At 39.1% G+C, this 121,896-nt stretch overlaps 1 protein-coding gene, 2 non-coding genes and 1 pseudogene across 4 annotated transcripts; 2 read left to right on the top strand and 2 right to left on the bottom strand.

The window, feature by feature from the left end:
• Positions 1 to 2,320: 2,320 nt before the first annotated feature.
• LOC132225321 (U6 spliceosomal RNA) lies at positions 2,321 to 2,427 on the bottom strand. The gene has a single exon (XR_009450846.1). It is a non-coding gene; the product is annotated as a U6 spliceosomal RNA (small nuclear RNA).
• A 4,069-nt stretch (positions 2,428 to 6,496) lies between these two features.
• Positions 6,497 to 6,632, top strand: LOC132225396 (small nucleolar RNA SNORA42/SNORA80 family). The gene has a single exon (XR_009450909.1). It is a non-coding gene; the product is annotated as a small nucleolar RNA SNORA42/SNORA80 family (small nucleolar RNA).
• A 28,908-nt stretch (positions 6,633 to 35,540) lies between these two features.
• On the top strand, positions 35,541 to 35,634 carry LOC132225368 (U6 spliceosomal RNA; annotated as a pseudogene).
• An 8,904-nt stretch (positions 35,635 to 44,538) lies between these two features.
• DNAAF6 (dynein axonemal assembly factor 6) lies at positions 44,539 to 113,450 on the bottom strand. Of its 2 annotated transcripts, none has more exons than XM_059679944.1 (7): positions 113,309 to 113,450; positions 97,353 to 97,517; positions 92,824 to 92,896; positions 89,681 to 89,786; positions 86,913 to 87,009; positions 58,015 to 58,100; positions 44,539 to 44,764 (listed from the first exon to the last, which is right to left on the bottom strand). In XM_059679944.1, exons 2-7 carry the CDS (start codon positions 97,512 to 97,514, stop codon positions 44,635 to 44,637), a joined length of 654 nt encoding a protein of 217 aa, XP_059535927.1. In that variant the 5' UTR covers positions 97,515 to 97,517; positions 113,309 to 113,450; the 3' UTR covers positions 44,539 to 44,634. The 2 variants fall into 2 exon arrangements, with proteins under 2 accessions (XP_059535927.1, XP_059535928.1); XM_059679945.1 differs by lacking the exon at positions 113,309 to 113,450 and adding an exon at positions 112,965 to 113,040.
• Between the last annotated feature and the right edge of the window lie 8,446 nt (positions 113,451 to 121,896).

Here is a 121,896-nt window from a genome sequence, read left to right on the forward strand (position 1 = left end):
CTTTCCTGTAGTTCTGGATGCTGTTCGTTTTGTCTTTATGTTGTTGTTTTTTTGAAGTTGTTGTGGGAGGCAGCGATTTCCCGGTGTTTATCTATGTCGCCATCTTAGTTTCTCCAGACTTCTTATATGCACATGAAATTATACACACACACACACACACACACACACACACATTGAAAACATGTCATTTTTACAGTTATAAATAGTATCATGCTGTATATGTCATTCTGCAACATTTTTCCCTTCTAGGTCAGTGTTTCTCAAATGTTAGTGTGCATCAGAAACACCTGGGGGCCTGGCTGGTGTCGCTCAGTGGTTGAGCATCGATGTAAGAACCAGGAGGTCATGATTCGATTCCCAGTCAGTGCACATGCACGAGTTGCAGGCTTAGTCCCCAGTAGGGGCTGTGCAGGAGGCAGCTGATCAATTATTCTCTCTCATCATTGATGTTTCTATCTCCCTTCGTCTCTAAAATCAATAATAAAAATATAGTTTTTTAAAAAGTAACACTGGGGGAGGGGCTTGTTAAAATACAGATTTCTGACTTCCACCTCCAGAGTTTCTGGGGTGAATCCCAAATATTTGCATTTCTATAAAGCCCTCAGTTAAGCTGAAACTGCTGGTCCAGGGACCACACTTTAAAGAACACTTAATGCCTTAAGCAGTATGTCTAGAGATGTTTCCATGAATACACTTCATTCTTTGCTTTATGAAAAATATGTTTTTATTAAATTTTAGAGAGAGAGGAAGAGGAAGGGATAGAGATATAGAAACATCAATGTGAGAGTATCATCGATTGGCTGACTCCTGCACACAACCCGGGCATGTGTCCTGACCAGAATCAAATTGGTGACCTGTTGGTTCCTGGGTTGACACTCAACCACTGAGCCACACCAGCTGGGCTACACTTCATTCTTGCAACTGCTGCATAGCATTCCACAATAACATGTTGTACATACTTGCTCCCCTTTCCACCACCCACTCTCTGTCCATCTGCCTTGAAAAAAAAAAGTGGCTATATAAGGGCAAAATAAATGGACTCTCTCTATGCTCAGATGCTAATAATTTGCTGGTTTCATGTTACCAGGTATAGACATCACTCATCTTGCCCTTTTGTAAGATGGAATGGTACTGGGAAAGGACACCCATTTTACACTTTGTGTTTAGCACTTTCATTTGAAAATCATAATACATTCTTATTCCTTTGGTCCTTATCTCTTCTGCCTGGGGCCTGATAGTTTGCTATCAGACAAACATTTACTACAGTCATATGCAGATAACTGACTATCTCCAGTGGACTTGCAATATGTTTCTCAGTCCCATTTCTTTACTAAGGCATGAATTACAACTCTCTGCTCATTGACTGATTAACTGAAATCACTTATTCATATTATTACCTACTATTAGAATTACACTATACGAGAAGTTGAGAGCTAAAAAATTTTAAGCTGAGCTTTCTGTTCTCAAGGGGTATAGATGTTAGGCGGAAAGATTAGACATTTACATATGAAACATTCAAGCAATACATGATGTATGATTAGGTGCTAATATGTATAGTATAAATCTGTGTTGTTCAATACTAGCCACTTGTGGCTATCAAGCAACTGAAATATGACAAGTCAGAATTGAGGTATGCTATACATGTAAAATACATATGAAATTTCAAAACCTTAGGACAAAGAAAAGTATGTAAAATATCTCATTAAGAATGTTTATATTGACTATATGTTAAATTATAATATTTTTAGTATATTTGATTAAATAAAATAGTTATAAATTTATTTTATCTTTTTTAAATGTGACCACTAGAAAAATTAAAATTATATATATATAAGGCTCACATTGTCTTTCTATTGAACAGAGTTGCTATAGATAATTAAGTGTTGTGAGAATTAAAAGAAAAAAGACTAATAAGCTGGAGTTGTCACAGAGGAATGAAACTCTGTTACAAATGATGAAAACTCAACACAGAGATCTTAATTAAATATATACACCACACACACAAATTTTGGGTGATACTTTATTGGCTCAATTAAGAAGTCTACAAAATATATTTGGGACTGCCTTAGGCCATCTCATCCACCATATGAAGACAACATAGTCAAGATAGGCAAAATTCTGATGATGCTATTTTAGCCCCAGACTCACAATGCCCTAGGTAAGTAACATAATCAGGAAAGAGCATCTTTTCTTCTAGCTTCTACCAGAGCCCTGCAATTTCTAGGCAAAACCAGTCAGGAGGAGTTTAAATTGAAATAGCAAGAGATCTTATCTCTAAGGAATATTAAAAGTTTCCCCTCTAGTTTGCCTCTTTTTTAAAAAAAATATGGAACACTTCACAAATTTGCATGTCATCCTTGCTCAGGAGCCATACTAATCTTCTCTGTATTGTTCCAATTTTAGTATATGTGCTGCCAAAGTGAGCACTAGTTTCCCTCTTTTAAAAATAAAAGATTGATATCACTACATACCCATCAGAATGACTAACTAAAAAGTATTGACACCACCAAATTCTGGTGAGGATGTAAAGAAACTTATTTATTTCCAACTACTCTGGAAAATGTTTTGGCATTTTCTTTAAAAAAAAAATTAAACATGCCACTACTAAATTGCTAAGCAATTGTACTTATGGGCACTTGCCCCATATAAATGAAAATTTATGTTCACACACAAACCTGCGCACGAATGTCCATCAGCTTTTTTTTTTTTTTTACAATGGCCAAGAATTGGAAACTCAAATGTCCTTCAACATATGAATGGTTAAATAAACTGTGCTATGTACATAGCATGGAATACTACTCAGCAATAAAAAGAAACAAACTATTGGTACATGCAGTAATTTGAATGAGAATCTAGGGAAATTATGCTGAGTGAAAAAAAGCCAATCACAAAAATTTGCACACTGCATGATTTCATTCATATAATATTATTGAAACAACAAACTTATAAGAGTGGAGGAGAGGTTAATAGTTGCCAGAGGTCAGGGATGAGGATATGGTGGGAAGTGGAGGTGAACTTGGTTATAACCTGCAACATGAGGGATCTCTGTGGTGTTGGAACTGACCAGTATTTTGATTATAGTAGTGGACACATGAACCTACTCAAGTGATAAAATTGTAATGCGCGCGCGCACACACACACACACACACACACACACATATACAATGAGTACCAGCAAAATTAGGAAAATCTAAGATTGCAGGTTATATCAATGTCAACATCCTGGTTGTGATATACTAAAATTTATTTGGAATGCATATTCAATGAAACTGAGAAAAGTATACAAGGACTCTCTCTGTATTATTTCTTGCAACTGCATGTTGAATCTACAATTCTGAATAAAAATTTCAATGAAAAAGAAGTCAGAGAGCCTGACCTGTGTGGCTCAGTGGTTGAGCATCAACCTATGAACCAGGAGGTCATGATTCAATTCCTGCTCAGGGCACATGTCCAGGTTGTGGGCTCGATCCTCAGTGGGGGTGGGGGCGTACAGAAAGCAGCCGATCAATACTTTTCTCTCATCATTGATGTTTCTATCTCTCGCTCCCTCTCCCTTACTCTCTGAAATCAATAAAATTATATTTTAAAAAAGAAGTCAGAGAAAAGGTTTAAAAAATTGAGACCTAAAAAGATCCTCAACCCCAGAGTGCTCCAATGTGAGTAAAGCTTTTAATCTATTTGCTTCTACCAGATGTCACAACCTTTAGCACTGAACTTTTTCTCCATTAATGTCTCCATTTAAATGCCTATACTTTTTCACTTGCCCCCAAGTTGCTACTGTGTGTTGTGAGCATCACACACAGTGTTTCTTGGTAATCTTCTCCTGTCTCATCTCATACATGTCTTCTCACATATAATATTCTTACTGGTGAACCATTTGTGTTTTTATAAATCTGGTGACTTTTATTTTTTTAAATATGCTTTTTATTGATTTTGGAGAGGGAAAAGGGGAGAAGGATAGGGAGATATAAACATCCATGAAAGAAAAAATCATTGATCAGCTGCCTCCTGCACGCCCCTTACTGGGGATCAAGCCCACAATCCGGGCATGTGCCTGACTGGGAATCTAACCCGGGACCTCTTGGCTCATAGGTTGATGCTCAACCACTGAGCAACACCAGCCAGACAAATCTGATGACTTTTGAAAGCAACAACAATGTCAAAGACACTGGCCCAAGGCATTGCACTGCCAGTCTATCTTGATCTGATCTGGCAGCCTCATTTCGTCTTGAGGCCAGTCTCTTAAGCCATTTCATTTTCCTTCATCTTATCTGTAGGAAGATAGTCTAGAAAAGTCCTATATTTTAGTCATTTTAGAGTGTGCTGGTTAAGAACAAGAGCTTTGGAATTAGGCAGACCTAAGTTTGAACCGAGGGTTTGCTACTTACTAGCTGTAACCTGAGGCTACTGAGTCTATATCCTCCTCTGTAAAATGAGGATAATATCTACCTCATTAGGCTCTTGTAAGGATGAAATGAGATAATGTATGTCAAATACCTAGCATACAGTAGATTATTATTTGTCATTCTTCCATTATTCTTGCTCTTTCTACCCGTAGACCTTGCAGCATTCCAGCTTTTCACCAGCAGGCTTTTTGGGGGGTACCCAAGACCAGGATACATTTTTCTAGTATTTTGCATCCCAATATTTTACATGCTTTCGCTACCTCGTGCCTTTATAAAGCTAAAACAGATAACTGGGCAACATAGTGGAAGAATGTGGCTACTGATCAGGGATAGCAGAAGGTTCATTCTCTCCTTTGTTTGAGTCATAATCCTAGACAGTCCTTCAGTCTTTTCTTGCCTACTCAGACCTTGAGTGGGTTTAGCAATGTCCCATCTAGGCCACCATATGTCTGGGGTAAACATCAATGAACTGGTAGGCTTATCCTTTTCCCCAGTCCAACCATATCCCTCAGGCCCTAGAGCTCAATTGATCTCTCCTGCATTAATCAGAAATATAGTTGCTTTACTCAGATAATTCTGAACAAGGTGGTGGTATAATTTTTCCCAATCCTAAGGGAGAATCTTTCAAAGCCAGTTGGAGAAAGCAAACAATACTAACAACATTATCACAAGTCAGTCTTTCCACATGAAAGGTAACATACACTAGGGCAGTGGTTCTCAAAGTGTGCTCTCTGGACCAGCAGCATTAGCATCACCTGGGAATTTATTAGAGGTGCAAAATCTTGGGTCACATTGCAGAACTTCTGAATCAGGATCTCTGGGGGTGAGGCCTAGCAATCTTTCTATTAACCTCTCCATGTGACTCAGATAAACACTAAAGTCTGAGAGCCACTGGTGTAGTGGTTAGAAGCACAGACTCTGAAGTCATATTGCTTGGCTTTAGGTCCATTACTAGTTGTGTGACTTTGGGGAAGTTATTTATACTCCCACACCTCAGTTTTCTTATCTGTAAAATGGGAATAATAGTTCTCTTCTTGAAACTCCCACATTTTTCCCTCTTGTCTTTAGCAACACTACATTTTCCTGTTTTAACTTATTCCTCACTGGCCCCTCAGCCTCTTTTCCTGATTCCTTGTCCTTTGCTTGATCTCTAAATGTTGGAGGCCCCAGGGCTCAATCCAGGAACCTCTTCCTCTTTTTTATTCTATTCTCTCTCTAGATAATGTCATACAATCCCAAGGCTTTAAATATTATCTATGTGCTGTTGTCTCCCAAATTAATTTATATTGACATCACCCAGAACTTGAGACAGGTACATATGACTATTGACACCTCAATTTGGAATTTTATTTTATTAGGCATCTGGACCATCACATATTCAAAACTGAACTTTTGATACCTGATCAATCCCTTATTCTTTTTTTTTTATTTGCCACAAGTGTTTATTGATTTTAAAAAGTCTGCATCATTTCCCCTGTCATATATAATTTTAATGTAGTCAAATCTGCTATCTTATTTGCAATTACTTTTGCAGTTTCTAAGTATAGCAAGTCTTGTATTCTCCATATTAGAAAATAAATATTTGAGTGCATGTAAAATAAAAAAGCATGGTTCAGTATGTACTGAACAGTATATTAACATTGGTGTAAACTTTTTTTGATCTAAAGTTTTACATATGTCTTCTTTTTACCCAATTGACTGCCCCCCCCGCCATCCATTCCCACCCCAGGCAAGCCCCCACCACCCAGTGTGTGTCCATTGGTTATGCTAATATGCAATTCCCTTATTCTTTTTTAAAAAATATATATTTTATTGATTTTTCACAGAAAGGAAGGGAAAGGGATAGAGAGTTAGAAACATCGATGAGAGGGAAACACCAATCAGCTGCCTCCTGCATGCCTCCTACTGGGGATGTGCCTGCAACCAAAGTACATGCCCTTGACTGGACTCGAACCTGGGACCTTTAAGCCTGCAGGCTGACGCTCTATCCACTGAGTCAAACCAATTAGGGCAATTCCCTTATTCTTGAGTCTTCCACAGTTTAGTAAAGGATCCCAGCATTTACCCAAGTCAAAAATCCTGGATATAATGTACGGGTTTGGGTTTATGGCAGGTCCATCCCCCTTGGTCTCTCATAGTGACCCATGCCAGAGCAAACTGTGGACTTGAACTATTGCCTGGCCTCTCTGTCCATTGACTGCAGGCATTGAAGTGGATTGCACAGTGGGGGGAAAAAGAGAAGAAACCTGGAAATTCCTGAGTCTTCTCTTTCCTTTTACACCAAACCATCCAGACCATCACCAAAACCTATGTCTCTAACTCCAAAAATTCATACAGAATTGTCCTTTTCTCTGCTCCCCACTACCTTACTTTCAGCCACCACTATCTCTTATGTTGTCTATTTGCAGTAGTCCCCTACTCGTTTTTCTGCTTCCATTCTCACTCCATTTGGTCTATTTTCCAAAAGTGTCAGAGAGATCTTTAAAAATGTGAACCTAATCACCTCACTTTTCTGCTTTAGACCTTCCAATATCTTCTCTGAACAATTATTCAGAACAAGAATGAAATCTAAGGCCCTGACCCAGGACCATAAGGCCTCCATGATCTAAACCCTGCCTGCTTCTACAACCTACTCTCATATGACTCTCCCCATTGTTCCTGACACTCCTGTCACAGCATCTTTCTCTGTATTTTTCCAACATGTCAATCTCCTTCCTGTCATCAGGTTCCCACGCTCACTGTTCCCTCTGCTTGGAACATTTCTCCCCCAGGTCTGCAAATGGCTGGCTTTTTATGATTTGGATCTTGGCTCAAATGTCATCTCCTCAGAGAGTCATTCCCTTACTAACCAGTCAAAAGTAGACCCTCCATCTCAATCACATCACCCTGTTTTTATTTTGTTCATAGCACTTATCAAAGCATCTGTCATTATTTGTTTGTGTGTTTGTTTCTCTGGCACTGAAATATAAGCTCTATGAGAGCAAGGACCTGTCTATACTGTTCACTGTTGTATTCCAGTCTCTAGCACTGTGCTGGCACATAAAAGGCCCTCCGCATATATTTTCTGAATTAATGAATATTCTTAAATAGTTGTAGTTCTTAGAAAATGGGTATTTCTCATCTATATGCTGAAACATTCCAGACATATGTTCCTACATGCATACCTATATTCACACTTAATCTTAGATTCTTTTTTTCCTCTGAGCAACTTATAGCTATAGATATATAGATATAGATATATACATATAGAGCTATATATTAGAAATGTGTTTGATAAATGTTCATAGAATGAATAAAGAAATGAACTTCTACAACTTTTTCTCTGTTTCACCTAGCAACAGTGATGATCCTGATATTTGCTTATCAATTATATTTCCCTGAAAGCACTGCCCTCCAAATGAAAAAGAGGATTACCTACATGTAATAATGGAAGGAAGTAACAGTTAAATCAATTAGGAAAGCTAGTTCCAGAGTAAGCCTGCTTCAGGCTGGGGGGTAGTCCTTAATTTGGATCTCAAACTTTAGCATGTATCCTATATAATAAAAGACCAATATGCAAATTATCCCCATGGGCAGGAGTTCAATCAACTGGGAGTTAGATGAACTGGGAGTTAGATGTGCACTGACCACCAGGGGGCGACGCGGAACATGGCGGGCATTGACTATGCAGCGCTGGCAGTGGGCAGCAGTGGAGGCACTGCCAGTCCCAATAGGCCCTGACAAGAGTGGGACCTCAGTGGGATAGTGGAGCAGGTGAACAGGCAATGCCAGGCCAAAGCGGGTGCAAGTGGGAGCCCTGATGGCCCCAGCAGTTGTCCCACAGATCAGCCCTGATTGCCGGCCAGGCCTAGGAACCCTATCCGTGCAAGACTTTTGTGCACTGGGCCTCTACTTTATTTATAAGACAGCAGTGATTCTGATTCAGTAGGTCTCGAGTAGGCTTGACCCCCAGCCTTGTCTGTTCAAGACTTTCCCAGTTTTAATACTGAAAGTCCGATGTCTGGGGAAAGCCCTCAGTCTGGGGAAAACCCAGATGAGTGGTCACCCTAGTTCAGAGTGAATTATATTAAAACAACACCCCAGGTGTTTCTGTTGTAGGTGGTCCCCAGGCCACATTCTGAGACACAGAAACATGAGTAAAAGTCTTAGTCTTAGCTGAATTTATCTCACTAACTCTGATCTCCACTCTGATAACAAATAACAGGGTTGGCTCAGCTGCTGCCATTCTTTTTCCAATCTTAACTAAAAGGAACACTTTGCAAGGCTTCAATTGATTCAGTAAGATTGAAAATTCAGCACTGAGTGATTAAACCTCTTACAAATGGAAGAACATTTAAATGCCTAAATTGCCTGAGTACTTTAAAAACAGGGAGCAATGGCCGAATTGTATCACCCAGAAAGTTCTAAAATAATCAACTAAAAGGAACCACTCAGAATATGAGAGGTATAGTGTAATTTCATTCCACTGTGCTGACCTCTTCACTTCAATGGCTATGGGCAAAGTTGTTAAGAGAGCTATGAAATGTTAACCTTTCTATCACCACTGCACATGCTGTCACCAGAATAAATTTGAATTCAGTCAATGAAATGGTGTTAAAGGACACCAATCTCTCTTTCCTAAATCATCTCTAATTCTTGCAAAGATTTTCTGCTCAGTTGTCACTGATGCTTGAAATACATCACAGTTTCTTCACCTTACATTTCATAGTTGAAGTGTGTACAAATAACCTGGGCTGAAGAGAGCCAACTACCTACATGAAGGCATATTTTCAATATAGACACTATTAACTATTTGTGGTATATTTGGACAGTGATGTGGAGAAATTGGAACCCTCATACATTGCTTATGGGAATGTAAAATGGTGTAGCTGTTGTAGAAAATAGTTTAGCAGTTTCTCAAACATTTCAACATAGAATTATCATATAACTCCGCAATTCTACTCCTAGGTATATGCCCCAAAGAACTGAAAACAGAAACTCAAATACTTGCCTGCAAATGTTCATAGCAACACTATTTGCAATATCCAAAAGATAGAAATAACTCAAATGTACATCAATGGATGAATAAATTGTGGTTTATACATACAATAGAATATTATTCAACCATAAAAAAGAATGAAATCCTTTCATCCAGAATGGAGATTAGATACATGCTACAACATGAACAAACTTGAAGACATCATGCTTAGTGAAATAATTCAGACACAAAAGGACAGATATGGTATGATTTCACTTATATGCAATATCTAGAATAAGCAAATTCATAGAAACAGTAAGTAACCATTTTAAGTGTACAATTCAATGGCTTTTTAGAACATTCACAATATTGTGCAACCATCACCAATATCTAATTACAGAACATTTTCATCACACACACACACGTGCACACACACACACACACACACACACACACACACCGTATAGCCATGAAGCAGTCACTGCTCATTCCACTTTTCCTCAGCTCCTGGCAACCACTACTCTGCTTTCTGTGTCTACGGATTTGCCTGTTCTGGAAATTTCATAGGTTGATGCTCAACTGGTGTGGTTCAGTGGTTGAGCGTCGACCTATGGGCCAGGGGGTCACGGTTCGATTCCAGGTCAGGGTATATGCCCTGTTTCTGGCTCAATCCCCAGTGGCGGGGGGCGGGGGGGGCATGCAGGAGGCAGCCAATTGATCTCTCTCTCTCTCTGGATCTCTTAGTTTGTCCTATTTTTATCTTATTAAGACTCATTTATGTGTAATATTTTCATCAAATTTGGAAGTTTTCAGTCATATTTCTTCAAATATTCTTTCTGCCTTTTTTATCATTCTTTTTTTATCTGGGGCTCACAGTATATTTATTTTGGTATACTTCATGATATCCCATAGGTCCTTAAGGTTATGATATTTTTTCTTGCTGTTCCTCAGACTTGATAATTTCAACTGATTTATTATCATGTTCGTTGACTCTTCTGTTCTGAGCACATCTAGTGAAATTTTCATTTCAGTTAATGTATTTTAAACTCCAGTATTTCTATTTAGTTTATTTTTATACTTTCTATCTCTTCCATATTGTCTGTTTAATGAGACATTGTTCTCATAATATACTTTACTTTTTTAGACATAGTTTCCTTTAGGACTTTGAACATATTTTAAATAGCTGAATAAAAGTCTATGTATAGTCAGAGAAAGAAAATACCATATAATTTCACTTATATATGGAATTTAAAAAACAAAATAAATACACAAAATATAAACAGACTCATAGATACAAAGAAGAGACTGACAGTTGTCAGAGGGGAGGGGTTTTGGGTATCTGGGTGAAGGGATTAAGCAATACAAATTGGTAGTTACAGAATAGTCACAGAGATGTAGATTATAGCATAGGGAACATAGTCAATAGTATCATGATAACCATGTATGGAGTCAGGTGGGTACTTGAAGCATCAAGGTGACCACTCTGTAAAGTACTTTATTTTCTAACCCCTTTGCTGTACATCTGAAACTAACACAGAATAATATTGAATGCAAACTGTAATTAAATGACAAAAAAGGTAACTCAAAACAAAAAAAAAGACATGAAACTTGCATGCCTCTTATAAGACTGCTATTAAAAATGTTATTCTACATTAAAATAATATTTTTAAAAGTTCAACAAAAGTCTATATGTAGTAATTCCATTGTTTGTGTTTCATGGACATTTGTATAACTTTTCTTTCTGTGTTATGGCCATAATATTTTTTTCTTTTGTTATGTCTCAAAATTTTTCATCAAACACCAGGTATTTTAAATAATATAATTTGACAACCCTGGAAACTGTTTTTTTCCTTTCACTAGTGTTTGCTGTTTGTGCTGGGTTTTGTTGCTCTTTGCTTATTCAGTGAATTTTTTAACTAATTCAGTAAGCTCTGTATTTGTCATATGTGGCCAGTGAAGTCTCTGATCAGTTAGCTTAGAGGGCAATTAATAATTAGGTTGATATTTCTTTGAATGCCTAGAACTAAAAATCTCCCAGTCCTTGCCAATGAGCTATGTAAGCATGTTGTGTACACCTTGGACTCTCAGGCAGTTTACAACTCTGTGTTAAACTACACTTTCTGCTTGCACAGAATCACAAAGTCAGTCACAAGTGAAAGTTTATGGCTTTCGCAGGTCATTTCTGAGTGTGTGCATGGCTCTACACATGTGCCTGGTCTTCTAGATTACAAGGAATATGCAGTAGCTCTTCAAAGTCCCTTTGAACAACTGATTTTTCAGATTTTCCTTTTATTTTTTTAAGTAATCTATTGTTTGTTTCAACTGTTATGCATTACCTCAGGCATTCTTGCCATTAAAACACTTGCTAAAGTATTCACGAAGTTAATTTTACAATACTTTGAAATAACACATCATTTTTCTTACATTATTTCCTAGAAAATCAATGAAAGTTAAATTCAAGTTTAGTTCATTTTTTTTTTAGTTCAGTTCAAGTCAAACTATTTCAAAACAATACAATTTTCTAAGCACTTTATATGTAACTGAGAATCAGGTTACCAAGCTTTGCCAGGGTCTTGCTGCTAACTCACTCTAGGCTTAAAAAAAGAAGAAAATTTAGAACAAGCAGTAGGTGGGAGAATGCTAGCACAGTTAATGAAAATGGCAATGGTGCCTTGACATATCAAGACTCAAAGGTATTAAATAACTTCAAATGTGTGAAATAGTAAAGCCATAATAGTTGTGATGAAAATAGTCTGTACCACAATTCAGCCATAGGCCTATCTAATTCTAGAGCTTAATGCTATTTAATTACTAGGTTATATATCATCTCTCCTCTCAAGTCAATTATCTGATAAGAATCTGGATTTACTGGATCAAAACTAAACTCCTCTCCTGACTTTCAACTCCTTTTTAATTTTTTCTTCACCTACCTAGCTAGATTTATTCTCTGTTAATCCCTAAAGCAATCATCCAATTTAGTCAGATCAGTTTCCATGCTGGTATTCATTCAAATTTGTCATATTAATTTCTCATTCTGGGCCTTCACTTACCTGGAGTGCCCCAAAATCAGATCAAGACATATCTCCTGTAGGAAGCTTTCTTTGATTTCCTATTCCTCTATAGCAGAGGTGGGGAACCTTTTTTCTGCCAAGGGCTATTTGGGTATTTATAACATCACTCACAGGCCATACAAAATTACCAATTTAAAACTTAGCCTGCTATATTTGGTCAAACATTTAATTAACTCAATCCTAATGCCTTGGCAGGGCCAGACCAAATGACTTTGCGGGCTATATCAGGCCCAGTGATGGGACATTCCCCACCCCTGCTCTATAGGTTTAAAAAAAGCCTATAGAATTTAGCATCTATAGCACATAAATTTTTTATCTGGTTTATTTTTAAATTATGTTTAATTGTTATAATTTACATACTATAAAATTTACCTTTTTACAGTGTACAATTCAGCAGTTTTAGTATATACACAAAAAAATACAATCATATTTTGATTGCCTGCTCTTCCTTCACTTTTTTTCCTATGCAGGCCCTCAACAGATTAGATAATTCCTGCTCACATTTGAGAGGGCAATCCTGAGCCCAGAGACTCAAATGGTAATTTTATCCCAAAATGCCCTCACAGACACACTCAGAAATAATGCTTAGCCAAATATCTGGATACTCTGTGATCCAGTCAGTTTGACACATAAAATTAACCATCACAAGCTCAAACCTCATTTTATTCCCTCCAATGGTTGTGACCCACTGGTTTTCAAAGTTACTGTAGAGTTTGGGAGAGGGGAGAGGTGAAAATAGGGTAAGTTAAAATCCCACAAACCTTTTTATTCAGATTCAGCCATTTTTCTTGAATAAACACTCTCTGGTTTGTTGCAAGCTTTAGGCTAATTTCCAGAGTTCTCAGAAAGTTAATTCATAAGAGTTTTTGCTATTTTTCTCATTGTTTTTATGGAGAAGAGGTTTTTCAGTGGTGGTCTTTACTCCGCCATTTTCTCTAACATCCTGCATACACAATTTAACACTTACATATCGTCTTATCTGTTTTCTTTTTGTTTTGTATGCTACTCATGTTTTTTTCAAACTAAACTGTAGGTTCTTTTGCTGCATACATCTGTAAACCACCTATACAGTGTCTAGCATAGAAGTTCATTTTTCAACCTTATTGAAATTGAGTTCATTGGTTCTTTTCATATTTATGTTAAACAGGCTGTATTTGGGAAATCAAACCAGTTATCATTAACAGATTCCCTCCTTGGTGCAGCAAATTTGAAACACACCATAGGTGAGGATACCAAAAATAAAGTTCCAAGCTGGAAAGGAAGACTGAGCAGTAATGCTATAATCATAATCCTATAGCTTTCTCCTCTACTGACTTTTACAAGCAAACATTTTATTTTGAGATAATTTTAGACTCACAAGAAGTGGCAAAAATTGTTCAGAGAATTCTTATGGTTCAACTAGCTTTCCCTAATATTAATATCTTGCATAACCATAATCCAATTATCACAACTGAAAAATTACCATAGGTACAATACTATTAAATATATCACAGATTTTACTCATATTCCTCAACTGACTTTTAAAGTCTGTGGTGCAGTAAAGATTGTTAAAAAAAAAAAAAAGATGCAGGGAACGAGCTGAAGTTGTGTAGGGCGATGGCATCTGAGCAAGTGGGAGCAAGTTGAGGCCAAAATTCAGTATAGGTGCTGTTTTAGTTCCCTTCTAATTAGCCTCCAAGGTGTGATTTTTGTAATTAGTCTGTTTGTGGAGAGTACCTTATTCTTATTTGCATTAAGAATCTATGCTAACCTTGGCCTTGCCTTTCAGTATTGTGCTAGGGTGAGGGACTGCGGCATGGAAGGGTTACAGAATGTTACAGAATGTGCTGGGAGGAGGGACTGACGTATGGAGGATTGTGTCAGGGTTAGAAACCATAGAAGAAAAATTGCTAGATTGTCTTAGAAAAACAATGTGTTATGATACGCTCCAGCCAGGTGTGACTCTGTTTACCCCCCTTTGTGCTTATGAACTTTCCATGAACTTCTAAGGTAACACTGTTGTGCTATAAAAGATCATACTGCACCCTTGGTCTTTGCCACATGCTCTGAATCTCCCGGAGGGGGAGATAGGCGCTGTGGTCAGCTGGCCAGCTTAATAAAAGGCTCTTAAATTTCAATTCTTAGTCTGTAGTCTATCTCGTTGAGCCAACCCATAACATTTGGAGGCCCCAGCGAGATACCCGGCAGGGAGGAGAGGGACCCCTTGTTTAGGGCTGGAGGCTCTCCCCTGGCAGGGAGGAGAGGGACCCCCTATTCAAGGCAGGAGGCTCTCCCCCGGCGGGGAGGAGAGGGACCCCTTGTTTAGGGCAGGAGGCTCTCCCCCGGCAGGGGTGAGAGGGACCCCCTATTCAAGGCAGGAGGCTCTCCCCGACTTGTTGCTGGGCACTCAGCGAGATACCCCACACCTGTGGAGAATGACTACCAAGGAGGCCTCCAGTCCACCCAAAACTTTCAATTCGGAAACTGAGCCACCTGGACTCTCGAGAGAGGTAAGGACCAGTCGTTAAACAGGAATTGGGACGTCCCACGGAAGGACCTATATGGAGGGCTGGACGCAGCGGTACTCCTGGTCCTGACCCGCGGCCACGATGGTGGCCGGGGTCCCTGGTTCGTGCGGCTGTAGGCTGCACTGGGTTTGTCTGTCTGGTATTTGTTTGTCTTGGTGTTTATTGTCAAAAAGTTGTCTGCTTCTGTGTACACCCTGCTGCAGTGTTTTTTGAAAATTTTCAGGACTTCAAGGAGCGAGCTGCAGGTTCCGGGCAACCTTGGGTTGCATTTGGCTGATTTATTTTGTCTTTGTTCTTTGTTGTCTTTTTCTTTGTCAAATGGGATAGGGTCAGTCATCTTCGTCGACCCCCTATCAGTCAGGCCCACTCCGGGTGAGTGGAAGGGGAGCTTGATCACCTCCCGGGAAGCTATAGAGCTACCTCAGGAATTGGGAAATTGTTAGAAATTGGGTGGATTGTTTAAACTCTGAGTAAATGTCTGGTGAAAGTGTGTGAGTATGGAGGGAGGGGGCCTGCCCTCTCCTCTCCTTTGTGTGGCTCCACGACTTCGGTTACGGAGCCCGAGTGGGCCCCAACCTGCGGTTCCGCGATTCGTCATATGGCATAACGGTGGCTCACCCCCATGTGGAGGTGGCCAGGCCCGGGGTTTATACGGGTGCACCTTAGCTAAGACGAATCTAAGCTCCCAAGGGACGCAGCCAGGCGGGCATCTGTGTGAGGATCTGTAAAAACAGGTCACCCCCTCCCTTGTCTGTCTCTCACCACTGATCATCATGGGGTCAGGAAAAAGTTTGTTTGCTTGGGACTATCCAAATTACTACAGAGAAGGAGGACTAGATACAGCTCCAGCCTGGGCTAGTCTATTAAGAAAGTGTAAATCATTACTGGTCTGTGTAAAGTAAAAGCTACTTTGATTTATTCTGCTTTCTGTTGATATGCTTGGCTGAACGTTTGGGCTGGCCCGTTTAATAGTCTTCAAAGCCTCTTGCAGCTGCGAGAATTATTTTTTCTCAGAGTCTTTTGCTCACTATTAAAGGGGAATCAGCCTACTTAGTTAATAAATATTTCTGTCTATCAGTTGCTCTTACCTGGGTTGTAATTTACTGTATTAAACTGAAGTTCTGGGGTAGATTTAAAAGTTATAATGTTAATGCTTTTGATTTACAGCGATTCTGTAAATAGGAGTGGCCCACTTTCCAGGAGGGGTGGCCGGATGCAGGGTCTTTTGATCTGACCGCTGCCTACCGGGTCCATTATGTCATATACAGCCGCCCAGGGCATCCTGATCAAATTCCTTATATTCAGGTTTGGATTGAAATATTGTCCAAGAAACCCCGGTAGATGAGGGCTCGCCTCCCGAGGGGAAAATTGGGACAGAGACAGACAATTCTTTTGGCCGGGCCCCAGAAGGGAAAGGCTCCCCCGGTCCTTCAGGGAGAGCAGGAAGAACCCATTAGCCGCCTGCCCCCTATGGTCCCCAGGCGCCGGATCTGGGTGAGCCCTGGCCTCAGGCCCAGGCCATGCCACCAGCTCTTGACAGAGAGAGAGGGGAGAACCTGCAGGACCTTGTGACATCTGCCAGTCCTGCAGTTCCTATGTTGCCACTACGGCAGGCCGGCCCTCTAGATCTGGGGCTAGACAGGCAGCCCTCTGGGGATGCAAGGCAGATGGAGGCGCTATTCCCCAGCTCCAGACCAGATTGGGGAATGAATGATCAAAGAAGGGGGGCTGGATGCCTGAGCTGCCTGCAGTGGCCCTAAAAAAAAAAAAAAAAAAAAAAAAAAGAGAAGCAGCAGCAGCGAGAAAGTACTTGGGCCTTTGGCTTGCAGGTTACAGCAGTTAAGCCAGAAGCCAGTGACTAGTACTAGCCTTCCTACAGCCCCAGAAAGAGTAGCAAGCCTGAGATCTATGAAAGCTGCAGATAGAGCTAGTAAAAGCTCTCTGCTTGCAAATGTACTGAAAGGGTTTAGTACCTGTTGCTGCTGGAAGAGGAGGGGCTGATACCCCTTCCAGTACACTCCCTTCAAAGAGGCCTGGTCGCTGCTCTGCCATAAAGGGGACTGGTGGGAAGACAAGGAAAGCAGGGCCCTGTAACTAATAAACAGAGTTAAGAAAAGGGCACTCTCCCTGGACCTGGGAGCCATCAGGACTTTGAAATTCTCCAAGAGAGGAGAAGTCTGACTCAGAGACTAGCCAAAATCTCGTTGGGTTAGGAGGATCGGAGGCAGCTTATTAAACTTATAGACTGCAGTTTGCTAGGCAGAGGTCCAAGCCCAGTTGTATAAGGGTTAAGCTACCTATGTACAGCAAAACAACTTTCTCCTGTGCCAGAATACATTTTAAGGAAATTGGACAAACTGTATTTGTGGCTAGAAAGAAGAACTGGCCTATGTGTAAACTGTCCTGGAAGAAGGTTATGTGGGGTGAACCCAAAAAGTAAAGGGTGTCTAACTGCTGAAAGGGCAGTTGCCCAGGTGAACAAAGAAGAATACCCATTAAATTTTGGTCTCTATTGAGAGACAGTTGACAGTTAGCAACCTGTATACTGTCTTACAGGTCTGTGCGACCATGCCCATGTCAGGGGTGGCACAAAACCTCAACTGTAGGAAACTGGGAAAGGCCTGTCTAGAACAGAGGGGTTAATAAAGTGGTGAATACTAGCCCTCTGTTACAGGAATTACAGACCCTGTGAGGTCCTGTGACATGTAAGACCCTGTAAGGAAATAAAGCTCCTTTAGTACAGATTAAGGGCTGTGTTTCCCTCCAGGCAACCCAACTGGAACCCCAATAGTGACAGGGGAAAGGAGGCTCTCGATCGGTATCGCCAGACTCTATTAGGGGGCATCCGAGCTTCTGCTTGGAGACCCACAAACCTCTGTAAGGTGACAGAGACAGTCCAGGGGCCTAACCCTGATGCCCCGGAAAGTCGGAGGGCTGTCAATGTTGCATTTGTTTCCCAGTCGGCCCCAAATATTAGGAAAAAATGACAGAAGTTAAAAGGCTTTGAGGGGAAATCAGTCTCTAAGTTGGTTGAGGTGGCCCAGAAGGTTTTTGACAATCGGGAGGACCCGATGGCAGATTTAAACACCCGGATGGCCAAGGTCCTCCTGGCCCTGAGTGAGGAAGGAGGCCCAAGGGGCTGGAGAGACAACAAGGGCAAAGAAAAGCCTCACGGAAGAAAAGGAGTCCAACCCAGGCTTAAGAAAAAAATCAATGTACATTTTGCAGAAAGGAAGGACATTGGAAAAGGGAGTGCCCTGAACATGCGGGGGAACCGACTCCCTCCCATGCTGATGGAGGAGGTGGATTGGGGTTGTCGGGGCTCAGCTAGCCCCCAGGAGCCCAGAATGACCCTGACAATGGGGGGTCAAAAGGTGGACTTCCTTGTGGAACTCATAGCACTCACTCAGGCCCTCTGATGGGGAAAGGGAAAAAGAGTAAACATTTTAGCTTCCTGAAAACAGCTGCCTTGAACCCGGCCACACTCCTCCCTGATGAGAAGGCAGAGGCCCCTTTGCATGACTGCGAGGAGACACTGACTACCCTCACTTCCCTCCGTGAGGACCTTGTGGACCAGCCCCTGCAGAATCCAGATGAGACCCTCTACACGGACGGGAGCAGCTTCGTAGAGGAAGGTACCTGGTATGCGGGGGCGGCAGTAGTGACATGAGGAGGAGCCAGAGGAGATCTAAGAAGCCCTGGTGAGCGCCCCGGCACTCGTCCTGCCAGACCTACGCAGGGACTGCAAGGATATATCTCCTCACACTGCCCTTACAGGAGGCCAAGGAAGTGGCTAAAAGACCAGTAGGGCCCCTAGAAGTTCTCGTAGCCCTGCCAGCATGAAGGCTCCCAGAGAAGCCTACTCATCTGCCGGAGGAGCAGAGGCTATCTGAGAAACTAAGGGCCCGGGAAGGAGAGGCTAGATGGCTAATTCTGCCAGACGGGAGGCCTATAGTGCCAGAAGCCCTGGGGTGGACCATTGCTTCCCAGGCCCACTAGAGCACCCACCTGGGGGGAACGAAGCTATCAGAACTACTGGGAAGAGAATTTTACATCCCAGGGCTCCAGAAAATATCCCAAGACTTGGCTAGAAGGTGCCAAGTGTGTGCCCGGGTAAACCAAGGGCCCCCTGTTGTGGCCGTGCCGGGGCAGCGATTCTGAGAACAGAACCCTGGAGAACACTGGGAAGTGGACTTCACCGAGATACCAGGAGGACAAGGAGGATATAAGTACCTGCTGGTTTTCATTGATACCTTCTCTGGCTGGCCTGAGGCACACCCAACCAAGGCAGAGACAGCACAGGTAGTAGTTAGAAAACTCCTCACTAAAATTGTCCCCCGGTTTAGCCTACCACTATATATGGGGTCCGACGATGGTCCGGCGTTTATCGCCAAAGTTACAATCCATAGTTAAGGCCCTGAGAGTTACTTGGAAATTGCATTGTGTTTATAGACCACAGAGTTCTGGACAGGTAGAGAGGATGAATCGGACCTTAAAAAAACATTAACTAAGTTAAAATTAAAAACTGGCGAAAACTGGGTAAGTCTCCTTCCTTTTGCCCTCCTCAGAGCTAGGTGTATTCCGTATATAAAAGAACTCACCCCTTTTGAAATTATATTTGGCAGGCCGCCACCTCTTCTTCCCCACCTAAGGGAGGAAGAAATTGCCCGGCTGTCTACCCGAAATTTGCTTAAGTCCTTACAGGCTTTACAGAGCAGCGCCATGTCAACACAATGGGTGATGAAAGCCATACGGGAGGAGGACGTGCTGAGATCCAATCCAACACAGCCTGCTTTCCCCCTGGGTGATCTCGTCTGGGTGCAGTGCCACGACCCTAGCAGCCTGGAACCTAGATGGGATGGACCTTACCAGGTGGTGCTGAGCACTCCAACCGACATCAAAGTCGCAGGAAAGAGGCACTGGAAATTGTAACCCCGTCCTCCTCATGCCTCTCACCTGGTGAACTGACCAATGGGAAGGAGAAAGACATAGGAACTAAGACTCTATGTCAGCGGCCGAGCCAATTCTTCACCATCAAATGCCGAACTCTTCCCCGGTGGCTCGACCCCTACATTGCCAAATGCCTCCTCAATTTCATATTGTAGAGGAGGGCACTGAATCAAAGATTTGATTCGGGCATAAGACCAGTAGGGAATGTGCTAGGGTGAGGGACTGCGGCATGGAAGGGTTACAGAATGTTACAGAATGTGCTGGGAGGAGGGACTGACGTATGGAGGATTGTGTCAGGGTTAGAAACCATAGAAGAAAAATTGCTAGATTGTCTTAGAAAAACAATGTGTTATGATACGCTCCAGCCAGGTGTAACTCTGTTTACCCCCCTTTGTGCTTATGAACTTTCCATGAACTTCTAAGGTAACACTGTTGTGCTATAAAAGATCATACTGCACCCTTGGTCTTTGCCACATGCTCTGAATCTCCCGGAGGGGGAGATAGGCACTGTGGTCAGCTGGCCAGCTTAATAAAAGGCTCTTAAATTTCAATTCTTAGTCTGTGGTCTATCTCGTTGAGCCAACCCATAACAAGTATATTCTGAGTTGTCCACAAAGTTAAGTTTGCAAACAAAAAAAATTACTTTCACCATTGCTACCTATCTGCTCCCCCTATCTGCACTCCTGAATGTGGGAATGTTCAGACAGTATATTAAAATAAAAACACTGCTGAGGTTGAAAGGTGATACAGTCTTCTGCATAGTTTAAGAAACAAACAAAAATGAAATAGATTGGCAGAGTGAGGAAAACAGGTTGCTGTCTAGTTTCTTTGTAGTAGAATGTTCATAATGAGGCTTCTTAAATTTGTACTGGTATAAATTCAGTGTAAGACATATTCACATATATGCAAAATGTATATTAAAGTCAAATAGAAACATTTAAAAATTATCTTGTCAGAAGACTTGACTGAAAGTACATTACTCTCAAATTCTGTTACTTTATATTATAAATAATCAACTGTTCTTCTAACAGCATAATTTATGGATGATTTCATGTTAAAATTAAATGGAAGAAGCCACAGTGTGACAGTGGCTCTTTTTTTTAAAAATATATTTTATTGATTTTTTTACAGAGAGAAAGGGAGAGATAGAGAGTTAGAAACATCAATGAGAGAGAAACATCGATCAGCTGCCTCCTGCACACCCCCCACCAGGGATGTGCCCTCAACCCAGGCACACGCCCCTGACCGGGAACCGAACCCGGGACCTCCCAGTCCGCAGGCCAACGCTCTATCCACTGAGCCAAACCGGCTTCGGCTACAGTGGCTCTTTTAGATATATTTATAATGCTCACGTCTAGTATTAGGAGGCTGAAAATTAATTGTTCTAAAATAAATTCCAGATGGATGGATATAATTAACAGTAGAAAATAAAACCTGAAAACTACCAGAGAGAGGAGACAAAATGACGGCGGGATAGATGGACATCTTTCGAGCCTTATCCCAGAGCAGATGGAATGAGCAACTAAATCGAATAACATCCACCTGGAATTGGCGAAGTAGACACAGTTGGTGAGACAATTGGCAGCCGGGAAAGGCAGAAGATGCCTGGAAAATGGTAAAATCAGGGATCTGGGCTGGAGAGAACTGTGAGACCTCCGAGCCCAGAGGGTCAGAGGGAAACTGCACAGCACTGAGGCTGTGTCCCTTGGGACAGACACAGCATCTGACTGTGGAAAGGAGGTCCACAGGACTGCTGGCAGCAGGGGAGTCTAGATCTGGGTCCATAGCCATGAAAGACTGAGCCCAGAGGGGGCAGCCTAAATGGCTGCCCAGGCCGTACCATGCTGGGGAGAGAGGGGCTCACAGTGGTGCAGCTCTTTCCCCTCTTTTTCGTCTTTGCTTTTCCTCGATGAATCTAGTTCATAGGACCTTTCAAATACAGACACTCACCCATGTCTGAGGTGCAGGTGGAGGTGCAGACTTGTGGAGTCTGGGAAGACGCTGGGGAGAGGAGAGAGTCCAGGAGAGGTGGCCGCGAGATTGGCGCTGAGTCATACCTAACAAACGTGGGGGACCCGGGTAGCCATTTTCTCCTGAAGAGATAGCCTCTCCCTGCAGTCTCCAGGCAACCAATACAGCCACACCCAGACTACACCCTGAGTGGCACAAAGGACACAAAGAAACATCTGAACCATCCCTGAGAGCCCTCAGGGACTGGCCTAAAGAGAGGTCTTCAGTCCCAGTAACAGGAAACTGAGAAGCTGCAGACGGTACAGAAGAGTGGGATCCTAATCGGCAGAGAGGAACGACACTTCACTTTTTCATTTTTACTTTATTTTATTATTATTATTATCTCTTTTTTATTTATTTTCCTTTCTTGTTTGTTTCTTTATTTTCTATTTCTTTTTGCATTATTTTTTCTTTTTTTTTTATTGGATAGTAAACTCAATTTTATTAGTTTTATTTTTTTTAATTTTTTTATTTTTTTATTAAATCTTTATTGTTCATATTATTACATTTGTTCCTCTTTTTTTCCCCCATAACTCCCCTCCTCCCAGTTCCCGCCCCACCCTCCGCCCTCACTCCCCACCCACTGTCCTCATCCATAAGTGCACGATTTTTGTCCAGTCTCTTCCCGCATCTCCCACACCCCTTTCCCCCCCAAGAATAGTCAGTCCATTCCCTTTCTATGTCCCTGATTCTATTATAATCACCAGTTCATTCTGTTCATCAGATTATTTATTCACTTGATTTTTAGATTCACCTGTTGATAGATGTGTATTTGTTGTTCATAATTTGTATCTTTACCTTCTTCTTCTTCCTCTTCTTAAAGGATACCTTTCAGCATTTCATATAATACTGGTTTGGTGGTGATGAACTCCTTTAGCTTTTCCTTATCTGTGAAGCTCTTTATCTGACCTTCAATTCTGAATGATAGCTTTGCTGGATAAAGTAATCTTGGTTGTAGGTTCTTGGTATTCATCACTTTGAATATTTCTTGCCACTCCCTCCTGGCCTGCAAAGTTTCTGTTGAGAAATCAGCTGACAGTCGTATGGGTATTCCCTTGTAGGTAACTGAGTTTCTTTCTCTTGCTGCTTTTAAGATTCTCTCTTTGTCTTTTGCTCTTGGCATTTTAATTATGATGTGTCTTGGTGTGGTCTTCTTTGGATTCCTTTTGTTTGGGGTTCTCCGCGCTTCTTGGACCTGTAAGTCCATTTCTTTCACCAGGTGGGGGAAGTTTTCTGTCATTATTTCTTCAAATAGGTTTTCAATATCTTGCTCTCTCTCTTCTTCTGGCACCCCTATAATTCTGATGTTGGTACGCTTGAAGCTGTCCCAGAGGCTCCTTACACTATCCTCGCATTTTTGGATTCTTTTTTCATTCCGCCCCTCCGGTTGGGTGTTTTTTGCTTCCTCGCATTTCAAATCATTGACTTGATTCTTGCGCTCCTCTGGTCTGCTGTCGGGAGTCTGTATAATATTCGTTGTTTCAGTCCATGTATGCTTAATTTCTAGTTGGTTCCCCAACATAACATCGGGGGTCTCATTAGTTTTCTTGTAGATCTCATTAAGTTTATCAGCGGCTTCTAAACAGTTCTTGAGAGACCTTAAAAGTGTGGTTCTGAACTCTATATCTTCCATTGACAAATTTGTCCTGTTTCTTTGCCTCCGCATTTTGTTATGCTTCCTTGGTGCACCCCCTAGTGGTCTTTGTTCGCAGTCTTATAGTTAAACCTTGATTGTTGAAGCAAAAAACCAGGGAGGGTTTGACCTCCAGGCCAAGTGGCTGTGAGGATCAGCTGTGTCTGCAGAGAGAGAACTTCTGTCCTCTAGGGAGGTGCTAATCTAGCCTTTGCCTGAGGCTATCCGGCAAATGCCTCTGTGCAGGGCTTGGGCGGGGCGGGTAGCACAGGATCAACAGGGTGGGCCGGAGAGAGCAGTTATGGCGGCTCTCAGTCCTGTCCCCAGGGGCTCTGCCTCTCTGAGTCCCAGCACCCGCTGCAAAGCTCGGAGAGAAAGCTGCACTGGCTCTGACCGAAGCCAGACAGTCCCGCTTCTCCAGTTTGAGTCTGAATTCCTAAAGACTCGCCCAGATCTGGAGCTCAGAGCCTGAGACTCCCTCCGGATTGAAAACGCCAACCGGGCCCTCCGCCGCCAGCCCGCTCCGCGCACTCCGCACCTCAGAATTTGACTTCAGCACTGTGCCTCCTCTGAGTGTCCGTATGCGTTTCTCTTTCCTCCTGGTTGTAGGACTTCCACTCAGCCAGCGTTCCTGTGGTTCTGGGTGATGTCTGTTCCGTGTTTTAGTTTCACTTTTGAAGTAGTTGTTCAAGGCAGCAAACTCCGGCGTTAGCCTATGCCGCCATCTTGGTTCTCTCACTTTTTGCATTATTTTTTCATCATTCTAACTTTATTTTATCCTATTTTTAAAATTAATATATTTTTTCTACTCTTTCTTTCTTCTTATCCACTCATCCTCTTTCTACTTCCTCTATACTGAACTGAGATCCTCCCCCATATTCATCCAATTCCTTAGCCTTAATTTCTGTATATAAGATTCTGCTCCCACCCTCTTTGCTGGGTATTTGGTGGTTGTATGTTTTGGTTTATCTGTTTGTTCTCTAGTGTTTTCTGCATATATATATATATATATATATATATATATATATATATATATTATTTTATTTTTCTTCTTTTTCCTTCTTTTTCGTTCCTTTCATACCATTTTTTCTCTCTTCGATATCATATGTGCTCTCTTTTCTCTCCCCTAATTCTCTTTTCTCTGGTGGCCACTTATATTGAGGTTATCAGTGTTGTGAGAACATTCCTCTTCTTTTGTTACCTTTGTGTCATGTCAAGGTGAATTTTATCCTGTTTGGCCAAAGTGGTAGAGAATGAGCCACAAAATCAGACATCCATAGAGGAGACTCCATCCACGAACGGGCCAATAACTCTCCAGACCCAACTACAGAGGCAGGAAGAAGGTGGTAGTGAGAGAGAGAGCATGAGTAAGGGAGCAAAGTGTGAGAAGTGTGTGGACATGTGGGGTATGAAGGTGTGTGAGTGAGGCACAGTTAGATCCCACAGGACCTTCGGGGGCAGGCCGACTGGGCTCACCTAACCAGGCAGCTTCTGTTACCATTGTAAACAGCCCCAGAGCGGCCAGCTCTTCTGCAGAGGTTGCGCCTTTTTGAAGGGGCGAGCTGCTATGACTGGGAGCCCAGCCTCACCTCCACCTAGGATGCCCTCAGATAACACCTGGGACACTACAGCCACCCCTGCCAGGGACCTGCTGCCTCAGCTATGGTCCCATGGTCACCGAAACTCCAGCCACCCCAGGTATGGGCTCCTGTGAGTTCCAAAGCACACTCCCCTCTGACTGGCTAAACGCTTTAGCCCAGGGTAGTGCAACCATGCGAGAAGCAGCCATGTGAGCAACCTGCCCCGTCTGAGGAGCAGCAGCCCTGAGACCAGCCTGCCCACATCCGAGGAACAGCAACCCCATGAACAGGCTTCCTTCATCTGAGGAGCAGCAGCCCTGCAAGCAGCATGCCCCCATCTGAGGAGCAGCAGCCACGTGAGCAGCCTGCCGCCATATGAGGCCCAGCTGCCCTGCATGCAACCTGCCCCTGTCCAAAAAGCAGCAGCAATGTGAGCAGCCTGCCCCCATCTGAGGAGTGGAAGCCAAATGAGCAACCCGCCCCTGTCTGAAAAGCAGCAGCCACACGAGCAGTGCACCCCCATATGAGCAGCAACAGGCGCATGGGGCCTGTCCCCATCCGAGGAGCAGCAGCCACGCAAGCAGCCCAATCCCATCTGAGGAGCAACAGCCACGCAACCCGCCTGCCCCTGTATGAGGAGGAGCAGCCCCGTGAGCAGCCTGCCCTCATCCGATGAACAGAAGCCGCGCACAGCCCATCCCTGTCAGAGGAGCAGCAGCCTCATGAGCAGCCCATCCCCCTCTGAGGAGCAGCAGCTGCACGAGCAGCCTGCCTCTGCCAGCCAGAGGAGCCACCACTGCCGCGAGCAGTGCCTACCAGAGGAGCTGCCGCCAACTGAGGAAGACCCGCTGCCACCACCACCCGAAGAGCAGCTGCTGCCCGAGGAGCCACTGCTGACAGAGGAGCAGCCCCCGCAAAGCTCAACACCTAGATCCTTCTATGAGAGAAAAAATGGGGAGACAAAGAAACCCCCAAAGGAAAGGAGGAATCATCGCAAAAGTCGCGAAGTGAAATGGAGGCATATAATGTCAGAAAAAGAATTCAGAATAAGGGTCATACACTTCATAAACCAGATGGATGAAAATATCAACAACTTATGTAAGAATCAAGAAGAAATAGAGAGTGATACAGCTGCAATAAAAAACACCATGGAAAGTTTCAACAGTAGACTAGGAGAAGCGGAGGACCGAATTAACAAATTAGAAAACAGGGAAGCAAAACACACCCAAACTGAACTGCAATTGGAGAAAAAAAAAATTAAAAGACAGGAGGAGAGCCTAAGGGAGAGTTGGGACAACATGAAACAAAGCAACATATGAATAATAGGGGTGCCAGAATGACAGGAAGAGGAATAAGGGTTAGAAAACCTATTTGAAAAAAATAATGTCAGAAAACTTCCCTGAGGTGGGGAAGAAAAAAGTCACACAAGAAGATTCCAAACAAGAAGAATCCAAAAAGACCCACATCAAGGTACATAATTACAATGGCAAACGTTCAGGACAAAGAATCTTACAGGCTGCAAGAGAGAGACAGAAAGTTAGGTACAAGGGATCTCCCATTAGATTATCAAATGATTTCTCAACAGAAACACATCAGGCCAGAAAGGAATGGAAGGAAATTTACAAAGAGATGCAAAGCAAGAGACTGAATCCAAGACTACTCTACCCAGCCAGGCTATCATTCAACATTGAAGGAAAAACAAGGAACTTCACAGGCAAAAAACGGCTAAGGGAGTTTATCACTACCAAGCCAGAAATGCAAGAAATGCTAAAGGGACTGGTGTAAAAAGAATAAGTAAAAAGGGAAGAAGGGACACAGGCACAAAAAATAAAAATGGCTACAAACAAGTACCTATCAATAATAACTTTAAACGTAAATGGACTAAATGTTCTAATCAAAAGACATCGAGTGGCGGAATGGATATAAAAACAGGACTCATGTATATGCTGTTTAAAAGGGACTCACATGGCCCTAACTGGTTTGGCTCAGTGGATAGAGCGTTGGCCTGCGGACTCAAGGGTCCCAGGTTCAATTCCGGTCAAGGGCATGTACCTTAGTTATGGGCACATCCCCAGGAGGGGGTGTGCAGGAGGCAGCTGATCGATGTTTCTCTCTCATCCATGTTTCTAACACTCTATCCCTCTCCCTTCCTCTCTGTAAGAAAAAAAAATCAATAAAATATATTTAAAAAATAAATAAAAGGGACTCACATGGACTGAAAGTGAAGGGGTGGAAAAATGCCTTTCAGGAAAATGGAAATGAAAAAAAAGCTGGGGTAGCAATACTTATATCTGACAAAAATAGGCCTTAAAGTAAAGGCTATAACAAGAGATAAGGAAAGCTACTTCATAATAATACAGGGATCAATACAACAAGAGGATGTATCCCTGGTAAACATATATGCACCCAATGCAGGAGCACTCAAATACATTAAAAAAAAAAAAAACACAACTCCTGGAAGATTTCAAGGGAGAGATTGACAACAATACAATCATAGTAGGGAATTTTAATATACCACTGACATCACTGGATAAATACTCTAGACAAAAAATCAGCAAAGAAACATCAATCCTAAATGACTCACTAGATCAGATGGACTTAATTGACATCTTCAGAATATTTCACCCCAAAGCCACAGAATATATGTTCTTCTCAAGTTCACATGGGTCATTTTCAAAGATAGACCACATATTGGGTCACAGGCAGTCTTTCCAAATTCAAGAAAATTGAAATCATATCAAGCATCTTCTCAGACCACAATGGCATAATATTAGAAATAAACAATAAAAACAATCCAAAAAATTCAAACACTTGGAAGCTGAATAGCATGTTATTAAACAACGATTGGGTTACCAAAGAGATCAAAGAATAAACTAAAAACATCCTGGAAACTAATGACAATGAAAACACAACACTCCAAAATCTATGGGACACAGTGAAAGCAGTCCTGAGAGGAAAGTTCATAGCTCTACAGGCCTGCCTCTAAAAACAAGAAAAAATGGTAATAAATTATCTAACTCTACAACTTGAAGAATTAAAAAGAGAGCAACAAGAAAAGCCCAGAGTGAGCAGAAGGAAGGAGATAATAAAGATCAGAGTAGAAATAAATGACATAGAGACAAAAAAACAATAACAATACAAAACATCAATGAAACCAAGAACTGGTTCTTTGAAAGGATAAGCAAGATTGATGAACCTCCAGCCAGGCTCACCAAGAAACAAAGAGAAAGAACCCAAATAAACAAAATCAGAAATGAAAGAGGCAAAATAACAACAGACTCCACAGAAATACAAAGTATTGCCAAAAAAATATTATGAATAGCTCTATTCCAACAAATAAAACAACCCTAGAGGAAATGGACATATTCCTCGAAAAATACAACCTTCCAAAAATCAATCAGGAAGAATCTAAAAATCTCAATAGGCCAATAACTATGGAGGAAATTTAAGTAGTCATAAAAAAGCTTCCATCAAACAAAAGCCCAGGCCAGACAGTGTCACAGGGGAGTTTTACCAAACATTCAAGGAAGAACTAAAACCTATCCTCCTCAGCTATTCCAAAAAATTCAAGAGGAAAGAACACTTCCAAGCTCATTCTATGAAGCCAGCATTACCTTAATACCAAAACCAGATAAAGACTACAATGAAAGAGAATTACAGGCCAATATCCCTCATGAACATAAATGACAAAATCCTTAACAAAAATTCTAGCAAATCGGATCCAGCAGTACATCAGAAAGATCATACACCATGACCAAGTAGGATTTATCCCAGGGATGCAAGGATGGCACAATATCCACAAATCAATAAATGTGATACTTCACATAAACAAATTGAGAGATAAAAATCACGTAGTCATATCAATTGATGCCGAAAAAGCATTTGACAAAATGCAACACCATTTCTTAATAAAAACCCTCAGAAAAATGGGAATAGAGGTGTCATACCTCAACATAATAAAGCCTTATATGACAAACCTACAGCCAACATCATACTCAATGGGCAAAAACTAAAACCATTTCACCTAAGAACAGGAATGAGACAGGGATGCCCACTTTCACCATTCCTGTTGGACATGGTTCTGGAAGTGCTAGCCATAGCAATTAGAAAAGAAGAAGAAATAAAAGGTACCCAAATTGGAAAAGAAGAAGTAAAAAATTGTCATTATTCTCAGATGACATGATACTGTACATAGAAAACCCTAAAGACTCCATCAAAAAGTTTTTAGAATTAATAAATAAATTCAGCAGTGTATCAGGATACAAAATTAACATCCAGAAATCTATGGCCTTTTTACAAACCAATACTGAACTTACAGAAAGAGAGACTAAAAAAAAAAAAATCCCATTTACCACCGCACCAAAAAAATTAAGATACTTAGGAATAAACTTAACTAAGGAGGTAAAAGACCTATACTCAGAAAACTACAGGACACCAAAAAAAAAAAAAAAAGAGTTAGGGGAAGACATAAACATATGGAAGAACATACAGTGTTCATGGATTAGTAGAATCAAATCATTAAAATGTCCATACTACCCAAAGCAATCTACAGATTCAATACACTCCCCATTAAAATACCAATGGCATATTTCACAGACCTAGAAAGAACTCTCCAAATATTCATCTGGAATAAAAATAAAAAAGACCCCGAATAGCTGCAGCAATCTTGAGAAAGAAAAACAAAGTAAGAGGGATCTCAATACCAGATATCAATCTGTATTACCAAGTCACTGTTCTCAAAACAGCTTGGTACAGGCACAGAACAGACATATAGATCAATGAAATAGAATACAGAACCCAGAAATCAATCCAAGCCACTATGCTCAATTAATATTTCACTACGGAGGCAAGAGCATACAATGGAGTCAAGACAGTCTCTTCAATAATTGGTGTTGGGAAAGTTGGACAGATACATGCAAAAAAAATGAAACTAGACCACCAATTTACACCATACATAAAAATAAACTCAAAATGGATAAAGGGCTTAAACATAAGATGGGAAACCATAGAAATATTAGAGGAATCCACAAGGCAGCAAAATCTCAGACATATGCCAAAGCAATATCTTCAGCAATACGGCTCCTAGGTCAATGAAGACTAAGGAGAAAATAAACAAATGGGACTACATCAAAATAAAAAGCTTCTGTACTGCAAAAGAAACCACCAACAAAACAACAAGAAAGCCCACTGCATGAGAGAACATATTAGCCAATATTATCTCCGACAAGGGTTTAATCTCCAGCATTTACAGGGAACTCATACAACTTAACAAAAGGAAGATAAACAATCCAATCAAAAAATGGGCAACGGACCTAAATAGATACTTTTTGAAAGAAGACATAAGGAAGGCCAAGAGACGTATGAAAACATGCTCAAAGTCACTAATCATCTAAGAGATGCAAATCAAAAGGACAATGCGGTACCATCGCACACCTGTCAGAATGGCTATCATCAACAAATCAACAAATGACAAGTGCTGGCGATGATGCAGAGAAAAAGGAACCCTCGTGCACTGCTGGAGGGAATGCAGACTGGTGCAGCCACTCTGGAGAACAGTATGGAGTTTCCTCAAAAAACTAGAAATGGAATTCCCATTTGACCCAGTAATCCCACTTCTAGGAATATATTCCAAGAAACTAGAAACACCAATCATAAAGTATATATGCACCCCCATGTTCACAGTAGCACAATTTATGATAGCTAAGATTTGGAAACAGCTTAAGTGGCCATCAGTCAATGAGTGGATTAAAAAAACTGTGGTACATCTACACAATGGAATACTATGCTGCGGTAAAAAAGAAGTTCTTACCATTTGCAACAGCAAGGATGAAACTGGAGAGCATTATGCTAAGAGAAATAAGCCAGTCAGAAAAAGATAAATAACACATGATCTCACTCATTTGTGAAATATAATGAACAACATAAACTGATGAACAAAAACAGGTCCAGAGACAGAGAAGCATTGATCATACTGTCAAACCTCAGAGGGAATGTAGGGGAGGGTTGGGGGTAAGGGGGAGAGATTAACCAAAGGACTGGTATGCATGCATATAAGCCTAACCAATGGACACAGACACCAGGGGCTGAGGGCATGAGTGGGGGGCAATGGGAGAATAAGGACACATATGTAATACCTTAATCAATAAAGAAAAATAAATAAATATAAAAAACACCAGAAACACCAATCAGAAAGCATATATGCACCCCTATATTCATAGCAGCACAATTTACAATAGCTAAGATTTGGAAACAGCTCAAGTGTCCATCAGTAGATGAGTGGATAAAAAAGTTGTGGTAAATTTATACAATGAAATACTACGCAGCAGTAAAAAAACAAGGATCTCTTACCATTTTAGGTGGCAAGGAGGGACCTGGAGAGTATTATGCTAAGTGAAATAAGCCAGTCAGAGAAAGACAAGTATCACTTGATTTTACTCATATGCGTACTCTAATGAACAAAATAAACTGATGGGCAAAATGGATCCAGAGACACAGAAGCATGGAACAGACTGTGGAATCTCAGAGAGAAGGCAGGAGAGTATAGGTGGGTGGGAAGAGATCAACCAAAGAATTTTCATGCATATATGCATAACCCAAAGACACAGATAATAGGCTTAAGCTCTGGGGCAGAAGATAGAGGCAGTTTAGAAGAGGTTGACTGGGGGAGAAGAGGGCATATGCAATATTTTCAACAATAAAGATTTAAGAAAATAAATACATAAAAGACAGGGGAGAATCCCTTGATAAATAGAAGTAAAGCAGTTTTGGTTGTTTTCTAATATCTGAATGAATACTATAAACAAAATGAAAAGAAAAAGTACATCCTAGGGGAAATATTTGTAAAATACATTACAGTTAACAAAATTAGTAAGAAACTTTTATAAGTCAATGTGAAAATATTAAATATTTTAAAAGAAAATGATAAAAAAGTCTTCAAAAGATTAACACAAGTGGCCCATAAATATATGAACAGTTGTTCAACCTCACTAGTGTGTCTTTACTAGCCCCAGCCTGTTTGGCTCAGTGGATAGAGTGTCGGTCTGTGGACTGAAGGGTCCCAGGTTCGATTCTGGTCAAGGGCACATACCTGGGTTGTGGGCTTGATCCCCAGAGGGGGGCATGCAAGAGGCAGACAATCAATGATTCTCATCATTGATGTTTCTCTCTTTCTCTCCCTCTCCCTTCCTCTCTGAAATCAATAAAAATATTTTTTAAAAAAGACACTACAAAGAAAGAGAATTACAGGCCAATATCCCTGATGAACATGGACACTAAAACCCTCAACAAAATATTAACAAATCAGATCCAGCAATATATTAAAAAGATAATACACCATGACCAAGTAGGATTTATTCCAGGGATACAAGACTGGTACAATATTTGCAAACAAATGTGATACATCACATAAATAAATTGAAAGACCGAAATCACATGATCATATCAATAGATGCAGAAAATGCATATGACAAAAATCCAACACCCATTTTTTATAAAAACTCTTAGCAAAGTGGGAATAGAGGGATCGTACCTAAACATAAAAAAGGCCATATGTGATAAACCTATAGCCAACAGCATATTCAATGGGCAAAAACTGAAATCATTTCCCCTAAGAACAGGAACAAGATAGGGATATTCACTTTCACCACTCTTCTTAAAGACAGAACTAGAAGTCCTAGCCACAGCGACCAGACAATAAAAATAAATAAAATGCAACAAAATTGAAAAAGAGAAAGTGAAACTGTCATTATTTGCAAATGACATGACATTGTATATAGAAAACCCTAAAGACTCCACCAAAAACTACTAGATTTAATAAACAAATTAGGCAATGTAGCAGAATACATAATTAATACCCAGAAATCAATGACATTTTTATACACCATAAAGAGAAACTAAACAAACAATCCCACTTACCACTGCAACAAAAAATTAAGACACTTAGGAATAAACTTAACCATGGAGGTTAAAGACCTATATTCAGAAAACTACAGGATATTGAAAAAAGTGATAGAGGAAGATATAAACAAGTGGAAGAATATACCATGTTCATGTTTGGTAGAATTAATATCATTAAAATGTCCATACTACCCAAAGCAATCTATAGATTCAGTGCAATCCCTATTAAAATACCAACGGCATATTTCACAGATCTAGAACAAATACTCCAAAAATTTATATGGAACCTAAAAACAAACAAACAAACAAACAAACAAACAACACTAGTGTCAGCAATCTTGACAAAGAAGAACAAAGTTGGACACCAAGTTATACTACAAAGCCACTTTAATCTGGTACTGGCACAAGAACAGACACATAGAACAACAGAACAGAACAGAGAACCCAGAAATCGACCCAGGCCATTATGCTTAATTAATATTTGACAAAGGAGGCAAGAGCATACAATGGAGTAAAGACAGGCTCTTCAATAAATGGTACTGGGAAAATTGGACAGGTACACATACAAAAAATGAAATCAGACCACCAACTTACACTATATACAAGAATAAACTCAAAATGAATAAAAACTTAAAGGCAAGTAGTGGAACCATAAAAATTTCAGAAGAAACTATAGGCAGAAAAATCTCAGACATCTCTTGTAGCCATATATTTGCTGACACATGTCCTAGGTCAAGGGAAACAAAGGAGAAAATAAACAAATGGGACTACATCAAAATAAAAAGCTTCTTCACAACAACAACAAAATCAACAAAATGAAAGGGGAGCCTACTGTATGTGAGAATATATTTTCCAATGATACATCTAATAAGGAATTAATTTCCAAAATATTCCAAAATATATGATACTCATACAACTTAAGAAATAGAAGACAAACAATCCAGTTAAAAAATGGCCAAAGGACCTAAATAGACACTCCTCCAAAGCAGACATAAGGAAGACCAAGAGCCATATGAAAAAATGCTCAAAGTCACTGATCACCCAGAAGATGCAAATTAAAATGACAATGAGGTATTACCTCACACCTGTCAGAATGGCTACCCTCAGCAAATCAACAAATGACAAGTCTTGGCGAGGATGTCGAAAAAAGGGAACCCTAGTATACTGTGGGTGGCAATGCAGACTGGTGCAACCACTATAGAAAACAGTATGGAGTTTCCTCAAAAAATTAAAAATGGAACAGTTATTTGGCCCAGTGTTCCCACTTCTAGGAATATATACTAAGAGACCCAAGCACGAATCAGAAAGAATGTATGCATCCTTATGTTCATAGCAGCACAATTTAAAATAGCTAAGATCTGGAACCAGCCCAAGTGCCCATCAATAGATGAATGGATAAAAATGCTGATGTACATTTACACCATGGAATACTATGCTTCTGTAAGAAAGAAGGCTCTTTTACCCCTTGAGACAGCATGGAGGGACCTGGAGAATATTTTGCTAAGCGAAAAAAGCCAGTAAGAGAAAGACAAGTATCACATGATCTCACTTATATGTGGAATCTAATGAACAAAACAAACTGATTAAAAATAGATCCAGAAATATAGAAGCATGGAACAGTCTGATGATTTCAGAGGGAAGGTGGGAGTGGGGAGAGATTAATCAAAGAACTTATAGTGTGGTGAAGGCCTGGTGGAGGAGTGAGTGCAGGGTGGAGAGGGTCAATGGGGAAAAAGGAGGCCCATCTGTAATACTTTCAACTATAAAGGTAATTTAAAAAAAAAAAAGAATACTGACAACCATTGGGTTGGGATATAGTTTTGAGAAAATAAAATAGATTTAAGAACAAATAATGATGGAAAATATGACAGGGTAAAATATATGGAGGATCCCAACTGTGTGGCTCAGTGGTTGAGTATTGACCCATGAAGTAGGAGGTCACAGTTTGATTCTTGGTCAGAGCATATGTCCGAGTTGCGGGCTCGATCCCCAGTAAGAGGTGTGCAGGAGGCAGCCGATCTATGAGTCTCTCTCATCATTGATGTTTCTATCTCTCTTGTCCTCTCCCTTCCTCTTTGAAATCAATAAAAAATATTTTTAAAAAGATATGGAGGACAGAATGAAAGACCCAACCTTTATCTAAGAGGAGCTCCAAAAGAAAAATGGGAAAAAGGCAATATTCAAGGACATAATGGCTGAGGATTTCCCAATATTGACGAAATATTTAAAAAGCATAAGTGGCAAAGTAAAATAAAATTAAATGGCAAATAAAATAAAATTAAATCTATATCCAGACCTATTAGTCAAACTGCAGAACAACAAAAACAAAGAGAAAAACCTTTTAAAACTACTAGAGCAAAAAGACAGATTACCCCCAAAGGAACAACAATGAGATGAACAGCAAACTTTTAAATTACAAAATATAAGCCAGAAAACAGGTAAATGATATCTTCAAAGTTCTGAGGGAAAATATCTGTTAGCCAATTTTTCTAAACTCGGGTAAATTATTATTCAAGAGTGAAGGCAATAAGTGCTTGCTATGGCAGCACATATACTAAAATTGGAATGATACAGAAAAGATTAGCAAAGATGACATACAAATTTGTGAAGCATTGCATATTTTGTGCAGTGCCCTGTCATCCTCATACCCTTGGCTGATTAACACACACACACACACACACACACACACACACACACACACACACACACACACTGAAGGCAGTAAAAACATTTCCAGAAATGAACTGGAAGAATCAAGAACTCACAAACCCTGCTGAAAGAATACTAAAGTATGTACTTCAGCAAAGAAGCACTCATGTGGGAAAAATAATGGTGAGCAAAGATATTAGTAAACACTTGGGTAGATGTAAATGAGCATTGGTTGTAAAAATCAATAATGAGGATGATGAATGATTTAAGGATATAAAAACAACAATGGAAGGGCATGGTTTGGTTAAAACTTTCTAAGTTATTGAATTATTTTAAAGGAATAATGAAAAATCAATAGAAATAATGAAAAACTTTAGACATTTTAAGAAAAAAAGAACCCAAACAAAAAACATAATGTAGCATAACTTCCAAACTAGTAGGAATAAAATAATTTAAAAATTGACTAATCCAAAAAAAGCAAGAAGGGAAAAAAGCATAGTAAAGGACAGAATAAGAGAAAAATCCTATAATAACGAGATATAAATAAATCCAAATATATTATTAAGCACCATAAAGGTGACTGGACTAAAAACGTGTGAGCTAAAGGCACAATATTGGTTGTATTTAAAAATCCAAAATTTAACTAATTTCTGTTTATAAAAGTCATAACCTATAACTTAAGGGCACGGAAATTGATGGGAAAATATGTGGTAGGCAAATACTAGCCAAAATTGATATAGACATGTTAATGTTAAGCCAATGATACTTTAAAACAGGGAGGGAACCTTTTTTTCTGCCAAGGGCCATTTGGATATTTATAATTCACGGGTCATACAAAATTATCAACTTAAAAATTAGCCTGCTGAAATCATATAGGTTTCAAATGTACATTTATATGGCTTCTGCCATACCACCTAAATATGCCTGATCTCGTCTGATCTCAAAAGCTAAGCAGAGTCTGGCATGGTTAGTAGTTGGATGGAAGGCATTTTAACTATTAATTCAGTCCATTACCATGTAAAATGTTTTCATTTATTTGTGTATTCCTAGATTTATTTTATCACTGTACTATAGTCTTCAATGTAAACATCTTTTTGGTTAAATTTATTTTTTCTACTTATTTTATCCTTTTTGATGAAATTTGAAATGGGATTTTTCTTCTTGTTTTCCTTTCTGAGTGTTCATTATTATTATGAGCAAACATTACAGATGTCCTTACTGAAAAAAAATTAGCCTGCTGTATTTGGTCAAGCATTTAATTAACTCACCCCTAATGCCTTGGCAGGGCTAGATCAAATGATTTCATAGGCCTTATATGGCCTGCGGACAGAACATTCCCCACCCTTGCTTTAAAACAACAAATATTTTAGGGATAAATTGTGTCATAGAATACTGATAAAGGGAACAGTACACCAGAAAGATACAGCAATTCTAAATCTGTTTGCACATAAATATATTGCCTCAAATTATATAAAGCAAAAATTGAGAGAATTATAAGGTGATACTAATAAATCTATCATCAGTGATAAATTTTTAATATATCTATCCATGTTGATAGTGAAGACAAAAATTAACAGGAATGTAGATTTGCATGACACAATTTTTAAAAAAAACTTGATATACAGGGTGTAGTAAAAGTAGGTTTACAGTTGGGAGCATGCAAAACAGTTTATTTTTGTATTATTAACTATAAATTATTGTTTTGTTTTCCATATAAACAACTGTAAACCTACTTTTGTCCCACCCTGTGTGTAGAATTCTGTGCCCAATAACTACAGAAACCCATTCTTTAAAAATATACATAGATCATTTAGCACATTATTTTATCATAATGCAGTAAAATTAGAATTCCCAGAAACAAAAAGATAATAAAAAATAATACACTGGAAATTAAAAGAAAGTAGGTTATAAAATCACTAGGTGTAATATCATCCCATTTGGGGAAAAATAGTATCTATGTTATGCATTGGGGGAAAAAGGTTGGAAAGAACCACTAAAAATGGTAAGATTTTCTTGTCTTGATGATGAATTTTAGTTTTGCTTTATTTTTATTTATTTTTTTTAAAGAATGTTTATTGATTTTTAGAGAGAGAGGAAGGGAAAGGGAGAGAGATAAATGTCTATGTGAGAGCGAAACATGGATCGGCTGCCTCCTGCATATCCCCAAGCATGGATCAAACCCACAACCCAGGCATGTGCCTTTACTAAGAATAGAATTGTAATCTTTTGGTGCACTGGAGGATGTCCAACCAACTGAGCTACACCAGCCAGGGCTTTGCTTTATTTTTAAAGAGCTTTTCTGTATTGTTAGAACTTCCTGCTTGGAGTATGACAGCATGGAATTTTTCTTAATTAGAACAAAATTAACAATGCATTTTATTTAAGACTAGAGGCCCAGTGCAATAAGTCTGTGCACTCGGGAGGGTCCCTCAGCCCGGCCTGTGCCCTCTCACAGTCTGTGACCCCTCAGGGAATGACCACCTGCTGGCTTAGGCCTGCTCCCCAGGGGATTGGGCCTAAGCTGGAAGTCCAACATCCCTCTGGCAGCCCAGGAGCCCTCTGGGGATGTCCACTTGCCAGCAGGGAGCAGTCCTACCTGCAGTCGTACATCCTTAACACTGCTGAGTAGGCGGGAGAGGCTCCCACCACCACCGCTGTACTGCCAGCTGTCAGCCTGGCTTGTGGCTGAGCAGAGCTTCCCCTGTGGGAGTGCACTGACCACCAGGGAACAGCTCCTGTATTGAGCATCTGCCCCCTGGTGGTCAGTGTCTGTCATAGTGACCAGTGATTCCCAGTCGCTCTGCTGTTAGGGTCAATTTGCATATTACCCTTTCATTATATAGGATAGAGGCCTGGTGCATCGGTGGGGGCCGGCTGGTTTGCTCTGAAGGGTGTCCCAGATCAGGTTGGGGGTCCTGCTGGGGTGCCTGACCAGCCTGGGTGAGGGGCTGAGGGCCGTTTTCAGGTTGGCCACAGCCCCTTCAGGGTGGGGGTCCCCCCTGGGGTGCCTGGCCAGCCTGGGTGAGGTGCTGAGGGCCGTTTTCAGGCTGGCCACACCCCCTTCAGGGTGGAGGGTCCTGCTGGGGTCCCTGGCCAGCCTGGATGAGGGGCTCATGGCTGTTTGCAGACTGTCCAAGCCCCCCAGCAGGGACCCTCACCCCATGATGGTGTGGCCATCCTGGGTGAGGGGCTGATGGCTGTTTGCAGACTGGCCACAGCCCCCAGCCACCCAAGCTCCCAGTGTTGGCTGGCTGGAAGCAGGTATCTGGGATTTATTTAGCTTCTATAATTGAAACTTTGTTGCCTTTTGAGGAGGCCACAGTTGGTCAGAGCAGATGGGAAGCTTGGCTTCCTCCATTGCCGAGGCAACCAAGCCTCCTTCTTGCTCCAGCTCCGTGGCTGCCGGCCACCATCTTGGTTGGGTTAATTTGCATATAGTCTCTCTGATTGGCTGGTGGGCATGGCTTGGGTGTAGCAAAGGTATGGTCAATTAGCATCTTTGTCTTTTATTAGTGTAGATAACATGTAAAATAATACTTTGCCTGGGTTGTTGCAATAGTCTCCTAACTGGTCTCCCCATTCCCATTCTTGACTCCCAAGACACTCTTTTCCCTAAAGCACTTAGGATAAAATCCAAATTTCCAAACATTAGCCTGCAATGTTCTACATGACATTGCTCCAGACTACATTTCCAGACTTACCTCCACTCACACTCCCCAGGTTCACTCTACTCCAATCACTCTGGCTTTCATTTCCTTGAACTGTCCAAGTTTTTGCCAGTCTGGTTCTTCATTATTTGCTACCCCTGGCACCTAGAAGTCCTACTGTTCTCCTTCCCCCAATACTCTCTTTGCCTGGCTAAGTCCTAGGCATTCTTCATGTTTCAGCCAAAGTGTTAAATCTTTAGGAAAGTTATTTTCTGCTCTCCCTCCCCAGACTAGGTTTGGTTTCTCTGATAGATATTCTTAATGTACCTATGTTTTTTCCTTCACAGCAGTAACAATAAACTTGAAAATATATGGTTATGTGTTTACTTGGTTATTGTTTGTCTCCCTTGCTTAACTGGTTTTTGTTGTTGTTCCTCATCTTCACCTGAGGATATTTTTAAATTGATTTTTAGAGACAGTGGATTGAAGGGGAGACAGAGAGAAACATCAACATGAAAGAGACACATTGATTGGTTGCCTTCCGTACTGGTCCTAACCAGGGCAGGGGATCGAGCCTGCAACCGAAGCACATGCCCTTGACCGGAATCAAACCCAGGACCCTTCAGTCTGCAGGTCGACGCTCTATCCACTGAGCCAAACCAGCTATGGACTTGCTTAACTGTTTGCTCTATGAGGATAGACCATATCTAGTTTGCTATTGCTATATTGCCAGTTCCTAATATAGTGCTGAGTGGATATTTGTTGAAAGAATGCATAAAGGAGTGAATGAATAAATTATTGAATCTTCACAAGTTTTACTGGAAATTATGGACCCAAAAAGTGAGGTAAAGAAGTTTGTGAAGGAGAAGGCTAATGATATGCCACAATTGTGGTTTTAACTTCCAATTCTGGTAAGAGCTAACATTCATTGAAAAATGCTAACAAGATAAATTTCCTTTTGCCTTCTCTTTTCCTACATTTACTTTAGTGGACTATTCCTCTTGAAAGGAAAAAAATCCCGTGAATTAGCTTAAAGACAAAACAACAATGACAACACAGTTGTTACTTCTGAGGCCAAGAATGCAAAGACAGTGAGCTAGGATGATTTGTAGATGGGTATAAATTAGTGCATCATATTCCATTGTCTTAAATCTCTGTTTCATTATATAATTGATACAGTACAATATAACCAAAGCCCAATTCAAGTTGGCCTGGATATGTTCTATCTTCACTTCCAGGGACAATTTATACACATTCACTCAGCTTGAGTAATAATGGTTTCTGTAATTAAGGCCAGTACATAGGAAAAATATACATTTTCCCACTTACTGTTGCTTCACTAGAGAAGAAAAATATTGGTTACTGCTTAGGCTTGTTCAAGAATTTATACTTTAGGGTGTAATCTTAAATTCTTAAAATACATCCTTTTAAAAAGATGTGAAGAAAGCAAAATAGGAGGCTCTTTTAATCCTACAACATCATGGATTTAAATTCAGATATTAGCATCCTTTCAGTTAATCCCACCCTCAACTCTTTTTTAAAAAATGTTTCCTTAAACTGATTTTAGAGAGAGAACAAGGGAGAGAGAGAAAGAGAGAGAGAAACATTGATATGCACCTGACGGAGGGGATCAAATCCACAATCTAGGGATATGCCCTGACCTGGAATTGAACCCACAAATCTTTTGGTATATGGACAATGCTCTAACCAACCAAGCCATCCTCAACTCAACATCCACAGAAGAAACTCATGGTGGTAATTTCTATGTCAAATTCTCTTCAAGAGCTTAGATTTTTAACAAAACCACTTTTTCTAAAATCTCAGCCTTCTTCTTTGATTTGATCTACTTACAAACTAGATGCTTGGTAGTTATCTATATAAGTAAGTGCAGAAAATATCTGCTTGAGTATTTAGTTCCTTAATAGTTCACATGGAAGGAATAAATATCTTTCATTTATTCAACTTTTTTTCAAAATGTACTCCCAGGTAACACCACAGTTCTATGATAATGTGTGAGGCCAAGTCACACAAGCTTTAAAATATAATTTACTCATAAACAGTTCTGCAATAAACTTATGCAATGCAATAGAGAAGAGGTAGGGGGCATTGGCATAATTCATAAAAATAGGTATGTCCAATTAAGAATGAAGATAGAAATGAGAGAATAATATTTGTAAATGCATCACACTTTTCTTTATATTCCTTTTAAATTTCAAGGATTTCAATTACTAAAGATAAACACAGTATCCTGAAAAATATTGCTAATAACTATTAATGCATAAAATGAAAAATATTTTTGTCTAATTAGATCCAAACATGGAGAGCAGGACTGATGAAGCCAAATAATACCATGTGCTCAAGAGTATTTCTGATTCAAGTAAAACATGTGGTTAGCATGGTACATTAACTATTTATGAACCTTTGTTATTTGTATACTAGAGGCCTGGTACACGAAATTCATGCACTCAGGGTAGGGGTCCCTCAGCCTAGATTGGGAGAGGGTGCAGGCCAGGTGGAAGGACCCCACCAGTGCAAGATTGGGGCCAGGTGCCAGAGACCATTCATCGTCTTCACTAGCTGAGTTTAGACAGAGACCCCCCAAAAGCTAGTAGTCATTGAAAGTCCTAGTAAAGGTCAGGGCTTGAAAGTCCTAGCAAAGGTCAGGGCTGTGCACCACCCAGTTAATCTAGGAACCACTCAGTTAATTTAGGTAATAATAGTTGAAGCATCCCCACCCTAGTTCCCTTAATTCCTTAGATACTTATGTAGATTCTTGTTGATTATTGTTAATCAGATACTCTGCCTACTCCCGGAAATCTATTGATGAGCTAATCAGATACTTTGTCTATTCCCAGAATTTGTTTGCTGATCTGTGTGTCATTGAAACCTCCTTACCCTAGGGCTACCCCAAACAAACCTCCTTACCCTAGGGCTACCCCAAACAAACCTCCTTACCCTAGGGCTACCCTAGACCAAATAAAAGGTTGGAGGGGCCTGAGCATCAGTGGAAGTCCTTCGTGACTTGCCAGCCTGGACCACCAATATTGCAAAATTATCTCGTGTCTTTTTCTCTCATTTGTTGTGCGGCTTCTCTTTCAGATACCGAACCCTACTCCACACAGAACGTGGAGGGAGTCATACTTGACAGCCAGAGAAGGATGCAGGAGGTTGGCCAGCTGGGGAGGAGCCGTGGGCATGTCTGGCCCATCTCACTCAGTCCCTATTGGTCGAGCCCCAGCAGCAAGCTAACCTACTGGTCAGAGCATCTGCCCACTGGTGGTCAGTGTAAGTCATGGCGTGCAGTTGAGTAGCCTTAGCATATCATTAGCATATTATGCTTTGATTGGTTGAATGGCCAACCAGATGACCGGACACTTAGCATTTTAGGCTTTTATTATATAGGACTAGAGGCCCGGTGCACAAAAATTTGTGCACTCGGGGGGGAGGGGGGTCCCTCAGCACGGCCTGTGCCCTCTCGCAGTCTGGGACCCCTCGGGAGATAACGACCTGCTGGCTAAGGCCTGCTCCCGGGTGGCAGAGGGCAGGCCTAATCCCTAGGTGCAGCCCCTGGTCAGGCTCAGAGCAGGGCTGATTGGGAGGTTGCGATGCCACCCTCAGTCACGCTCAGGATAGGGCCGATTGGGGGGTTGGGGCACCATCCCCTGACACACTCAAGGCAGGGTCAATGGGGAGGTTGCAGCGCCACCCCCTGTCACAAACAGAGAAGGGCCAATTAGGGTGTTGGGGCGCTGCCCCCTGTCACGCACAGAGCAGGGCTGATCAGGGGGTTGGGGAGCTCCCCCCTGTCATGCACAGAGCAGGGTGATCAGGGGGTTTGGGCGCTGCCCCCTGTCACGCTGATCCCGGTGCTGGGAGGCATATTACCCTTTTACTATATATAATAGAGGCCTGGTGCATGGGTGGGGGCTGGCTGGTTTGCCCTGAAGGGTGTCCTGGATCAGGGTGGGGGTCCCCACTGGGGTGCCTGGCCAGCCTGGATGAGGGGATGATGGCTGTTTGCAGCTGGGCACACACCCTTCAGGGTGGGGGTCCCCACTGGGGTGCCTGGCCAGTCTGGGTGAGGGGATGATGGCTGTTTGTAGCTGGTCATACACTCTTCAGGGTGGGGGTCCCCACTGGGGTGCCTGGCCAGCCTGGGTGAGGGGATGATGGCTGTTTGCAGCTGGTCACACACCCTTCAGGGTGGGGGTCCCCACTGGGGTGCCTGGCCAGTCTGGGTGAGGGGCTGAGGGCAGTTTTCAGGCTGGGACTGAAGCTCCCAACTGCTCCTTTTTTTCTTTTTTCTTTTTTTATTCTGGGCCAGCTTTAGCTCTGAGGCTCCAGCTCTTAGGCCTCCGCTGCTGAAAGCAGGTATCTCGTTTGTTTCGGTTCTATAATCAAAACTCTGTATCAACTCCAGCTCTGAGATCCCGGGCTTGCTGAAAGCTGTTTTCTGGGGTTTTGTTTAGCTTCTATATGTTACAATGTTTCTTAAACTGCAAGCTCAGAGTTCTGCAGTGGCAGGCGGGGAACATTGCAGCCCTCTGTCACTGAAGCAAGCAAGCCTCATGTTCAGTTTAAGCTGCCTGGCTGCTCGCCGCCATCTTGGCTGGCAGTTAATTTGCATATCGCCCTGATTAGCCAATGGGAAGGGTAGCGGTCGTACGCCAATTACCATGTTTCTCTTTTATTAGATAGGATTCCAGAACACTTTTGAGAGCCTAAACAGAGGACACTAAATCATTTGATCAATGAAAAGACGAAAAATACACTTTTCTGGTAATAATAAGGCCAATTGCTATGTAACTGACTGTATCACAGTATAATTAATTGGCTTAAGTTCTTAAGACTACTGAAATAAGTAGACCATCCATTTCATGGTCTTATCTCAATTATTTAATTGATCATGTAGTAGTCTAATGGTTAACCTATAACATCTATCCAGCTATCACTATAAAAGTGGAATAGCTTATTAGTATGAGAAAACTATATTTTCTATCAGAGTGGCAGAAATGACTGTAAATGATCAGAATCCTATATAATAAAAGTGTAGTATGCAAATTGTCCCCTCTACCCGGAGTTCTTCCGGGAGTTTGACCAGGGGGTGGGGCCAGCCAGGGGAAGGGAGGGAGTACCTGGCTAGCCACTGCCAGCCGCCAGGGACCCTACTAATGCACAAATTTTGTGCCCTGGGCTTCTAGTATTAGTGTAATTGTATTTAGGCCCTTGCTAAAGTTTGTTAGAATAATAAAGAGAAAAGAGAAAACATTAACCATTTATTTTTTTATCAGGGCTATTTTGCCATGTTTCTCCCTTCCTCATGCAGTTTCAGAAGAAATTAACAAAATCCAATTCTCTTTTCAAAGTTACAGTAACTTCAAGAGTTTCAGTTTCCATGATATAGGAAGCTTTGGCACTGTTGCAATCCACAGGATGGGGAAAGTTCAACAACAATTTCCTAAACAAAACAAAACAAAACAAACATAGAATGAGCTTCCTAAAGTGATAGAAAGAAGACATCACTTTTAAGAAGGCAATGGAGAAAGCAAGTTATACCATTAGAACATTATAAACCAGAAACAAAACAAAAAAACACACACCAATATTTAGACAGTACTAGTACTGGATCAAAAGTACACCTAAATAACACAAATAGTATGACAGTTTTTTGGCCTTAAAAACCCAAGCAGTGGTTTTTATTCCCTCCTCTTTTTTTTCTAAATTGACCTCATTTTGTATGATATAAACATAGTCTCAGGCTATGTTTATAGACATAAAAATAGAACCATTGCCACCTTTAAGTTGGTTGGATAGATTTGTTGACAGCCATACTTATGTGTGCATGGATTGTGGATAGTTGACACAAATCTGAAAATTGAAATGGTTCCACAAGAATTCTGCTAACAAAACTTTAGGCTGAGTCTCTAAGGCCTGGAATGATTTCAATTCCAGATCAATGAGAGTGCTTCTCTCCGCTTGTTTCTGGTTCTTTCTACTATGCATTAACAAAAAGTCCCAATGAGGGGTTGCTGGGTTTATTTTGCAGTGGATGGCTCAGTTTCTGGATAACTTCATGCTTTAGATGCTTTACGGGGATATGACATCCATAATTCTGCCATAGTGATATTAATGTAAATTATGCATGGGGTTGGTACATGCTGGTATCTGAAGAAAATTAAATTCATGAAACACTTGGTACCTTACATTCTCGATAGAGAAGGCTTAAGTAACTATAAAATAGTGGACAGAAAAGCTCATTTACAAGTTATAAGGTCTAAATCAGTAGGAATTTTGATATTTTTAGGGGTACTTATTGAATACTTGTATAAATAACTAGTATTTGGCCCTAACTGGTTTTGCTCAGTGGATAGAGCATCGGCCTGTGGACCGAAGGGTCCTGGGTTCGATTCCAGGTCAGGGCAAATACCTCAGTTGCAGGCTCCTCCCCAGCCTGGGTCCTGGTTGGGGCGCATGCAGGAGATAACCAATTTCTGTGTTTCTCTTACATTGATACTTCTATCTTTCCCTCTCTTCCACTCTCTCTAAAAATCAATGGAAAAATATCCTCAGGTGAGGATAAAAAAAGAAAAAGAAGAAGAACTAGTATTTGAAAACAAAAACCTTGAAAATCAATTGCTTCTTTACTGATTTGCAGACCTAAATTCAGGACACTGGGCTCATTAAAAGTATTTACCACACATCTACAGAAGCTGAAGAAGAAATTTTATGTGACTTTCATTTTATTACAGATATATAAGATAGGAGAACCACCTCCTTTCACCTTAACTAATGAAATTATGAGGTATTTTAATGTAGCCTTTAATATATGATATCTCAAAAAAGTAGGTGCAGAAACATTTAGAGTCCATCTTTTTAAATATATTAACAATATAAGTTGTGCTACAGTTATATTTGCTTTATCCCTTATTCTACAAATTATAATATATTCACTTTAAAAAGAAAGCAAAGTTCAGTGGTAGTAGCTTCACTGCACTGAAAGACAACTATAAATCACCTGAAGAATAAATTCCAATGACAATAAACACTTCCCTGTCCAGAAATAAATAAATTTTAAAAAGACAGTTAGTGGCCATTGGAATGATCCATCTATCCCTGTATTTCTGTCTAGTCCTTAGTTATGGCTTTACATAATACAATTTTGAATAATACAACCTGTGTAACTTATTTAGACTCTTAGGAGAAGGAACATATTTTGACCTAATCTCTTTACTGTCTCATATCTGAGATTTATATTTAAACAAAGCAAAATTTTTCCAAATACTTGACCATTGAAGGATAGGAATGTATCTTATCTTGGTGTCCCCCCACTATCTAGCAGAAGAGTTTATAAATATTTGTTGAGTGAATAAATAAATGAGTCAAAAGCAAACTGGTCACCACAAAGTGATATTTGAATAACTACTATAGATTAGTAATTAGTACTATAAAATGTGAACAAACGTTTAAACCCAAACCCCTCTACCTTTACATTGATAATGTATTTGTATTTTAAGAAGCTAAAGTTTAGACACTGGTCAAATATTTATCCAGTCCAAATTTTCATTAGGAATTATGTAAAGGCAGACAATAATATATGAAAATAAAAAAATATCTATACAGTGAACATTAGAGACTTGCATGCTCACATTTATTTTTTTTATTTTATTTTTTTTAATATATTTTATTGATTTTTTACAGAGAGGAAGGGAGAGAGATAGTCAGAAACATCGATGAGAGAGAAACATCGGCCAGCCGCCTCCTGCACATCCCCCACCGGGGATGTGCCCGCAACCCAGGTACATGCCCTTGACCGGAATCGAACCCAGGACCTTTCAGTCCGCAGGCCGACGCTCTATCCACTGAGCCAAACCGGTTTCGGCGCATGCTCACATTTATAATGGAGAATTCAAGATGATGTTGCTTGCAAGAGATATACATAAAGGACAATCTTGCTCTGAGCATACTTACATAATGCAATTTTTATTTTATGTAGTTAATAAATGCTTTGATTTACATATCTGTGTAAAACACAGACATGGCCTTTTTTAAAAAAATTTTAATCCTCACCCAAGGATATTTTCCCATTGATTTTTAGAGAGAGGGAAAGACAGAGAGAAATATCGATGCGAGAGAAATACATCCATTGGTTGCCTCCTGCATGCGCCCTGACCAGAGCCTGGGCCGAGGAGGAGCCTGCAACTGAGGTACATGCCCTTGACCGGAATCGAACCCAGGACCCTGAGTGGCCAATGCTCTATCCTCTCAGCCAAACCGGCTAGGGCAAAACATGGCCTTTTTAAGGTTTCCTATTGGAGATAAGATATAACTATTTTCAAAGAAAGTGCAGAAATACCTTCTGAGCTGCAATTCACTATTCTATTTAGAAAACTTTAGGTATTGATGTCATGGAATATCAGTCAACTATCAAGCTGAATTAAAGGAGCACAGCAAAGGTGAAAATAATCTAAAGCAGCACTCAACTAAAATTAACTTATACCTGTCTTTAGAATGTGCCTTTATTATCATGTTCAAGGAATTTAATTATGATATTCTTTGAATTCACTTAAAAAATAATGAGTGGTAGCAATACTTATATCTGACAACACAGGCCTCAAAGTGAAGGCCGTAACAAGAGTTAAGGAGGGCCACTTCATAAGACTAAAGGGAACAATTCAACAAGAGGATATAACTCTGGTAAACATATATGCACCCAATACAAGAGCACCCAAATACATAAAAAAGTCTGGAAGAGATCAACAGCAATACAGTCATAGTAGGGGACTTTAATACCCCATTCACAACAGTGGATAAATCCTCTAAACAACAACAAAAAAAATCACCAAAGAAACAGCAATCCTAAATGACTCACTAGATCAGATGTACTTAATTGACATCTACAGAACATTTCACCCCAAAGATACAGACTATACATTCATCTAAAGTGCACACAGGACATTTTTAAAGATAGACCACATATTAGGACACAGGCAAAGTCTCTTCAAATTCAAGAATACTGAAATCATATCAAGCATCTTCTCAGATCACAATGGCATAAAATTAGAAATCAACTACAATAAAAACAACGAAAAAAATCAAACACTTGGAGACTAAATAGCATGCTATTAAACAATGATTGGGTTACCAAAGAGATCTAAGAAGAAATAAAAAGCATCCTGGAAACAAATGACAATGAAAATACAACAATCCAAAATTGGAAACAGTGAAAGGGGTCCTGAGAAGGAAGTTCATATCTCTACAAGGCTACCTCAAAAATAAAGAAAAAATGGCAACAAATTATCTAACCCTGCAACTTAAAGAATTATAAAGAGAGCAGCAAGAAAATCCCAGAGTAAGCAGAAGAAAAGAAATAATAAAGATCAGAATGGAAATAAATGACATAGAGACAGAAAAATACAAAAGATCAATAAAACCAAGAGCTGGTTCTTTTTTTTTAATATATTTTATTGATTTTTTACAAAGAGGAAGGGAGAGGGATAGAGAGTTAGAAACATCAATGAGAGAGAAACATTGATCAGCTGCCTCCTGCACACTCCCCACTGGGGATATGCCTGCAACCAAGGTACATGCCCCTGACCAGAACCGAACCCGGGACCCTTCAGTCCGCAGGCTGACGCTCTATTCACTGAGCCAAACTAGTTAGGGCAAGAGCTGGTTCTTTGAAAAGATAAACAATATTGATGAACCCCTAGCCAGGCTCACCAAGAAAGAGAGAGACTACTCAAATAAACAAAATCAGAAATGAAAGAGGTGAAGTAACAACTGACCCCACAGACATACAAAGGATTGTGAAAAAAATACTATGAACAACTCTACTCCAAAAAACTGAACAACCTTTATGAAATGGACATATTCCTACAGAAATACAAGCTGCCAAAACTCAATCAGGAAGAATAAAAAAACATGAATAAGCTTATAATTACTGATGAAATTGAAACAGTAATCAAAAAACTTCCAGCAAACAAAAGTCCTGTACTAGTTAGCCTCACAGAGGAATTTTACCAAACAGTCAAAGAAGAACTAAAACCTATCATTTTCAAAAAATTCAAGAGGAAGGCACACTTCCAAGCTCTTTCTATGAAGCTAGCATTATCCTAATTCCAAAACCAGATAAGAAAGAGAATTACAGGCCAATATCCCTGATGAACATAGATGTTAAAATTGTCAAAAAAAAATTCTAGCAAATCGGATCCAGCATTACATTAGAAAGATCATACACCATAATTAAGTGAGATTTATTCCCGGGATGCAAGACTGGTACAATATCCACAAATCAATAAAAGTGATACATCACATAAACAAATTGAGAGACAAAAATCACATAATCATATCAATTGATTCAGAAAAGGCATTTGACAAAATCCAACATCCTTTCCTGATAAAAACTCACAGCAAAGTGGGAATAGAGGTATCATATCTCAACATAATGAAAACCTTATATGACAAACCTACGGCCAACATCATACTCAACGGGCAAAAACTAAAACCATTTCTCCTGAGAACAGGAATAAGACAAGGATGCCCACTTTCACCACTCCTGTTCAACAAGCACTGGAAGTGCTAGCCAAACTGATCAGACAAGAAGAAGAAATAAAAGGCATCCAAATTGGAAAAGACGAAGTAAAATTGTCACTATTCGCAGATAAAATGATATTGTACATAGAAAACCCTAAAGACTCCACCAAAAAACTACTAGACTTAATAAATGAATTTGGCAATGTAGCAGGACACAAAATTAACACCCAGAAATCTATGGCTTTTTTTTATAAACCAATAATGAACTCACAGAAAGAGAAACTTTAAAAATCCCATTTACCACTGCAACAAAAAAAGTTAAGATACCTTGGAATAAACTTAACCAAGAAGGTAAAGGACCTGTACTCAGAAAATTACAGGACGCTGAAAAAAGAGATAGAGGAAGACATAAACAAATGGAAGAATACACCGTGTTCATGGATTGGTAGAATCAACAACATTAAAAGGTCCATACATCCAAAGCAATCTACAGATTCAATGCACTCTCCATTAAAATAACAATAGCAAATTTCAAAGACCTAGAACAAACTCTCCAAAAATTCATCTGGGATAATTAAAAAAAAAGACCCTGAATAGCCACAGCAATCCTGAGAAAGAAGAACAAAGTAGGAAGGATCACAATACCAGCTATCAAGCTATATTACAAAGCCACTGTTCTCAAAACTGCCTGGGACTGAAAAAAACAAACAAACAAACAAACAAACAAACAAACACAAAAACAGATATATTGACCAATGGAACAGAACAGAGAACCCAGAATTTGACCCAAGCTATTATGCTTAATTAATATTCAACAAAGGAGGCAAGAGCATACAATGGAGTCAAGACAGTCTCTTCAATAAATGGTGTTAGGAAAATTGGACAGATACAAGGAAAAAAAAGAAACTACACCATAAACAAAAATAAACTCAAAATGGATAAAGGATTTAAACGTAAGATGGGAAACCATAAAAATCTTAGAAGAATCCATAGGCCACAAAATATCAGACATATCTCATGTTAATATCTTTACCAGCACATCTCCTAGGACAATGGAAACTAAGGAAGAAATTAAAAAAAAAAATGGGACTACATCAAAATAAAAAGCTTCGGCACAGCAAAAGAAACCATCAACAAAACAAGAGAGCCCACTGCATGGGAGAACATATTTGCCAATGTTACATCCAATAACAGTTTAATCTCCAAAATCTACAAGGAACTCATACAACTTAACAAAAGAAAGATAAACAACCCAATTAAAAAATGGGCAAAGGACCTAAATAGACACTTTTTGAAAGAGGACATACAGAAGGCCCAGAGACATATATATGAAAACATGCTCAAAGTCACTAAGCATTTGAGAGATGCAAATCAAAACAACAATGAGGTATCACCTCACACTTGTCAGAATGGCTATCATCAACAAATCAACAAATGACAAGTGCAGGTGAAGATGCAGAGAAAAAGGAACCCTCATGAACAACTGGTGGGAATGCAGACTGGTGCAGCCACTGTGGAGAATAGTATGGAGTTTCCTAAAAAAATTAAAAATGGAACTCCCATTTGACCCAGTGATCCCACTTCTAGGAATATATCCCAGGAAAACAGAAACACCAATCAGAAAGAATATATGTACCCCTATGTTCATAGCAGCACAATTTACAATAGCTAAGATTTGGAAACAGCCTAAGTGCCCATCATCAGTGAGTGGATTAGAAAACTGTGGTACATCTACACAATGGAATACTATGCTGCTGTAAAAATAAAGGAATTCTTACTATTTGCAACAGCATGATGGAACTACAGAGCATTATGCTAAGCGAAATAAGCCAGTCAGAGAAATATAAATATTACATGATCTCACTCATTTGTGGAATATAATGAACAACATAAATGGCTGAACAAAAATAGATCTAGAGACATAGAAGAATCGAACAGACTGTCCAACTTATGAGGGAAGATGGGGGGTGAGAGAGTAAGAGATCAACCAAAGGATTTGTATGCATGCATATGAACATAACAAATAGACACAGACAGTAGGGGGGTGAGGACATGTGGTGGGGGTTGGGAGTGGCTGGGGAGAGGTCAGTGGGTGAAAAGGAGACTCATGTAATACTTTAAACAATAAAGAATTTAAATTACAAAGAAATAAATAAATAAACCCCATATGTAGACAAAGTCAGGAGACTTTAGGAAATTATCCAATTCCCCTATCTTTACTCCTTTCCATCTATTTCATGTTGAGAATGTACATGCCAAAACAACCAGTTTTTTTTAATGAACAATTCAGTAAACTGCATTATTTCTTTTGGTTGTAAAGGGTGTCGCAAAATTCACGCAAGAAGTAATTTTGATAGAAAACACAGGTTTATAATTAAAAATTGTAAATTTTTTATTGATTCATAAAGTATACAGTATAGGGTTATGTATGGAATAGCATATCGGGTAAATGGCCTCCACAGCTTTGCTGGCACATACGCACTCTTTTGTTGAAGTTTTCCATGACCGTTTTGCATAAATGTGGCTGAATTTTGTTGATACAGCACTCAATTTCCTCCTTCAAGGAGTGGGTGGTTGTGGGCTTGTTGGCATAAACCTTAGACTTCAAAAAACCACAAAGAAAAAAGTCCAACGGCATTAAATCACATGATCTGGGCAGCCAATTCTGATCACCAAAACAGGAAATTACACGACCAGGAAATGACTCATGCAGTAATTGAATTGTTTCTCGGGCTGTATGGCATATGGCACTGTCTTGTTGAAACCACATGTTGTCCACATCCATATCATGCAATTTAGGCACAAAAAACTGGATTATCATGTCGCAATAGTGAGCATCATTAACTGTTATTGCCTGAGCAGCCGCATTTCAGTCATGGAAAATTTCAACAAATGAGTGCATATGTGCCAGCAAAGCCATGGAGGCCATTTACCCGATATGCTATTCCATACATAACCCTATACTGTATACTTTATGAATCAATAAAAAATTTACAATTTTTAATTATAAACCTGTGTTTTCTATCAAAATTACTTCTTGCGTGAATTTTGGGACACCCCTTATAATGCTAAATATCTGGATATTATTAATAATTACAATGTAGGGGAGAAACTAAGATGGCGGCATAGATGAACACCGGGAAATTGTCGCCTCACACAACAATTGAAGAATGCCGCAAGGGTCAGAGCAAACATCGTCCAGAACAACAGGAAGGCTGGCTGAGTGTAATTTCTACAACTAGAAGAAAAGAGGGGCACGCTGAGAGCCAGAGGAGCTGCGGAGGTGAAGTGCAGAGGTACGGCGGCGGCTCGCGCGCGCGGAAAGGGGGTGGTGCCTGAGGACGCGGCTGTCTTTTTGAATCACAAGCTCCCGACTGCTCTGAACTCCGGTTCCAGCGGGCCTCTGGGGACCCAGGGCTCATACGGGGAGAGGCTGGTCTGTCAGGCGGCAGCGGGGGAAATTCAGGGCGGCTTTCCCTCAGAGGTGCTTGCAGCCATTACTGGGACACTGAGATGCAAGACTCCGGGCTCGGAAAATCACCATAGCTGCTTTCACTGCCCTTTGACTCCCTGAGACCCCGCCCCACCCAGGCTGCGGCAGAGGCTTTTGCATGTGAATGTACCTAACTACAGCCCAGCCAGGCAGACCCGGAACTTCCAAGAGAAGGCCCAAGGCCCCGCAGCGGCTTGCATTGCTTCACAGCTGAGCCTCTTCGTGGCTCCTGCTGTGTGGCCTCAGGCAGGGGCTGAATTAGCACCTCCTTAGATCCAGGAGCCACTGTACCCAGTGGTCAGAGGGGGACCATTCTCCCACTTCAGACACAGCTGATTCCCACAGCCAATTGGCCTGGAGGTCAATTCCTCCCAGTGATCCTACAACAACCAAGGCACCAAGAGTGCACCAAGAGTGTCTACCCCGGGTAACTGGGGAGGCTGAGCCACTGGGCCCTACAGGACACCTGGCACGCAGGGCCACTCTATCAACACAGGGAAGCAGCCAAAATGCGGAGACAAAGAAAAAGGTCACAAATGGCAGAAACGGAGGAAAGCAAACCACTGGATATAGAGTTCAAGGCCACGTTTATAAGGTTTTTCAAGAATTTTATGGAAACCGCTGATAAATTTAATGAATCCCTCAAGGAGTATAGTGAGACCATGGAGGACATGAAAAAGGACCAACTAGAAATTAAGCATACACTGACTGAAATAAAGAATAATTTAGAGATCCAACAGCAGACAAGAGGATCCCAAGAATCAAGTCAAAGATTTGAAATACAAAGAAACAAAAAAGACCCAACCGAAAAAGAAAAAAGAAAAGAGATTCAAAAAATATGAAGATAGTGTAAGGAACCTCTGGGACAACTTCAAGCGTACCAACATCAGAATTATAGGGGTACCAGAAGGAGAGAGAGGGCAAGATATTGAAAACCTTTTTGAAGAAATAATGACAGAAAACTTCCCCTACCTGGTGAAAGAAATGGACTTACAAGTCCAGGAAGCGCAGAGAACCCCAAACAAAAGGAATCCAAAGAGGACCACACCAAGACACATCATAATTAAAATGCCAAGAGCAAAAGATAAAGAGAGAATCTTAAAAGCAGCAAGAGAAAGACAGTCAGTTACCTACAAGGGAGTACCCATTCGACTGTCAGCTGATTTCTCAACAGAAACCATGCAGGCCAGAAGAGAGTGGCAAGAAATATTCAAAGAGATGAATAGCAAGAACCTGCAACCAAGATTACTTTATCCAGCAAAGCTATCATTCAGAATGGAAGGTCAGATAAAGAGCTTCACGGATAAGAAAAAGCTAAAGGAGTTCATCACCACCAAACCAGCATTATATGAAATGCTGAAAGGTATTCTTTAAGAATAGGAAGAAGAAAAAGGAACTCTTACCATTTGCCACAGCATGGATGGAACTGGAGAGCGGATAAATACCACAGGATCTCACTCATTTGTGGAATATAATGAACAACATAAACTGATGAACAAGGACTGATCCAGAGACGGAGAGGCATTGATTGGACTGTCGGGCCTTGGAGGGAAGGTAGGGGAGGGTGGGGGCAAGGGGGAAAGATCAACCAAAGGACCTATATGCAAGCATATAGGCCTAACCAATGGACACGGACAACGGGGGGGTGAGGGAGTGAGCGGGGGGGGGGGGTAGAGGGTACACATATGTAATATCTTAATCAATAAAAAATATTAAAAAAAATAATAATTACAATGTAATTGATTATCATTTGACAGATATTAGCAGTCAATTCAGTGAAAATGAATTCACTTGTTCTCTGCCTTACGTATATCATAAAAGGCCTGTGGTTGTGATGCTGTAACGGTGGAACAACAAAACAACCAGTCACCAGGAGGTGCTGGAGCACGTCTTGGGCCCTCCCCCTACCCCCCTACCCCCACCCTCCAGGTGCGGGCAGTGTCAGTGGAGCATCACAGGGCACTGGCAGCGTCCACAGAGCGTGCGAGGCTTCGTGGGGCAGGTTGCTCGCAGCATCCACGGAGCATATGAGGCGTTGCAAGGTGGGGCACTGGCAGCGTCTGTGGAGCATGTGAAGTATCGTGGGGTAGGGCGCCAGCAGTGTCCACAGAGCGTGTGAGGCATTGCAGGACAGCGGACATGGCCCTGATGGCAAGCTAGGCGCAGTGGTCGGCAAAGTTATTAGTCAACAGAGCCAAATATCAACAGTACAACGATTGAAATTTCTTTTGAGAGCCAAATTTTTTAAACTTAAACTATATAGGTAGGTACATTGTTATTGACTTAATTAGGGTACTCCTAAGGCTTAGGAAGAGCCACACTCAAGGGGCCAAAGAGCCACATGTGGCTCACGAGCCGCAGTTTGCCGACCACGGGTAGGGGATCCTACACATGCACGATTTAATCATTCACTGGGTCTCTAGTAGATATATGAACAATTCTGAATGTCCTCTCATATCTTTCTTGAAGCAAGTAAACATAGTTTTACAGGGTGTCAAACTCAGAAACTAAAGAAAGTAGATGTGAATATAAATAAACTATAAAACAAGACACATTTCCACTAATACAAATTTAGATAATAGCATGGCTCCAAAGAAAACTTTAGTGTTTAAGAAAAGAAATAAAAACCTTAATTCTATCTTTTGTCTTCTACCTTATTGATTTTTTTCCTTATGAGACAGTACCTTTCTGCACTAATCATCTATAATAATAAAAGCGTAATATGCTAATTAGACTAGACGTCCTTCCAGATGTCCTTCTGGATGACCTTCCAGATGAAGTTGTGGCAGGTGGAGGCCAAGACAAAGGTGGCTGCTGTGGTGGCAGGGGCTGAGGCAGCTGCAGCAGTGATGGGGGCCAAGCCCCTTGCAAAAACTTCGTGCATTGGGCCTCTAGTTTATTATATAAATACAGCATGATCCAAATGACCTAATGTAGCCCATATTCTATGTGAAAAAGTATCTCTATATGAGTCTTTCATTTAGTGGTCTCTGATAGATATCTGGAATGGCAGCATAGCCAGAGAAGCTGCCTAAAGATTGATGGAGACAGTAAGAACTGCTAGGGGAACGGAAATTAAATCAATGGTGCGCAGATGTGTGTGTGCTTTTAACAAGCATGCAAATATCATGGAATATTGTCTATTTAACTAACTTTCCTTGGAAAGGTTGGGTGCCAGAATAAATGTGTGCATAATATGCAATGAAAAAATTACTATTCTCCCTGAAGTAATGGTGGGGATAGTGAATGTAATTTTTATAACATGAGATGATCATGAGGATACATGTTTGAAATTACTATATAAGTAATGAGAAAATATTTGATATGTATTCATCTCTAGATCATTTTGTGTTAAATGCATCTACATTTGCCATAGAAATCAAGGTTAAGTTATGTATGTACATTGTGTTGTTTATACATATAAGTCCTTTGTATGAGGGATCTATTTTATATATTTTTGAAGCTCTAAGATCAGCAAAGGAGAATTATAAGTACTGATAATGGAAGGAAGAGAATATACCAGAAGCTGACTGCTCCTCATTCACAATTTGAAATGCTGATGAGTCATAGTGAAAAAACCACTGCAATCAACCAAAGTGTGCTCACATCCAGATGAAAAGTGAACGAAGCAGTGAGATATTTAGACATTTTATCTAGCACACACCAGGTTCCATTGACTCCTTCTTTATAGAGCTAGTTTTGAGAAATAGGACTGATTCATACAGGTCTCAGAATAAACATTTTATATCATTTTTACTGTTGGTACTAAGTTTTGGGAACATGATTTGAACATGTGTAATACTAAGACTATCTTTGAAAATATCAGGGGGGCAAGAGGAGGAAAACGGGGGATATCTGTAAATGATCAACAGTGACAAATATATTTAAAAGAACAAAAAACAACAAAAAGAAAATATCAAAGTATTTAATTGAATCATCCCATTATCACCTGTATTATTTTTAAATGTATTCACACAGTTTGAGGATCTAGTGATAAATTAGTTGTTGGAATTTTTGTTTTAATTACTTGATGACAAGAAGTTATGTTGCCTTGGCCAGGTAGCTCTCAGTTGGTTGGAATGTAATCTGGTACGCCAAAAGGTTGTGGGTTCAATTCCCTGTCAGGGCATACACCCAGGTTGCAGGTTCAATTCCCTGGTCAGGGTGTGCATTGGAGGCTACTGATCAATGCTTCTCTCTCTCTCTCTCTCTCTCTCTCTCTCTCTCTCTCTCTCTCTCTCTCTCTCAACATATCCTTTGGTAAGAATTTTTAAAATTTTTTTTTATTTAGAGCCCCCATCATATCCAAAAAGTTTAAAGATTTTGCTTCTCTTATGCTATAACTGTACAAAAATTACCACATAACACATGCAAGATTTACAACTTAAGGCATTTTCATCTCTAGCTATTTTTCCTAACAGATTGTATCTGAATATCAAAGACTGTTTTGGTGATATCAACCTACCCCAAATGTACAAATGCATGGTAGAAAAAAAAATCTAGGTATTTCCAAATATAGTTATGTCTATATTATGTAGAGTAAAGATCTGAATGATTAGCTAGCTTTTTTAACTTTTCTTCAGACTTTAGGAATGATGCAAAATTGCTATGTACATTTAAAAATATTGACTGAGGATTCATTCATATTATAATAAATTATTATAGTTCTAATTTTTACTTACTTATCAGGAGTACGAAGGTCAAGGATCATTTCCTGGACATTAATTTTAATTTCAGAAGGGTTTGTTTTTGGCAGTTTAATTTTAACCTGACCAGAAAAACGAGAAAAAAAATATTGTAGTCTTGAAGATCAGTTAATTTGAAGAGTATAAGAAAATATAGAGAAATAAGAACTAATATTTATTAAGTGCCAACTATATGCCAGGTTATGCCATTTCCTCATAAAAATCTTGAAAAACAGTGTTTATTACTCCTATTTTACAGATGGAGAAACTGAAATAAAGTGAAGGTTAGTGAGGGGCCCAAGGGCAAGGTTTTGTAATTTCATTAAGTTATATCTGACTCCAAATCTATATAGAAACACTTTGGTTACTTGCCTGTAACCTTCATTGTCTGAAGTTGCATTGCAGTGCACTTGCTAAAGTTAGAGACCTTCAACTGCCTTTATATCAGTGGACCCTTTGTATTAAAAAATGGTTATTTCTTGTCTTAGGTATAGGTTAATGATGCCATCTGGTAGTCTCCTGGTATAAATTTCCATACCACATTTCCTAGAGAAGTGTAGGAGTCCAGAGAAGTTGTTAGCATAACAAAAAAGAAATAATAATATGTCCCCTACCCATCAAATGAGAATATTTATTAGTTTGGTAAGATTTCACTTAAAAATATCTCATCTCATTTATCACATGACCCAGCAATTCCACTCCTGAATATATATCCAAGAGCACTAAAAGCAGGTGCTCACACAAAATCATGTACATAACATTTTTGTTCATAGAAGCAGTATTCACAATAACCAAAAGACGAAAACCAACCAAATAAATGTCAACCGATGAATGGAAAACCCAAATGTGGTATATACATAGAATGGAATATTATTCAGTCATAAAAGGGAATGAAGTACTGCCGTAGTCAGTAGTCAGTTTGGCTCAGTGGATAGAGTGTTGGCTTGTGGACTGAAGGGTCCTGGGTTTGATTCCAATCAAAGGCACATGCCTGGGTTGCGGGCTCAACCCCCAATAGGGGGCGTGCAGGAGGCAGCCAATGACTCTCACTCATCATTGATGTTTCTCTCTCTCCCTCTCACTTCCTCTCTGAAATCAATAAAAATATATTTTAAAAAAGGAATGAAGTACTATTACATGGATGAACATTAAGACTATTAAGCTAAGTCAGAGGAGAACCAAGATGGCGGCATAGGCTAACGCCGGAGTTTGCTGCCTTGAACAACTACTTCAAAAGTGAAACTAAAACACGGAACAGACATCACCCAGAACCACAGGAACGCTGGCTGAGTGGAAGTCCTACAACCAGGAGGAAAGAGAAACGCATACGGACACTCAGAGGAGGCGCAGTGCTGAAGTCAAATTCTGAGGTGCGGAGTGCGTGGAGTGGGCTGGCGGCGGAGGGTGCGGTTGGCGTTTTCAATCGGGAGGGAGTCTCAGGCTCTGAGCTCCAGATACAGGCGAGTCTTTAGGAATTCAGACTCAAACTGGAGAAGCGGGACTGTCTGGCTTCGGTCAGAGCCAGTGCAGCTTTCTCTCCGAGCTTTGCAGAGGGTGCTGGGACTCAGAGAGGCAGAGCCCCTGGGGACAGGACTGAGAGCCGCCATAACTGCTCTCTCCGGCCCAGCCTGTTGATCCTGTGCGACCCGCCCTGCCCAAGCCCTGCACAAAGGCATTTGCCGGATAGCCTCAGGCAAAGGCTAGATTAGCACCTCCCTAGAGGACAGAAGTTCTCTCTCTGCAGACACAGCTGATCCTCACAGCCACTTGGCCTGGAGGTCAAACCCTCCCTGGTTTTTTGCTTCAACAATCAAGGTTTAACTATAAGACTGCGAACAAAGACCACTAGGGGGTGCACCAAGGAAGCATAACAAAATGCGGAGGCAAAGAAACAGGACAAATTTGTCAATGGAAGATATAGAGTTCAGAAACACACTTTTAAGGTCTCTCAAGAACTGTTTAGAAGCCGCCGATAAACTTAATGAGATCTACAAGAAAACTAATGAGACCCTCGATGTTATGTTGGGGAACCAACTAGAAATTAAGCATACACGGACTGAAACAACGAATATTATACAGACTCCCGACAGCAGACCAGAGGAGCGCAAGAATCAAGTCAATGATTTGAAATGCGAGGAAGCAAAAAACACCCAACGGGAAAATCAAAATGAAAAAAGAATCCAAAAATGCGAGGATAGTGTAAGGAGCCTCTGGGACAGCTTCAAGCGTACCAACATCAGAATTATAGGGGTGCCAGAAGATGAGAGAGAACAAGATATTGAAAACCTATTTGAAGAAATAATGACAGAAAACTTCCCCCACCTGGTGAAAGAAATGGACTTACAGGTCCAAGAAGCGCGGAGAACCCCAAACAAAAGGAATCCAAAGAAGACCACACCAAGACACATCATAATTAAAATGCCAAGAGCAAAAGACAAAGAGAGAATCTTAAAAGCAGCAAGAGAAAGAAACTCAGTTACCTACAAGGGAATACCCATACGACTGTCAGCTGATTTCTCAACAGAAACTTTGCAGGCCAGGAGGGAGTGGCAAGAAATATTCAAAGTGATGAATACCAAGAACCTACAACCAAGATTACTTTATCCAGCAAAGCTATCATTCAGAATTGAAGGTCAGATAAAGAGCTTCACAGATAAGGAAAAGCTAAAGGAGTTCATCACCACCAAACCAGTATTATATGAAATGCTGAAAGGTATCCTTTAAGAAGAGGAAGAAGAAGAAGGTAAAGATACAAATTATGAACAACAAATACACATCTATCAACAGGTGAATCTAAAAATCAAGTGAATAAATAATCTGATGAACAGAATGAACTGGTGATTATAATAGAATCAGGGACATAGAAAGGGAATGGACTGACTATTCTTGGGGGGGAAAGGGGTGTGGGAGATGCGGGAAGAGACTGGACAAAAATCGTGCACCTATGGATGAGGACAGTGGGTGGGGAGTGAGGGCGGAGGGTGGGGCGGGAACTGGGAGGAGGGGAGTTATGGGGGGGAAAAAGAGGAACAAATGTAATAATATGAACAATAAAGATTTAATAAAAAAATTAAAAAAAGAAAAAAAAAAGCCTATTAAGCTAAGTGAAAGAATTCAGGCACAAAAAGCCACTTATTACGGGAATTTTTATGTGAAATATTCAGAATATCCATAGAGACTGAAACTAGACGAGTGTTTCTGGGAGCCTGGAGAGGGAGAAAAGATAAGTGACTGCTTAATGAGTATGGATTACCTTTGTGTTGATGAAAATGTTCTCAAATTATATATTGGTGATGGTTGCACAATATTGTTAATGTACTAAATGTCACTAATGGCAAAATTTATACTTTGTGTATTTTAGCACAATAAAAGTCTCATCTTTCTAACTTATTCTCTTTTTCATAGAAGTTGATTATCTATCTATGTATCTATCTATCTATCTATCTATCTATCATCTATCTATCATCTATCTATCATCTATTTGAGATGACATGGGATATGGTTTCCAAAGACAAAGAAAAAACAACCTAAGTTTTAGGTAAATTATGAAGCCTTATCTAAAATGAGCTAAAATACTTGAAATATTGGACATCTGGTGATTTCAGAGCTGGAATGGAAAGGATAAAAGCCATAGGTTTTACATATAGCTGTCCAATTATCCCAGAACCATTTATTGAAGAGTTGTCTTGACTCCATTGTATGCTATTGCCTCCTTTGTCAAATATTAATTAAGCATAATGGCTTGGGTAGAATTCTGGGTTCTCTGTTCTGTTCTATTGATCTATATGCCTGTTCTTATGCCAGTACCAGGCTGTTTTGAGTATAGTGGCCTTGTAGTATGGCTTGATATCTGGCCTTGTGATCCCTCCAACTTTGTTCTTCTTTACCAGGATTGCTGAGCTATTTGGGGTCTTTTTGGGTTCCATATACATTTTGGACAGTTTGTTCTAGATCTGTGAAGTATGCCATTGGTATTTTAATAGGGATTGCATAGAATCTTTATATTGCTTTGGGAAGTATGGATATTTTAATTATGTGGGTTTACCAATTCATGAATATGGCATATTTTTCCACTTGTTTATATCCTCTTCTATAAACAAAGGGAGAAAAGAGAAGTGACTTAAATGAGTACAGATTACCTTTGGGTTGATGATTACCTTTTTCAACGTTCTATAGCTTTCTGAGTATAGGCCTTTTACCTCCTTGGTTAAGTTAATTCCTAAGTATCTTAATTTTTTGTTGCAATGGTAAATGGACTTATATTTTAGTTTCTCTTTCTGAAAGTTCATTATTGGTGAATAAAAATGCCATCGATTTCTAGGTGTTAATTTTGTATCCTGTTACACTGCCAAAATCCTTTATTAAATCTAGTATTTTTTTTATTGGAGTCTTTAGGATTTTCTAGGTACAATATCTTGTCATCTGTGAATACTGATAGTTTTACAACCTCCTTTCAAATTTGAATGCCTTTTATTAATTTTTCTTCTAATCTGATTGCTGTTGCTAGGATGTCCAGTACTAAGTCGCATAAAAGTGGTGAAAGTGGACAACCCTGTCTTGTTCCAGTTTTTAGGGAAAATGGTTTCAGTTTTTGCCCATTAAGTATGATGTTGACTGTAGGTTTGCCATATATGGTCTTTATTATGTTGAAGTATGATCCCTCTATTCCCACTTTGTTGAGAGTTTTTATAAAAAATGGGTTTTGGATTTCACCAACTTATACTGTACACAAGAATAAACTCAAAATGGATAAAAGATTTAAATGTAAGTCATGAAAACATAAAAAACCTTGAAGAAAACATAAGCAGCAAAGTATCAGATATCTCATGTAGCAAATTTTTCACTGATACAATGCCTAACACAAGAGAAACAAAGAAACAAATAACCAAATGGAACTACGTCAAAATAAAAAGCTTCTGCGCAGAAATCAGCATCAAAATGAAAAGGGAATACACTATATGGGAAAACATATTTGCCAATTTGATACATCTGATAAGGGGTTAATATCCAAAATATATAATGTACTCATACAAATCTACAAAAGGAAAACGAACAACCCAATCAAACATTGGGCAGATGACCTAAATAGACACTTCTCCAAAGCGACATACAGATGGCCAAGAGACATATGGAAAAATGCTCAACATCACTAATCATCAGAGAAATGCAAATTAAAATGACAATGAAGTACCACCTCACACCTGTCAGAATGGCTGCTATTAATCAATCAACAAACAACAAGTGCTGGTGAGGATATGGAGGAAAAGGGACCCCAGTACACTATTGGTGGGAATGCAGACTGGTACAGCCACTGTGGAAACCAGTGTGGAGTTTCCTCAAAAAAATTAAAAATAGAACTGCCATTTGACGCAGTGATCCCACTTCTAGCAATCTATCCTAAGAAGCCTGGAACATCAATCAGGAAGAACATATGTACCCCTGTGTACACAGCAGCCCAATTTATAATAGCTAAGATCTGGAAGCAGCCCAAGTGCCCATCAATAGATGATTCGAATACTATGCTGCTGTAAAAAGGAAGGAACTCTTACCATTTGCAACGGCATGGATGGAACTGGAGAGCATTATGCTAAGTGAAATAAGCCAGTCAATAAAGGAAAAATACCACATGATCTCACTCATTCATGGACAATAGAGACCATTATAAACTTTTGAACAATAATAGATACAGAGGCAGAGCTGCCTCAAACAGATTGTCAAACTGCAGCGGGAAGGCCGGGGAGGGTTGGGGGGCAGGAGGTAGGGGGGTAAGAGATCAACTAAAGGACTTGTATGCATGCATATAAGCATAACCAATGGACATAAGACACTGGGTGATAGGGGAGGCTAGGGGACTGTCTAGGGCGGGGGGATAAAATGGATACATATGTAATACCCTTTGTAATACTTTAAGCAATAATAATAATAATAAAAAAAGCTGTGGTACATTTACACCGTGGAATACTATGTAGCTATAAAAAAGGGGGATCTCTTACCCTTGATACAGCATGGAGGGATGTGGAGAGTATTATGCTAAATGAAATAAGTTAGCCAGAGAAAGACAAGTATCACACGATATCACTCAAATGTGGAATCTAATGAACAAAATAAATTGAAAAACAAAATAGATTCAGAAACATGGAAGCATGCAACAGGATCCTCAGATGGAAGCTGAGGAGGAGGTGGGACAGGGAGGAGGGCATGCAGGGAAGAGATCAATGGAAGAACTTGCATGCATATATGCATAACTCATGGACACAGACAATAATGGGGTGAAGGCCTGGAGAGCAGAAGGGAGTGGGGCCGGGGGGGGGGGTCAATGGGAAAAAAAGAGGACATCTATAATACTTTAAACAATAAAGATAAATTTTTAAAAGCCATAGGTTTTGAGGGTAATACATATCAAATAAATAATGGGAAAAATGAAATTCCTTGTAACAATCTTAAAGTAGGCTATAGTATTTTTGCAATATAAAGTATGTGAATTGTCCTGGTCAGTTTGGCTCAGTAGATAGAGCATTGGCCTGCAGACCAAAGGGTCCTGAGTTCAATTCTAGTCAAGGGCACACATCTTGGTTGCAGGCTCCTCCCCAGCCAGGGCCCTGGTCAGGGAGTGTGCAGGAGGCAACCAGTGGATGTGTGTTTCTCTCACATCAGTTTATGTCTCTGTCTTTCCCTCTCTCTTCTACTCTTTCTTTAAAAATCAATGGAAAAATATATTCTGGTGAGGATTAAATAAAAAAGAAGTATGTGGACCAATAAATGCCTGTGAGTTACAGCTTACTTTATTAAACCTCTACATTAAAAAAAAAAACACATTTGTAAATAGAGCTCTAGAGGTCTTACTTTCTAAATATATCCTATCCTGCCCTTCATGGGAGATCCACTAGCCCTACCCTCCTGACTCCCTGTGGCCCGGCCTGCTGAGATTGGGCTCCTAGCAGAATCTTGGTCAGACCGAGTTGTCTGGCTCTAGGACAGGAGCCATTTTTCTTTCATAACAGGAATGGTGCAGAACTCCCCCCACCCCGCCCCCTTCACATGGCCAAATCTTGCTCTTTTTGTTCCAGATAAATTCTGCTGGCCTCACCCCAATGACTCCCTGAGACCCCGCACCACCAGAAAGGTCTGTGGGCACCCAACAGCTAGACTTGGTGTATACAGGGACATTTGCTGAGTGACCTCAGACCCAGCACTGACATAAGTTTGAACCAATATGAGTCTGGTGAATCCCACTCAACCCTATCTGGTGACTCACTGAGAACCTTCCTCATGCAACTTGTATACTGCCAGAAACTTTCAGTGACTGATTCTATCAGGCAGCTGGCAGGCAAAGGAAGCTGGAGGCGTATCTTGAAGTACTTTGGGACTTTTTCTGACCTGCCCCTGGGCTGGCTGCTGGTAAATTTCAGGCTTTGTGTGCAGACTGGTCCTTCTTGCACACACCCAGGCCCAGCAGAGGTAGCCACAACCTGTGGATTGCTTTGTAGCTCCAAACAAATTGCCAAGGGCCAGTCACAGGCAAAGTCTGACACTGGCCTGGACCAGAGTCCCTCCCAAGGGGCTCCAAATCAACACAAACAGTGGCTAGCTTCAGATGTCAGAGCAGGTTCCATTTAGCTTTACAAGTGGCATATCCAATGGGAGATATTAGCAGGCATCAGACCCTGTTAAATAAATTCTGTTTCCTATAGTCAGCACCCATACAGCAGCTCATAAACTGTGGTCATGGTCCATCCTCATAGTCAGCCAGCCTGAGATTCTACCCCACACATGAATGAACCAATAGTAATCAAGACTCAATTACATTAGCAGGGCCCACATAACAAATACAAGGGACACTCCTGGAGCACTGAGATCAGGTGATCAAGAAAACTGTGCCACTGGGTCCCACAGGACACCTACTACATAAGGCCACTGTACCATGACTGGGAGTCACAGCAGATCTATCTAACACATAGAAACAAATACAAAGGAGCAGCCAAAATAGAGAGAAAAGAATCTTGGTCAGACTGAATTGTCTGGCTCTAGGATAGGAGCCCATGAAAGAACAGGAGAAAAATGCAGAAAAAGAGCTGAATGAAATGGAGGCAAGCAATTTAACAGATATAGCGTTTAAAAAATGGTAATAAGGATACTCAAGTAATTTAGTGAGACCTTCAACAAAGAGATAGATAAAAAGGACATAGGGCCCTGACTGGTTTGGCTCAGTGGATAGAGCATTTGGCCTGTGGACTGAAAGGTCCCAGGTTCGATTCCGGTCAGGGGCATGTACTTTGGTTGCGGGCACATCCCCAGTAGGAGGTGTGCAGGAGGCAGCTGATCGATGTTTCTCTCTCATTGATGTTTCTACCTCTATCTCCCTTCCTCTCTGTAAAAAAATCAATAAAATATATTTTTTAAAAAGGACATAGGAACCACACAAAAGAACCAGCCACAAATGAAGAAAATAGTATTTGAAATAAAGAATACACTGGAAGGAATAAACAATAGGTTGGATGAAGCAGAGAAATGAATCACCAATTTGGATAAGAAGGTAGTAGAAAACACCTAATGAGAGAATAAAAATGAAAAACAAATTAAAAAATAAGGATAGTTTAAGGGACCTTTGGGACAACATAAAGCATAACAACATCCACATCAGATTGAAACCAGAAGGAGAACAAAGTTGCAAGGTACTGATAACCTGTTTGAAGAAATCATGACTGAAAATTTTCCTAACCTGGTGAAAGCAAAAACAAACACACAAGTCTAGGAATGTCACAGTCCCAAAAAGATGAACTCAAATAGCCCCACACCAAGACACATCATAATTAAAATGACAAAGGTTAAAGACAAAGAGAGAATATTAAAAGCAGCAATAGAAACACAGTTACCTACAAGAGAGCTCTCATAAGATTGTCAGTTTATTTTTCAACAGATACAGTTCAGGCCAGAAGGGATGGCATTAAATATTCAAAATGATGACAATGAAGAAGTACAACCAAGACTACTTTATCCAGCAAAGCTATCATTTAAAATCGAAGGAGAAATAAAAAGCTTCCTAGATAGGAAAAAGCTAAATGAGTTTGTTACCACCAAACCAGTATTACCAGAAATGCTTAGGGTCTTCTTGAAGAGGAAGAGGAAGAAAGAAGAAGGTAATAACAAATATGTATAAATACTCAATTTACATGTAAATGGTTTAAATGTTCCAATCAAAAGACACGTAGGGTAGACGAATGGATAAGAAAACGAAACTGATATATATATGCTGTCTACAAGAAAGTCAGCTCAGAATGAAAGATACAAACAGACTAAAAGTAAGGGATGAAAAAAGATACTTTATTCCAATGGAAATTTAAAAAATTTTCCAAAGAGATAGAGACAAACTCATAGAGAGCAGTCTGACAGTTGTCAGGGTGGGGAGGTTGTTGAGGGCTGGTGGAGGGAGTTGAAGAGCTTGAGCAAAGATGAAGAAAAAGCTATAGTAAGAGACAAAGGACACTACATAATGATAAAAGAAGGAATCCAACTAAGAGGTTATAACTGTTGTAAACAATTATGTATCCAACATAGGAACAAATCTTGACAGATCTAAAGGAAAAGATCATCAGTAATACAGTCATAGTAGGAAATTTTAACACCCAACTGACATCAATGGATAGATGTTCCAGATAAGAAAATCAAGAAATAAACAGTGACCTTAAATGACACACTAGGTGAGATGGATTTTACTGATAACACTAGAGGCTCAGTGCACAAAATTTGTGTATGGGGGTGTCCCCTCAACCCAGCCTGCACCCTCTCCAATCCGGGACCTCTCAGGGGAAGTTTTACTGCTGGTTTAGGCCTGATCCCTCTCACAATCTGGGACCGCTGGCTCCTAACTGCTCACCTGCTTGCCTGCCTGATCGCCCCTAACTGCCCCCCCCCCGCTGGCCTGATCACCCCTAACTGCCTTTGCCTGCCTGCCTGATCGCCCCTAATTGCCCCCCTGCCAGCCTGGTCACCCCTAACTGCTTCTCCACCAACCTGGTCGCCCCTTGCTGCCCGCCCCCCTGCAGGCCTGGTTGCCCCACGCAGCCTGCTGTTCAGTTGTTTGGTCATCCCTCACTAACCCCCCTGCCAGTCTGGTTGTTACTGTGATGGCATCCTGGACAACTTGAATATTCCTCTATTATTAGTATAGATCAGAGCATTTCACCCCAAAGCAGAAGAATATACATTATTTTCAAGTGCACATGGAACATTTTCTAGGATAGACCATATGTTAGGATACAAAACAAGTATTGATAAATGTAAGAAGATTGAAATCTTGTCAAGCATCTTCTTTGACTATAATGGTTATGAAATTAGAAATCAATCAGAAGGAAAAAAACTGAAATACACACAAAGACATGAAAACTAAATAACATTACAAAAAAAGAATGGAATAATATCCTCTGGGACAACCAAGATGGCAGTGTAGCTAAACACCTTTACTTGCCACCTCCCACAACAACATCAAAATTGCAACTAAAATACAAAATTACTATCATTCAGAACCACCTGAAAGCTGGCTGAATGGAAGTCCTACAACTACAGAAGTAAAGAAGAAAGCACATTTAGATTGCTAGGAGGGTGGAGGCACAGAATGGGCTGGTCCACCTGTGCTGGACCAGCACACATCCATGTGTGCTGTTTTTTGTTGTTGTTGTTGTTTTTGTTTGTTTGTTTGTTTGTTTTAACAGGAGGGAAATTGGCTCTGCAGAAGCTGCCCATGAAGATCAAGGGGTCCCAGCCCCACACCAGACCCAAAGCCCAGGATTCCAGAGCTGGGAAGGAAAGTCCCCATAACTTCAGGCTGCAAAAACCAGCAGGAATTGTGGCTAAGTGACACGGAGGCAGCTGGAGACCCAGGTGTTCCTTTTAAAGGGCCAGTGCACAAATTTACTCAGATTCTATCCCTCTGAGGAACTCAGAAACATATGGGGAAGAACTGTATTGTCTGGCTTCAGGGCAGGAACTCAGGGGCAGAGTTCTCCCAGATGGGGTGCTTGCAGGGGTTGTTTTTCTTGTACTGGGAGCTTCCTTGTAATTAACCATATCTGAGTCTCCATCAGTCTGGCTCACACTGTTTGCTCCAGCCTGGTGATTCCCTGAGACCCCACCCTATCCATTTTTCAGCCCTACGCAAGCTGTTTGTATCAGTTTTTCCATGTGAATGGACTGTCCTAGCTCAGGCTTCAGACTTTCCTAATATCTCTCAAACAAGCTACAGCTGGTGTCAGCATGCCCCAAACCTATCAATAAAAGACTCAAGACCCAGCACTAGCACCAGCCTGCCTTGCTTCATAGCTGGGCCTCACCTGGGCACTTCTAAGCCTAATACAAATAGCAGCCATCAGCAGATATTTCTGTAGCTCCTGCTGGGTGGCCACAGGCAGTGGCTGACTTTGAACCTCCTTGGAGGTCCCAAAGCCAGTGCATCCAGTGGACAGTTTCAGACCATACCAGATTACAACTCTACAGAGGGGACACACTCAACAGGCAAATTCAGTGAGCACTAAAGCCCCACTGAAGCAAGTCCTGCTCCACAGGGGTATTTCCTGAACAGCAGCTCTCCAACTGTAGTTGCAGCTGGTACTCACAGCCAATTGGCCTAGAGGTCAATTCCTCCCAGTGATGCCAACAGGAATCAAGGTTTGATTACAAGACTGTGTACACAGCCCACACAGGTGCACACCTAGAATGCCCCCCTCAGGTGACTGGAGAGGTTGAGCCACTGAGCCCTATGGGTACTTTCTACCCAAGGCCACTCTACTAATTCCAGGAGACATAGGAGCTCTATCTAATACATAGATACAAACACAGGGAAGCAGCCAAAATATGGAGACAAAGAAATATGTCACAATTGAAAGAAATGTAAGCAAGAAAATTTAGGGATACAGAATTCAAAACCATGGTTATAAGGTTACTCAAGGATCTTTATGAGAGTTTCAAGGGACTTAGTGAGACTTTCAAGAATCTTCTTGAGGATGTCAAAGACATGAAAAAGGACCAGTCAGAAATTAAGCATACACTAACAGAAATGAATAATTTACAGGGATTCAACAGTAGAGTAGAGGATTCTGAGAAGCAAATTTGGAATACGAGGAAGCAAAAAACACCTAATCAGAAGAGCAAAAGAGAAAAAATGAATCCAGAAATATGAAGATAATGTAAGGAGCCTCTTGGACAACTTCAAGCATACCAACATTCGCATTATGGGGGAAGAAGGAGAGAGAGAGAAAGATATTGAAAATCTACTAGTATTTGAACAAATAATAGCAGAAAACGTCCCCTACCTGTTGAAAGAGATAGACTTACAAGTCCAGGAAGCGCAGAGAGTCCCAAACAAGAAGACCCCTCCCCCCCCAAAAAAAGAGGAACCCAAAGAGGCCCACAACAAGATACATCATAATTAGAATGCCAAAAATTAAAGACAAAAAGAGAATATTAAAAGAAAAAAGAGAAAAGCAGTCAGTTACCTACAAGAGAGCACCCACATGACTGTCAGCTGATTTATCAACAGAAACTTTGCAGGCCAAAAAGGAGTCACAAGAAATGTTCAAAGTGATGAATAGCAAGGACCTACAGCCAAAATTATTCTACCCAGCAAAGTTCGCATTTAGAATTGAAGGTCAGATAGAGAGCTTCACAGACAAGAAAAAGCTGAAGGAGTTCATCACTACCAAAACAGTATTACATGAAATTTTGAAGGGTATTCTTGAAGAAGAAGAAGAAGAAGAAGAAGAAGAAGAAGAAGAAGAAGAAGAAAAGATAAAACAATATGAACAATAAAATGGCAGTAAATACATATCTATCAATAATTTAATCTAAAAATCAAAATAAACAATATAATGAACAAAATAATTTGGTGAATAAAATGGAATCATAGGCATGGAAACATAGAACAGACTTACGAATCTCAGAGGGAAGGGGATGAGCGGGTAGGAAGAGATTATCCAAAGAATTTACATTTATATGTGCATTAGCTAAGGACAGAGAAAATATGGTGGTGAAGGCCTGGGGTAGGGTGGGAACTGGGTGGAGGGGAGCTATATGGGTAAAAAGGGGGGGGGACATCTGCAATACTCTCAACAGTAAATATTAAAAAATAAAATAAAAAAGAATGAATGGGTTAATAATGAGGTTAAGGAAGAAATCAAATGATACCTTGAAACATATAAAATGAGAACACAACAACCCAAAATCTATGGTGCACAGTGAAAGTAGTCATGAGAGGGAAATACATAGCATTACAGGTCAACCTCAAGAAACAAGAAAAATCTCCTTGGGCTGCGGTTGCTCCTTGGGTGGTCACAGAAGTGGCTGCTCCTCAGTTGGCAGTGATATCTAGCTGTATTACAAAGCCACTGTTCTCAAAACAGCCTGGTACTGGCACAAGAACAGACATAGATCAATGGAATAGAATAGAGAGCCCAGAAATCGACTCAAACCACTATGCTCAATTAATATTCGACAAAGGAGGCATGAACATACAATGGAGTCAAGACAGTCTCTTCAATAAATGGTGTTGGGAAAGTTGGACAGATACATGCAAAAAAATGAAACTAGACCACCAACTTACACCATACACAAAAATAAACTCAAAATGAATAAAGGACTTAAACATAAGATGGTAAACCATAAAAATACTAGAGGAATCCACAGGCAGCAAAATCTCAGAAATATGCCGAAGCAATTTCTTCATTGATACTGCTTCTAGGTGCAATGGAAACTAAAGAGAAAATAAACAAATGGGACTACATCAAAATAAAAAGCTTTTGCACAGCAAAGGAAACCATCAACAAAACAACAAGAAAGCCCACTGCATGGGAGAACATATTTTCAAATGTTATTACCGATAAGGATTTAATCTCCAACATTTACAGGGAGCTCATACAATTTAACAGAAGGAAGATAAACAACCCAATCAAAAAATGGGCAAGGGACCTAAATAGATACTTTTTGAAAGAAGACATAAGGAAGACCAAAAGACATATAAAAACATATTCAAAGTCACTAATCATCCGAGAGACGCAACTCAAAGCGACAATGCGGTACCATCTCACACATGTCAGAATGGTTATCATCAACAAATCAACAAACGACAAGTGCTGGAGAGGATGTGGAGAAAAAGGAACACCTGTGCACTGCTGGTGGGAATGCAGACTGGTGCAGCCACTGTGGAGAACAGTATGAAGTTTCCTCAAAAAACTAAAAATGGAACTCCCATTTGACCCTGTGATCCCACTTCTAAGAATATATCCCAAGAAACTAGAAACACCAATCAGAAAGGATATATGCACCCTTATGTTCATAGCAGCACAATTTACAACAGCTAAGATATGGAAACAGCCTAAGTGCCCATCAGTAGATGAGTGGATTGAAAAACTGTGGTGCATCTACACAATGGAATACTACGCTGCAGTAAAAAAGGAGTTCTTACCATTTGCAACAGCAAGGATGGAACTGGAGAGCATATGCTAAGTGAAATAAGCCAGTCAGAGAAAGATAAATGCCACATGATCTCACTCATTTATAGAATATAATGAACAACATAAACTGATTAACAAAAACAGATCCAGAGACAGAGAAGCATCGATCAGACCGTCAAACCTCAGAGGGAAGGTAGGGGAGGGTGGGGGTAAAGGGGAGAGATCAACCAAAGGACTTATATGCAAGCATATAGGCCTAACCAATGGACACAGGCAACGGGGGGGGGGGGGGTGAGGGCATGAGTGGGGAGATAGGAGGTAACGTGGGGATAAGGACACCTATGTAATAACTTAATCAATAAATTATTTTTTAAAAACAGAACTTAAAAAAACCCAACTCTCAAGGCTCAATCCCTGTGGAGGGAAAAATCTGTGGAAAATAAAATTCAGCTATTGGCCAGGCCAGCTCAGAAAAAGAAAAAGAAACAAGAAAAATCTCAAACAATCTAAATTTATACTTAAAGGAACTAGAAAAAGAACAATAAACAAAGCCCAAGGATAGTAGAAGAAATGAAATAATAAAGATCATAGCAGAAATAAATAAAACAGAGTCTAAAAAAACAATACAAAAGATTAATGAAACCAAGAGATGGTTATTTTTAAAGGTAAACACGATTGACAAACCTTTAACCAGACATATCAAGAAAAAAAGAGAGAAAACCAAAATAATAATATCAGAAATGAAAGAGGAGAAGTAACAACTGACTCAAAAGAAATACAAGGAAATGTAAAAAAATATTACAAACAACTATATGCCAACAAATTAAACAATATGAACAAAATGGATAAATTCCTAGAAACATACAATCTTCCAAAATTGAATCAGGAAGAATTAGAAAATCTGAATAGACCTATTACAATTAATAAAATCAAAGCAGTAATAAAAAAGCTCTCAGCAAACAAAAGTCCTGGACAGAATGGCTTCACAGGTGAATTTTACCAAACAGTCAAAGAACTAACACCTTTCCTTCTCAAACTTTCCAAAAAATTCAAGAGGAGGTAAGACTTTCAAGCTCCTTTTACAAGGTTAGCATTATCCTAATTCCCAAATCAGATAAAGACACTACAAAGAAAGAAGATTATAGGCCAATATCCTGATGAACATTCTAATAGATGCTAAAATCCTCAGCAAAATATTAGCAAACTGAATCCAGTAATACATTGAAAAGATCATATACCATGATCAAGTGGGATTTATTTTGGTGATGCAAAGTGGTACAATATCCACAAATCAATAAATGTGATACATCATATAATCAAAATGAAGAATAAAAATCACATAATCATACCAATAGATGCAGAAAAAGCATTTGAGCCCTAGCCGGTTTGGCTCGGTGGATAGAGCATCAGCCTGCAGATTCAAGGGTCTCAGGTTCGATTCGGGTCAAGTGCATGTACCTTGGTTGCGGGCACATCCCCAGTAGGGGGTGTGCAGGAGGCAGCTGATCGATGTTTCTCTCTCATGGATGTTTCTAACTATCTCTCTCCCTTCCTCTCTGTAAAAAATGAATAAAATATATATTTTTTTAAAAAAGAAAAAGCATCTGAATATATATATATATATATATGTATATATATATATATATATATATATATATATATATATATATATCCTCTATGGTTAATATTTTCATTAAACAAAGAATCACTTTTACTTTATATTTTGAAAATTCAAATCTTCATAATTAGATATGCTTTAATTGAGAGAAATGAAACATTTCTCAAAGAAGTAAATATAGGAGCTCTACCTCAAAATAAATGAGTATTCTATTGGACAAAGACACATTTTTATTGCAATAACATTCAGATCTGATAGTCAAGTTGAGATGCTCTTTAGTTGCAGGATGACTCATGTCCTCTGGAACAAGAGATACAAATATCTGTTTCTTTATTATGAAATGTTTAGATTTTTCAAGGGAAAATATTATTTGCTCAGGTTGAAATGACATTTGAAGGAGGAAAATATTATGACTTCTGTGAAATTTACATTCAGCTTTTGGGTAGAGCTTCAAAGTGGTTCTTGAAATCATTTCAACTCTAGTGAAGGGTTAGTCAGAAACAACTAATTTTTCCTCTTAAAGAAATAAAAATGTACACTAAAATGGCTTCAGATGCAGGACAGGAGAAGGAACAAATTAAGTGGAATGGTACATGTTAATATCTCATAAGAATGAAAAATCTTAATAGAAAAACCCCTCTTGAAACTTGAATCAAACTACTTTAGAGATATTTTTAATGAACACCTTAAAAATAGACATGATTATTTATTGACTTCTGATTATACCCATGACTAAACTTTTTCAACATTAGTAAATACAGTATGTCACTGACCAAGCAATTGGTAAAGGTATTAATGTTTCTCTTTTTAGATAGGATATAAATTGAATTTATTTCAAAGAATAATTTATTTTAGTAGGTAAGCTAAGAAAAAACTGGTAAAATTTTCTTTGGGAAACTTGCAACCTTTTTGGAGCTCAACATTTGGAGTCAAACTTGGTTTTTAATTCTAGTTCTGTCACCTATAAGTTATTTATTGTTTATTATTTATTGTTACATAATCAACACAAATTCCACCCTCATACCCAATTTATGACTCAAAACATCAGTAAACATTTATTGTCTCACACTCTCCATGGGTTCGGAATTTGGGAATGTCATAGCTAGGTATTTCTGACATGTTCTATCATGAGGTTGTAGTCAAGATATTGGCTACTGCTATAGACATTTGGAAGCTTCATTAGGGCTAGAGGTTCTGCATCCAAAATAGCTTACTCACATGGCTGTTGGTAGGAGGCCTGTTATTCACCACCTGGACTTCTCCACAAGGCTTAGGGCTGCTTGAATGTCCTTATGACACAAAAACTGTTTTCTCCCCAGAGTGAATGATACAAAAAAAGCAAAGCAGAAGCAATGCCTTTTTAAAAATAGGCTCATAAATTATATACTTTTATTTCTGTAACATCCCATTGATTATAAAGGGAAGCCCTATTTGATGTGAAAGGGACTACACAAAGGGAAGAATCAGGAGTTGAGAATCTTCTTTGTTGTTGTTAATCTTCACCAAAGGACATTTTCCATTGGTTTTTAGAGAGAGTGGAAAGGAATGGGGGGGGGACACAGAGAGAGAAACATTGACGTGAGAGAGACACAACATGCCCTTGACCGGTTTCCAACCCACGACCCTTAAGTCCGCAGGCCGACACTCCATCCACTGAGCCAAACTGGCTAGGGCAGGAGTTTAGAAGCTTTGAGGGCCATCTTGTAGGCAGGCTACCACAGTATCCATCACTAACTAGTTCAAACCTCTGTCTTCTGGCCTTTTGAATAGCAAGTGACAGGAAAAAAAGGCTACTAATTTAAGGCTTGTGAGGTCCCTTTTCCCCATTTTCAGTTTATCTTCAGTCAAAACTACTCAGTCTCTTTCTCTCTCTCTCTCTCTCTCTCTCTCTCTCTCTCTCTCTCTCTCTCCCTCCCTCCCTCTCTCTCTTCACTTTGGGGCTTTCCTAGAGATAGGTAAAGGTAAGTCAAATTGCTTACAAGTTGTTTTCATGGGCCTTCATTTATTCTCCTCTATGTGTTATAACAGAGCTGGCTTAATATACCAAAGCCTTCGAGAGGGGTGGTCATTAATGTGGGATTATCATTTTGAATTTCAAATTTTTATGATAGATTTATATGACAGAATGTTTCCTGAAGATATCATATTCCTGTAATCTAAAAGTGATTAATACAGGTTCCCCAGTTCCTCAGATAAGTGTCTATGATCATATTATAATGTATGTAAAAATTGAAATGATAAGGTCAAATAGCAAGTGTTCTAAAGAGGTCATCAATTCTAGGTTTCCTCTTGAACTGTCACTTCCTGACTACCAGGAGAGAAGAATAAATTAAACATCTACTTTTATAAAAACCCTGGGTGGTGCTCATCACGTCCAGAACCACCACGACCACGCAGAAGGAAGTCAGTCCTGCAGGGGTTGTCTTCGCAATGGCTGCGCCCTCCTCCAAGCTGTTTCCCAGAGCTGTTTCTTGTAAGGGCGGGGTTTGAGCCAGGAACCCGCCCTCGGAGCATGGAGGCATTATCTTTATAAAGTGTGCCACACCAGCACAGCCAAGGGTGAACCTGAGTGGGGGCGGCTGAAAGGCTTAGAAAAGACAGACAAGAGAATGAAAGCTGGGTCTTGGTGGGACGCTGCTTCTCTGAGAGACAGCGACCATGCCCACAGCCATGCCTTTATTTTATAGCAGATGCTATGAGACAAAGTAAGTGACCAAGATGTTTACAACATTCTCCTGGGTTTCAACCCTACTCAACTACATGCATCTGAACTCTATCAAGCCTACATCACTCAGGCAAGTGGGGCCACGTGTTCGGACCATAGGTTCAAGCTTACAACTATAGCTGTTGGCTATAATTGTGCTGGGAGGGCCCTGCCCTCCAAGCTGGGACTTGCACGTGGCAATGAGAGGACTGTGCCCTCTCATCAGTCCAAGGCTTAAACCTGTCCAAAACACTGTAGTGGCTCCCCACAATGAAGTTTTAATTCTGTTTCTTTGTTAATAATGTTGTGGCCCCACCCCATAACAAAGAAACAATTTCCGGAGGATGAGGCCCAGGAATCAGGATTTTAAAAAGATTCCCAGGTGATTCTAATGTGCAGCCAAGGTTGAGAACCACTGCTATAGATATTAAAAATATATCTAAATGTGCAATTCTTTGCCCAAAAAATGAGCATGTTCAAAAATTAAATGAAGAAAAATTGGATATACTCGATGGAAATTTTCACACATATTTGAGTGATGATGCCATTGATTCCACAGATGATGCTGAAAAGGAAAATTTCCCGTCGAATTTCTTAATAGTATTACTCCTTCGGGAATGCCGTGTCATAAAATAAAATTGAAAGTGGGTGCAATCATCATGCTATTGAGAAATCTCAATAGTAAATGGGGTCTTTGTAATGGTACCAGATTTATTATTAAAAGATTGCGACCTAACATTATCGAAGCTGAAGTATTAACAGGATCTGCAGAGGGAAAGGCTGTTCTGATTCCAAGAATTAATTTTTCCCCATCTGACACTGGCCTCCCATTTAAATTGATTCAATGAAGGTTTCCCATGATGCCAGCATTTGTGATGACTGTTAATAAATCACAAGGACAAACTGTAGACAAAATAGGCATATTCCTGCCCGAACCCGTTTTTGCACATGGTCAGTTATATGTTGCTTTCTCTAGAGTTTGAAGAGCATGTGATGTTACAGTTAAAGTTCTAAGTACTTCATCACAAGGTAAATTAGTCAAGCACTCTGAAAGTGTTTTCACTCTTAATGTGGTGTACAGGGAGATATTAGAATAAGTTTAATCACTTTATCAGTCATTGTTTGCATCACTGTTGTTTTTATATCATGTTTTTGTTGTTTTCATGTCATGTTTTTGTCATTTTTATATTATGCCTCTGTTGTTACATTCTTTTGTTACTGTTTATTAATAAATTTATATATTTTATATGCATTTTACTAATTTCCTTTCATCTCTCACACTTCTATTATAGAGAAAGGGCAAATAGCAATATTCAAATATCTCTGCTAATTAATTCCCTTTTTTAAAGAAATATATTTTATTATATTTTTACAGAGAGGAAGGGAGAAGGATAGAGAGTTAGAAACATCGATGAGAGAGAAACATCGATCAGCTGCCTCCTGCACACTCCCCACTGGGGATTTGCCCGCAACCAAGGTACATGCCCTTGACCAGAATTGAACCTGGGACCATTGAGTCTGCAGGCCAATGCTCTATCCACTGAGCCAAACCAGTTAGGGCAATTAATTCCCTTTTAATGTGCACCAATTTTGTGCACCGGGCTACTAGTATCTTATATGTAACTTGGCCAGTCTATGCTATTTACTGAAATTTAAGTGAAGCTTAAGGAATACAGAAGGGTTAGGGTTGACAATTTGGCAGACATTCTTATTTAATTTAATGATTCTAGGAAGTTCACTCTCAAGCACTCACAACCTCATCACCACTAACTGTCTTGAGACTATCAGAACTAAAGTTATATTTTTACCTCTGTTTATCAATAAACACAAGAAGCCTCAGATTCCCATATCCCTCCTTATCACCTACTAATTACCATCTGGATCTTCATATCTCCTATTTTGTTTCCATTTCCTACCCCTTGGATTAGGTACTCTGGAACATATGGTACATTATCCCTTATCTCATAAGACTTCCTTGAATATTCTCTTCAACTTCTTAGTCTAAATGAAATCTAGATCTCATTTAGTGACACTGATTCCCTTATAGTCTTCTCAATTTGTGCCTGTTTTATTCCTCCCATTCCCTTTATATCACTGGGTGTGACCCTTTCCTCCAGCTTTTTAAAATAAATCTCACATCTTCACACCATATCATCAATCACCTTCCTTGTGCAATTATCTACAATTCCTAGGTCACACGCTTAAACTAATTTTTCTAATAATTTTGTTCTTCATTGATATTTTTAACATCAACTTCTGTCTTAAATCTCCAGGATTTAAATATCCACTTACATAACCTTTCCAACATCTTAGCCTTTGCACAAATATTGTCTTCTCAGTGAGGCTGTCCCTGACCACACTATTTAAAATTGCTACCACTACCAACCCTAGTACTCCTTTTTAATTCCCCTGGCTTTTTTCCTCTTTATAGCATTTATCACCTTCCAATGTACAATAAAATTTATGCATTTATTTTGTTCATTTATCTCTCCCACTAGAGTTTATGCTCTCTGAGGGCAGTAATCCTAGTCTTTTGTTTACTACAGTATCTTCAGTCCTTAGAACAATACCTGCCATGTTGTAGGCACTCAATAAATATTTGTTGAGTAAACAAATAAATGGGTAAATGCAAGGATTCTTTAATATTAAGAAATGTAATATAACTTACCAATATATCAAAACTAAATAATCATATGATCTCCACAAATGTTGAGAAGGCGTTTGATCGGGGGGGGGGGGGCGGGGACGTGGGCTATAAGGGTTCAATGGGCAAAAAAGGGGCCATCTGTAATACTTTCAACAATAAAGATAAAATAAATAAAAAAGAAGGCATTTGATCAAATTCATCATCCATTCTTGCTTATGACTCTTAATAAAATCAGAATAGATAGTTCCTTAACACACAACCCAAAATTCAGTATCAAAAAACCTCCAAAAAGGTGTTCATTCTTTAGGAAAGAAAATCCATTCTATTATCAAGATGCCAACTCTATTCATTAAAAGTAAATGAATATGACTGCTTTAACCAGAATTTGATGAGAATATCATTCAAGAAGCAAGTGAGTTCTCAGAGGATAGGCTGACACTTTGCTTAGAATGATTGATAGCCCTTTCTGAGATAAATATGTGCGATAAACATGTGACTCTTGATTGTGTCTGGCAAATGGTGACAGACTTCTAACCCATCTTGACTCTCACCTTAGTCTTAGTGAGATTTAGAGATGGAGTAAGGATCATATCCCAGTGAGGAGGTGATGATGAAAAAAAAAACAAAACACCCAACAAAACAAACACAACAACAACAACAACAATAAAAAACAAAACCACATCGCTTAATGTCTTATTTCTTAGGTTACATCAAAGTGTCCCCTAATCAATTAAAGTAGAAGCACCAAAATATCATGTATCCATTGAAGCTAAAAAGAGTATCAAGCTATCTGCAGGCAGCTTTTCCCCTCTCCTAGAACAAACAATGGTCATTTGTCAGAATATCAATAACCCTAGCCCCATTCATTTTTTATTTTATTTTAGAGATAGGCTGATGTTCAGTACCCATGGATAAAAATGGGAATCCGCCGAAACTGGTTTGGCTCAGTGGATGGAGCGTCGGCCTGCGGACTGAAAGGTCCCAGGTTCGATTCCGGTCAGGGGCATGTACCTGGGTTGCAGGCACATCCCCAGTGGGAGATGTGCAGGAGGCGGCTGATCGATGTTTCTTTCTCATCGATGTTTCTAACTCTCTATCTCTCTCCCTCTCTCTCTGTAAAAAATCAATAAAATATATATTTAAAAAAAAATGGGAATCCACTAACCTACTTCCCCATTGCACCCATCCCCTTTCCTGTCAAAAAAATAGTCCTATGGGGAAGCCAGGCTATCTCCTTAAATATCTTTGATATCTAAAGTTCCTTTCCCCACAATCTCCAACTGGCAACCCTGTTTCTCAGAGGTAGGCAGGTTCCCATTCTTTGTTTCTCTAACTTGTTTCTATGACAGTTTTTTTGCTTCCCCTATTGTATCTCTAAAGCCATTTCACAATCCCAACCTCACTTCATTTATTCAGTTCCCTTGGTTTTCAATTCCTGGCCTGGAACTGGCCATTCTCAAACAGTGAGAATTTACAATGCCTCTGTTTGAAGTCTGTCTCTGATTGTTGACCCCTTCCCAAGGGCCACATATTCTGTTTCAAGTCAGTCCCATTTCTGAAAGTTCCCTAGTATCCCTATCAACAACTCCTCCTCTCCAAGCATACATCTGCTACCTAAAATCAGTTATACTTCATTCCAAGCCCAAAGCAAAGCCATCACTCTGTGGATATATTCCAACCTCTGGAGAGAGCAAACACAAACTCTGAAAGTCAATATGTCCAGTCTTGATTCCTCATAGATTTATAATATGAACAGACTACTACATACTTCCAACAAGATTTCCTACAGGCAGTTGAAACTCAATATAACTCAAGCTTAATATTTTCTCCTAGAACTTTGTCTTATTTCTTTTGCATTGCATAACTGATCTCCAGAACACAAACAAAAACACCCTTTGTTTACTCTCATTTCAAAAGAAATTGATGGTAATTGTAAAATATGTGGAAAACTCAGATGAGCTAAAAGAAATAAAAACCATCTTTAAGATTGCCACCCAAAGATAAAACACTTTATCATTCCCATATGTTAATTAATGTCATCACCATTCACCTAGTCACTAAAGCTAGAAATCTAACTTGTGTTTCTCATTTACAAATCACATTTCACCACTTTCTAAATCATATCAATACTACCTCCAAAATTTCCACTGAAGCCATTCTTTTCTATTCCCATTGCCACAGTCTTACTTCTCTTACTTCTCTCACCTGAACTATTGCAATTGTCTATCAACTGGTTTTCCTACCATCAGTCTTCCAAACTCACACTCATCTCCCACAATAATCTCCACCAAATTCTTAATCATAATCTGCCACTAGAGTTATTCGGAAATGTGCATCTAATTATTCAAATTGTCTCCCTTAAAACATTTAGTAATTCTAATGCCCACAAGATAAAGTCCAAATTTCATGGTGTCTTAGTATGCTCAGGTTACCATAACAAAATACTATAGACTGGAAGTCTGAGCATGCCAGATATGCCAGCATGGTGGTTTCTGGTGAGAGCTCTCTCCCTGGCATGTAGACAGCCACCTCTCACTGTGTGCTCATGAGACAGGGAGAGATAGTAAGCAGAGCAAGCTCTCTAGTGTCTCTTCCTATAAAGGCACTGATATAATGATGAAAGCTCCACTCTTGTGACCTTATCTAAACCTAATTACCTCCCAAAGACTATTTCTTAATACTATCACACCAGAGGTTAGTGAATGGTCGGGGAGGGGCACAGTTCAGTTCACAGCACATGGTATGATATTCAAGGGCTTTTACAGCTAACTTTAAGTGGCCTATTTTGTTTTATACTTTATTACTCCATGCATTCTAAAGCTCCAAAAACGTAACAAATAGTTCTCAAAAAACATCATATACTTTCACAGAACTATACCTTTGCTCATGCTGCTCACTGTTTAGACAACTTTTCCACTCTGACAAACTGTTATGTCCTTCAAATGTCCAGGTCAAATGCCATCTGTATTATGAAGTGAGCTTGCTCTTCCTCTCCTTTGTGCTCACATCACTTTGCACATACTTTTATCAAATTCAAATTGTCTGGGTTCAACTTGTAGTTCTGCCGGATTCCAAATGTGTGACCTTAAGTAAGTTACTTCTTTGTGCTTCAGTAACCTCATTAGTAAAATGAGGATACCAGCAATGATTTCATAGAGTTTTGGTGTGGGGATTAGTGAGTTACTATGCACAAAGTTCTTAGAGAAATGTCTGGCACTTAGTAAGCATTATATAAATTATTTGCTATTGTTATTATATTAAGTGAAAACAATTAGGAAAAAAAAACCTTTTACTCTTAGACTGTAAATGTACAAAAATGTCTCCACTCTGATATTCTGGTGACCTTGCACTATTTACATAGGCCATGTAGGCAAAGCTCAATTGTGGTCTGCCCCAGGCCTTGGCAGAACATCCTGTGATCCTCTCAGACTGTGGGAAGATAGGCAGTCTTGTGAGGAGTTGCCTCAAGGCTGTTTTTCTTATCTGTCTTTCTACCTTGTGGGAGGCTTCCTATCTTGCAGAAGGCTAACACAAGGCAGATTTTCACCCTATTCCCTGGTTCCAGTAAGGCATAGGACTTTCTATCTCCTTCCCCTTGGGTACAGATGCAGGCTATAAAACAGCTTAGCTGCAGTCTAGAGTGAACTCTTCAGCAACAGAGTACCCACAGGCACCTTTAGTTTGATTTTGTCCTGTGGGGCAATGGAATATCGGGAACTGACACCATGCTGATCTTACTTATGCTGTCTGTGTAAGTAATCTATATTCATTTGATCTCATTGTTTCCTTATTGGATGGATTTATGAAGGTCTGTGCTGCTGCTTATGGACTCTTTGATCTATTGACAGTAAGCTCCTGGAGAGAAGTAGAAACTTAATGATTTTTTTCAACTCTATCTATTGAGTATCTAGCCTATAGTTAAGTGCTCAATAAGTATTTGTAGAATTTTTAAAAATATAGCAAACAATGATGAATATGTATGTAAGGATATATAGTCAAGGATAAATATCAAACCCATTTAATCAGAACCTTGTAGAGAGGGATAGAGAGTATAGAAGACAAAATAAAATAAAATATAAAATAAAATAAAACAAAACAAGGGCATTCTACTTATAAGGTTTAAAGAAAAACATAGACATGTCACCTAGGAGGAAAAAGCCCTCTAGCTTGCTTGTTTTTCCATTAATTTATATGAATCTTTGATATCTTGTAAGCTTGTCCTTATTTTCTCAAATGAACTGTAATATAAGGAAGAAAGGTTAGATTCTCATCTTTCGTGTTCCAAGGAGCCCCAGTTTTTTTTCTCCTAAGAGCTGCCTCATGGATAATAGTACCCTTTTAACCAAGGTGGGGATACTTTTATGTGTTTTATATGTTGGAATTTCTCATTGAATTTTACTTGAAGAAAAGGGTTAGCAACTAACAACAAGGCAAAACAAAAACTGGCTTAGTTCTAGCTCTAAAATTAATGTACAGCATGATGACTGAGTTAATAGTACTATATTGAATACTGGAAATTTGCTAATAGAGTAGATTTCAGGTGCTCTCACTACACACACACACACACACACACACACACACACACACACACACAAATTGTAACTATGTGAGATGATACATTAATTAGCCTGACTACAGTAATCATTTCACTATGTATATCAAATCATCATATTGTACACTTAAATATATATAATTTTTATTTAAAAATAAAATGCCTAAATATAGATTAAGGTGAGGGAAGTTTGGTAGCTACAAACTTGGGAGTAGAGCAACAGGCAAAATTGTATAATGGAGTTATTTGGATTGGAGTTAGAAGACAAGAATGGAAGCTTTGCTGAAGACATACATATTACTAATGCAGAATTTTGTTTAAGACAATTGCTTTGATATAGGACTCATAAATATTACTTTTTTATTTGGAATTTGGGGAGGGTAAAGGATAGGGTGGTCCTTGTGAATTTTTAACCCCCAAATCACTCCTTGTACATATAAATAAGGTTCAGGATCCAAGTAACCTATTTAATCAATTCTAAATTGCAAATTTCCCTACATTTTAATGTTTCTGATATTAGGATGTATCACATAATCAATGCATACATTAAATATAGCATATCTATTTTCCTTTATTATTAAATAAATGGCACAGTTACAATTTGATGATGTCTTAGATTTGAGAAAATGCCATATTATCAACAGAAATAATAAGCTTATAAATTTGAGCAAGAAATACTTGAGATGGGGTCAATAACCTCTTTAGTCTGAGTCTTACCAGTGTGGTTAAGCAATGATGGTGGATGTCATAATTGATATGCCTACAGAATAAAATTCAAAATTCAAGCTACAAATAAGGGCTTTTTCTTTTCTATATTCACTGCTTACTCAAATAGGCCATGCTATATCATACCTGGTTACCATTCCATGTGCTCTTACCTCTGCTTGGAAGATCCTTCTTGGAATGTTGTCCAGCACAGAAATCCTATCTACCTAAAGAGAGTTGTTCTCTTTCTGTTTTATGTCATCATGTGCCTGATATATGCGTCTAAATATGTACTGATGCAATGATTTGTTAGGTGTCCATCTCCTTTACTGGAAATTCCTTGAGGGGAATTGACTGTTTCTTATTTATCTCTGTATCCCTAGTACATAGGATAGTGCCTGGTATGTAGTAGTAGTCACTAAATTTTCAAAGATTTAATATATGATTAAAAAGAAAGGGGTAACGGAATAGTATAATGTGGTAAAGTGCCATAGCACCAACAAATGTTTCATTTGCTGCTGCCATTCAGTGCTGTTTATTCCTTATCCAAACCCTTTAACTTCCAGTAGACATATAATTGTCAACATTGAGTTTAATTGTTAATAATGAGACATTTATGTCTCCCCAGTGGATTATAAATTTATTAGAGGGAGGGATCAAGTATTTTTTGTATATACTTGTTGAGTTTTAGATAAATTGTATATTCCTATTCTGAGGTGTGATTTAGTTTCCAAGATTCATCATTCAGTATACCTTTATCATTAATACTCATAGCAATTTATGTGAGAGAAATGAAAAGGCCCACAGTTTTATTTATTTAGGGCCTAGAATTTCTCCAGAGTTTAAATCAATCCTTAATACTAGAAATAAAAAACATAATTTTATACTAATTTAAGGAGAAGAATTTGAATATTACTGCTAAAACCCTGAGAGCTAGCCCTAGCCAATTTGGTTCAGTGGTAAGAGCTTTGACCAGTGGACTGAAGGGTCACAGATTCCAGTCAAGGGCAAGTACCTTGGTTGCAGGCTCCATCTCCTGCCCTGGTCAGGGTGTGTGGTGGTGGCAACCAATTAATGTGATCTCTCTCATAGCAATGTTTCTCATATCGATGTTTCTTTCTCTGTGTCTCTTCCTCTCCCTTCCACTCTCTCTAAAAAAATCAATGGGGGGAAAATATCCTCATGTGAGGATTAACAAACAAACAAACAAAAACCCTAGGGACTATTTACTTCAAGATCACTTGAAACCTTAACTCATTCAAGTTTGGAAAACCTCCTGAGGTACTTAAAATCACTATTCACATTTTGTTACTTGATCTTGCTAATAAGAGAAAACCTGAAGTTTGTGCAAAAGAGAAATTCCATTTATCATTTGGTTAAGGAAAAAATATTAAGTATCCCCCTATGGGCACCTCAGTACTCTATACTAAATAGTATTGTAAGAGAAGGAGAAAAAAGATAAATGCACAGGCCCAGCTCTCAAAAAATAAATTCTCAGCATCAAAATTACTAGTGTATATTGTTAAAATGAGATGCATTCTGCACTCTTGGTTATACACAGACTTTTCAACAAGATCACTATGAGGCTCAAATAAGCAAAAATAAGGTGGTTTCAATTCATACTATTGGCATTGTTATTGTAATTACATAAGAACAGCAGCTTGGCAAAAGATGCTCTCCAATACGGTGTAGTGTCATTCAGATTAGGAAGCCAAGTTACACTTTAGATGTCTTTTTAGAGTTTTAATTCAGAAGTTACAAATATTAAGAAAAAATCCCTTTTTAAATTTCCCAATGCCAGCTTAGTCATTAAAAGAAACACAGACATAAGAGAGAAGACAGATTCAGGAAAGGAAATATTTCATTCTCATTGCCTGTCAACTCATGAGACATTATTAACCAATCAGATGGCATACATGAGATAGAAGAAAGATGAAAGAAATTCAGTCCAATCAGGTTGGGAAGTTTTAATAGAACTAGAAATAGTGTATTTTGTCATATGATTATATTATGTTTATTTGTAAATCTTACCCAATGTGTAAGGTTTGTTTATTTTGACATGTTTACTGAATTTAAACTGTCTATCCCATTACTCCCTTAGTACTTGAAGTATAGCAACCACTATTTTTAAAGAGTTTACAGCCTTGCCTACAGTGTTATGTATGCAACAGGCAGTTAATTTAGATATAAAGATCATAAGGAAAATAGAGAAGTGGGGAGAAGCTTACCACTAGATCCTCACAACACGCTGTTGAAGAGTCTTTTTCCGTAAGTCCTAGGAATACATCCTCAGTTCCCACCTGCTGTTTGTATATAATTTCATACCTGAAAAAAAGGCATTGATATAGAGATTCAAATGAAGGAGAAATTTCCTGTCACAGAGCAGAAAACTAGAAACTTATGAGAATATGCCATTACAAAAAAAAAATAAAAGGACTAAATAAAATGCTTACAGTTTTTCAGGCATATAGCAGAACATAAAGGAATAGAAGTCGAGAAATTCAGTTAAAAATGCCTAACACTGTAAAGCAGAATTTATATCACATATATTTCTTTTCTAAAATGAAGCTTAATTATTTTAGATCTATACAATAAAATGGATTGAGGGAATTTCTAATAAGAGTCTAATAAAATTCAATGTAGAAGAAAAAAGGTTCTTTCCAGGAAAGCAGAGGCTCAGAAAAATAGTGGGCCCATAACCCAGTTTGATGGATAGACAGAAACTCTCCTCTGCTAAATGTAAGCCATAAAGTAGAGTTCAACAATCCAGATTTAATACCATTTCCGTCATTAACTGTGTGACCTTGGTAAAGTCACAAACTCATGGAGTCTCTGCTTCTACATTTTTACAATTTATAGAAGGGATGGATTTGAATTAAATGATTTCTATCTTTTCCACCTCTAAAATTCTACAATAGAAACACTGGTAATATAGTCAACACATCTACACTATGATGTTTAGAATCAAGACATATAGAATTCTTAGTTCAATGAAAAAATTTCCTGTATTTCAACTCTCATATGACAATTCACAAATTTTTCCTTGGGCCCAAACTTGGGCCCTTAGAGGTAGGATGTTTTACAGAAGCACCCAGCCATAATGTACCTTATCATTTTAGATGGAATGAAGTAAGCAAACATTTACAAATGATCTTTTATATTTAATTCTATCCTGATGAAGAAATGGTAAATCTCTGGACAGGAAGACTAAAAGATTACATTGAATTTTTGATGCCCAGGAATGAAAAAGGGATTTCTCTGAGTTGAAACAGGAGTGGCAATAAGTAGCCATTTGATATGAGTCATTTTATTTTCTTAATAGACTATAACATCTATCAGATATTTACAAAGATTAGGCCAGAATAAAACTAAGTATAAAAGTATTGACCCATATGTCCATGATTCCCAAATAGACTTGCTCTAGCTGCTGCTCTTCTCATCTCCAGAAGCAGTTTTCCAACTTCTTACTATATGTATTTGCCTAGATGTCTCAAAAGCATCTCACTGTTCACACATCCAAAAACAAACTCATTGCTTCCCTTCCACATACATTCCCAATTACAGTTAATGGTCCCACTATTCATAACCCAGTCACCCAAGATAGTAACCTTAGCATCATTTTTTACAGTTTCCTCTCATTCATTATATCTAACCAAAATATCAAATCTGCCTTTAAAAAATCTCTCAAATAAAGACCCTAATGCTTTTCCCTGAGGCCAGTGACTTAGATCAGGCCCTTATAACTTTTTATTTAACTACTAGTCATTCTTCTTTTGTGAACTGCCTGTCTACATTCTTTACTCATTTTCCTCTTTACCCATTGGGACATTTGAAATATAATTGCATAAGATTGAAAATGCATACTTTTAAAAAAATCTTAAAAGCCATTTTCTTCATATCCTGAATGATTTACTTATTCCTGTAAAGCTTTCATGGATGTTCTTTCTACAGAACATCAAACATCAGGGAAAGTGAGAATTTACTCTAATTTGGAGCTTGCCATATATGGATGATTGACATTTATTAGACAATATAACAAATGAGTGACTTAATTCTTATCTTTCATATGGATATGTGTGTTCTGTATAAACATAATATGAGATTTACTCTCTTGATTCTTTTTTTTTTTTTTAATATTCACCGAAGGGTATTTTTCCATTGATTTTCAGAAAGAGTGGAAGAGAGAGGGAAAGACAGAGAGAAATATCGATGTGAGAGAAACACATCGATTGGTTGCCTCCTACATGCACTCCTGGTTGCCTCCTGCATGCACTCTGACTAGGGTCCTGGCCTGAGAGCAGCCAGCAACTTAGGTACATGCCTTGACCAGAATTGAACCTAGGACCCTTTGGTCTGCAGGCAGATGCTCTATCCACTAAGCCAAACTGGCTAGGGCTACTCTCTTCATTCTTAAGATGCAGACTGAAGGTGTTTGCTTTTTTTATGAGGTTTAGAAATTTTTGACATTGTTTATGTAAAAGCTGGGTACTTTTTTCCAGTTAATTATCTGCAGTCTCCTACTGATTCTATTTTCAGAACTGACTTAGAAGATAGAAGCACAGGATTTTTTGAAGCATTGGACACAGTTTTATAGTCATAGTCAATGTGGAACATCTAGTAACTAAAAGCAGGTCTTTCACATATAAACATGGTATAATAATTTAGTTTTTATGAATGCTTGTAATTGAATAGGCTATTTTCTTAATTCCACATTATGTAAGTAATGGACAGTAAATATACATTTATAATGGAAATTACTGGGTTTTTCATTTTTTGTTAGATAATAAGTAAGAGGAAGGTCTTATGTTTTATTGTGTGTTTTGTTTTTCTACTTTAGAAGGAAAAATAACCAATTACACAAGCCTTCTGTGTGTCACTGTAGTTTTATCTTTTATGTGGTAGAAGTTACTTTATGAATTTTGTCAAAAATAGAATGATATCAGATGACACATCTAGTTTAAACCCTTAAACACATTCCTGGCTTCATTTGACTTACTCTGGTACTTCTCTAACATCCCACATGTCAGCATGCTCTGCTCCTTCTGGAACTTCTTCTGGATTCCAGATGGCCTCGCTAGTTTCATCACTGGTTTGAGAGATGACTGTAAAAAAAAAAAAAAAAAAAAAAAAAAGGAAGATAAAGCTGAAGCTGTTGTCCATTTTCCCCTCAAAATCACTCCTGTTCTTTTTTTTTTTTTTTTTTTTTTTTTTTTAGAGAATTAATTTTTTTTAAATATATTTTATTGATTTTTTACAGAGAGGAAGGGAGAGAGATAGAGAGTTAGAAACATCGATGAGAGAGAAACATCGATCAGCTGCCTCCTGCACATCTCCTACTGGGGATATGCCCGCAACCCAGGTACATGCCCTTGACCGGAATCGAACCCGGGACCTTTCAGTCCGCAGGCCGACGCTCTATCCATTGAGCCAAACCGGTTTCGGCGATCACTCCTGTTCTTTACATTCAGTTTGGGATCATTGAAGTTAAACATTTTCTATTTGTGATCTCTAGCTTGTTTTTTGGTTAAAAAAAAAACCCTAAATTAATACAATGATTAAATAGTTTAATCAACATGCAACTGATATATTGTAGAATTATAATAGTAATTGTAAAAAATTGGAAAAGACATTTAAGTAAATAAAAGAAAATAATCTATAATCCAACTACCAAGAGATAATGAATGATAGCATTATATCTATCTATCTAGTCTCTCTCTCCCTCCCTCTCTCTCTTTCTCCTTCCTTCTCTCTTATTCCTATATATATATATTAGGGGCCCGGTGCATGAAATTCGTGCACTTTGGGGGGGGGTGGTCCCTCAGCCCAGCCTGCCCCCTCTCACATTCTGGGAGCCCTCAGGGGATATCCTTCTGATGGCTTAGGCCTGCTCCCTGCTCCCCTTGGAGCTGGGTCTGCCCCTGCCCAGGCCTAAGGGCTCTGGCAAGGCCTCTGGCCTGGGAAGGGAACCCCCAGCCCCCTCTGATTGCCGGCTCCACCCCTGCCCCCTCTGATCACCGGCTCCGCCCCTGCCCAGGCCTGAGGCCTCTGGCCTTGGCAGGGGACCCCCAGCCCTCTCAGATCACCAGCTCTGCCCTTGCCCCCTCCGATTGCTGGCTCCACACCTCGCCCATCCCCCCCCCGCCTTCCCCGCCACCTGCCTGGCCAACAGGCCTAGACACTTCAGTGGCGGGGCTGAGGGGACTGGGCGCTGCCATCTTGTGGCTATGGGCACCACCATCTTTGTGATGGAGTGACAGAGTGATGGTTAATTTGCATACTACTTTTTTATTAGATAGTATATATATATATATATATATATATATACCCATTTATATACACATCTAATAACATATAATATATAAAATGGCATTGCATATATAATTATATGCAAATAAATACTATATATTTTCCTAAAACATAAATAGAATCATATGTAAAATATCCTATATAATAAAGAGCTAATATGCTAATTAGACCAAACAGCAGAACGACCATCCGGACAACCTTGCAGATGTAGCTGGGCTGCAAGGGCCGAGCCCCTTGCACAAATTTCATGCATAGGGCCTCTAGTTTTATATAAAAAAAAATCAAACAATCACTTTGATTCAGATACAAATGTCTTATCTTGCATTGTGTTTTACTATATAAAAGCCCTTTGATACATATTTCATTCAAGTTTGACATAATTTTTAAAATATACCATCAGTTAAAAAAAACTTGAAATGTTCATTTCTAATCCAGTATTTTCCTCATGTAGACATGGACTTTAAAGAAACTTGCTATCGGTTATCCTTAAGTAAAACTGAGAGTGTGCCTGAGTTTCTACATATCTTTAAATGTTTAAATGTAAACAGGCATACAAAACCCAGTGTACGTTTGTTTTTTCCCAACTATTAAAGCAGAAATAGAGAGCCAGGTTTGGAACACAACGTTATTTGGAGTCCTTTTAAACATCTCCCCAAATGCACCTGATTGTCAAGTTTTTAATTCTGCTAATTTATTGAATTATCTGCTTCTGTCTAGCGTGGGCTTTGAAAGCCTAATTTCATATATATAATGAGGTAAAAGACTCTTGAGTACATTGAGCAAAAATAACTGAAATTTTAAAATCATCCCCTCAGACCTCATTTTTATCCATTACTTTAAATAATTTTTTTCAGATAAAATCATTTACAATTAGCTAAATTGGTGAGAGCTTTCTTTGTTTCAGCTAAATTAGAGCTATCTATAGTTTTTAAGATGTATAAAATGTTCAGCTCTGTGAAAATGTATAGTCTAAAATGCTGGGAATATATCCAACAATATTTATTCCAGTTTATTGAACCTGTGACTGTATAAGTTACCTCATGGGTTTAATTTATAAACATTTAAATATAAGATAAAACTGTGTAGATTTTTGTTTTACAAAAGACTATCAGCTTAATGGGGTCAAAGATCTTTTCTATTTTGATTTCTATGGTAGTCTCAGAGATGATCATACTGCCTGGTACATAATAGATACTCAATAAATATTTATTGAATAAAATAATGAATGAATTATGTGAAATTGCCAGAATATAGCAGGATAGAAGGTGAAGAAGCTAAGCATCTTGATAATTAAATCCTAAGTTATGAGTTATTTTTTTAATTTTTTTAAATATATTTTTATTGATTTTTTACAGAGAGGAAGGGAGAGAGATAGAGAGTCAGAAACATCGATGAGAGAGAAACATCGATCAGCCGCCTCCTGCACATGCCCCACCAGGGATGTGCCCGCAACCCAGGTACATGCCCTTGACTGGAATCGAACCTGGGACCTTTCAGTCTTCAGGCCGACGCTCTATCCACTGAGCCAAACCGGTTTCGGCTAAGTTATGAGTTATTTAACCATACATTACTTTGAGGTTTTCTATCTCAGGAAATATGTCAAAACATGTGAATAATTCAAGGCAAATTAATTTCCATAACTATAAAAAAAACTTACCTGCAATAGTAGAATAATCAGCATCTTTATATGTCAATGACTCTTCATCATTTCTATAATTATTTGAGGTCATCATTAATAAGTGCGAGTGTTAGTATTACTCTCCCTATACTTTTGTCCCCAAAGAAAAGATTGTACTAATTATTTTGGCCTACACACTTTATTAAATAACTTACCTTTATGCACTTCTGTTTTTGGTGGTCCAATATCCCCAGGACCCATGGCTCTGATCGCAGATAAACAATTAATCTATGAGAGAAGAAAAAGTCCAACTTTTAGTACTACTTGTCTAACATATGTGACCAATAATACTTTAAATTGATAAGCTTCCCACCTAAAATTTCATATATCTTTCCATTTTAATTACCCATAGTTGTTAATACAGCAGAGAGCCAGATGTAGAGTATTATTTTGAATGTGTTTTCCTTTTCTTTCAAAAAGCATTTGGTTTAATAGACTCTAAGGCAGAATTGATCTTTGATTAGACTAAATCCCTAGTTCCAGCCCAGTGAATTATGGATTCCTGGGGACAGCGGAATGAGCCACAGTCATCTCTTTGAAGGTTAAAACCAAGTGTTATTATAAGAGCATCGACACTTTTGTATTTTCAGTGTCTGGTCACAGTTAGATGGGGGATAGAAGTACGGAAAAATGTTTTTGGGTTTTTTTTTAATACTCACCACAGGGTGTGTTTATTGATTTTAGAAAGAAAGGGAGGGAAGAAGGGAGAATGGAGGGGAGGGGAGAGAGAGAGAGAAACATCAATGTGAGAGAGAAGTAGCAATTGGCTGCCTCCTGTGCAGGCCCTGAACAGGGATGGGACCCGGAACGTAGGTATACGTCCTAACCAGGAATCGAACCCGCCGCAACCTTTTGGTGAATGGGATGATGTTCATAACAACTGAACAACCTGACCAGGGCTGGGAAAGTTTTATAAAAATAAAAACAAACCACTAAATAGAGTCTAAATATACAGACATCAAATGACTCATTCAAAAGTCCTGATTTCTCCAGAAACACCAATCAGAAAGGATATATGCACCCCTATGTTCATAGCAGCACAATTCACCATAGCTAAGATCTGGAAACAGCCTAAGTGCCCATCCGTAGATGAATGGATTAGAAAACTGTGGTACATCTACACAATGGAATACTATGCTGCTGTAAAAAGGAAGGAACTCTTACCATTTGCAACGGCATGGATGGAACTGGAGAGCATTATGCTAAGTGAAATAAGCCAGTCAATGAAGGAAAAATACCACATGATCTCACTCATTCATGGATAATAGAGACCATTATAAACTTTTGAACAATAATAGATACAGAGGCAGAGCTGCCTCAAACAGATTGTCAAACTGCAGCGGGAAGGCCGGGGAGGGTTGGGGGGCAGGAGGGAGGGGGGTAAGAGATCAACCTAAGGACTTGTATGCATGCATATAAGCATAACCATTGGACATAAGACACTGGGGGATAGGGGAAGCTAGGGGACTGTCAAGGGTGGGGGGGGGGGGAAAGGACACATATGTAATACCCTTTGTAATACTTTAAGCAACTAAAAAAAAAAAGTCCTGATTTCAGCTTTTACTTCTCTCCACTGTGTGTATGAAACACTGTTTCATCCCACCACTTCATGATGCTGAACTAATGAATTTAAACAGAAATCCCAAATTAATAGGGTCAAATATATGCTGAACCACTACACTCTTCATACAAGTTCAAGTTTATTTTGCCATATTCTACACAAGTATACATACTCCAATAGGATTGCCACTGATGCAGCAGTACAAAAACAGCTTTCCTTTTTCAAATAAGCATAACACATACTATGCCATCATTATAGTGGCAACCACTTCATTTGTCCCTCTCAGGGGCTCTCTGATATTTCAAGAAACTACCCTACACACACACACACACACACACACACACACACACACACACACACACTTTTTTCACTAATTGTTCTTGATGTCAGATTCTGCATTCCAATTCACTGCAGTCAAAAAATTATTATCTTCTTGGATCTTGGCAAACAAGCATCTCTAACTCTTCTTTCTCAGGTCCCCATACTAATCTCCCAAGATTTAAGACATGTGTGAAAGTTATAATGTGCTATTTGGGCAAGATAAATAAAGTCTGTCCTTGAAAGCTGGTGGAAAAGCTCACCTGGGTCTTTTTATGCTTAATCATTCCAACAGCTATACATCAGAAATTAATTTATAACATGTCAACAGTTTCTGAGACAGTGACTATTCCTTTCCCAAAGGTGCTTCAAAAGTGCTAAGTATGTGGTTAAAGTGTTATAGGCATTTTAATATGAAAATCCAAACACAATATTCTGTACTTTTTTTTCTTTTTAAGCACTAAGGTCATATAGACTTGTAGTGCTTTTCTTAAATTATTAATCACTGGAATACTAATAGTCAATCAGGGTAAAGCATTTCTTGGAACATGAGGACCGCTTGTTTCGTTGAGTGCCTCCTTCCATGAAAAAATTAAAATCTGTAGAAATAAAAACTTGAACATTTCTGACAAAAATTGGTATGCTTTCCATGGAGAGTGATGATTGAGTCAGTATACTAGAACATAGGGGGAGTTTCAGTTTATTAACTTAATGAAAATAAATGATTAAAAATAAAATTTTCAAGTGAAAAGATAGATCAGAGTAATGAAAACATTAAAAACCATCTGGCAACTCTTTTCTATAAGAATATCATTTCAGCCTTCACTGTGAATCCATGTCCAATTATCTGAGCAATTTTATCATTGCAATTCATTCCACTTTGCAATATGTAAGAGAGTTAGAACATTTTTGTTACAATCTTTGTTAAGAGTAGTGAACAGTATTTCCCACAGGTTTTAAGGTCCCCTTGTAAATCAAAAACAAACAACAGTCCTAATCTCTTTCCATTCTCCCAGATTCTTCACAATTCATGGTGGGGGACAGTATAAATGAAACAATGTGTATGCAACAGTTTAATGCTGTTTTTAGAGAGTGTATTTTCAAAAACACATCACTCTTGTAATCATTCCACAGTTCCCAAGATTAATACATGTGACAAATAAAAAACCATTTCTCTCCTGCAAAATTTAATAGTTCATTAAAAATATTAATTATGCTCCCAATGTTCTGATAATCCAATTCTATATCCTCTGATATCTGTACTGAGGTGTCTGAATGACTGATTATCTCAGAATTGCTTATAACTCAGATATAGACTCATACATTTTGATAGTAATTTTCTTCTATAAATTGTACAATTTGGTAAAATGGTCTTAGTTTCTCTATTCTCATAAGCACTCATCTTTACCTAAGAAACACCTCTATATAAACATCTCCATACTTAAAAGTCAAAGGGGTCTTTGTTACCAGGGTAATTCCTCATCTCTGAATCTGTTCCAAATACAAGTTCCACTTCCTTTTATGCAAGAGGAATGTTTCTAAAATATTTAGTATACTTTTGTATCTGATATAACCCCACCTTTCCCAGCATGTATTATTCTATTTCAGCTAAGGAAGAAAAAAATGAGCTTGCCTTCTCAACTTAATTGATACATGCTCCTAACTTTTTCACCTATGTCTTATTTATTGCATATATTCAAGGTGTTATTAACATCCCTATTTTTCTTTATTTTTGGCCTCAACCAAGACTTTTCCCTTACTCAAATATCTTGGCTCCTTTGCATGCCTTATATGATTCTGCTGTGCTCCACCTAAGCTCTTCCTGAAGAGTGGAAGCTAAATCCACTAAATTTGCTGTCTCTTCAGATTGTACTTGTTTTTCCACACTATGGCAAAAAAGCATTTTAGAAGGAACAAATTGTTATGCATTTTTATGGGAGATGGGTTGCTCGTGGTAAACTGATTATAATAATGAAAAACTTTATTAAAATAAGTGAAAGCAAAGTGATATATTCTGCAATAGTATGAGGTTTCTGCCCAAAATTTTGTTTGACTTAGGCAGTCTGATTGCCAAGGTTTGCTGATATCTAAGGAGTAGGAAAAGGGGGAATACACAAAGTAGTTTTATTATAGTGGGAATATTGGCATTGACTGTGGTGTGGCCAAAGGTCAGCTCATAGAAATTTCCTATCCAAAATAAAGTCCATCTTGTTGCTGCGAGCTTCCCTGGGGTCACCCTGTACTGACCCCAAATTCTATTCAACTACCTAATTATATTCCACCACTTTATATGAGCATGTACCCAGAGGCCAATTTTAGTAGGCTGCAGCTAGTTCGTCCCCTTATTTGGCTCAAAATATTTTCTGTTCTCCTTTCATCTATAGACAAATGAAAAAGGATAAATGGACTGAATTGGGTGGCATAATTAATACTGTGTAGTTGAAATTATTTATTTTATAGAAATATTGTCTAGGCTTAAAAATCCTAACTATCACACTGTGTAATGGTTGTCAAGCATTCTTTGGCCATAAATATAAATGACAAACATTTTGAAATGTAGCTATTGCTACCATAGTTACTGAACAATTTTCCTATTTAGCATTCAGGTAGCTTAGAAAAAATGTAATTATGTTTGCTAGAAATGTATTAGAGGTTTTACTCTCATACATAATCAACCCTGCAACTTCCTGCAAATGTATCAGATGACATAGCCTTACTCCCACAGCAAGGTTGGAACAAGTTGTTCCAATACAGTTTCACAGCATATTGTGAACAAAACTAATTCAACTATAAGTATACAACCACCTGTTCAGACTCAAAATCATCCTCTTCTTCAGGATTAAGTAGTTTAGAGAGGGCTTGAAGAGCTGAAACTGAAGAAATAGTTTCAGTCTCCATGTTTTCAGATTCCATAGTTTCCGTTTCCATATTTTCTACATATTCAGGTTCCATATTGTCCAAGTCCATATTCTGAGGAAGAAAATAATCGGAAAGAAGTATTTTAGTTTTCTATTTTATTTAAGACACTAGAGGCCCAGTGCAGAAAATACGTGCAGAGGGTGGGGGTGATCCTCAACCCGGCTTGTACCCTATCGCTATCTGGGACCCCTCGGGTAGGGTCCCTAGGCCTGGCTGGCGATCAGGGCCTATCAGGGCTCTTCTTCCCCAGCTGCTGGCAGCTGGCCTCACCCCAGCTGCTGCCACTGCTTGCCATCTTTGCGGCACTGCCCTTTCCCTCCCCAGCCACCAGTCGCCTCCCTCTGTGAGTGACAGGCATGGGGTACAATCGCTTGGCTGGCCTGGGCCTCCCTCTGCAGGGCGATTACTGGCCAGCCCCACACATCTGTGACAGCGTCACTGGCCAGTGGCCTGGGCCTCCCTCTGTGGGTCGATCGACCACTGGGCTCCCAGATTGATCACCCAGCAGAGGGAGGCCCTGCCCGCCAACCACAGCACTGCCTCTCTCTGTGGCCACTGGCCAGGTGCTCTGGGCCTCCCTCTGTAGGGTGATCTACTGGGGGGGACCCCCAGATTGATCACCCTTCAGGGGGAAGCCCCGCCCACCCACTACACCGGCAGTTACCGGGTAGCCTGGGCCTTTCTCTTTGGGGTGATCCATCTGCAGGGCTCTGCAATGGATTGCCCAACAAAAGGAGGCCCGGTCCAACTGGCCGGGGCTCTGCTATCGATCACCACACAGAGGGTGGCTTGGCCTCCTTCTTTGGGGTGATTGCGGAGGTCCCCCACCCCCATCGATCACCCCGCTGGCCAGTGGCCTGGGCCTCCCTCTGCTGGGTGATCATGGGGTGATGGCTAAGCCACCCAACCAATTGCATCGCACCTGCCTTGGCTGTCCTGGAGCCAGTGTGTGTCATAGCATGGTCGTCCAGAAGGTTGTCTGGATGGTCGTTCTACTGTTTGGTCATTCAGTTGATTTGCATATTATGCTTTTATTATTATAGACTAGAGGCCTGGTGCACGAAATTCGTGCGGGGGGGGGGGGGGCTCAGCAGAGCCTGCACCCTCTCCAATATGGGACCCCTTGGGGGATGTCCGACTGCCAGGACATCCCTCTCACAATCCGGGACCGCTGGCTCCTAACTGCTCACCTGCCTGCCTGCCTGATTTCCCCTAACCACTTCTGTCTGCCAACCTGGTCACCCTCAACTGCCCCCCCACCGGCCTGATAGGCCCTAACTGCACCCCCCTTGCCAGCATGGTTGCCCCTTACTGCACCCCTAACAGCCTGGTCACCCCCAACAGCCCCCCATGCCAGCCTGGTTGCCCCCAACTTCCCCCCTGCCAGCCTGGTCATTCATCACTGCCCCCCTCTGCCGGCCTGGTCACCCTTAACTGCACCCCCTTGCCGACCTGGTCATCTGAAACTGCCCCCTTCTGCCGGCATGTCCCCAGAACAGCTGGGAACTGGAGGCAGCAGTCACAGGCATTTTCCTCAGCTGGTCTGGACCAACAGAGCTAACCCAAAAAGTGGATGGCTGTTGGAATAGCCACTGGACTGGTAGCATTGTGTGTCAAGCACACAAACAGTGAGAGAGAATGTCTGAACCATGGGGGCACGTTGTGAATGGGATCTGAGGTGCATGCCTAAGCTACAGAGTCAGAAGACACTCTCCCTACAGAGTCGCTCCCCATGGCAGCTGGCTTTCAGGCAAAGAAAGTAGATCACAGAGCCCTGCCACGAATTAGACTTCCAGGTCTCGCCTCCTATTGCCCTTGGATTGTTTCCAGGAGTGTATTTTCTGTAGGCCAAGAGCTGTTGCAATAGAAACACAGTTTCCCTCTGGGCTAGACCGTTGGAGGTGAGGGACTGCCATTACTATGAGGGAAAAACAAACTTCACCCCCAACCAGCAGAGGCAGTAGAGCCCTATGGAAGCCACAGAGGCTCAAAACTGTGAGGCCACAGAGGAAAAAAAATCTTGCAATTCAGTGCCATCTATTGGAACAGAGTAGAAAACCTCCTCAGAGATAAATGGGAAAACAAAGGAGAACAGCGAACACCATGGACAACCACAACAACAATGATGACCAGAAAGAAAATGAAAAACCCCGAGAAAACAAGCTGGAATACACAGAATCATATGAGTTGAATGACAGAGATTTCAAGATCGCAGTTCTGAAAATACTCAATGAGATGCAAGGCAATTTAGCTCACTCAGAAAACAAATCAATGAACAAAATGAATATTTCTCCAAAGAAGTTGAATTGTTAAAAAAAAAAAAAAAAAAAAAGAATGTAGCAGAAATCCTGGACATAAAGCAGGCAATTAAAAAAAAAATTAAGAGTGAATTGATGAGCATAGAAAACAGAACCAAGCAGTTAGAGAAAAGAACTAGTGATATTGAAGATAGGAATCAAGAAATGATGCAGGGGGAAGAAGAGAAAGACCTGAGAATAAAGAAATACGAAATAGCCCTATGAGACCTCTCTGATTCCATAAAATAATAATAACATCAGAATCATAGGTATAGCAGAGGAGAAAGAGAGAGAGTATGGAATGGAGAGTCTATTAAAACAAATAGTGGGTGAGAACTTCCCAAATCTATGGAAAGAACTAGACCCTCAAATACAAGAAGCAAACAGAACACTTAATTTCCTCAATCCAAAGAGGCCCTCTCCAAGGCACTTGGTAATGAATCTGTCAAAAACTAGTGACAAAGAAAAAATCCTCAAAGCATCCAAGGAAAAAAATAAAGTGACTTACAAAGGAAAACCCATCAGAATTTCACCTGACTTCTCATCAGAAACTCTACAAGCAAGAGGAGAGTGGGACCAAATATTTAAATGCCTGAAAGAGAGACATTACCAGCCACTCATATATCCAGTGAAATTATCCTTTAAATATGAAGGATAAATAAGAACATTCCCAGACATACAGAAACTGAGGGATTGTATCACTAGAAAGCCTCAATTGCAGGAAATACTAAAGGGAGTTATTCTACCTGAAACAAAGAACATAAGGTCATAAACACTACCAATAGGATTGACAAAAAGTTGCAGCATAAACAGGAATAACTTGTGACAATAAAAACATAAAAGGGGAAGGGGGACAGGTATGGACAGGCAAAGGAAGATGAAGGTCAGATGTACTCAAAAGGGAAAAAACTATGGTATATATGTAACTTCACTTTTTATAAAACTAATGACAACCACACACAGAAATTCCCCAAACAAGACATATAGCTTAAAAAAAGAGGAAACAAGGGAAAGGTGTATGGAATACCACCAAACAAGAACAACAGATAGAAGCATAAAGGAACCAATGGAGGCACAGTTACCAGAAAACAAAAGATAAAATGACTATAGGAAATCCTCATACATCAATAATTACCCTAAATGTAAATGCTCTAAATTCACCAGTAAAGAGGCACAGAGTAGGAGAGTGGATCAAAAAACAAAACCCAACCATATGCTGCCTAAAGAGACACATCTAAACAGCAGAGACAAAGGTAGATTCCAAGTAAAAGGGTGGAAAATTATTCTCCAAGCAAATGACATCCACAAAAAAGCAAGTGTAGCCATATTTACATCTGACAAAATAGATCTCAAGATAATAAAGATAAGAAGAGACAAAGATGTACACTTTATAATGATAAAGGGAACATTACATCGAGAAAACATAACACTTTTTGCCATAACCGGTTTGGCTCAGTGGATAGAGCATCGTCCTGTGGACTGAAAGGTCCCAGGTTCGATTCTGGTCAAGGGCATGTACCTTGGTTGCGGGCACATCCCCAGTGGGAGGTGTGCAGGAGGCAGCTGATCGATGTTTCTCTCTCATCGATGTTTCTAACTCTCTTCCTTCCTCTCTGTAAAAAATCAATAGAATATATTTTTTTAAAAAAAGAAAACATAACACTTTTTAATATATATGCGCCCAATCAGGGAGCACCGAAATATATTAAACAGCTACTCACAGAACTAAAGGGAGAAACAGGTCAAAACACAATTAAGTTGGATACCTTAATACTCCATTGCAGCTCTAGACAGATCAACCAAACAAAAAATCAATAAAGAAATATCAGCCTTAAATGAAACACTAAACCAAATGGATATAATCGACATTTACAGAACATTTCATCCCAGAACATCAGAGTATACATTCTTCTCCAGTGCACATGGAACATTCTCAAGGATAGACCATATGTTGGGTCACAGAACAAGCATCAACAAATTCAAAAAGACTGAAATTATTCCAAGTAAATTTTCTGACCACAATGCCATGAAATTAGAAATCAACTGCAAAAAGGAGGTAAAAAAAAAAAAAGAAAACAAAAAACTACAAACACGTGGAGATTAAACAACACACTACTAAAAAATTACTGGGTCAAAGAAGAAATAAAAGATGAGATCAAAAGATATATAGAGACAAATGAGAATAACACAACATATCAAAACCTCTAGGATGCAGTGAAAACTGTAATAAGAGGGAAGTTTATATCATTACAGGCCTATCTCAAGAAACAAGAGAAATTCAAAGTAAACAACCTAACATCACACCTAAAAAGATTAGAGAAGAAAGAATAAAAGCAACCCCAAGTCAGCAGAAGAAAGGAAATAACAAAAATCAGAGCAGAATTAAATAAAATAAAGAACAAAAAGACTGTAGAAAAAATTAATAAAACAAAGAGGTGCTTCTTTGAAAAGATTAATAAAATTGACAAACTGCTGGCTAGATTCACTAAGGAAAAAGGCAAAAAGATCCATATAAACAAATTCAGAAATAAGAGAGGAGAAATCACCATAGACATCACAGATATACAAAGGATCATACTAGAATATTATGAAAGCCTTTATACCATCAAATTCAATAATCTAGAAGAAATGGATAAGTTCCTAGAAATATATAACCTTCCTAGACTAAATCATGAAGAACTAGAAAATCTAATAGATCAGCAGTGAGGAAATTGAAACAACCATCAAAAACCTCCCAAAGAACAAAAGTCCAGGACCAGATGGCTTCACCAGTGAATTCTACCAAACGTTCAAGAAAGAATTAAAGCCTATTCTTTGCAAACTCTTCCAAAAAAATTGAAGAAGAGGCAATACTTCCTAAAACATTCTACGAGGCAAATATAACCCTAATATCAAAACCTGGCAAAGGTAACACAAAAAAAGAAAACTACAAACCAATATCCCTGATAAATACAGACGCAAAAATCCTAACCAAAATACTAGCTAATCGAGTACAACAGTACATCCAAAAAATAATACATCACGATCAAGTGGGATTCATTCCAGGGGCACAAGGATGGTTCAACATTCACAAATCAATCAAGAAATACACTGCATTAACAAAAGAAAGGATACCAATCATATGATCTTATCAATAGATTCAGAAAAAGCATTTGATAAGATACAACATCCATTTATGATTAAAACACTCAATAAAATAGGAATAGAAGGAAAGTACCTCAGCTTAATAAAGGCCATATATGATGAACTCTCATCCAATATCATACTCAATGGTGAAAAACTAAAAGCTTTTCCCCTAAGATCAGGAACAAGACAAGGATGTCCACTCTCACCATTCAACATAGTAGTGGAAGTACTAGCCAGAGCAATAAAGCAAGAGAAAAAAATAAAAGGCATCCAAATAGGGAAGAAAGGAGTCAAACTGTCACTTTTTGTGGATGACATGATGCTGTATATAGAAAACCCTAAAGACTCTACAAAAAAAAAAAAAAACTACTGGAAACAATAAACAAATAGTCAAGTTGCAGGACACAAAATCAATGTACAAAAATCCATTTCCTTCCTCTATACCAACAACAAAACTTCAGAAAAAGAAATGGAGAAAACAATTCCTTTTGCAATCACAACCAAAAGAATAAAATACCTAGGACTAAACTTAACAAAGAATTTGAAAGACCTATATAATGAAAATTACAAAACTTTATTAAATGAGATTGAAAAAGACACAGCAAAATGGAAAAACATCCCATATTCATGGATTGGAAGACTCAACATAGTTAAAAATGGCCATTTTACCCAAAGCAATATACAGATTTAATGCAATCCCCATCAAAATCCCAATGTCATTTTTTAAAGAAATAGAATGAGAAATCATCAGATTTGTATGGAACCATAAAAGACCCAGAATAGCCAAAGCAATTCTGAAAAAAGAAAGAACAAGGCTGGAGGTATCACACTACCTGACTTCAAAATATACTACAGAGCTACAATAATCAAAACAGCATGGTATTGGCAGAGAAACAGATACACAGATCAATGGAACAGAATAGAGAGCCCAGCTATAAAACCACACATATATGGACAGATAATTTTCCACAAAGGAGCCAGAAATGCACATTGGAGCAAAGGTAGTCTCTTCAATAAATGGTTCTGGGAAAACTGGTAAGCCACATGCAAACGAATGAAACTGGATTGCAATTTGTCCCCATGTACAAAAATTAACTCAAAAAGGATAAAAGACTTAGACATAAGACCCGAAACTCTAAGTCACAAAGAAAAAAATATAGGTACCAAACTTATAGACCTGAGTGGTAGAGAACATTTTATGAACTTGACCCCAAAGGCTAGGGAGGTAAAGGCAAAAATAAATGAATGGGACTATATCAAACTGAAGAGCTTCTGCACAGCAAAAGAAATGGACAACAAAACAAACAGGCAGCCAACCAGATGGGAGATGATATTTACAAACAGTAGCTATGACAAAGGTTTAATTTCCAAAATATATAAGGAACTCATAAAACTCAACACCAAACAAATAAACAATCCAATGAAAAAATGGGCAGAGGATCTGAAAATACACCTCTCCCAAGAAGACATACAAGTAGCCAATAGATATATGAAAAGATGTTCAACCTCACTGGCAATCAGGGAAATGCAAATTAAAACTGCAATGAGATGCCACCTTACACCAGTTAGAGTGGCCATTATCAATAAGACAAGCAACAACAAGTGTTGGAGAGGTTGTGGGAAAAAGGGAACCCTTATTCACTGTCGGTGGGAATGTAGACTGGTACAACCACTATGGAAAGCAGTCTGGTGATCCCTCAAAAAATTAAAAATAGAGCTACCATACGACCCAACAACCCCACTCCTGGGTATATACCCGAAAAACTTGAAATCATTTATACACAAAGATATATGCACCCCTATGTTCATTGCAGCATTATTCACAGTGGCCAAGAATTGAAAACAGCCAAAGTGCCCTACAATAGAGGACTGGATAAAGAAGATGCGGTATATATACACAATGGAGTACTATGCGGCCATAAGAAAGGATGGAATAGCCTCATTTACAACAACATGGATGGAACTTGAGAACATTATGCAAAGTGAAATAAGTCAAACAGATAAAGCTAAGAACTACATGATTTAACTCATATGTGGAATATAAAACTGAAACTTATATACCCAAACAGCAGTGTGGTGGTTGCCAGAGGGAAGGGGGTGAGGGAAGAAAGGGGTCCTAATATGAGGTTACAGGAGATATGTCTTTGGGTGGTGGGCACGTGGTCCTATATACAGATTTTGTAAATTAGTAATTCACACATGTAATCTATATGTTCATGTATACTAATGTCACTCCAATAAAATTTTTTTAAAAAGAATTACTTGCAGAGTTGGTTAAAAAAGCAGAATTTTTTAGTCCTACCTCGACAAAATGAAGTCAGTGTCATATAGAATGTATGTCATTATTTAGAAACATAGTTGTGTAAGCTACCTTTTTATCTGTCTCATGTATGCTGTCTAGGCTGTATATTCCACTTAGGGAACTGAAAATAATGTTTTCCACAGGGTCTGACCTAAAGAACTTATTTCTAACTTTTAACTCAGATAGTCCTGTACTTTCTGATTTAATTTTTAACTAACTGTATATGATACCTAGCATTATATTGCCATTTGAGAACTCATATGGGTTGGGTTCAGTGACTTTAGTAAAAGTTCACACAAAATAGTTTTTCTGATTATAATAATGATACTGTCTGTTGTGGAAATTTTAGGAAATAATACATTAAAGTATAAATAAGTAAATCACAAATACCTATAATCCTACCAACCAGACATCAGTCTCTTAAATAATCTCTATAGTTATGTTTGGAGTAGGATGTCAGGATCTTTAAAAATCTTGGAAATTTCAGACTTTAATGACTAACCTGAATAAAGACTGTAGAATTAGTCCTATTGTTAGTGATTTAGGCATAAATATAATAGGAATCTTCTTTATACTTCTGCTGATATTTTTAAACATTGTTTTATTAAAATTAATTCACAGGAAACATTACTTTAGTGCTTTTATAAATGACCAACTAAAATATTTGCATTGTGCCTATAACAGGAATACAAAAGGATTCACAAATGTGTACCTGTCAAAATCAATTTGCATGCAGATGGTGTTTTCAAACCTTATGTCTTATTATTTTTAACATTAATGTAATTTAATTTTTTAAATAGAAAACTGATTTTAATGATTATAGGAGATGTCAAGGATATGAAACAAATGTTAAATTGCCCTGTACATCCAGTATAGAGACAGTATATTAGAGTGGTTAAGAGTAAGGGCTCTGCAGTCATGCTGCCTAGACTTTTTATCTCTATCATTTATTTTCTAACTCTGTGGCATATCATTTAAACGCTCAATACCTCATTCTCCTTATCTTTAAAATGAGAGTAATAATAATACTACCTCATTAGGTTGTTACAAGGCTTAAGTAGCTTAATACATGTAAAAGAGCTTGGAACAGTGCCTGGCACATATTAAGCACTCAACATATGTTAGCTATTATTGGTCCTTTAAAAACTTAATTTTTCTAGGCATGAATATCACTTCTAATAACAATGTTGAATAAGTTATTAATAAAACTTATTCCACTGGAAACTCATTAATTTGGAAAAGGTGGAATAAAAGGTGATAAAACTATCTTCTCTCACCGTATGGCCTGGTAGTGTGCTATAGAAATGAATAATTGACACAAATTAAACAAAGAGGCTCCTGTTTATATTTTAAAAGTCCTAGTTGATTATGTGTTCATTAAATATTTACTTAACATTAAAAGCAAAAAGTTTGAAACATTTTCTAACTTTGACAATGAAAGGGGAAAATGGAACCAATATCAGATGCAATAATATAATTAGTATTTTGAGTTGAGATTGTACAGTGAGACTTTAAAAAAACAAACACAGCAGAAATTGTTTCATTATTTCAGTATTACTTACCTTATAAAATTGTTGTGATGCCATTTTATGCAACATATGTGAGTTTGCTAAATTATGAAAAGTTATGTAAAAATATCATTACTGTGTGGCACATGGTGCCAGCACCCACAGCTACTTGATGATGAGGCTTGTGAGAGCTCAATAGTGGGCTCATGAGAGGGGAATAAACTGAAACCAGTAGGGCTAACCTGGAAGAAGGGTATTCAGAATTCCCAAATGTAGTGTCTGAGATAGCAATCAGAACTGCTATTCCTGCATCCCCATCTGTTAGGCAGGAACATGGCCAGGGAGAGTTATGAGATGTGAGCAGTGTTTCACAGCAGGATGACTGAATAGTCGAGGTGACAGGGAGACTCACTTAGGGTGTATTAGGACCCTGGCCCATAGGTGGGGGTATGGGAGGCAGGGTCTAGTTCTTGAGGACTGTGGGGGAGTTTGCAGCTAGATGAAGGTTTAGAATAGGATAGGGCTCAAAGTCACAGCTGGAAAAGAGAAAACGAACTAGGCACTGCATCAGAGGCTTTCTCATGTCACCGGGACAGTCATAGTACAGGTTATTTAAAAAAGCCTGTGCTTCAGTGGACACACTGGATCCTGGATTTAGGGAAAGCAGATTAATTCTAAATCCCACGCTGAAAGGAGCTCTGGCCTCTCATTTGTGAGAGGCAGGGCAGCATGGGCAGTGGGAAGTTATACCTGTAGGCTAAATGTCTTCAATAACTGGAGCTGGCATTTAGTCAAAAGTCAATGAATGCTGAATGAAGCATGATTTAATTCATACAAATGTTATATTAAAAAGAAGTCACCATGGAAGGTTATATACATTGATGTAAATTATGCTATCAATGCTCAAAATATTTTGGAATTGTCTTTAGATGTACCACCAAGAAAATGGGTATCATTATGGTTTCACTCAGTCTGATTACAAATCAGATTTGTCTCTAAGTAATTTCTAGATACATCTATATATCACATCTACTTTCAAAATATGAAGATTTTCTTCTATGAGGATATTCAAAAGAATGTGCTACAGGTCCCAAGGCAATTCTAAAAGAGTAGTTTCCAAAGTAATTTGAGCAATAACAAGAGAATTGGAATAAGTGGATAGCCTTCCAAAGTGACTGCTTCGAAGGTGATGCCACTCCTTGGAATGTATGTTTGAGTGTATTTGTTAAACAAATCATTCACAATAATTTATAGTAACACACTATATATCTAAAGCATATTATAAATTGGACTTCTTCAAATCCAAGTTATGCTGGCATAAAGTAGCATAGATTCATACTAAGCTAAATTGGAGTAAAAGTATAATTGGCACTTTAGCAAAAATAATTGTATTAAATCAACTGTAATAATAATCTGTAAACACAAAATAATAAATCATGACAATTTTGTTGATATTGTATTTTGAGAAACAAAAGAATCACCAATATTTTATCAATAACTAAATACTTCAAAACATTAAAAGAGAAAATAATGTGAATTTTTGAAAAAATATTCTAAATTAAATGGAAATAAAGACTACATGCCAAACCTACATCCAACATCATACTCAATGGGCAAAAACTAGAACCATTTCCCCTAATAACTGGAACAAGACAGGCATGCCCACTCTCACTGCTCCTGTTCAACATAATACTAGAAGTGCTAGCCATAGCCATCAGACAAGAAATAAAAGACATCCAAATTGGAAAAGAAGTAAAACTGTCACTATTCACAGATGACATGATATTATACATTGTAAACCTAAACACTCCATCAAAAAACCAAAAGATTTAATAAATAAATTCGACAATGTAGCAAGACACAAAATTAACACCCAGAAATCTATGGCTTTTTCATACACCAATAATGAACTTACAGGAAGAGAAACAACAAAAACACTCCCATTTTTCATTGCACAGAAAAACTTAAGATACTTAGGAATAAACTAAGGAGGTAAAAGACATGTACTCGGAAAACTACAGAACATTGAAAAAAGAGATAGAGGAAGATAAAAAAAATGGAAGAATATACTGTGTTCATGGATTTGGTAGAATCAACATCATTAAAATATCCATACTACCCAAAGAATCTATAGATTTAATGCAATCCCCATTAAAATAACAATGGCATACTTCACAGACCTAGGAAAAAACTCTCCAAAAATTCATATGGAACAAAAAAAGACCCCAAATAGCTGCAGCAATCTTGAGAAAGAAGAACAAAGTAGGAGGGATCATAATAATAGATATCAAGCTATATTACAAAGCCACTGTTCTCAAAACTGCCTGGTACTGGCACAAGAACAGACATATAAAGCAATGGAACAGAACAGAGATCCCAGAAATCAACCCAAGCAATTATGCTCAATATTTGACAAAGGAGGCAAGAGCATACAATGGAATCAAGACAGTCTCTTCAATAAATGGTGTAGGGAAAATTGGACAGATACATGCAAAAAAAAATGAAACTGGACCACCAACTTACACCACACACAAAAATAAACTCAAAGTGCGTAAAGGACTTAAATGTAAAGCAGGAAACCATAAAAATCTTAGGAGAATCCATAGGCAGCAAAATATCAGACATATGTCGGAGTAATATCTTTACTGATACAGCTCCTAGGGCAATGGGGACTAAGGAGAAAATAAACAAATGGGACTATATAAAAATAAAAAGCTTCTGCACAGCAAAAGAGACCATCAACAAAACAACAAGAAAGAGAACACATTTGCCAATGTTATATCCAACAAGGGTTTAATCTCCAAAATTTATAGGGAACTCATACATCTTAACAAAAGGAAAATAAACAATCCAATCAAAAAATGGGCAAAGGACCTAGACACTTTTCAAAAGTGGACATACAGAAGACCATATGAAAACATGCTCAAAGTCACTAATCATCTGAGATGCAAATCAAAAACGACAATGAGATACTATCTCACACCTGTCAGAATGGCTACCATCAACAAATCAACGAACTGACAAGTGCTGGCGAGGATTTGGAGAAAAAGGAACCTTCGTGCACTGTTGGTGGGAATGCAGACCAGTGCAGCCACTGTGGATAACAGTATGAAGTTTCCTCAAAAAATTAAAAATGGAACTCCCATTTGACCCAGTAATCCCACTTCTAGGAATATATCCCAAGAAACTAGAAACACCAATCAGAAAGGATATATGCACCCCTACATTCATAGCAGCACAATTTACCATAGCTAAGATTTGGAAACAGCCTAAGTGCCCATCAACAGATGAGTGGATTAAAAAACAGTGGTATATCTACACAATGGAATACTATGCTGCTGTAAAAAGGAAGGAACTCCTACCATTTTCAACAGCATGGATTGGACTTGGGGAACATTATGCTAAGTGAAATAAGTCAGTCGGAGAAAGATAAATATCACATGATCGCACTAATTTGTGGAATATAATGAACAATACAAACAGATCCAGAGACAGAGAAGCATCCAACAGACCTTCAAACTTCAGAGGGAAGGCAGAGGATGGTGGGGGTGGGGACTAAGAGATCAACCAAAGGACTTGTATGCATGCATGTAAGTATAACCAATGGACACAGACACTAGAGAAGTGAGGGTATGTGCTGGGGGGTGGGGTGGCCAATGGGGAAAAAAGGATACATATGTAATACTATATGTAATACTTTAAACAATAAAGAATTAAAAAATAAAGATTGTACCAGCTTTTGTAGAAGTCTAACAAATTATGAATAATTTACTAACATTTATTAAAAAGATGTTAAAGTTCATTTGACGCAAACAGATAACATTGGAAAAACCTAAGGCAAGATGCCTTTTTATTAACTATGCAGTGTTATTTGTAGGGCTATCTGTTATTTGTAAATTTGATACACATTAAGTTCATCTTGAGCCTGGAAATCAAAGTCCTTCAGGATATAACCCCAACCTAATTTTTTGCCCTTCCCTCCTATAATTCTCTTACATGCAATCTGTATTCTGTTAAAAACTGAACTGCTTATTAAATATACCCTATAATCTTTTGCTCTTGTACCTTGAAATACATCCTTCCTTTTTCCTATACTCAGGTACTATAATGTAGGGATAAAAATGCATTCTAGAGCCACAATGCTTATGTTTGGGAATCTGGCATTGCCACTGAAATAGTCCAAGAAATAATTTAAGAAAAACTTAAATAGAAGTTTCATTGAAAACAAAATATACTGCTAAATCTTTTATTTAAGATTTGGTTATTGATAAAATAAATTTTCTAGGCCCTTTGTTTTTATTTCTCTCACTCTCCTTCGCTAGGCCAATTCCATGGCAGCATATTCCAGACAAAATCTTTGATTTTCCCACATCAACCTAACCCCTTATGGCCTTCATAGATAGAGGTGGGATTGGGGGGGGGGGCTCTCTTTGTACTAGTCACAATGAACTGAAGAGAAAACCAGGTCATTACCAAAACCTAGGACTAAACAAGATGAACCAGGATAGCTCCAGACCCATGGAATTAAAGCAATATCAATAACGTGCTTGTGAGGGCTGGGGTCTTGCTTTCTATTTTATTTGCCTCCGTTCACATTGTCAATAGGGGTTGCTTTTTGACTTGAAGTAATTGAAGAGAAGTCTAGATAAAATTAGTGAAAACTGTGATTTTTAGACTATTCGGAAAATAATAGTATTTTATTAATTTAACTATATATAGTAAATAAAATCAGAATAATAAAGAATCACCAAATAGTATTCTTTGGGAACTTGTTTAATAGGTAAACCCATACCCCTTCATAAAATATTACTTATAGCTGAATGATTTCAAAGTAGTCAAAATCCATTTATTCTCCTAAGTAAATTTTGCAACTTTATTTCCATAATGCCTTATTTAGCAATACCTGTGTTAAAATTCTTCTGAAAATGCAAAAGTAAACATAATCTCTGCCTATGTCTGAATTAAATTATAATATATGGGCTAATTGTTTCCCCCTTTTTAAAATCTTGACAACTATACACATCAATGATTCCATGCTCATTAAAAATAATTCATTTTGACTTTATTTTTACAAAACCAAGAACGATTTCTTTTTTTAGGTGTCTAACTTTCATTGCCATCCAATGATGTACCAAGTCATAAAGAACTATGGGAACTCAACAGAGTTTTATTACAAATTTAAAATATATTTAATGAAAGATGATTTTTGAAATTAACTGGAATTTTTCATAAACCTAAAAGTAAACAAATATTTCCTCTATTTACTCTTTATCTTAGCCAAACTTAACACAGTTGTCAGTAATGTTTTCCTGTTTTTCTGTCTCATTCTCATACTCAATCTAAAAAAGAATTGAGACAGAAAATTTACCTTCGGTACTTCGAAAATTTTCCCTCAAGAGGCCTGTTTTCTTCATTTGTTTAGGGAAAAGTCTCTGTCCTGAATCCTTTCCACAACAGAAAACTCGTAGGAGAAATGCCCCTTACCTCTGGTCAAATTCGGTTCTGTCCCCTCACTCAAATTTTATTTTTTATAAGGTTTCTCACCTGATGACAGCGACGTACTTTCCCAATTACCCCTTGTTGAGTAGCAGGTTTGGCAGGTACAAGTTGTCTTTGTATGCTACGCTCCAGTCCACTAAGTGTGGACTGACTGTTTCTCACTCTTCAAAGGATCTTATCTGACCAAGGTCCGTTGGAAGCCTCAGGCCCACGGCGTTCACGTTCTGGCGCACAGGACATTGTCCAAGTAACAAGGGTGCCGACACGGGCCAATTTTTTCGGTCTGAACAGCGTTATACCCCCTAAAAAATATATCCCAACCAAAGCGTGCTGGTCCAGGATAAATCATGTTTATCCGTGTAAAACAAGGCACAGCGGCTACTTTCACTTAGAACACCCAAATCTACCCACAAGGAAAGGTAGTTTTCACTCTCAAATTCGTGTTAACAATCAATAGAGTGTGAGAGTGGAGTGAAAGCCGTTAGGCAACCTACACTTGTTCATATTGGCTTTCTGACATTCGATCAGCATCCATCCTCTGTATGATAAAACTCTAACACACACCCTGATAAACTGAGTTTTGTTAAAGCGTCTTGCTTAGAGTGTCTTGCGCAGGGGAATTTAGGGTCTGTTCTATCTGCGATTTGTGGGGGGTTTTATTATTATTTCTCAGCGTTGTAAGTATCTAGAGTCCTCCCTACTTTCTCTGAGAGCTACGGAATCTGAGGACCCCTTATTTCCCCCACGTAAGGTATGGGTTCCTCACCTGGGTCAGTTTTCGGGTCGCTGGCTAGGCTCCGAAAATAGCCCAGAGCTCTGTGTACCTCTGTTGCCTAGGTAACAACTTTGTCCCACCCCCCTTTCCACCCCTCACCTCCGGGTTCCCGCTTGACTTTCCTGACCAATCATAGAAGAATCGTCTTTGAAACAATACCAAAATCAACCAATCCGAGCGCGCGCCAGTCAGGGTCAACGGCTGCCCTTTTCACTTAACTACGTCCAGGAGTTTTAGCCCCTGTCCTGTCAGCTTTACGCAGCGGGAGTTCGTCCACTTTGCAGTCCGGCTCTTTCCGGCCCAAGTAGGTCCCAGCCCGCCTCTCTGTCCGTTACCTAGTTGCTATGGGGCCCTGATAGGGATCGGCAGCCGCGCTAGCCACCAACTTTGTTTGCGGGGTTTTCGTTTGTCCTGGTCATCCTCCCGCAGGCTCGCTCTTCCTTAAGCTTTTCCCTTACATAAGTTACAGATCCGACAACTCCGGAGCAGTAGGAGCGGAAGTGTGGGCTCAATGGTGCGGGGGTTGGAGGTTTTGCTGCCGCCTATACGCGCTTCCCACGCCCCCTCTCTGCCCAACCGCAGAGTTGAGTTCCGCCCAGGCTCAGCGTTCTTGTGTGTAGAGAGGGATCGCGCTTCCCACCCCGACCCCCGCTGTTGTGGGCAAGTTTTCTGGGTCTGCAGCCGAAGTGGGAGCACCCCGTCGGCCGCCATGTGGGACCTGTTAGGCACCAGCTGGAGCTCCCAGTGGCTCCCACTCCAGGGGACATAGCGGGACCTGGTGCCCAGCTTTCCCAGCCTTACAGTTGAGATAACGCACGTGCCTCGCGGCTTGACAATTTGAGTTTTCATTTCAATTAGAGGTACAGGCTGTGACCCTAGATTCCCACAGATTCCGTGGTTTGGTTTTAAACAAAGAGAAAAAAGAGATGGCTCAGTAAATGTTTGCATTATTCGGAACTGATTAGCTGTGTTCCTTGGTGGGACCGTGCATCCATTTGAGTTTTGCAAACAAGGATAGAAAGGTTTTAACAGATGGCTACTTTTGGTTATCCAGGGTTTGGAATTAGATAATGAATTAAGTAAACTGCTCTCCTTTCTGCTATTGCTTTTCTAACTTACACTCTATCTGGCGAGGGGGATAGTGAAGTTTAAGTAATTTGCCTATTCTACTTGTTATTACCACGGTAAACAACAGCAGCAGCAAACAACAAACGGAGGTAGAATATTTGTTATTTGCCAAAGTTAAGTTATTGGATTTTCCATAATAACCCTTCCAGTGGTTTTCAACCTGTGGGTGGCGAACAATGAAAATACATCCTGCATATCAGATATTTACATTACGATTCATAACAGTAGCAAAATTACAGTTATGAAGTAGCAACAAAAATAATTTTATGGTGGGGGGTCACCACAACATGAGGAACTGTATTAAAGGGTTGTGGCATTAGGAAGGTTGAGAACCACTGCAAGCTTTCCTCCTTTGTTTGTTGTCCCTTATTCCTATAGATGATCAGAATTTAAGTTTCTTCAGTTTCATTTTGCATGATACTTATGGAACTTAAATTATGTATGTTATGCTGTTTCCTTTTTCTTTTTTGGTTTCTATTCTACCCCAATTTGCATTAGTCTAAGTCCACAATGCCTAGCTTGTGCTTTTTAGACCTTTTGGCTGTGACTCACAGTTAAGAAATAAATTTTATATTATGACCCAGTACATAATACAGATATATAACTGATAACTGTTTTTGCAGAATAAGTACGTAACTACATGCAATGTACTCTAATGCTTTCCACTAATAAATTGTCATTCACAGTTTGAAAAGACACTGACCTTAGACCATTGGTTTTCAAACTTGTGTATGTTTTATCAATCACTTAGTATATATGTTACAAATGCAGATTTCCTTGGCTAACTCCAGGAACTGGTTCAGTGGGTCTGTGGTGTTTCATATATCATATATAAAGTACTTGGTACAGTGTCAGGTGCACAAGTATTAAATACATAGTAGTTTTCTTCTTAAGGAACACAGGCTTTTTATCTTTAGGGATATAATCACCTCTTCAAGGATTGGCCTGCCCCTGGCAAGGTAGAGACCAATGTTAAGCATTGTATTCTCCAGGGTTCAGGAGATAGGAAGGTAGGGGATGAGTCCTGGATCTGAGAAATCTTCAAGCATTTTACCTCCTTGGAGAATTTCATAAATACAGAAATTACAGCTTAAGGAACACAAAGATTAGAGAGGTTCAGTAAGATAGATCTCACTTGATTGAGTCTAATATTCTTGTCCATTCTGACTAGCAGGTCAGATCTAGGGGCAGAAGTTTAAACAGAAAGAGGGCTTTCCTGTTTTGCCTATCCCAGAAGCAGAGGCTAAAGATTTTCTGGCTTTTGATGGCTAGGTTGGCTTTAGAGTAATGAAACTTGAGAGATTTAAAAGGTAAAATACACCTAAAAGTTTCCATGGGGTATAGTTATGAAAAAGGAATATAGTTCAGCTAATTATTTTATAAAATACTAGAGGCTCAGTGTATGAAATTCATGCACTGGGGGCGGGGAGGGCTCCCTCAGCCCGGCCTTCACCCTCTCACAGTCCAGGAGCCCTCATGGGATGTCAAACTGACAGCTTAGGCCTGGCACAGGCCAGGCTGAGGGGACCCCCACCCCCAGTGCACAAAAGTTGTACACTGGACCTCTAGTAACTGATATTTCTGTTCTCTGATTTTATCTATATGTACCCATATTTTTATATAATCTTCCTTTTTGTTTATACAGTTTTATTCCTTTGATTTGATACTCTCCTGGGAATTTTTCTATGTTGATAGTCTTCATATTTTTTATTATTAATAGCAGCCTAACATTTCATAGAGTGGGATGACCATAATTTACTCAGCCTAACTAAACCAACAATAGAAGATTTATTTCCAGTTACTCCATGCTATCATTAACACTGTGAAGTCTTGGCTATTTAAAATCATTTATAGCCAAAACCGGTTTGCCTCAGTGGATAGAGCGTCGGCCTGCGGACTGAGGGGTCCCAGGTTCGATTCCGGTCAAGGGCATGTACCTGGGTTGCGGGCACATCCCCAGTGGGAGATGTGCAGGAGGCGGCTGATCAATGTTTCTCTCTCATCGATGTTTCTAACTCTCTATCTCTCTCCCTTCCTCTCTGTAAAAAATCAATAAAATATATATTTTTAAAAATAAAATCATTTATATAACTTTTGCCTTCCATGAAACTGAGGAGGAATCCTAGCAGGAAGTCCAAGGATGTTAACATGAGCTGTGAGTTTTTGCCACCCTTGAATATATGAATTTGCCCATATAGGTCTGTATATGTTGGAGCAACAGTGATCAACCACATTATTCATCATACATATGAGACTTAGGTTGAATGTATGTTTTTAACTAATAAGTATAAACATTTTCAAAATGATTTCTTTTAAAAATATGAGGCATAGCAGATTCAAGTACCACACTAACACATTCATCACATTTTTTGTGTGTGCTGATAACATTGAAGATCTACTCTCTTAGCAACTTTCAAGTATATAATACAGTATTGTTAACTATAATCACCTGCTGTACATTAGATCCCCAGAATGTATTTAGCGAATTGTGTTACTTGAATACTAGAGGCCCAATGCACAAAACTCGTGCAAGGGGCTTGGCCCTCACAACCACGGCGGCTTGCCTCGGCCCTCGCAGCCCCTGCTTCATCTGAAAGGTGTTCAGCTGTCTGGTCTAATTAGCATATTATGCCTTTATTATTATAGATTATATAATTATATTATTATAAAATTAGCTATTTATTATCTATTATTTATAAATAATAGTTTATTGTTTAATAAAGGTTTATTATGTGTCAGATATCATGGCAAATTTATCTCATTTAATTCTCACCTCAAAGAGATGTTTGTGCAATTTGATCAACATTTTTTCACTCCCCCAGCCCCTGGCAGCCACCATTCTACTCTTTGTTTCTGTGATTTAGGTATTTTAGGTTCCACATGAAAGCAAGAATATAGCCCTAGAGAGTTTGGCTCAGTGGATAGAACATCAGCCTGCAGACCAAAGGGTCCCAGGTTCGATTCTGTTCAAGGGCACGTACCTTGGTTGCGGGCCCTGGTTGGGTTCCTGCAGGAAGCGACCAATAGATGTGTTTCTCTCACATTGATATTTCTCTCTGTCTTTCCTTCTCTCTTCCACTCTCTCAAAATCAATGGGAAAATATACTCGGGTGAGGATTAAAAAATAAATAAATGAAAATAAAGGGATCTTGTTAACAAAAATAATAAAGCAAGAACATAGTTCTCTTTCTCTGACTTCTTTCACCCATAATGCCCTCACAGTACATTCACATAATTTCTTCAAAGTCCGTTCATGTTGTTGCAAATGACAAGATTTCCTGTATTTTGATGCCTGAATAATATCCTCACTATATAAGCCACATTTTGACACTTAGGTTGTTTCCATGTCCTGACAATTGTGAATAATGCTGCAATGAATATGGGTTACAGATAGTTCTTTGGGATAGTGGTTTCATTTCAGATAAATATCAAAAGTGGTACTGCTGGGTCATAAGGTAGTACCACTACCTTATGGTAAAAAATTTTTAATTTTTTAAAAATATATTTTATTGATTTTTTACAGAGAGGAAGGGAAAGAGATAGAGAGTTAGAAACATCGATCAGCTGCCTCCTGCACATCTCCCACCGGGGATGTGCCTGCAACCCAGGTACATGCCCTTGACTGGAATCGAACCTGGGACCTCTCAGTCCGCAGGCCGATGCTCTATCCACTGAGCCAATCCGGTTTCGGCAAAAAATTTTTAATTTTTTAAGGACTCTCCTTACTATTTTCTATAGTGGCTTTACTGATTTTCATTTTTACCAAACAGTGCACAAGGGCTCCCTTTTCTCCACATCCTCGCCAACATTTGTCATTTCTTTCTTTTGGATAATAGCAATTTTGCCAGGCCTGAGGTGATGTATCCTTATGGTTTTGATTTGCATTTCCCTGGTGAATAGTGATGCTGAACATCTTTTTATGTACCTGTTGGCCTTTTGTATATCCTCTTTGAAAAAATGTCTATTCAGGTCCTCTGCCCATTTTTTAATTTGATTATTTGCTTTTTTGCTGTTGAGTTCCTTATATTTTTGGATATTAACCCCTTATCAGATATTTTATTTGCAAATATTTTCTCCAATTTTGTAGGTTGCCTTTTTATTTTGTTGGTGGTTTCCTTTGCTATGCAAAGGAGTTTGGGTTTGATATAGTCCCACTTGTTTAATTTTTATTTTATTGCATTTGCTTTTGGTGTTATAGCCTAAAAATTGTTGCCCAGACCAATGTCTTACAAACAATGTACTAGTATGCTTGTATAAAGCTTTTATGAATACTATACTTCATAATTCCCCAGAGTTTTGTTTGTTTGTTCTACTTCTCCAACATTTTGGTAAAGTTTCTTCTAAAGGTGGGTTTGTCTTTGAGGCTGTCATTTGCATTTGAATGTTATTCTTTTTGTTTGTTGTTTCTTTGACTAGTTCTCTAGAGTTTTCCTCTCTTCTTTCTACTTCCCCCTCAACTTAACCCTGTTCTCTACCTCTCTGCTCTCTTGGGTTCCTCTGCCCGCTTTCCACATAGCCATGCTTTCTCTTTGGGCCTCTCTGCCCTCCACACCCATTCTCTCTTAAGTCTCCTTTTCTCTCACACAACTTCTCTGCTCCTCCAAGATTCTCCCTCCTTTTTTCCCATTTTATATTTTCACCAGAAATATATGAAGATTCCTATTTCTTCATACCCTTGCTTTCACTTGTTATTTTCTGTTTGTTTGTTTTTTTAATTTAGATTTAAAAATTATTTTATTTTTCAATTACAGTTGACATTCAATATTATATTAGATGCAGATGTACAGCATACTGGTATAGACATTTATATAACTGACAAAACGATCCCCCCCATAAATCTAGTAACCACCTTCACCATGCATAGTTATTACAATATTATTGATTATATTCCCTATGGTGTACTTTATATCTGCATGACTATTTTGTAACTGCCAATTTGTACTTCTTAATCATTTCACCTTTTTCAACCAGTTCCCAACCCCCTCCCATTTGGCAACCAACAACTTGTTCTCTCTATCTATGAAATTATCCTTTCTTTAGTACTTCTACTCACCCTCCCCTTTGGTCACACCCTTAGTCTTTCCAATTTTGTTACTGCTAAAGGCATTCTCTGAGAATGAGACGTGTTTCATGGCAATTTACAGTCTTTGCAATGTCGCACTTCTAATATTTAGAAAGTTGGTCTTAATTTTGGAACTTAAATTTTTTTTCTAGCCCTTAAAATAAGATTCTGACCTTATGGCTTTGACATGTTATAGTACAAAGGGGGAGAAAGTCACTTAATGTGAAAGGTAATCAGTAGTTATACTGCTTAAGATATTTAATATGAACTCAAACTAACGCACCATTTTCAGTAGCCTTATATTTTATTTTGGCATAAAATAAAATGGTTAAGTTTGATCACTTTCAATTTCCTTAAAAATGGCTATGCTAATTTCACCTCTCTGTGTCAATATGTCTCTGGGGGCTCAAACATTTAGAATAAAATATTGGTAATTCAGTTTCAATTCCAGAGCTGGCATTTGTAACTATCGGTGCAAATTAGGATCCTATTGTACTTTGAGGTTAATACTTTCTTCTTGAGTAACATTTCTAGAAGACTTTCTTTTTTTTCTTTTTCCTTATTGATTAAGGTATTACAAATGTGCCCTTATTCCTCCATTGTCCCCCACACACCCCCAGTCCTGCCCTTACCCTCACCCCCTGTTGTCTGTGTCCATTGGTTTGGCTTATATGCATGCATACAAGTCCTTTGGTTGATCTCTCCCCCATACCCCCACCCTCCCCTACCTTACCTCTGAGGTTTGAGCATCTGATCTAAACTTCTCTTTCTCTAGATCTGTTTTTGTTCATCGGTTTATGTTGTTCATTATAATCCACAAATAAGTGAGATCATGTGATATTTATCTTTCTCTGACTGACTTATTTCACTAGCATAATGCTCTCCAGCTCCATCCATGCTGTTGCATATGGTAGGAGTTCCTTCCTTTTTACAACAGCATAGTATCCCATTGTGTAGATGTGCCAAAGTTTTTTAATCCACTCATCTGCTGATGGGCACTTAGGCTGTTTCCAAATCTTAGCTATTGTAAATTGTGCTGCTATGAACATAGGGGTGCATATATCCTTTCTGATTGGTGTTTTTTGATGGAACAAGGGGTTTTATTCAGTGAATTTGTACTTTTCCTTTGCTTCTCTGTGTCCCTCCTTAGTTTGGATAATTAATGATATATCAAAGAATAATATGTGTTATCAGAAGTTGTTATTTATCAGAATGGTTCTATAACACAACTAATCACATTGCATGAATTTTTAGGCCAAATCAGTTAGTAATTATGTTCTTGAGGAGTTGAAATTAATTCATGGAACTTGATGGTTGTCAAGTAACTGGGCAGGTTAGGGAGAATGTTGCCTCTAAGGAAAATCTACTTGCTTCCAAGAAGGTAGGGAAAAATTTAATAAATTATATAGCTGTGCTTCTATATGCTAGTCACTGCTTGCATCTGTAGGGGAATAGTAGCAGAGTGATTTCCCCCAGATCATTTATACTGTGTGAGACAGAAGTCCCTAAACATTTATCTTTAAATGGTTTAGATTTAACCGTGGTCGGTAAACTGCGGCTCGCGAGCCACATGTGGCTCTTTGGCCCCTTGAGTGTGGCTCTTCCACAAAATACCACGTGCGGGCGCGCACATACAGTGCGATAGAAACTTCGAGGCCCATGCACAGAAGTCGGTATTTTGTCGGTAGGTAAATAAGGGGATTCTGATTTAGTAAGTGTTACATTTTCTCTTTCTTTCTTTATATTATGTAAGAGATTCAAGAATTTAAATGGCAAAGTGGTATGTACTGAAATGACCTGCCATCGTTTATTGAATTTAGGTCAAATTTTCTACTACTCAGAATACTCCTTGGAATAATAAATTACGATAGGTAGTACACAGATAAGATAATTTGCATGCTGATGAGATATGTAGTATTTTTTTAAAAATTGTAATTTGAAATCCATTTTATGTTCACTCTCTGGGCCAGCTAAGAGAGTACTACATAAATATCTATCCCTGATTTGTTGATCTTCCATTGACAGCAAGAAGAATGCTGACTTTATATTTGGAAAGCTTTCATACAATGTTTTACATTAAATTAAATTAGACAAAGTAATATATGTGGAGGGCCCTCTGTAAACTTATTTTAAAAATATTTTAGTTATTTAATTGAACTGCAAGAATTTTAGAGGTGAGGAAACTGAGACTCCAATTTATTTAAGTGACTAGCACAGTCTGATCACCAAAAGAAAAATGGTGAAGCAACATTAATGGCAGTGGCACTCATTCGATTGTTTTCTTTCTTAAAAAGATTATTTTCTTTCTATACAGTTGTTTAGCTAATTCAGTAAGGCACATTTCGATTGGAAAAGCAGGCAGGGAACAACTATCTTCCCATTCCCAGGAGCCCGTTCATTGAGCTCTGATGATTTCTTTGGGTGTAGTGGGTTTTCTGCAGAAGCTTTTTACCATCCAGTATTTCTTTCTTTGAACATGTGTGCTTGCATTAAGGCATCCAAGATAGAACTGTAAGCTGGGGCCAACATAAAAATCTATAGTTTTGTCAACTTTAAGCTCCTATAGTCAGACAGCGTGGATAAGGAAAGATCACTTTGAAGAGAAATAGAGGTTACCTGCTGGAACTCAACAAAAACAGACAGTTATCCCTATTCATAGCCACGTATAGGGAGTATAAATTTAATTTATTTGTTTATAGGTTTTCCATTTGGAGAGTTAGAGGGTGCTAAGGT

This window comes from Myotis daubentonii, chromosome X (genome assembly GCF_963259705.1).
Source record: "Myotis daubentonii chromosome X, mMyoDau2.1, whole genome shotgun sequence".
In the NCBI taxonomy this organism is placed as follows: domain Eukaryota; kingdom Metazoa; phylum Chordata; class Mammalia; order Chiroptera; family Vespertilionidae; genus Myotis; species Myotis daubentonii.

What these genes read in the sequence shown, in the direction of transcription:
- DNAAF6 (XM_059679944.1), bottom strand. Translation starts at nt 97,514, where the DNA reads ATGGACTTGGACAATATGGAACCTGAATATGTAGAAAATATGGAAACG. An exon ending in AAAAACAGAAGTGCATAAAG is followed by an intron (nt 89,787 to 92,823) that starts GTAAGTTATTTA and finishes TTTTTTTTACAG; the next exon opens with TCATCTCTCAAACCAGTGAT. An exon ending in GACCTTCGTACTCCTGATAA is followed by an intron (nt 44,765 to 58,014) that starts GTAAGTAAAAAT and finishes TGTTTTGTTTAG; the next exon opens with GAAATTGTTGTTGAACTTTC.